At 32.9% G+C, this 143,341-nt stretch overlaps 5 protein-coding genes across 7 annotated transcripts in view; 3 read left to right on the forward strand and 2 right to left on the reverse strand.

The window, feature by feature from the left end:
• The window catches only part of LOC127705201 (mitochondrial inner membrane protease subunit 1-like), a 15,256-nt gene extending 7,234 nt beyond the window's left edge, over nucleotides 1-8,022 (reverse strand). Inside the window, exons 1-2 of the mRNA XM_052209524.1 lie at nucleotides 7,948-8,022; nucleotides 3,763-3,903 (exon numbers count right to left, since the gene is read on the reverse strand). Coding sequence (XP_052065484.1) covers nucleotides 3,763-3,864 — 102 coding nt within the window. The 5' untranslated portion in view covers nucleotides 3,865-3,903; nucleotides 7,948-8,022. The remainder of the gene's footprint in view (nucleotides 1-3,762; nucleotides 3,904-7,947) is intronic.
• Nucleotides 8,023-20,539: 12,517 nt separating this feature from the next.
• On the forward strand, nucleotides 20,540-36,337 carry LOC127705198 (calumenin-like). Of its 3 annotated transcripts, none has more exons than XM_052209518.1 (8): nucleotides 20,540-20,614; nucleotides 22,026-22,155; nucleotides 23,453-23,583; nucleotides 24,149-24,339; nucleotides 29,738-29,907; nucleotides 30,291-30,351; nucleotides 30,884-31,107; nucleotides 33,550-36,337. In XM_052209518.1, exons 2-8 carry the CDS (start codon nucleotides 22,048-22,050, stop codon nucleotides 33,652-33,654), a joined length of 990 nt encoding a protein of 329 aa, XP_052065478.1. In that variant the 5' UTR covers nucleotides 20,540-20,614; nucleotides 22,026-22,047; the 3' UTR covers nucleotides 33,655-36,337. The 3 variants fall into 3 exon arrangements, with proteins under 3 accessions (XP_052065478.1, XP_052065477.1, XP_052065479.1); XM_052209517.1 differs by having other exon boundaries at nucleotides 20,612-20,737; XM_052209519.1 differs by lacking the exon at nucleotides 30,884-31,107 and adding an exon at nucleotides 31,161-31,357 and having other exon boundaries at nucleotides 20,612-20,737.
• Nucleotides 36,338-52,135: 15,798 nt separating this feature from the next.
• On the reverse strand, nucleotides 52,136-96,991 carry LOC127705180 (deubiquitinating protein VCPIP1-like). Its single transcript, XM_052209432.1, has 17 exons — nucleotides 96,907-96,991; nucleotides 93,402-94,306; nucleotides 89,362-89,490; nucleotides 76,644-76,774; nucleotides 75,728-75,839; nucleotides 74,593-74,802; nucleotides 74,284-74,371; nucleotides 73,235-73,378; nucleotides 72,431-72,564; nucleotides 70,939-71,099; nucleotides 70,158-70,304; nucleotides 68,913-69,047; nucleotides 66,563-66,926; nucleotides 64,810-65,000; nucleotides 61,861-62,148; nucleotides 59,084-59,314; nucleotides 52,136-58,009 (listed from the first exon to the last, which is right to left on the reverse strand). The coding sequence occupies exons 2-17, from the start codon at nucleotides 94,264-94,266 to the stop codon at nucleotides 57,416-57,418; spliced, it is 3,924 nt and encodes a 1,307-aa protein (XP_052065392.1). The 5' UTR covers nucleotides 94,267-94,306; nucleotides 96,907-96,991; the 3' UTR covers nucleotides 52,136-57,415.
• A 171-nt stretch (nucleotides 96,992-97,162) lies between these two features.
• On the forward strand, nucleotides 97,163-121,479 carry LOC127705200 (protein phosphatase inhibitor 2-like). Its single transcript, XM_052209523.1, has 4 exons — nucleotides 97,163-97,252; nucleotides 106,033-106,236; nucleotides 106,936-107,039; nucleotides 116,478-121,479. Exons 1-4 carry the CDS (start codon nucleotides 97,176-97,178, stop codon nucleotides 116,714-116,716), a joined length of 624 nt encoding a protein of 207 aa, XP_052065483.1. The 5' UTR covers nucleotides 97,163-97,175; the 3' UTR covers nucleotides 116,717-121,479.
• Nucleotides 121,480-129,832: 8,353 nt separating this feature from the next.
• Nucleotides 129,833-143,341, forward strand: part of LOC127705190 (putative ammonium transporter 1) — a 21,918-nt gene continuing 8,409 nt past the window's right edge. The window contains exons 1-4 of the mRNA XM_052209500.1: nucleotides 129,833-129,886; nucleotides 136,987-137,120; nucleotides 138,190-138,279; nucleotides 138,863-139,093. Of these exons, the coding sequence (XP_052065460.1) occupies nucleotides 136,994-137,120; nucleotides 138,190-138,279; nucleotides 138,863-139,093 (448 nt within the window). The 5' untranslated portion in view covers nucleotides 129,833-129,886; nucleotides 136,987-136,993. The remainder of the gene's footprint in view (nucleotides 129,887-136,986; nucleotides 137,121-138,189; nucleotides 138,280-138,862; nucleotides 139,094-143,341) is intronic.

Consider the following 143,341-nt stretch of genomic DNA (forward strand, 5'->3'; position numbering starts at 1 on the left):
CTGGCTACACCAATGTCATGAAGCATGGACTTACCATCACAAAAGAACCCACATATCTGTCAATACAATGTACAACTCATCCAAACTGTACCTGGCTACACCAATGTCATGAAGCATGGACTTACCATCACAAAAGAACCCACATATATGTCAATACAATGTACAACTCATCCAAACTGTACCTGGCTACACCAATGTCATGAAGCATGGACTTACCATCACAAAAGAACCCACATATCTGTCAATACAATGTACAACTCATCCAAACTGTACCTGGCTACACCAATGTCATGAAGCATGGACTTACCATCACAAAAGTACCCACATATCTGTCAATACAATGTACAACTCATCCAAACTGTACCTGGCTACACCAATGTCATGAAGCATGGACTTACCATCACAAAAGAACCCACATATCTGTCAATACAATGTACAACTCATCCAAACTGTACCTGGCTACACCAATGTCATGAAGCCTGGACTTACCATCACAAAAGAACCCACATATCTGTCAATACAATGTACAACTCATCCAAACTGTACCTGGCTACACCAATGTCATGAAGCCTGGACTTACCATCACAAAAGAACCCACATATCTGTCAATACAATGTACAACTCATCCAAACTGTACCTGGCTACACCAATGTCATGGAGCATGGACTTACCATCACAAAAGTACCCACATATCTGTCAATACAATGTACAACTCATCCAAACTGTACCTGGCTACACCAATGTCATGAAGCATGGACTTACCATCACAAAAGAACCCACATATCTGTCAATACAATGTACAACACAACCAAACTGTACCTGGCTACACCAATGTCATGAAGCATGGACTTACCATCACAAAAGTACCCACATATCTGTCAATACAATGTACAACTCATCCAAACTGTACCTAGCTACACCAATGTCATGAAGCATGGACTTACCATCACAAAAGAACCCACATATCTGTCAATCCTTGTACAACTCATCCAAACTGTACCTGGCTACACCAATGTCATGAAGCATGGACTTACCATCACAAAAGAACCCACATATCTGTCAATACAATGTACAACTCATCCAAACTGTACCTGGCTACACCAATGTCATGAAGCATGGACTTACCATCACAAAAGAACCCACATATCTGTCAATACAATGTACAACTCATCCAAACTGTACCTGGCTACACCAATGTCATGAAGCATGGACTTACCATCACAAAAGTACCCACATATCTGTCAATACAATGTACAACTCATCCAAACTGTACCTGGCTACACCAATGTCATGAAGCATGGACTTACCATCACAAAAGAACCCACATATCTGTCAATACAATGTACAACACAACCAAACTGTACCTGGCTACACCAATGTCATGAAGCATGGACTTACCATCACAAAAGTACCCACATATCTGTCAATACAATGTACAACTCATCAAAACTGTACCTAGCTGCACCAATGTCATGAAGCATGGACTTACCGTCACAAAAGAACCCACATATCTGTCAATCCTTGTACAACTCATCCAAACTGTACCTGGCTACACCAATGTCATGAAGCATGGACTTACCATCACAAAAGAACCCACATATCTGTCAATACAATGTACAACTCATCCAAACTGTACCTGGCTACACCAATGTCATGAAGCATGGACTTACCATCACAAAAGAACCCACATATCTGTCAATACAATGTACAACTCATCCAAACTGTACCTGGCTACACCAATGTCATGAAGCATGGACTTACCATCACAAAAGAACCCACATATCTGTCAATACAATGTACAACTCATCCAAACTGTACCTGGCTACACCAATGTCATGAAGCATGGACTTACCATCACAAAAGTACCCACATATCTGTCAATACAATGTACAACTCATCCAAACTGTACCTAGCTACACCAATGTCATGAAGCATGGACTTACCATCACAAAAGAACCCACATATCTGTCAATCCTTGTACAACTCATCCAAACTGTACCTGGCTACACCAATGTCATGAAGCATGGACTTACCATCACATTAGAACCCACATATCTGTCAATACAATGTACAACTCATCCAATCTGTACCTGGCTACACCAATGTCATGAAGCATGGCCTTACCATCACAAAAGAACCCACATATCTGTCAATACAATGTACAACTCATCCAAACTGTACCTGGCTACACCAATGTCATGAAGCATGGACTTACCGTCACAAAAGAACCCACATATCTGTCAATACAATGTACAACTCATCCAAACTGTACCTGGCTACACCAATGTCATGAAGCATGGACTTACCATCACAAAAGTACCCACATATCTGTCAATACAATGTACAACTCATCCAAACTGTACCTGGCTACACCAATGTCATGAAGCATGGACTTACCATCACAAAAGTACCCACATATCTGTCAATACAATGTACAACTCATCCAAACTGTACCTGGCTACACCAACGTCATGAAGTATTGACTTACTATCACAAAAGAACCCACATATCTGTCAATACAATGTACAACACAACCAAACTGTACCTGGCTACACCAATGTCATGAAGCATAGACTTACCATCACAAAAGTACCCACATATCTGTCAATACAATGTACAACTCATCCAAACTGTACCTGGCTACACCAATGTCATGAAGCATGGACTTACCATCACAAAAGAACCCACATATCTGTCAATACAATGTACAACTCATCCAAACTGTACCTGGCTACACCAATGTCATGAAGCATGGACTTACCATCACAAAAGAACCCACATATCTGTCAATACAATGTACAACTCATCCAAACTGTACCTGGCTACACCAATGTCATGAAGCATGGACTTACCATCACAAAAGAACCCTGATATCTGTCAATACAATGTACAACTCATCCAAACTGTACCTGGCTACACCAATGTCATGAAGCATGGACTTACCATCACAAAAGTACCCACATATCTGTCAATACAATGTACAACTCATCCAAACTGTACCTTTCTACACCAATGTCATGAAGCATGGACTTACCATCACAAAAGAACCCACATATCTGTCAATACAATGTACAACTCATCCAAACTGTACCTGGCTACACCAATGTCATGAAGCATGGACTTACCATCACAAAAGAACCCACATATCTGTCAATACAATGTACAACTCATCCAAACTGTACCTGGCTACACCAATGTCATGAAGCATGGACTTACCATCACAAAAGAACCCACATATCTGTCAATACAATGTACAACTCATCCAAACTGTACCTGGCTACACCAATGTCATGAAGCATGGACTTACCATCACAAAAGAACCCACATATCTGTCAATACAATGTACAACTCATCCAAACTGTACCTGGCTACACCAATGTCATGAAGCATGGACTTACCATCACAAAAGAACCCACATATCTGTCAATACAATGTACAACTCATCCAAACTGTACCTGGCTACACCAATGTCATGAAGCATGGACTTACCATCACAAAAGAACCCACATATCTGTCAATACAATGTACAACTCATCCAAACTGTACCTGGCTACACCAATGTCATGAAGCATGGACTTACCATCACAAAAGAACCCACATATCTGTCAATACAATGTACAACTCATCCAAACTGTACCTGGCTACACCAATGTCATGAAGCATGGACTTACCATCACAAAAGAACCCTGATATCTGTCAATACAATGTACAACTCATCCAAACTGTACCTGGCTACACCAATGCCATTAAGCATGGACTTACCATCACAAAAGAACCCACATATCTGTCTATACAATGTACCACACAACCCAACTGTACCAGTCTGACAGTGACTTTACCAATCTTCCTCAGAAACATTATCATACATGGTTCTGTTTGAATCAAATTGTTCTTATTCCATTTCTGTAAACATGAAACTTTTGCATTATCATTTTAATTCTTTGTATATTCAACAGTGTGTCAGGAAATCAATGTGTATTTCATTTTTTATGTTTTCTTTATTTAAAATATTTGAAATGGCCAGAATTCTGTTTTGAATTTTTAGACTAAATGGAAAAGTGTAGCAGGTCAATGTGACATTTTTCCTGTTTATCAATGTGTTGTAAAAAATGACATGATTTTTGCGAAAAAAGATTTCTTTGATATTTTTTTAAATAAATATAAGCATAGATTATTCTTCTTTTTGACAACCAGTTAAGGTATAAGCTTACAAGTGTTTGACTAATAAATTTTTTTAATTTACATAATCAAAATAATTGTAAATCTATATCTGTTACTATTTTATTCAAAATGCATACAGAGTGATACATCATGTTCCAACGTTTACACTGACAGTCCAGGATGTATCATTATCATCAAGAAGTACTGCAGCTTGTAAAATTACTTACAAACACATAACTGCTTCACTTTAAGTCCTGAATTTTGCATATTCTATCTATTTCTTATATTCATAAGTTTTATTATATCAAAATGCCATTGAAAATTGCATAATAGAAATAAAAAGTTAACTATTCAAAACCCCAAATTAACAGTATAATTCAGTGGCAGATCTAGGGGGCAGGGGTTGTGGGGGTTGAAATCCCCCCTTTTATTTTACAATCAATGCTTTTGAATTAAGACATATGGTTGGAACCCCCTCCCACCCCCTTTATTCTGGGTTGGAACCCCCCTTTTAAAAATGGCTGGATCCGCCCTGTAATTAGAGAAATGTATTTTATTATTAATTTTGTTTATTTCTATCATATCTAATGAACTAAAACTGAAAACCGCCCTGTTTGAATTAAGATGTGAAGCAATTAGCCCACTACATGTATATGGTATTCATTTTTCTCATTGTTGACTGGTGGGTTTGAAAACAAATGATAAGGGAGTTTTATTGTGTGATATTGCAATACATATACTCATGTATTGTCTGAAATGTTTTATTGTTAATAAGTTATGACTTATGTCTTCAGGGCCTGATTCATGCAAAGGCTAATTTGGAGACAAAATTCTAAAATTGGTTGGCAATTTGATGATGGTTTGGTGTTAAATGTCCAGTGGCAAATATTACGTGTATATCAGGACAAGAACATGTTAATGTGATATGAATATGAACCCTGGTTTGTTCTAGATTGACACACTGAGTTGGATTTCTTTTCATGTGCTAGTTAAAAAGGAAGCCAGGGGATAAAAAATCCATTAGCCCAATGCCCGGGACTAAAACATTTAAGCCTCGTGCAATCAAAACTTGTCATCAATATGCCGGACGGATTAGTAAAAGAAATTTCTTGGCTTTACCAAAATAGAAATAAAAAATCCCTTTCGCCATCCCTTCCTCAGTATTCTATCTTAGCTAATCAGATTCAATTACTTCATCCAGGATTCCAGGAATTTGAACTGATTTTTTACATGTTTTAAAAAAAGAACGAATAACTGGGTGTACCAGTATCATGTATTGATCACAATTCCCGTACTTTCAATATCGATTTCTCAGTACTAATGGGGGGTATTGTACATTGCCGGTCAAGCTGAGACTTTCAATTAACAATACTGGGGGTATGATATCGATGCATTGATTGATATGACCTGTTACTTGATAAAAATAATTCAGCCTATCAGAAATACATATTAAAATAAAATTCTAATGATAAATTTAAAAAATAATTAAAAAAAGTTTTAAGTGAAAATTCGAAAGAACCACTTTGTTGAAGCTAGTACAAATGTGTGCATGTGCCCAGGTATGTAATTTAATTTTGCATCCGAATTCTTCAAAAATGCTAACACTATCATTGATACCTTTATCTTACATTCATTTCAAGTATTTTCAAGAAGAATTAATGTGGAAAGAACTATTTAAACTCAATTTTGCTTTGAAAGCTTTCACCGATTTTACTCTGGTCTGTGTTTTACCATTGTCAAGTAAACATCCAGTATTTTAGGAAATGTGCTTTTGAAAGAAAGTACAGTTCTGACAGCATGATATTGCATTAATAAGGAGTCTTAGCAAGGGACAGCAGAAGGGATTTCTTATTTCTATTTTGGTAACGCCAAGAAATTCTTTTTACTAATCCGTCCGGCATATTGATGGCAAGTTTTGATTGCCCGAGGCATAAATGTTTTAGTCCCGGACGTTGGGCTAATGGATTTTTTATCCCCTGGCTAATTGTCTTAGGTAGATTTTAGTACACTTATGTTAAACATTTTGTATGTTGCACTGTCAATTTTTAAAACAGTTCACAGAACATCAAACTTATACCAAAAGTCTGATGTTTAATATTGTTTTTATGTCAATCATTGTTATGATGCCAACATTTTAACAATGATTGCCTTTGTTACTAGTCTTACTGGATTGAAATCTGAATCAAAAGAAAATGTCCAGCTGGCTCAAATATTTGTTGGCAGCCCGGGTTAGCAGGTCTGTTTTGTTGGGCTAGCATTTCTTCCAACAGGACTAGTAAAATCCTGCTACCAAGAAGTCCTGGGCTAGTGAGCTGTAAAAAAAATGTTTAACCCCTGCTAGCAGTCTGAGCAGTCTGTGCCAAACTGTATCAGGGTTTGTCTGACCGAAAAGAAATTTGATCTTTTCTACTATATTTTAAACTAAAAAATCTAAAAATTTCTGTCTGACCGAATGATTTTTTGTCCGACATTTTGTCTGTCAGACAGAGTTTGGGATACACTGTCTGATTAGCAGAAAGACATGTCACCCTACATGTAGCAGTGCTCAAACACATGACATTATTCTGACCAGGCCAAAATCAATCTTTGCTATGTACGTAGCGGAGGAAATGAAAATTCCAATTGTTTAACATGTGTAAGTGTAAGTGTTTGGTTTGACCGTTAACACCAAGGCAGGGAATATGTATGTATGTTCGGGTTGATACCTCTATTATTCAGAGCTCCCCTTGAAAGCTGCGAGGGTACAGTGGTATCCAGAAACACTCCCTAACAGGATTAATGGAGATGTGTCACTAACATATGTACAACCCACCACCAAGAACAAAATCCCCAACCCAACACCATGGGGGTGCTAGGACACCGGGAAGTCTGTTATTATGACTGAGGAAGCCGAAGTACTTGGAAAGAATCACCGGGCAACTCAGCGGGAACAGACAAATGGAAGAAATATCTGAAGATTGATCTCCTTGTCAAAGTCGGGGGCCTCTTTGAATGAACTTATGACCTCCTGCCCTGCAGTTTACCAAGGTTGTTTTGAAAAATAGATCACCATTTCATGAAACAGAATTGTAACCTGACAGGAGAGAAGCACCAAAAGGTATCTAATCAGGGGTCATGAATATGTAAATACTGCAGGATTTTAAAAGGTACAAAGACGAGCTGCAGGATATGTAACCAGCAGACATAGAAATAGATCAAGTGTCAGCAACATGATAACTGAATTAGGATGGAAAAGCTTACAAACAAGAAGAAAAGAAGCTCGACTCATCATGTGTTATAAAATAACAAACGACCTTGTAGCCATAGACAAGAATAAATATCTACAAAAGCCAACAAGAAGCTCAAACCGGACAGGACACCATACTTACCTATTACAGCCAGCCACCAAAGACTGTAGGAAATGGTCTTTCTTCATAAACACCGTCAAGGATTGGAACTAACTGCCATCAGATATCGCAAAAGCAAAGTCTCTTGAGATATTCAAGTCTCAAGTGACCAAAACCTCAAACTAAATCAACAGAACAATTCGTCTTTTAACCTGTTTTTAATCATGCGCAACTTGCCAGAATATTCATTATGAATGTGGGCAGTATTTCACTATTTGGAAGAAGAAGAAGAAGAAGAAAGAAAATCATAATTGGTGATTGATTATTTTGTTAGTACCAATTCATTATAAACAGTAAATGAAAATATGTCATAATTTGTCCGACATTCGGGCATAATTTTCAAATAAGTATTGAAAACAAATGCCAAATATATCATCGAACCTAAATTTTTATTCCATACCCTTTGGCTTTGCTTGGATCGTCAGCTTGAAAAAGGGAATAAGTGGGACAGGGAAAGAAACTACAGTTCAGGTTCATGTATTTTCCTCCATTAGTGGAGCACTACCCTAGTGCATCGTGATGAAGACTATGTACACCTGTTTTAGAGCAATTCTCTGTAACCAGCAACCATTTCATATAGGGGGTCGGCACGCATAGTCACCGATTTTCCTTAAATTTAGCCTGACCATATAATTAGGTGAAAAGGTACGCAAAGTGTTGCAGGCCACGCCGGTTGACAAGTCAATGAGTGTTTCCGTACATTTTGGGGAATTAAACATTGAAAAAACACTTTGCAGGCATTCTGAAGCAAAACTAGATTTTATTTAATGATATTTGTTATCATTTTTAGAAACAGCGATCACGGTCATGTTTTGACTGAATATTGTCACAACCGCAGGAGCAGACGGTAATTTTTCATTGTATTTGTGAAGGCAAATAATACACATTTAGTATGAACAAAATATACTACTGTTTGCATCCACCTCCATTTAAGTTATGGTAATCAAATCGTTTGTGCATCTGAATGTACAGAAATTTCTTTTCAGCATGTCTTGGGCAAAATTATTGATCTCCAGTCAGTAGACACCATCACATTCATTCCATTCAGCATCCCTTAGGGAATGGTCATTATTTATCAGCTGAGGGGGTCGGTTCAAATTTTTCACATTAAAAGGTTTTGTTGGCAACCCCCCCCCCCCATGATTCTTATGAACCATATAATGACCCCCCCTGAGAACATAGTTTGAAAAGTATGACCCCCCACCAAACAAATATTTCATTCATTAACAGTTGGGAGACTGAGATGATAACTGCAAGCTACATAGTACAAAGTTGCAGGCATTGACTTGAAAAATAGCTATGTGAATTATGTGGACATTGACACTATCCGTAACAGAATACAGCATAAAAAGATTTTCCTTGATTGGGGCAATGATTGCAGTACTCATTTTCTTTGATTTTGAACTGATATTTTATAATACATTTTACACTATAGTTCTGTTATTTTATATAGTTCTTATAAGTAGCTTGAACTAATTAATTTGATAAAGATAATTTACTTTATCTGTTTAGCAAACACTAGTAAGTGATATTCTGTAAATATTATATTGCCTTGATGTTTCATCGTGACCTTCCATATTCTTTGTTTTGAAGCTGATGCAACTGATTTTAGTAAACATTTTTCAGTTGTATTCTTCTTTGAGAAATTTCCTGAGTATACAATAGAGTTTTTCTTCTTGTTTTTTCTTTCTTTTTTCTTTCAAATATGAATATCTGACACATGCAAGAAGAAAAATGGACAAAATAAGCATTTAAATGTAAAAAAAAATATATTGCATTTTAACTTGAACCTTCATGAACAGAATGAAGTCATATCTTAATACAGATTGTCCCTGGTTTTGAAATTGTCAATCCTTCAAAAGTTAAGCTCTTAAAGGCACAATTAGCCAAATTTGTTTATACACACGAGCATGTGCTCTTATAAATGAAAGAAATGACGTAAAAAGAAGAGAAAAAAAAAACACAGAAAATTCTTTGTTCCAATTTATTTGACTGCAACCTATAAAATTGTACAAATTTTATATATAACCTTTAAATAATGATTTTCCCTCTATTATGAATAAATGTAAATTTACTGTCTGACACAGAATTATTTGTGAATGAAAAAACATAAAAAAAAAGAGTAAACAATATGTCTCAATTCTTTTAATGCCTTTATTAAAATTTTGAAGTTTTATAAAATTGAGAATGGAAATGGGGAATGTGTCAAAGAGACAACAACCTGACCATAGAGCAGACAACAGCCGAAGGCCACCAATGGGTCTTCAATGCAGCGAGAAACTCCCGCCCCCGGAGGCGTCCTTCAGCTGGCCCCTAAACAAATATGTATACTAGTTTAGTGATAATGGACGTCATACTAAACTCCAAATTATACACAAGAAACTAAAATTAAAAATGATGCAAGACTAACAAAGGCTAGAGGCTCCTGACTTGGGACAGGCACAAAAATGCGGCGGGGTTAAACATGTTTTTTGAGATCTCAACCCTCCCCCTACACCTCTAGCCAATGTAGAAAAAACAAACGCACAACAGTACGCACAGTAAAACTCAGTTTAAGGGAAGTCCGAGTCCGATGTCAGAATAGGAAACAAAAGAAAATTAACAAAATGACAATAATACATAAATAACAACAGACTACTAGCAGTTACTGACATGCCAGCTCCAGACCTCAATTAAACTGATTGAAAGATTATGTCTTCATCATATGAATATCAGGCACAATCCCTCCTGTTAGGTTATAAATGTTTTGTGGATTTTAATTTTCTCATCATATAGATATTTTTTTTATTTCAATTCCACTCTTGGAAGTACAACTGAAAATAGCACATTACAAATATTACTGATTTTATGGTTATAGTCCTTCCTGCAATCCTGGATCAAATATGTACAAAAATGTACATGATTTATTTGAGATAAAGAAATATATATGTAAGTTAATAATTATATAAACATTCAATATTTTATTTCAATGTGAAAAATGTTTTACGAAACCCCAGTGTATTGTTTTGTGTGTGTGAATGCCGTGCTGCCCAACAAGGGCCCTCGATTTGAACATTAAAAATTCTGATTATTATTCGATATCTTTGTAATAATTCCATAAAATAATTATACATATTTACAAATTATTTTAGAACGTACACACCTTTTACAGTCCTATATCTATCCTAAGAAATCGCATCAAAATGATTTGAACACTTTAGAAAGTTGTAATACACATGTTCAGAAACTTTTAAAACTCATTGTTTCCTGTGGTCAAAACTAGAGACAAAAATTATACAGTTGTTAATCTTGAGATAAGTCGGATTGTAAACTTTCACATCCTATGGATAAAGGGTCAATATAATAGTTCCATGGGATAATGAACCATAACAGATGACTGTGATAAGGAGTGACCAGATTCACTACCCTTGAGAACTTAGGCATCCTGCTAGTGCTGTACATGATCAATGATTTAATTATGACAGAAATTATTTAAAAAGATTGCACACTCACTTCAATATCGTCAACAATTTATATGCTTGTCAGACATAAAAACTTTCATTGTGTGACCCCCCCAGTCAAATAAAATTTTTGATGGCAACCCCCCAGCTGTATGATATATTTGGTAATGACCCCCCCCCCCTTAAAATGAACCGACCCCCTCAGCTGATAAATAATGACTGTTCCCAATATCCCCATCACAAAATATAGAATGGCCCTTCCCTATATATATAGCTAGCTAATAGAACTATACTCTGAATCCGCTCAATTGCTACTTTTGTATTCTGTTGAAAATATAAAAAAAAATCCTTCTTAAAAACAAAACATTGTGTTCTGCAAAATGTACTTTTTTTTCATGTAGATTTTATCTTGGTGTTCACATTCTCTCCCTATCTATTGTAGTTTTTAAGCTAATTGTGAAATCTCAAAACTGAGCCAAACAACTTCTCTTTGGGTAATAACTGCTAAAAAAAGTTGATCCACAATCACAGCAATGTTAACCCATTGGTAAAACTTAACTTTAGGCTCAGTTAAGCTGTATATTGCCTCTCTTTACCATTAAAATGTTCAAGAACGGCAAAAAAAAATAATAGCAATTTCAGTTTTGGCAACGTATTTTAACTCTTTTCTCGTTGATCTGATTTTCTGAGTTATCTCTATCTATTAAAGTTCTTAAAATAAAACCCAAGACGCAGAAAAGGGGAAAAATCATTATAAAGTGAAGTTTCTGAAACCATAGTAGAACCCAATCTATACGATGCCACTGCAAAATGTACTGAGTTTCTAAAACAATAGCATAATTAACTTTTTACAATGCCACTACAAATTGTAGTTTCTAAAACCAAACTTATTCTATGCCTTTACAAAGTGATTTTTTTTTAACAGTTTATTTCTTAATTTTTTTATTTTTTTATTTGTTTATTTAATGACAACTTTTCGCACCTGGGACTTACATGAATTATACAGTCTCTTGGTTCCAGGTTGTCTAATCCTCCATTTTTTTAAATATCAAAGACTACCAGCTAATTTTTTTTTTTAAAGAAATCATTATTTTATTAAAATGCTTATTGTATTTCGATACTATGTAAATAAAAAGGTCTATAATGTGTTCATCAAAAGAAACGTTTTGTTTTATGGTGTATAACAGTAGTGATTTATATTGTACAGTGTGCAAATAATTACTTGTTTTACTTAGAAATATAATCTTCATACTATAGCGATAAAATATTAATACTAGAATGGGCATGTATATGTATTGTTGTTTTTTTGTTGTTGTTGTTGTTTTTTTTTTTGTTTTTTTTTGTGAATAATATCTGTTATTTCAAATCACCTGGGTACATAAACACTAAACAGTTCAGCTACGGAAGCTGTCAGTGTTAGTCCAGCTACGACAGCTGACAGGGTTAGTCCAGCTACGGCAGCTGACAGGGTTACTTTCTACATATTATATTCAATATAAAAACCACCATCTGTTTTTAATTAGTTACTGTATTCTACACACCTCATATAAATTTATCCTTTTAAATATAATTATAAAAATATATATAACTGTTATTTTCTTTCTTTCTTACCATTTGCGCTCTTTAAAGTTCAAATCCTATCTCGTGTAAATAAAAGACAACCAATTGTGAAATCTATTGCTATTTAAATTGTGCTCCCGGTTAAATGCCCATTAGATATCAGGGCCGTAACTAGGCATCAGAAACAGACGAGGCAGGGGTTTGGGGGCCGCCGACTGAAGCCCCCAGGTTAATTGAGGGTCCAGGGAGCAAAGCCCCCCGGCCGAAAATTGATATATTAAGGTCCGAAATAAAACTTGTTACATCCGTTTTTGTTTTATATTTACCATGATGAATATGACATCAACAGGATACGTGCTTCAAACACTTTAGAATTTTCGATGAAGGATTATTTGTGAAATACTGAAATGTATGTGCACTTATATCAGTTGCTTTAAGGTATCTAGCCAGGAGTCATGAACATATGTAATAAAATTGATACCGGCAGGCAGCTTGTGAATTTTTTTCCAAACTGATTGCCAGTCTAGTTCCGTATCAAATATTATATTCCATGCATTTGCACTAGTACATTTATTTAGTATTCTTTGTATTGATTTTAATTGATTTTTTTTTCAGGATGAATAAATTTTCTTTCCACGTCATATGTTTTGTTATTCTGGATTTTTATGTCAGTGCTTCAAATTGTTGGATACTAATGTATTTAATGGCGCTTCTTAGTTCGTTAATGTAATCATGGGGGATTGAATTCTTTATTAGATTGTATTCGCATATCCAATTACGTTTATCTATTAGTTTATCAAATATTATTTATGGTTTCCGTTTCGATATTCCAAACATCTTTTATTTTGGCGATATGACTCTCGAAGGGAAGAGCAATTTTAAGGTTTCCCTTTCCATTTTATAGTGTCGTTACAAAATATATTCTCTTCAAGAATGCTATTTTTGAACGTTCGATCATCTACTATAAAGATCACACCATGCAGTAACCGCCTTTTGGTAAAAAAAATTGACATATACTTAATTTTCATTCTATTTAGATCTTTACAGGTACTTAGTACATATAAAATATTCAATACCAAATGTTTTGTTTAAGTGTTTTAGCCAGTATTTGGCAATTGCATTCCAACTTTGTGTTGGACTTTCTGCTATGAACTAAATTTATATATTTGCTTTTTATGAAACTTTCCAAACTGATAATTTTGACCCCCCTCCCTAAGTTTTTAACTAGACAACATAATTTTCTGTCGACCAAGCTGACTTTAGAGCCCCAAACAAAATCCCAGAAAATTGAGTTTATTTCTTTTTTCATACTCATTAGGTATGTACCCCCTCATCTCAACCTCCCAAAATAGGTATTAGTTGGATTTTTTTATAATCGATACTTTACCTCTGTAAGTTTAATTTCTTGTTTTCCAAACACGACTACAGTTTTTTTTATCTTTCCAATTATGGAATCCCGTCAAGATTTTACTGCTATTAATGTTATTACCATGGTGCACCCCTAAAGCTTTTATGTTATCCTTGATCCAGGATAATTTTTTGAACCGTGGTTTTTTGCCCTTTAGCCTCCCAAATAACAAACCTTTTGTTTTATCGGAGTAAATTTTGGAACCAGAGGCTTTTTCATATATTTCCAATATTTCGAGGCTTTTTCAGCCAATTGTATACGGATTTGTTTATAAGTTGCGTATCGTCCGCAAACATTGATAATTTAATTTCAATATGGCCGTTTTACGTTGGTATTTTGATTCCCTATATTTGTACATTTGCGCGATGATGGCACATGCCATTGGTTCCGCTTGTATTTTGAATAAAAAAGGGGACTATAGGAAATCCTCGTCTTATTGATCTGCCTATTGAATAAGATTTAGACAGAAACCCATTTGTTTTAATACAAGTGTTGTCATTTTTAAATATCATTTTTGTCCAGTTTAACAATTATTACCAGAATCGAATCCCTCCACAACCTTTACTAACCCCTACCAAAAGTTTTCTGCTGGTCTAGAAACATAATTCATCCCTCTATATCCTCATTTTCTACATATTCAATAATATCCTGTAATAGTCTATTTCCATCACTTATATTTCTCCCCTTCACAAACCCTTTTTGATCCGGGTGAATAATTTCATTTAACAACGGTTTTAGACGCGCTGTCAACATCTTTGATTCCCTTATATAGTAAAGTTAACATTCCCTGGTATTGCGATTTACTGAGTTCATTTTCGTCAAATACTTTCTTAACTACTTTAAAAAAAAATAAAGAAATAAAAAAAATAGTTATATTCCGTAACAGGGGTACTATTAGAGAAGACGAAAAACGGTTTTACAACGGCAAAAGCATAGAAATAGTGGACAAGTTTTGTTACCTAGGATTCAAAAGGTTATTTCGTGCTATATATTGTTGGTGGAGACAGTTTTAAAACAATATCCGCGGCAAAATATTATAATTCATGTTAAAAATCGTGTATTGAAAGACATCCTGAAATAACTTTAATTAGTTGTATCTGAAATACCAAAAAAAAAAAGCTTTACTTTCAATACAGTTTTGGTTTGGGTAAAGTATGCTATTCTTATTCATTTTTGTGATACATGTGCATATTGTAACAATCTACATAAGTTGCACTTATGGCTCATAATTAGGTGATTTGTTATTTAAAGAAGTGCAATAATGTTGTATGTAGACCTTCAAAACATACACAAGAAGATACCATACTATATATTTTAGTTATGATGAAGACTCGTTGGTAATGGTCCGGATGTCTAATATATTCAAGGAAATTTAGTTCTATCCTTTTCAGATGAAGATACCAACATAACAATATCTGAACATAGTAATACATGGCCATAATAGATAAGATTAATTCATAGCATATAATGAAATTGTTCATATTATAAGTCCATATTTTGAACTGAATGTATGACATAGTGGTTGTACATATATATATATATATTTGGCAATCGCCAATGGTAGTCAGCAGGGTTTAAGAACATCAGTTGTTCGACCTGCTAGTCAAATGCGTTTTGTTAAAATATACTTTTTCCCTTTTTGGTCTTTTGGAAAATGTTGTTTGTGCTGTATTTAGACCCCTCTACCAAGACATTTGTTTTGCATGCACACGTATAAAAATTGTGGTTTTTATCCAACGCAATCATAGGTTTGAACGTTGTTTTCAATTTAGACTTGTTTATATTTTTTCGTTTGGGCTTGTATTATATTTGCCTTCGGGTTTATATGATCCGTTCATCCAATTTCGACTCTTTCAAAATTCAAGAGTCTATCCTAAATTGAGGTAAATTATATGGCCTTCCAAATACCGTTTCGATTCCTAACATCACTGAAGAGACATTTAATAATTGTCGAAATCCGGATATGGTGTACAAAAGTTTGCACCCAGTCATCTTTGCGGTATACCATCTTATTCGCAAGTTTATTGTTTTCTGTTTGGTAATAAATTATTATAAGATCCATTTTGTTACATCTGGTGATCCGTTTATTTGGCAATCGCCAATGGCAGTTAGCAGGGTTTAAGAACATCAGTTGTTCGACCTGCTAGTCAAATGCGTTTTGTTAAAATATACTTTTTCACTTATTTGGTCTTTTGGAAAATGTTGTTTGTGCTGTATTTAGACCCCTCTACCAAGAAATTTGTTTTGCATGCACACGTATAAAAATTGTGGTTTTTATCCAACGCAATCATAGGTTTGAACGTTGTTTTCAATTTAGACTTGTTTATATTTGTTCGTTTGGGCTTGTATTATATTTGCCTTCGGGTTTATATGATCCGTTCATCCTATTTCGACTCTTTCAAAATACAAGAGTCTATCCTAAATTGAGGTAAATTATATGGCCTTCCAAATACCGTTTCGATTCCTAACATCACTGAAGAGACATTAATTGTCGAAATCCGGATATGGTGTACAAAAGTTTGCACCCAGTCATCTTTGCGGTATACCATCTTATTCGCAAGTTTATTGTTTTCTGTTTGGTAATAAATTATTATAAGATCCATTTTGTTACATCTGGTGATCCGTTTATTTGGCAATCGCCAATGGCAGTCAGCAGGGTTTAAGAACATCAGTTGTTCGACCTGCTAGTCAAATGCGTTTTGTTAAAATATACTTTTTCACTTTTTTGGTCTTTTGGAATATGTTGTTTGTGCTGTATTTAGACCCCTCTACCAAGAAATTTGTTTTGCATGCACATGTATAAAAATTGCGGTTTTTATCCAATTTTTATACGTGTGCATGCAAAACAAATTTCTTGTTAGGGGGGTCTAAATACAGCACAAACAACATTTTCCAAAAGACCAAAAAAGTGAAAAAGTATATTTTAACAAAACACATTTGACTAACAGGTCGAACAACAAATGTTTTTAAACCCTGCTGCCTGCCATTGGCGATTGCCAAATAAACGGATCACCGATGTAATAAATGGATCTTAATTATAAATTTAATACTAAACAGAAAACAATAAACTTGCGGAAAAGATGGTATACCGCAAACAAAAGGTGCAAAGGTTTTTGTACACCATATCCGGATTTCGACAATTAATGTCTCTCTCTATATATATATATACAAGTCTAAATTGAAAACAACGTATATATATTACGTATATACAGGTCTGTGTTATTTTTATTTTCTGTACAAACAAGACATGTACAGTAGCATATCTTCATCTTGGAACCCCGAGGGTGTAGAAAAATAGTTTCCTTCCGACCGGCAGTAAAACCCTTGCCAAGTGGGACATCCGTTTGGCTTCGCGGGATGTATAAATACGCAGCCACGCCCGATCAGAATAGGGACGAAATATGAGGCCTGATGTAGAGGGAGCTTCACATTCCCTGCACGTTAAGAACCCTCGCAACAACTCTTTTATGGGTTCGTACGTAGCCGTTTGCAAGGGAGAAAATGTCTGCCCAATCCATTATACCCACATTCTAAGCTGGAAGCTGTTCAAATTTCCCTCCTTTTCTCCGGTCAACCCCTATATATATATAACAGGACCTATACCTATTGCATCTATTTATATTTTGTTCTCGTCCTGAATATGCTTGAAATATTTGCCACTGGACATAAAACAAACTATCCATAAATCAATCATCCTGGCTCATGAATAAAAGATGTATACAGCAACAAGACAGCAAAGTAACAACAAAAACAAATTAGAAATAAAAATTTAAAACAAAAATCCACATGCACATAATTTGTTTTTTCATATTTCAATTGACTGAAAACGAAAAAGCTTCGAAACGAAAGACACGCAGCTTTGCTTCAAGTTATGATTTTTTTATGCTTAATTTATCATTTCTGCCTGAAATCTAGAAAACCTTAAGGTTGATTTAGAGGGTTTCGCATGGAAAGGTGGATTAAAATTAATTTTCTTTGATTTTATCATATCACAAAAATGGTAGAAAGGGGGGAGTCAGTTCTTCCCCCGGACCCACAAACCGACTTCTGCATCCAACAATGGTAGCCTTATCAAACACTTGATACACTTTTAAAACAAGAAACTGCTATTTGTTAAAATCTTATGGTCAAATATTTCATGGAAGTTAACAAATTCAAAATGTTTGCAAATTTCTTTTTTAATGTGTTGTGCTAACAATAAAGTCTCCCGTATTTTCCTGTGCGAAACAAATTTTCATTTACAATTAGCATACGCTATAAAATACGTTAGAAAGCCTATACAACTATATATTGGACACAATATAAGCGTAAGGAGATGTAGTATGACTTCCAATAGGACAAGCATCAATCCCCAAGACCAAAGCTATCGCATATCTCAAAGGATCCGGGATGACAAAGTGTCAACAGTTTCAAAGAGAAAACCAACGTCCTTATTATTAATTACAAAATGTAAATATGATAGTTATGCTAATCATCTGAAATTATTCAATAATATTATTCAACTACTGCTAATACAAATATAAACGAAATAGACAAAAATACAGGCTATCGCATATATTCACAATTTTATTCCTGTCAATTTACCATTATTTTAATTATAGTTTAAGTACATGTCATTTACAATTTTCTGTGGGAGACGTTTGTGGTTTTATATTGCAAAGAATTTATTTTGTATGCGGAAGGCTTACGTTTAAGTTTATTCTCCTTTAGCGGACCTTCCTGTTAGCTTTTATTCGATAGATATTTGGGAAATTTCGTGGAGCGTTTATGGGAAAATATTTCCAGTCAAACACGCATCAAACGGTAGTTTTCAACAGGCGGTGTATATGTACTTAATTTAATATCAATCAAGTGGTATATATAGGAAGTGCGCTAAATGATTCAGATGTAAGCATTTTACACGTGGCATTAACTATACACGTGTCATGTTCTGCATCATTCTCTTAATCTATCATCGTTTTGCATTACGTATAGTATATTGCTTTTTGTGGAGACTGAAAGAGAAAGCATATGGGTCGTAAATATGCATATTCAGTTTCCCCATTGAAAAAATCGTATACATATATTATTTACGAATATAATTTCTTTTCATTCATGGGTAAGAAGGTTAGTTTCTGCACTGGCTTGCAACAGGGGTAAACGATGGACATTTTCGTTGTTTAGTCCTCGGTTTAGTCAGAAGATATATTTAATGGAATACCGATGTCCATGTGAACTTAAAATGTCACTGATAAAAAAACATACAAAACTTTAATGCAATTATCGGTGTTGTGGTCAACGTCCTAGAAATCGAATTCCTTACTATATATATAAATTTGCGCCGGTCTGTCAAGACTATGATCTGTTCGAGGTAGCTGCATGCATGGTCACTGCATGGAATCCTATATAGACTACGCCAATTTGAAGTAATTAGCGGCATTACAATCAGTGACGACAACGGTTGTGCACACTAAAGTTTCAGAATAACTCCATTGACATGAAACCTATCGTACAACCCATATCTGGCACTCTCTAAAAATTACACGTCTCCAATCATTCTGAATTAAGTCTACGGAAAGGGATATCCATCTGTTCGCCATAAGAAATAAACTTGAATCAGTTGCATGTATTATAGATACACCTCGAGGGCGTTAGCCCGAATGGGTGTATCTAATTTACACAAAGATATTTATTGTCAATGCAGAATGATATTTTTCAAAAACTGAGGAGGCCGGGGTTAATTCTTTCAGCGATTTGACCATATGTTATTGAAAAGTATGATAAATGCAGGGTATCCAATTTTATTTATTAAACGACATCTTCATGATCTTGGTGTAAATCAGTGATTCAAGAAAAGCCAAAATTGAGTTGTAAGGGGCGAGCATAACAAAGGTTACCATTGTACTATTAAGTGTTTTTAGTTATTCAGTTAAAAAAGCGGCCAATATATAAAACATTTTTAATCTTTGTCCGCCTTTAAAAATATTCAGAAATCCGTGACGTTGGGTGCATCAGCATCGGGGTCAAAAGAGAGGCGAACGATATCAAAGCATATGCAAAATTACAAGTCGAAAACAAACCGACAATGCCATGACGAATAAAACATGTAAAACGACGAAGACAAACAAAAGTACACAAATACTAAAGTGTTCAACTATAAATGAATAGTTTTACCCTTGTCAATAATACATCAACAGGAGTGTATTGTTAATTTACATAAAAAAATAAAGAATAATGTCATGTTTGTTTTTGTCTGAAACCTACTTTCACTTCTTTTTATAAGGAGAAATGCTAGATTAAAACAAACAATCTATAGTATTTTCTCTCAGGCTGATTTGAGGTATCTAAAAAATTATATATATTGAATAATGTGACAAGTTCCGAGCTTGGCATCGCTCTGAATATTTTTGTATCGAGACGTATTTCTAAATGTTTCGAGGTCAATTTTGTTCCATTTTCTCAAAATATTACACGCTCCCCCCTTCTGCGACGGCGGATCAAATTTCTCTGCCACGCTGGCAAATGCCAAGAATGTAATTCATTCAGCGTGGACCAATCGAAATATTGGTTTTATCGTCAGCGTAGACAAACAGGCTGGACCGAACTGCATTGTTCCTTATTTTGATTGGACAACTTCAGTTGCAACGTGTAGCTTTGAGTTATCTCCACTTAGCTGAGAGGTTAGTATAAAATGAAAACAAAATAATCGGCTTTTTTGATGCACAGATGTTATAAGTAGTAAGAAGTACATTGTGTATTGATTGTTAGGTCATAGTGTATAATCAGGTGTATAAACGATTACGGTAAGTGGTTTACATCTCCTTTAATTCACGTGAATTAAAACCCATTCACTAACGCAAAGTTGGCATTAAGTCTTTTAAAGTCTTTTCCTTGGAGTTCGGTATTTTTGTTATTTGTGTTATTTTACTTTTTATCTGTCAAATAATACCCGCTATTTTGAAAAAAAAACAATATATATTATAAGTGACAAGCTTATTTTTACTCGAGCAAATATCTAAAATAATCTATGGCTATGCAATATCTGCTACAATGACATTTTGGTTGTCTCTGATTTCTGGGCTTATCGCGATAGCATCTTTTCAGTATATATACTATTTTCGAAAATTTAAACTTTTCTGTAAAGTGGCAAAAAAAAGTAGGACCAAATTATCAATTAGTATAATGTGTGTTTAAAATTTCATGCGAATAAAAGATTGCATAAGGTTATTTTTGCTGAATTCGCTTGGCAGCTTATTTCTATCACCTATTGTCTTTGATGTTAGAATTTGGCCATATTGAATAGGGGGCAGATTTTTTTATAGTGGTGGAAATAGTATTGAGAGTACGTGAAATCCTATGCATGTTTCCAAGCAACTGTTCTGTTTTAATGATGTTTTCCCGTATTTTTTGTACCATTTTTACCTCCATTATGAAAATCTGTCCCCTATTCAACACTAACTTTGAAGGGGCCTTTTAATTAGATATGATTAATTACTCATTTGTTGATGTATGTTTTCATACCTGTCAACCTTTTGAACATAATATGCACAATAAAGATTCATTGTGCTGAGTGAACTTGGTCGTAAAAATTGAAATTTTTCATTCAATCTGCTTGGTATTTGCAGTTATATTTCTTCTTTTTTACACTGCCGCTTGGTTCAGACAAAGACCTTTATCTAGTTTGAGTTGACATAGCAGAAATGGTTTTTGATTACTAATAAATCGAACATAAAAATTACTGACCAAAGTTTTGAAATGATCGCTGATTGTTTGTTTTTTTTTATTAATTGTAAAGAAAAATCCTGAGAAATACGAATGCTGGTCATTCTGAGTTAAAATATCCGAAAGCGGGAAATTCTATACTCCCGCGCAGGAGATTTCCACAATTATATCAAAATTTACAAGCTGGTATGGTCTGGAAATTTGCTCAAAGTATCTCTAGTTCGATTTGTAATGATAAAACAAGTAAGGGTTTTGTTCTTGAAGTTCAAAAGTAATGAAAAAATATGAATATTGGCAAAGAAATTTGTCCAAGGACATACTTGATTTGATCTGTGAAAACTCTCAATATAAATCTTGGTTTATTTATAGATTAAAGATTCAGCATTTCAAAATGAAAGCCTCTAGTATATATGTAGTACTGGGAATTTTAAGTGTCTCATACTGTTCTGCTATACCAAAGCCAGGAGAAGAGGACCATAAAAACCGAGTTCATGAGAAGGTAAATATATTAGGTATAACCATTGCCTTTTTTGTTGATCACAGTACAGTTCTTTATCATAAAGTCTATCTTGTGTCAGATGGATTTATTAGAGTACATGTGTATTACTCTTCTGATAGCTTTACAATTTTCAAATGTACTCACTGATTCTTTCAATTTTGATCACCCCCAGTTTTTGGTAAGGATCATGTTGCTCAGTCTTTAGTTTTCTATGTTGTGCCACACTGGTTAGTGACATAGTGTACTGTTGTTTGTTTTTTCATGGTTTTTCATTTTTTGCCATGACGTTGTCAGTTTGTTTTCAACTTATTAGTTTGAATATCCCTTTGATATCGTTCACCTCTCTTACCCACCAAAAAATACTTTACTTTATAGAAACTTATCATTATTGTAGAGGCTACGTAAATAATTAGTTAAATAGTAAGGGGACTTCTGCTCATCAGAACCACAGATAAGTTAGATTATCAGAAAAATTTGAAATGAAGGACGGAGAAATGTTAAAACAACCGTTATTATTTCTTAACAAAAGTTTATTTCAATAGACAGAAACATCTGAATTGGGGTAGAATTTTGGGGGATGCAGACTTGTAAAGATAACCCTTATTATTATAAAGCAGCTAAGAGCTTTCATGTTTTTGTTGAATCATTTTAAAATTTGGAAAAGGTTTCCACTAATCAAAACCTCAATAGTATAAATCCAATAGATAAAAAAAACGTAAAATGGGGCGTTTGTTGAAATTTTACAAGTGAGATTTAGAATAAACAATGTAGAGAAAATTTCATGCAGATAAAAATAAAAACAGGATAAAATATGTTCCCTAGAGACTTTATACTGTAGGTTTGAGTTACGATGAATGTTTTCAAGCATGAATTTCATCAGTTGTACATCTTTACTATATTGCTTCAAGATATATATAAATATATCATATTTTAAGCATTCCAGTAATATTTATATGTTTTTAGAATGGTTTGGGGGTTTTTGATACATTTAAATCAGGTCATGTGGTTGATGTTGTTTTTGATACTGTTATATTATCAATCTAATCACCTTTCACCTCAGTTTTGTTAATATGTGATTATATATATATATATATATATATATACATGAGGCAAATATGTTGTACCTTACATATGAAAATAAAGATAGTTTTGATTTTTAAACAATTGCCTAATAATAGTAATGCTTAAATCACCAATTTTCATGCTTCACTCTCTAATGATTAAACAAAATTGAAAATGTATTATTTGATTAATTATACTACAATTATAGATAAACACGTTTTGTTTGTTATTTAAGAAATTAAGTGAGTCCCCACATGAAGAAGAAGGAGAACACAATAATGATTATGACCATGAAGCATTCCTTGGGCGTGAAGAAGCGAAAACATTTGATCAATTAACACCAGAAGAGAGTAAAGAACGACTAGCGTAAGTTAACCTTTATTACAGACACAAATTTCAATTGTTTATCCAATATACATTTTTTAAATACAACATTTTACCTAAGACAGTAAAACTATACATTTAAGCATGTTGTATTAGATATGATAGTAATATACCTAGTATGAAGCATTCAATATGTAGGATATATACGTTAATGAAATGACACCAAATAGATGCACAAAGCAAACTTACAATTTACACTATGTAATTTAATTTACCAACTTTTTCTTCAGTTACATATGTACATGTTGATATTGTCTGATATTTCCACAAATCAGGGTAACATGCATTTCAATATTCTAATGTCAATTTTTGATTTACTGTAAATTCAGAAATTAATGTGATGCTTTTATTATTGCAAAAAATCTAACACCCCAAAAGAATGTCTCGGCAGAAACATCACATTTTTGCCAATTGTCATTGAATGGCAATAATAAGTGCACACAATCATTTCTGAATTTACAATACCCTTTACCAGTAATTGAAGACAAATGTACTCTTAGGACATTTCTTTTTCAATAGTTATATATTTTCTTTTGGAATTTTACAGTATTTTAGTTGAAAAAATTGACAAAAACAAAGACGGGGATGTTACAGAAGAAGAACTGAAAGAATGGATACAGTATGTACAGAAACGTTACATTACGACAGACACAGATCGTATGTGGAAAGATCATGATATACAGGGAGACACACTCGTATGGGAGGCATATAAAAAGAGAACATATGGTTTTGAAGATGGTAGGTGTTCTGTAGTGAGATTACCTCTAGCAAGTGGAAATAGGTGTGCAATGTGATTAAGTGCATATAATTTTACTGAGAGATAAAAAAAAAAAATTAAAAGCGGGGTGTGTATAAAGGAATCACCCCACCTGTCTGTCCATATGCTTTGTAAGTGCAACTCCCCCTAATCAGCTAGACAGATATTGATGAAACTTAAGATAGTTGTAGAAAAATATCTGAGGATGTGTGTAAAGAATTAGAATCTACATGTTGAAGGGGAGATAATTGAAATATTGCAATATGTAGTAATAAGTCTCTTGTAAGCAAAAAGGGCTGGAGGGATATTGAAAAAAAACTACTTGCTTGAGGGAAGATAATGCCTCTCCAGCATGTCAAAGGAGGGGCTGTGGCTAAGTGGTCAACTACAATGATCACTGGCCTGTCAACTCGGAGGTTGTCAGTTCAAAGCCTAGCTCTTTGAGTCTATCTTCAAGAGGTGTGTTTTATATGTGAGTATATTTGAATTAACATTTTGACCTAATGAGAAACTTTCTTTAGGTTTAAGAAGTTTGGCTTTATATATTGTTCACACATGTTATGTTGATAACTTTTTGTGTATATCCCATGTTTGAATGTGGTAGGCAAAGATAAATGCATTAAAAATTATATAATTTTCAATTATATTTTCAAACATAGCTTATAAATGTTCTTAGCATACATGTACTTCCAAACTTGAAAAAATATTGATTTTCTATGTTTTTTAAAATTTTTGAATTTTTGAATATTACCTGCAAGTTATATATTTTCAACCTATCTCACTTTACTGTAAGCAATACGTTTTAAGAATAATTCCAGTATTGATAAAGATATTTATGCCCCTGCCGTAGCGGAGGGGGCATTATATAAATAACACATAGCTGAGAGGGTGATAGAGCAGATTGTTACCCCGAGAAAACATTGTCAACTGAGGCGAAGCCAAGGTTGACAATGTTTTTCGAGGGTTAACAATCTGCTCTATCACCCTCTCAGATATGTGTTATTTAATTTATTATACTGAATGTTCTGTTATTACTGTCTATTAAATTTCAAATTCAAAGTAATAAACTATGTTGTCTTGTACATAACAATCATCCGTATTTATTAAAGCGCACACTTCAGCAAGCGTCTCTGTGAAGGGTAATAGATAATTTTCATGGGATAGAGTAAATTGACTCCCTCGTATTAACCAATCAAAATCTGGCTGAATTTTTCGTAACCATTCTCGAACTTAAGTTTGCCTCAACCAAATGTTATGAATTTTATACACAATACTTATTACCACAAACAAAGGTCAAGTTTGAATTTTGGTGGTGTCACTTTTACTGTTCTAGAGTTATGCCCCTTTACAATTAAAAAATCGGCTGAATTTTCGTTTCCATTCTATAACTTAAGTTTGCCTTAACCAAATGTTATGAAACTTGTACACAATGCTTATTATCACAAAACACAGATCAAGTTTGAATTTTGGTGGTGTAACATTTTACTGTTCTAGAGATATGCCCCTTTACAAATAAAAAAAATGCTGAATATTTTCGTTTCCATTCTATAACTTAAGTTTGCCTCTACCAAATGTTATGAAACTTATACACAATGCTTATTACCACACAACTCAGATCAAGTACAAATTTGGGTAGCGTCACTTTTACCATTCTTTAGTTATGTCCATTTTATAACATTGCATGCAAGAGGGGGCATCTGTGTCCCATGGACACATTCCCCATTTACTATATTTTGTCTTCTTGATAACAGACTTCTCTTTTGATCCCTTTTGTAGTTACCATTTTGTAGTTACGACTATTTTAATAAATCAACAATTTCTGTCTTAAATATAATGACTATTTAAATAAATCAACAATTTCTATCTAAATTATAATAGACTATTTAAATAAATCAACAATTTCTATCTTAAATATAATAGACATACTGTTGGTGTCTCATTTATTTTCATGTACATGTATACCCCACATTTCTTTTTATTAGCTCACCTGACCTGAAAGGTCAAGTGAGCTTTTCTCATCACTTTGCGTCCGTCGTCCGTTGTCCGTCGTCCGTAAACTTTAACAAAAATCTTCTCCTCTGAAACTACTGGGCCAAATTTGACCAAACTTGGCCACAATCATCATTGGGGTATCTAGTTTAAAAAATGTGTCCGATAACCCCGCCAACCAACCAAGATGGCCGCCATGGCTAAAAATAGAACATAGGGGTAAAATGTAGATTTTGGCTTATATCTCTGAAACCAAAGCATTTAGAGCAAATCTGACATGGGGTAAAATTGTTTATCAGGTCAAGATCTATCTGCCTTGAAATTTTCAGATGAATCGGACAACCCATTGTTGGGTTGCTGCCCCTGAATTGGTAATTTTAAGGAAATTTTGCCGTTTTTGGTTATTATCTTGAATATTATTATAGATAGAGATAAACTGTAAACAGCAATAATGTTCAGCAAAGTATGATCTACAAATAAGTCAACTTGACCAAAATGGTCAGTTGACCCCTTAAGGAGTTATTGCCCTTTATAGTCAATTTTTAACCATTTTTCGTAAATTTTTGTAATCTTTTACAAAAATCTTCTCCTCTGAAACTACTAAGACAAATTTAATCAAAATTGTCCACAATCATCATTAGGGTATCTAGTTTAAAAAATGTGTCCGATGACCCCGCCAACCAACCAAGATGGCCGCCATGGCAAAAAAATAATACATAGGGTAAAATGCAGTTTTTGGCTCATATCTCTAAAACCAAAGCATTTAGAGCAAATCTGATGGTATAAAATTGTTCATTAGGTCAAGATCTATCTGCCCTGAAATTTTCAGACCAATCAGGCAACATGTTGTTGGGTTGCTGCCCCTGAATTGATAATTTTAAGAAAATTTTGCAGCTTTTGGTTATTATCTTGAATATTATTATAGATAGAGATAAACTGTAAACAGCAATAATGTACAGCAAAGTTAGATCTACAAATAAGTCAACATGACCAAAATTGTCAATTGACCCCTTAAGGAGTTATTGCCCTTTATAGTCAATTTTTTACAATTTTCATAAATTTTGTAAATTTTTGTAAATTTTTACAAAATATTTTCCACTGTAACTACTGGGCCAAGTTCATTATAGATAGAGATAATAGTAAGGAGCAAGAATGTTCAGTAAAGTAAGATCTACAAACACATCACCATCACCAAAACACAATTTTGTCATGAATCCATCTGTGTCCATTGTTTAATATGCACATAGACCAAGGTGAGCGACACAGGCTCTTTAGAGCCTCTAGTTCACACTGTGACAGCATATGGAACAAACAATATTTTCTTATAGATGTATTGTGAAGAATATAAAAAAACACATAATCATTGCTAGAATGTAACATTGAGAAAAGTTCATCTTTAAGAAAGAAAATGTACATACACTAGGCAAATGATTCCTTAGTTGCAAGCATTTTTGTTTTATTAGTCCCCTACTGACGAAGTCGAAGAGGACTTTAGGTTTGCACTCCGTCCGTCTGTCAATCCGTCAGTCAAGCAAATTAGTTTTCCACACTTTTTTTCTTCGTGCTTGAAGATATTGATTTGATATTTGGTATATTGTTTTATCATGAAAAGTTACAGATTAAGTTCGAATTTTGTTCCAGTCTGATAATTTTGTGCAGAGTTATGGTCTTTGGACTTAGAAAATTCACTAAAATATTCAGTTTTCCGCACTTTTCTCGTCATGCTTGAAGATATTGATTTAATAATTGGTACATTGTTTTATCATGACGAATTACAGATCAAGTTCGAATTTTGTTCCGATCTGATGATTTTGCGCAGTTATGGTCCTTGGACTTAGAAAAATTCACTCAAATAATCAGTTTTCCACACTTTTTTTCATCATGCTTGAAGATATTGATTTGATAATTGGTATATAGTTTTATCATGACAAGTTACAGACCAAGTTTGGATTTTGTTTTGGTCTGATGATTTTGTGCAGAGTTATGGTCCTTGGACTTAGAAAATTCACTTAAATAATCTGTTTTTTTGTCATGCTTGAAGATAATGACTTGATATTTGTTAAATAGTTTACACTTTGACAAGTTATAGATCAAGTTAGCATTTTGTTCCAGTACAATTAATTTTTAATCGGTAGGGGACTATGTATTGCCATGCAATACTCTCAGAATGCTTGTTTTCAAATTAACTTGCAATTTGATTAGGCCAACTAAAATTAGATAGTAGATTTTCATCCAGATTTTTGAAAAAAATGGGGTAAGTGGGAGGATTTTATTTTTTTTATTTTTTTATTTCCTCCGAAACCCTTTTGTAATGTGTTCTTCCTATGCAAGGGTAATAATAAGTTTATATCATGTATATATAAGGAATTCTACAAATTTTTAAGATTCTTAAATAAATATTTCTGATTGGCAACAGTTGAACCACTGTTCTACAAATAATTGCCGCTTTAGAAACCTATTTTCATTTAATACCAGGAAGGTGGATAAATGCTCTCTTAATACTAAGTTTGATGCATTTAAGATTCTTATGCAAGATGCAAATATAATTACAATGTAAAACAATGAACTTAACCAAAAAGAAGAAGTTGTTTAATGACTCTAATGAGGGGCTGGGGACAGTGGGTGTTTGCTGTTTGTCAATAAAAAACGATAGCCTTGGGGTAAATCTAAGGGCTTGCTATTATACATTGTGTACGTTGGCTGACTTTTTTGGGTCATAAATCTCACAAGTTTGTGCTTGTGTTAATTTCTTTATTCCAGTCATGTTTTTGTACCAATGTGTTCCATGAGTCTTGCGCTTTGAATATCGTTCACAGTCCAAATTTCCTGACACTAAGTCATTGTATAGCTAGAAAAATCCACGGTTTTTCAGTAATCTCTGAAATTTGTGACATGCCGTGATTCGCTTTCTTGGTCACCATGGCCACCTTTTACTCGTAACCCGATTTTTCCATGCCCTTCCCGTAATCAATCTCTATTCTGGGAAGATAATGAGCAGAACATGTAGACTTAATTTTTTTGGTAAAATTACTGGAGGAAATATGAAAAAAACGAAATTTTCAACAGGAAGTTTTGAATGAAAGGAAATTAGAGGCAGTTACGGTAATGGAAATGAGCAAAATCTAAAAATTTTAATCTTTTAAAAATTAAAATAAATCGGGGCGTGACTATTTCAGAGGGGCCGGTGGGGATGAAAATATATCAATTAATTTTAATTGGCCTTACCTGTAATTTTAAACCAATTGCTTTGAATTGTAGTTATGAAATCAGCGCATAGTGTTGTGTAACCAATATTAGCAAACAGAAACAAGTTTGTCTGATCATGTTGATTATGATATGTAATTATATTCATAAACTATTTATATGAACAATTTACTTTTTTTCTTACAGACCATAATGATGAGAACTCTCCAAACTTTAGTTACAAAGATATGATCAATCGTGATGAGAGACGATGGAAGGCTGCAGATAAAAATAAAGATGGAAAATTAGACAAAACCGAATTTTCAGACTTTTTACATCCAGAAGAAGCAGGACATATGAGAGATATTGTTGTACAGGTAAAATATTGTAAAAAGAAACTAGAAACTAAAGTTTTCTTAGAAAAGGGGAGATTACTATTCCCTTCATATGGTACAGCCCTTCTGTAGAGTTTGTTAAAAAAAAATGACAAAATGCAGAAGACCCAAACTGTTTCATTTGTCACTAATATTTGATATGATGAAATTGATTGTAATGTTTAACAGACAGAAAGCAAAATTTTTAGCTTTTGAATCTAAAAGTAATATTATCAAAAGCTCATATTTCTATTTGTATCAATGTATTTATAATGAATAGTTTACACTCTGTTTTATTTAAAACAAACTTGATTATTGTTTTATTTGAAGTGAACTTGATTTTGTTTTGTTTCATTTAAAACTAATTTGATTTTTTTGTAATTTAGGAGACCATGGAAGATATAGACAAAGACAAAGATGGTTTTATCAGTCTAGAAGAATATATAGGTAAAAACATCTCAAATATCTTACAAAATATTTGTTATGTTTTGACAAGAGTTATTGTTACTGTTCTGTATGTCAGGTGGTACATGTTTGTCAAAATTTCTCAGGGACTACTGAACTGAATGACGTCATATTTTATCAGCAGCTTCACATTAATATGTTGTAAATTATTTGCACATCTCAACTCTTGTTTTCTGTTGAATTTATCAAAATGCTGAATGATCTTAAAATTTGTCATCACACTTTTCTCAAAAAGTACCAAATAGAATGACTCTATTTTTAGTCAGCAGCATGGCAGTAACTTCTAAGCTTTTTTAAGATCTGTCAGATACCTACTTGCTGTTTTTCTGATACTATGAATTTCCTGTGGAAGTATGCTAAGCACGACTTTCGTACAAACTGTTTTATATTCAGAATTTAAATTAAATGAAAAAAAAGATGAATGCGTAATGTAGAAATTGACTAAAAAAGAGGAAAAAATCTTTCAGTTTACAAAGTTTAACATTAGATTGCTTGACATGTGCTTGATATTTAGCTGATGTTTATGACGAAGATGAAGAGGATGAGGATGAAGACTATCCTCATGATGGAAAACCTGACTGGGTGGAAAGTGAAAAAGTACAGTTCAAGTCCCACCGTGACAAAGATAAAGATGGCAAACTGAATGCTGAGGAAGTAATGGAATGGATCATACCACAAGATTATGATCATAGTGAATCAGAAGCACAGCATCTTGTTTTCACAGCTGATGAAAATAAGGTTCGTTAATAGTGACCTTAATATTTATATCTAAACTTTTTTGACCTTTGTAGGTGACATGTGGCCAAATCAAGATGGGGAAGAGCCTGAATGGGTCAAAAGTGAAAGGGAACAGTTTAATACATATCGTGATAAAAATTCTGATGGCAAAATGGATCATGAGGAGGTTAAAGACTGGATTATTCCCCCTGATTATGATCATACTGATGCTGAAGCCAAGCACTTGATATATGAATCAGATACCAACAAGGTTTGTAACCACAAATCTTATTGGCTGAAATGTATCACATGGTTTGGAAACTATTGTAAACAGACTAGACTTAATTATTTCATACTACTATTTCCTCTGTTTTTGTAAGGTTTAATTAGAACATTTCACAATATACAGATCTGAGAATGACAAAATGTACTATTTTACTAAAATCCTTAAAGAAGAACAAAAAATTTTTTTTTTTATATTTATGTTGATTGAAAGGATATTTTCTATTAAATAGATAGATTCAAGCTTTCTTCTATGCTCTCACATATTAAACAATGCTAAAGAAACAATAATTTCCACAAAATTCTACAGAAATATAGTTCTATCTTTATTTCTAGTTCTATAGTTAATTTTATCGGTTTTAGATCTGTCTCATGTATAAACCTTACACATAGATTGCACTTTTGTCTGGTCTATATACAATAGTTTCCACATCATGACTAAAACTTTGACTTTGGGAAGGTTATTTGCTTGCATGTATTATTACCTTTGGGATTTATGACACTTTCCATTTCTGATTTTGTCACTAAATTTCGTCAGAGAGTCAGCTATTTTTCAGTTAAAGGTTGACATTTGTGTCTTGGATATAATTTTTAGATACAGATTTAATGTGTAAATGTACATTTTATTTGTGAATTTTATATATATAATAGTAATGTCATCTTTGTGGTATATTGTAACAGCTGATTTTAATGAAAGGAATATTGTTTATTTAATTGCCCATAAAGTCACATTCCAGATTTTCTTTTCAATGTTACACAAATGATTGTGAAGGAAGTGTGTTCAATTGAAATTTGATAGGGGGTTATATTTGATATTGGAAACTAGCTATAGGCTATTTTATGACTTATTCAGCCATCTATTTTAAGTTATATTCATGATGATTTTTTCTATAATTGCTACAGACACCACAATGCATTTTTTTTTTGACTGCCTTCATTTAAATCTTACTAATGGTGGTGGATATCTCATGGATTAGATAATAGTTACACTTCTGTTGCTGTGGAAAATGAGGTTCTTAGCATGAATGTGCTGGAGGAGTTTAGAGTGATTCCTTTTTCTCATCGGCTGTGCAGAAAATTATTTGTTGTCAAAACCAAGCATAAATTATATATTTTTATCCATCAAGTATTCCTATGTCAATTTGACTTGGTCAGACGTGGCTAAAACTTTTTTTGTAATTAATGGCCATTCTAATCTCGATCATTAGTGATTCAGATTTTGAATTACTGTGTACTACTTTATTTATACTCCAATATTAAAATACATCAGTTATCAAATATTTTCTTCCTCAGTGGATAAAATCAATTTGTTATGTAATTAAGCAGCAAGTTTTTTTTCTCCATATATTTCCAATTTCTATCAAGATTTCACATTTTTTTCTTGCATTTAGTGCAATTTTTCATTCAATATTGAAAGTGGACAAAAACAATCTTTCAATTTAATTTGTTTGCAACAGGCATTTCTGGTAAGTATCAGAACTATTGTATAAATCAGAATGAAATTGATGATTACATATAAAAAAGTCAAAAAGTCGATATAAAAATAAGAAAATGTGGTATGATTGCCAATGATACAACTCTCCACCCGTGACCAAATGACGTAGAAAAACAAATATAGGTCACTGTACGGCCATCAATGTTTTTACAGATCACTTGATACTACATAATTGTTAAAATTCCATTATTGAGAAATCTTTATAAAAAACAGGAATGTAAGGGTATGCTCCGTTTTATAGTAGATCTTCTGTATAGTTTAAAAACCGCAATAAACGAAAACTAAAACCCTTTTCATGAAAATTGTCCTTGTACAGACTTTTATCTTGTAATGCCCACATATCTGGATCTGGTTTTTTGTACATCAGTGTATAATAATAATGACTTGGAGATCAAGTTTGTGTTTCGTTCTTGTTGAATGGCTTTTACCGTTCAAGGCTTCAGACAGGGGCATTTGTGTCGTATAGTCATATTCATGCTAGCATGAAGAAAATACTTTATAATTGCTCAAGGAGTTGAAAAAATATGAAGGTAAATCAATCAATGTTTAAATGCAATATGCTAGTATAAACATTGAATTTGTACAGTGTTGGTTTGGATGCAGAAACAGTTAATTAGTTGATTTTGTTGTTTTCACAGATTAGTATGGAATAAATGTATGTTACATTTTCCTGTTTTATTTTTCAGGATGGCAAATTAAGTAAAGAAGAAATAATTGAACATTATGACACATTTGTTGGAAGCCAAGCAACAGATTTCGGTGAAGCACTAACAAGACATGATGAATTTTGAGAGTAATCTTCAATAGAAACTATGATCAAATTTGAGGAACAATATTTATATTTATCATGCTAACCATGTGACTTCAGGGAAGTGATATAATAGTAACCTTTGAACCAAATATTATGTGATATAGTGTGCTTTTAAAAAAAGCATAATACATATAAAAAACATCATCAATATACTCTAGTCAAGCTGAAGATTTTTATACGGATGTGTAAAGAATGGCCGACATGAACAGTTGATCTTCAATGAATTACATATGATATATTTTTTTAAAAACAAATAATAGATTTGAGTTGTCTTAGATCTCAATATTACAACTTTTAAGTCCTATTAAATCTTTGAGAATTCCTTGATTTATTTGATTTAAAATTTACATAAAGATTGAAATGTTAATTTTATGTAGTTTTTTAACCATTCAGTATTCTCATGAAACAGTATAGTGCAGACACATCAGAATGATAAAAAAGAGATGCATGGATGTTTTAAGTCTTAAACCTGTAGAATAGAATGGGAAACATGTAGGTGACCTCTTTCTCTAAATGTTTAATTGACATACTGTCGAGTAACATTTTTGTCCTTTCTGAATTAGCTGTCTTCTACCATTCCCAATTTTCAAAATCATTTAATTTTATGTCTTATTTGGAACTTTTCAGTAAAGGGGTTTATATTAAACTACAGCATTCGAAACTACTTTTAATTTTTAACAAATTGTATGTACTCTTGCTTTGATTTTTCTGTATGTAGAATTCCAAATTGTACTGTATCTGATGAACAAGTTGAATATTGATTTTTATCTGACACGTCTGTATAATTTTTGTGATGGCATGTAAACTGTAATAAGTTGTATGTATGCACGCAATAAACAATATGTCACATGTAATATAAGATCGTAAATTGACAATGCATATTGAGGAAAAAGTTATTGGATATTGTCTGTTAATAATGTTGAGAAAAATACTGAAAAAGTTGTTTCATGGTTTTCACATATTATTAAACAGTAACTTGTTTAATGTTCATACTAGATCAAACTAATTTGATTTATTGTACTTTGCATTTTGGTAATTAGCTATATTCCATCATTTTGTAGTGAAATAAAGGAAAAATTCATCATTATAGGACCTGTTCTTATATCATTTGTTTACTTTCCAAAAATCACTTGAAATCACATTGGTTTTGCCCAATTACACCCATGGTTTTAACATAGATTAAAACAAGCAAATGCTGATAGACATTTCAGCAACTTTCATTTACTTTTGCTCATGCATTTAAAGAGAAACATCCATACACAGCATGATCTTGGCATTTTGAATACCAAAGGTTGTCTGAAGAATGCAGCTTTTAGTTACAATTGGAGCCATAATTAGAAAATGTGCAATAATATACCTAATTAATAAGAATAATTACCTCAGTTAACCCATTTCAGATACTTCATTCATTATCATAATCATATGCTATAATTATGAAGAATATTAAAATATTATACTGTAATGTGGGATATTTCGTGATAAGCTTTTTTTGCAAACTTGACAAACAAGATAAAATCTTGAAAATATCTCCCTAAAAAATTTTGTTCTATAAACAACAGAATCGGGGATAAAAAAAAAATGCAAAAATAAAATCAGTTTGGTTGTAGAAGTAGCGAAAATTGAAAATTCCACAAAAATAAACAACCTTACACATGTTACAGTATGTTAAAATGATTTAAAGGTTTTACATTTATAGCTTGTTGATACTTTTATATAACTAAATGAGATGGTCTGACCAATAAATATGTAAATCCATGTAAACAGTTGATGGTATAATGGCCAGTCTAGACATGCATTCTTTGCCTTGAGAGATCAGTTTTCTTGTTGATTGAAATTTTTTTAAAATATGTTTATTATTTTTGTTTGTTTATTGTTGCATATATGTTCAGTGCCAATTATATTTACCGATTTTCACATCTGAGTTTTAACATTTATATTATGTATCAAAGATGATAAGAGATAATGTGAACATTCAGTGATTTCGTAATTGAGTTTTAGCGTATTTGTTGAAAAGAAATTTGATGCCTTTTCATTTGCCTTTCAGTATAGATTTGTTTTGTAAAAAGACGGATGTGTGTAGTAGAGTTTACATCATTTAATATTGTATAAATGTACTTTGTGAGAGAGAAAAAAAACAGTGACCAGATAAAGTTTGTTTATAGTGCCTTTGTAGAATTGCAATAACTTGAACAGTTGATTAAAGCCATATAGAAAATTTTACCAAAATAAAAAGTGTCTTTTGCACAAATTTAATAATATCTGAATAGTAGTTAAAAAAAACCTCATTTTTCTACTTAAAAAATCGTTGAACAAATGCATGTGCTATTTATAAAGAATGATTATTTTACATCAGAAATATTTTGGTATGTGTATTATTAATTGAATAATTGGTTTTACATGAAAAATCAGTAAATTCAATGTAAAATTCTATAACTTGAAAGGAAAAAAAGTTGAGGGTATAAAGAATGAAGCTATTAACACTATACTATTTAGTGAGATGTATGGTAAATATATTAAACATCTGTGGTCACTTTTGGTGCTCATCCCTCTGTAATGTGCATTTATACAATAATATATTATGATCAGTAGATTAATGAGAATTGTCTGTAGTTGTATTATGTTTGTTTGCTATGTTTTTTACTGGAATAAACTGCTCATTGTTACTGATTTTAATTTTTTGATTCCCCAGTTTCCTCCATATGCAACACAATTCTAGAAGTGGGGAAAAAAGTTTCAACCTTAACTCTATTCCACTGAAACAGTTCCATGTAGTTTTGAAAACTAATATATATAGAGAAACTATACAAAGCAAAGTAATCAGCAATACTGGATCTACAAAAATGCCAACATGACTGCCACTATTTATTGACTACTTTAGGAGTTATTGCCTTTAAATGAAGATTTTTGACACATTTTAGAATATTTGCCTTCTTTCTTTAATCTATGATAGATGGAAAGAAACTTTAAACAACAACAAAAGTGCACAAATGTCTCACCTGCTGTGTTCATCATGAATTAAATTACATTAAAAATCTGTAATATGAAAGTATTACAACAAGTATTGCATATACTTATGATTATCAATGATCCATGTGAATGAGGTCAAAGTCAGACAGACATGATCACCTTACTATCATATCGTGCACCTATTGCTTATAGTATTTAAGAAACAGGCTTAATTAAGAAAATTGAACACTGACTAATGAACCATTAGATTGAGGTCAAGGTCAAATGAACCCTGTCAGACAACATGTACACCATGCAACCATTTCATACAGCAAATACAGCTGATCTATTGCTTACAGTATCTAAGAAACAGAGATAACCCTGAAAACTTAACATTGACTAATGAACCATGAAAGTGAGGTCAAGGTCAGATGAACTCTGCCAGACAGACATGTAAACCTTACATTCATTCCATACACCAAATATAGTTCACCTATTACAAATGGATAAAACCATGAAAACTTAGCACACCAATGAACAATAAAAATGAGGTCAAGGTCAGATGAAACCTGCCAGAGAGACATGTACACCTTACATTCATTCCATACACAAAATACAATTGATCTTTGACTTGCAGTATCTGAGACAACAAACTAAGATTGACCAATTAACCATGAAAATGAGGTCAAGGTCTGATGAAATCTGCCAGTCAGACATCTTAAAATCATTATATACACTAAATATAGTGGCCCTATACCTTATAGTATAGTCAGATAGACATGTACACCTAAGAATCACTCCATAAACTAAATACAGCTGATCTATTGCTTGCAGCATTTAAGAAACAGATCAAACCACAAAATCTTAACATTGACCCATGTCAAGAAGACACATCAATTTTTATATGCCTGTCAAAATTTTGACGGGACGTATTATGGTATACAAATGTCGTCTGTCCGTCGTAAACATGTCGCACTGTAACTTGAGAACGACTTATCCAAATTTCATGAAACTTAAAATAGTTGTTTCTTATGATGGTCAAACAAACTATACTTTTTGGTGAAAATAAGATTAAAACTTTTTGAGTTATGGGACTTAGTAACTAATTCAGGTGTGTGTTTTTTTTCACATGTCGCGCCGTATCTCAAAAACAATTTATGATTATTGCTTAAAACTTTACACACTTCTTAGTTATATTAATCTTAAGATCTGTATACTTTTTGGTGATGATTCAAAATTTTATTTTTGAGTTATTGAGTATTTTGTAAAAAAAGGGGAGGGGTTTTTCACATGTCGCGCCGTATCTCAAAAACAATTTATGATTATTGCTTGAAATTTTACACACTTCTTAGTTATATTAATCTTAAGATCTGTATACTTTTTGGTTTTGATTCAAAATTTTATTTTAGAGATATTGATTTTTTTTTTTTTAAAGGGGGGTTTTCACATGTCGCGCCATATCTCAAAATCGATTTATGACTATTGCTTAAAATTTTACACACTTCTTAGTTATATTAATCTAAATATCTGTATACTTTTTGGTTTTGATTCAAAATTTTATTTTAGAGATATTGAGTTTTTGGAAAAAAAGGGGGGTTTTCGCATGTCGCGCTGTATGTCAGAAACTATTTATGATTATTGCATAAAAATATACAAACAAGACGACGGGTATATCATGCGCCCATGGCGCAGCTGTTTATTATATAATGGTATGACTTTGTCATCGTCATCTGAAGACATTTGATTAGACAGTTACTTGAGTATAAGTGTGTGTGAAATTGTACCACAAGGTTCCATACCACAAAAGGAAGGTTGGGATTGATTTTGGGGGTAATGGGCTAAAAAACAAGGATTTTCTGGTTTTCAAACAATAACTTGAGTATAAGTCTATGGATCTCTATGAAATTGTACTACAAGGTTCCATACCAAAAAAGGAAGGTTTAATAAAGATTAAAAAGGGGGAATGGCCCTAACCGTTTAGGAAAAAGCAAAATTTTTGTGGTCGTAAATTGGTATGACGTTGGCGTCATTGTTGTCGTCGTTGTCGTCGTCGTCATGTCCGAAGACACATTGGTTGTCGCACTCTAACTTTAGTTTAAGTGAATGGATCTCTATGAAATTTTACCACAAGGTTCAATACCACAAAAGGAAGGTTGGGATTGATTTTGGGGGTTATGGTACCAACAGTTAAGGAATTAAGGGCCAAAAAGGGGCCAAAAATAAGCATTTTTGTAACTTTCAGACATAACTTGTGTGTTAGTGTATGGATCTCTCTGACATTGTACCACAGGGTTCCATATCACTGAGGGAATGTTTGGATTGATTTTGGGGGTAATTGCCTCAAAATTTTAGGAATTAGGGGCCAATAAAGGGGCAAAAAACAAGAATTTTTCTAGTTTCATGACAAAAACTTGTGTGTAAGTGTATGGATCTTTCTGAAATTGTACTACAGGGTTCCATATTACAAAGGGAAAGCTGGAATTGAGTTTGGGGGCAATTGCCCAAAACGTTTAGGAATAAGGGGCCAAAAGGGGGCCAAAAATAAGCATTTTTCTGGTTTCCAGACAATATCTTGTGTTCAAGTGTATGGATATCTCTGAAATTTTACTGCAAGGTACTATACCACAAAGGGAAGGCTGGGATTGATTTTGGGGGTAATTGCCTCAAAATTGTAGGAATTAGGGGCCAAAAAGGGAAAAAAAAACAAGCATTTTTCTAGTTTCAGGACAATAACTTGTGTGTAAGTGTATGGATCTTTATGAAATTGTACAACAAGGTTCCATATCACAAAGGGAAAGCTGAGTTTGAGTTTGGGGGTAATTGCCCTAAACGTTTAGGAATTTGGGGCCAAAAAGGGGCGAAAAAACAAGCATTTTTCTAGTTTCCAGACAATAACTTGTGTTCAAGTGTACGGATCTCTCTGAAATTGTACTGCAAGGCACAATACATTGTAACACAAAGGGAAGGCTGGGATTGAGTTTGGGGTGATGAATCATAAGGGGGTTCAAAAAATTTGAGGGGGGATTTTTTTTTTCCTTTTTTTTCTTTAAAATTTTCCATTTTAAATTGGTTATTTCTGATTTATATATAAAAGCAAATAATAATGATATGGTATGAATAGGTAAATTAAAATTTTTTTTAAGTTCTTAGACCACATTCATTCTGTGTCAGAAACCTATACTGTATCAAATAATTAATCACAATCCAAATTCAGTGCTGTATCAAGCTTGAATGTTGTGTCCATACTTGCCCCAACAGTTCAGGGTTCGACCTCTGCGGTCGTATTAAGCTGCGCCCAGCGGAGCATTTTATTTTTTGATATGCTGAATTTAACCGTGTATTTAGATTTTTGATTTTGGGCCCAGTTTTCAAATTGGTCCACAGAAAGGTCCAAAGCGTCCAAAAATTGAACTTAGTTGAACTCTTTCAATTCTTGGGGTTTGCTTTTATTGGTAGAACTGTTAAATTATTGTAGGCAGTTTGGGTCTTATAAATTATCATTGCTATGTAGATAGATTGGTCATTGGACATAACTTTGAAATTATTCCACACAAAGATATTATATGCCGAAGGTGGTTGCAATGGCAAAATGGCTTCAGAAAGGATTTACAAAAAAAAGTTTACAAAAAAGTAAAAAAACTTATTCGAAATCTGCTGGAAAATATATGCTTTACATCAAACCAGCAGAGACACTGTTTTGGTCTGCATTTGGCCCTTTTTTTAAGAAACAGTTTAAACAAGAGGGAGGGTATCAAAATGACAGCAATCTGGCCTTTTCTTCAATTTGTTAGAGTCATTGTTTAAGTAATCAAGGGCAATAACGCCTGAACAGGAAAGTGAAAATTGTCAAAACCTATTTTGACTTTGACTTTTTCATCAGAACAAGGGTGTGAAAATGCAATTATCAAACAAGAATAAAATGCTTCGCTGGGCGCAGCTTGATACGACCGCAGAGGTCGAACCCTGAACAGTTGGGGCAAGTATGGACACAACATTCAAGCTTGATACAGCTTTGAATTTGGATTGTGATTAAATATTTGACACAGCATAGGTTTCTGACACAGAAAGAATGTGGTCTAAGAACTTGAATTTTGTTAATTTACCTATTAAGGTCCAATGTCCAAAATCAAAATACATGGTTAGATTCAGCATATCAAAGAACCCCATATATTCAATTTTTGTTGAAATCAAACAAAGTTTAATTTTGGACCCCAACTTGGACAAACTTGAAAACTGGGCCCATAATCAAAATTCTAAACACGTTTAGATTCAGCATATCAAAGAACCCCAAGAATTCAATTTTTGTTAAAATCAAACTAAGTTTAATTTTGGACCCTTTGGACCTTAATGTAGACCAATTTAAAAAACGGGACCCAAAATAAAAAAATCTAAAAACACGGTTAGATTTGGCATATCAAAGAACCCCAATAATTAAATTTTTGATGAAATCAAACAAAGTTTAATTTTGGACCCTTTTGACCTCAATATGAACCAATTTGATAGTGGGCCCATAAATAAAAAATCTAAATACATGGTTAGATTCAGCATATCAAAGAACCCCATATATTCAATTTTTGTTGAAATCAAACAAAGTTTAATTTTGGCTCCTAATTTGGACCAACTTGAAAACTGGGCCAAAAATCTAAAATCTAAATACATGTTTAGATTCAGCATATCAAAGAACCCCATATATTCAATTTTTGTTGAAATCAAACAAAGTTTAATTTTGGACCCCAACTTGAAAACTGGGCCCATAATCAAAAATCTAAACACATTTTTAGATTCAGCATATCAAAGAACCCCAAGAATTCAATTTTTGTTAAAATCAAACTAAGTTTAATTTTGGACCCTTTGGACCTTAATGTAGACCAATTTAAAAAAACAGGACCCAAAATTAAAAATCTAAATACACGGTTAGATTTGGCATATCAAAGAACCCCAATAATTCAATTTTTGATGAAATCAAACAAAGTTTAATTTTGGACCCTTTTGACCTCAATATGAACCAATTTGATAGCGGGGTCCACAAATAAAAAATCTAAATACACGGTTAGATTCAGCATATCAAAGAACCCCATATATTCAATATTTGTTGAAATCAAACAAAGTTTAATTTTGGACCCCAATTTGGACCAACTTGAAAACTGGGCCAAAAATCAAAAATCTAAATACATGTTTAGATTCAGCATATCAAAGAACCCCATATATTCAATTTTTGTTAAAATCAAACAAAGTTTAATTTTGGACCCTTTGGAACTGGACCCAAAATTAAAAATCTAAATACACGGTTAGATTCGGCATAACAAATAAATAAATGTGGTCAAAGATTTTACAAATCTAATGCGCCACACTGTGCAATTAAAGATTACTTCTTGAAATTTTTCAATATTTGAAATTTGAAAAAAAAACAATATTTGAAGAATAATTCTTTTTAATTTCTGAAATCTGAAACGAGAAAAAATTGACCCCCACAATTTCTTTTTACCCCCCTCCCCCTTTTTTTCCCACAAAAAATTCTTTCCCTCAAGATATGGTCATAATCTCAATTCAAATTTCCAATGGAGTTTGCAACCATAATTATCCATTTAAATTTACCATAGTGCTAACTTAATCTATTTTATAATAGAATTTAAAATATAGTGTCAAATCTTTCATATGGATTTTTTTGTAAAAAAAAAAGATGCAACATTTGCAGATATTTTTACTGGTCTTCCTTTATAAATATGCATTTCTTTAAACATAATTTAAAAGCAGTGTAAGGGAAGTAACCAAAACGTTGTATTTGGATTACCTCCCTTACACTGTTTTAAATTATCTTAATTGTTCATTAACCATTACTTTATACATAATTTAAAAGGAGTGTAAGGGAGATAATTTCAATGATGTATTTGATTTATCTCCTTTTCACTGCTTTAAAATTATGTTTTGTACTCAAGTATTTGTCCATTAACCAGGACAACCTTGTTTTCCCCCCTTTTTTGCCCCTAATTCCTAAACGGTTTGAGACATAACCCCCCAAAGCAAATCCTAACCATCCCTTTGTGGTACGGAAACTTGTAGTATAATTTCAGAGAGATCCATACACCGTTCCACAGTTATTGTCTGGAAACTAGAAAATGCTTATTTTTTGGCCCCTTTTTGCCCCTAATTCCTTAACTGTTGGTACCATAACCCCCAAAATCAATCCCAACCTTTCTTTTGTGGTATTGAACCTTATGGTAAAATTTCAAAGATATCCATTCACTTAAACTAAAGTTAGAGTGCGAAAACCAATGTGTCTTCGGACGACGACGACGACGCCAAAGTCATTCCAAAAATTTTTGCGGTCATATAAGAATAAGTATGCGGACCCGGGTTTCATTAATATTCTGTGATTTTTATGCCCCCGCCATAGTGGTGGGGGCATTAAGTTTTACCCTTGTCTGTCTGTACGTACGTACATACGTACGAACGTATGTACGTACGTCCCAAAATTGGTTTCCTTTCTCTAACTTGAGTTTGCCTCAACCAAATGTTATGAAACTTATACACAATGCTTATTACCACAAAACACAGATCAAGTTTGAATTTTGGTGGCATAACTTTAACCGTTCTAGAGTTATGCCCCTTAATAAATGGAAAAATTGCAAAATTTTTATTTAGTTTCCATTCTCTAACTTAAGTTTACATCAACCAAATGTTATAAAACTTATACACAATGCTTATTACCACAAAACACAGGTCAAGTTTGAATTTTGGTGGCGTCACTTTAACCGTTCTAGAGTTATGCCCCTTTATAAATGGAAAAATTGCAAAATTTTCATTTTCTTCTAAATATCAAAGTAATTTTCAAAATTGGAGTTATCTTCCTTTGTCCATGATTATAGTTGAATCAACTACAATCAATGCTTTATACAATGCAATGTTTAATTTTGACTTCCACTGATAAGACACAGAGTAAGTTGAATTTGGGTAGTGTCACTATAACCATTATTGAGTTATGCCCCTTTATAAATCGAAAGATTGCAAAATTTTTAGTTTCCATTCTGTAACTTAAGTTTGCCCCAACCAAACATTATGAAACCTATACACAATATTCATTACCACAAAACTAAGATCAAGTACAAATTTTTTGTTTCCGTTTTCAAATGTTATGAAACTTATACACAATGCTTATTACTACATAATACAGGTTAAGTACGAAATTTGGTGGCGACACTTTTACCATTCTTGAGCTATGTCCCTTTATAAACATAAAAATTGCTGAATTTTTGGTTTCAGTTCTCTAACTTTAGTTTGTCTCAACCAAATGTAATAAAACTTATACACAACCGTTCTAGAGTTATGCGTGTTTACAAATAGAAAATAAAATGCTCCGCAGGGCGCAGCTTGATACGACCGCAGAGGTCGAACCCTGAACAGTTGGGCCAAGTATGGACACAACATTCAAGCTTGATACAGCTTTGCATTTGGATTGTGATTAAATATTTGACACAGCATAGGTTTCTGACACAGAATGAATGTGGTCTAAGAACTTAAAAATTTTAAATTGGACATTCACCTATTATGGTCCAATATCCAAAATCTAAATACATGGTTAGATTCAGCATATCAAAGAACCCCAAGAATTCAATTTTTGATGAAATCAAACAAAGTTTAATTTTGGACCCTTTTGACCTCAATGTGGACAAAGTTGATAACAGGGCCCAAAAATCAAAAATCTAAATACATGGTTAGATTAAGCATATCAAAGAACCCCATATATTCAATTTTTGTTGAAATCAAACAAAGTTTAATTTTGGACCCCGATTTGGACAAACTTGAAAACTGGGCCCATAATCAAAAATCTAAATACATGTTTAGATTCAGCATATCAAAGAACCCTAAGAATTCAATTTTTGTTAAAATCAAACTAAGTTTAATTTTGGACCCTTTGGACCTTAATGTAGACCAATTTGAAAACAGAACCAATAAAATGCTTCGCTGGGGCGCAGCTTGATACGACCGCAGAGGTCGAACCCTGAACAGTTGGGGCAAGTATGGACACAACATTCAAGCATTGATGCAGCTCTGAATTTGGATTGTTATTAAATATTTGACACAGCATAGGTTTCTGACACAGAAAGAATGTGGTCTAAGAACTTGAATTTTTTTAATTTACCTATTATGGTCCAATATCCAAAATCAAAATACATTGTTAGATTCAGCATATCAAAGAACCCCATATATTCAATTTTTGTTAAAATCAAACAAAGTTTAATTTTGGACCCCAACTTGGACAAACTTGAAAACTGGGCCCATAATAAAAAATCTAAACACATGTTTAGATTCAGCATATCAAAGAACCCCAAGAATTCAATTTTTGTTAAAATCAAACTAAGTTTAATTTTGGACCCTTTGGACCTTAATGTAGACCAATTTAAAAAACGGGACTTAAAATTAAAAATCTAAATACACGGTTAGATTTGAAATATCAAAGAACCCCAATAATTCAATTTTTGATGAAATCAAACAAAGTTTAATTTTGGACCCTTTTGACCTCAATATGAACCAATTTGATAGCGGGGCCCACAAATAAAAAATCAAAATTCATGGTTAGATTCAGCATATCAAAGAACCCCATATATTCAATTTTTGTTGAAATCAAAAAAAGTTTAATTTTGGACCCCAACTTGGACAAACTTGAAAACTGGGCCCATAATCAAAAATCTAAACACATGTTTAGATTCAGCATATCAAAGAACCCCAAGAATTCAATTTTTGCTAAAATCAAACTAAGTTTAATTTTGGACCCTTTGGACCTTAATGTAGACCAATTTAAAAAACGGGACCTAAAATTAAAAATCTAAATACACGGTTAGATTTGGAATATCAAAGAACCCCAATAATTCAATTTTTGATGAAATCAAACAAAGTTTAATTTTGGACCCTTTTGACCTAAATATGAACCAATTTGATAGGGGGGGCCCACAAATAAAAAAATCTAAATACATGGTTAGATTCAGCATATCAAAGAACCTCATATATTCAATTTTTGTGGAAATCAAACAAAGTTTAAATTTGGACCCCAATTTGGACCAACTTGAAAACTGGGCCCATAATCAAAAATCTAAATACATGTTTAGATTCAGCATATCAAAGAACCCCATATATTCAATTTTTGTTGAAATCAAACAAAGTTTAAATACTGGACCCTATCTTGGACCAACTTGAAAACTGGGCCCATAATCAAAAATCTAAACACATGTTTAGATTCAGCATATCAAAGAACCCCAAGAATTCAATTTTTGTTAAAATCAAACTAAGCTTAATTTTGGACCCTTTGGACCTTAATGTAGACCAAATTAAAAAACAGGACCCAAAATTAAAAATCTAAATACACGGTTAGATTTGGAATATCAAAGAACCCCAATAATTCAATTTTAGATGAAAACAAACAAAGTTTAAATTTGGACCCTTTTGACCTCAATATGAACCAATTTGATAACGGGGTCCACAAATAAAAAATCTAAATACATGGTTAGATTCAGCATATCAAAGAACCCCATATATTTAATTTTTGTTGAAATCGAACAAAGTTTAATTTTGGACCCCAATTTGGACTAACTTGAAAACTGGGCTAATCTAAATACATGTTTAGATTCAGCATATCAAAGAACCTCATATATTCAATTTTTGCTAAAATCAAACAAAGTTTAATTTTGGACCCTTTGGACCTTAATGTAGACCAATTTGAAAACTGGACCCAAAATTAAAAATCTAAATACACTGTTAGATTCGGCATAACAAATAAATAAATGTGATCAAAGATTTTACAAATCTAATGCGCCATACTGTGCAATTAAAGATTACTTCTTGAAATTTTTCAATATTTGAAATTTGAAAAAAAAATAATATTTGAAGAATATTTCTTTTTAATTTCTGAAATCTGAAATGAGAAAAAATTGACCCCCCACAATTTCTTTTTAAACCCCCCTCCCACCTTTTTTCCCCCAAAAAATTCTTTCCCTCAAGATATAGTCATAATCTCAATTCAAATTTCCAATGGAGTTGGCAACCATAATTACCCATTTAAATTTACCATAGTGCTAACTTAATCTATTTTATAATAGAATTAAAAATATAGTGTCAAATCTTTCATATGGATTTTTTTGTAAAAAAAAAAGATGCAACATTTGCAGATATTTTTACTGGTCTTCCTTTATAAATATGCATTTCTTTAAACATAATTTAAAAGCAGTGTAAGGGAAGTAACTAAAACGTTGTATTTGGATTACCTCCCTTACACTGTTTTAAATTATCTTTATTGTTCATTAACCATTACTTTATACATAATTTAAAAGCAGTGTAAGGGAGATAATTTCAATGATGTATTTGATTTATCTCCCTTACACTGCTTTAAATTATGTTTTGTACTAAAGTATTTGTCCATTAACCAGGACAACCTTGTTTTTCCCCCTTTTTTGCCCCTAATTCCTAAACGGTTTGAGCCATAACCCCCCAAAGCAAATCCTTACCATCCCTTTGTGGTATGGAAACTTGTAGTATAATTTCAGAGAGATCCATACACCGTTGCACAGTTATTGTCTGGAAACTAGAAAATGCTTATTTTTGGCCCCTTTTTGGCCCCTAATTCCTTAACTGTTGGTACCATAACCCCCAAAATCAATCCCAACCTTCCTTTTGTGGTATTTAACCTTATGGTCAAATTTCAAAAAGATCCATTCACTTAAACTAAAGTTAGAGTGCGAAAACCAATGTGTATTTGGACGACGACGCCAACGTCATACCAATATACGAACACAAAATTTTTTTGCGGTCGTATAAAAATTAAGAATCTAAATACACGGTTAGATTCAGCATATCAAAGAACCCCAATAATTCAATTTTTGATGAAATCAAACAAAGTTTAATTTTGGACCCTTTGGACCTCAATGTGGACCAATTTAAAAACAGGGCCCAAAATCCAAAAACTAAATACACGGTTAGATTCAGCATATTAAAGAACCCCAAGAATTCAAGAATAAAACCCCATTGAAATTGGTCAAGAAATAAGCAATTTATAGGAAGTATCTTCTTTTGCACAATACTGTGCAATTAAATATTTCTTGCTATTGCGCAATACTGTACAATTGACAATTTCTTGCTATTGCGCAATATTGTGCTATTGGATATTTCTTGCTATTGCGCAATACTGTGCAATTGAAGATTTCTTGCTATTGCGCAATACTGTGCAATTGAAGATTTCTTGCTATTGTGCAATACTGTGCAATTGAAAATTTCTTGCTATTGGACAATACTTATTATATAATAATTTACACATCCTGTTTGGTGTGTATCTCCAACCATATCATTATCATTTGCTTTTAAATATAAATCAGAAAAACCAACATAAAATGGAAAATTTTAAAAGAAAAAAAAAGGAAAAAAAGAAAAAAAAGGAAAAAAAAAAAAAAATCCACCCCCAAATTTTTTGAACCCCCTTATGATTCATCACCCCAAACTCAATCCCAGCCATCCCTTTATGGTATGGTACCTTGCAGTACAATTTCAGAGAGATCCATACACTTGAACACAAGTTATAGTCTGGAAACTAGAAAAATGTGTTTTTTGGCCCCTTTTTGGCCCCAAATTCCTAAACGTTTAGGGCAATTACCCCCAAACTCAAACCCAGCTTTCCCTTTGTGATATGGAACCTTGTAGTACAATTTCATAAAGATCCATACACTTACACACAAGTTATTGTCCTGAAACTAGAAAAATGCTTGTTTTTTGCCCCTTTTTGGCCCCTAATTCCTACAATATTGAGGCAATTACCCCCATCATCAATCCCAGCCTTCCCTTTGTGGTATGGTACCTTGCAGTACAATTTCAGAGAGATCCATACACTTGAACACAAGTTATAGTCTGGAAACTAGAAAAATGTGTTTTTTGGCCCCTTTTTGGCCCCAAATTCCTAAACGTTTAGGGCAATTACCCCCAAACTCAAACCCAGCTTTCCCTTTGTGATATGGAACCTTGTAGTACAATTTCATAAAGATCCATACACTTACACACAAGTTATTGTCCTGAAACTAGAAAAATGCTTGTTTTTTGCCCCTTTTTGGCCCCTAATTCCTACAATATTGAGGCAATTACCCCCATCATCAATCCCAGCCTTCCCTTTGTGGTATGGTACCTTGCAGTACAATTTCAGAGAGATCCATACACTTGAACACAAGTTATTGTCTGGAAACTAGAAAAATGCTTATTTTTGGCCCCTTTTTGGCCCCCAATTCCTAAATGTTTCAGCAATTAGCCCCAAACTCAATTCCAGCTTTCCCTTTGTGATATGGAACCTTGTAGTACAATTTCAGAAAGATCCATACACTTACACACAAGTTATTGTCATGAAACTAGAAAAATGCTTGTTTTTTGCCCCTTTTTTGGCCCCTAATTCCTAAAATTGTGAGGCAATTACCCCCAAAATCAATCCCAGCATTCCTTTTGTGATATGGAACCTTGTGGTACAATGTCAGAGAGATCCATACACTAACACACAAGTTATGTCTGGAAGTTACAAAAATGCTTATTTTTGGCCCCTTTTTGGCCCCTAATTCCTTTACTGTTGGTACCATAACCCCCAAATTCAATCCCAACCTTCCTTTTGAACCTTGTGGTAAAATTTCATAGAGATCCATTCACTTAAACTAAAGTTAGAGTGCGAAAACCAATGTGTCTTCGGACGACGCCGGACGACGACGACGACGACGCCGACGCCAACGTCATACCAATATACGACCACAAAAATTTTTTTGCGGTCGTATAAAAATTGCTGAATTTTTAGTTTCTGTTCTCTACTTAAGTTAGCCTCAACCAAATGTTATGAGCCTTACACGCAATGCTTATTACCACAAAACTCAGATCAAGTTCAAATTTGGGTAGTGTCACTTTTACCGTTCTTCAGTTATGTCCCTTTATAACTATATATTATGCAAGCGTATTATCCACATTTATTTCCTCATTGATAAAGGATCGTTAATTAGGTTATACATGTAGCAACGGTACACCGGAAATGGTCATTATTAATTTCAAGCTCTGACTCTCAAGAAGGAAAACTAATTGACCGGTTGAGTTGAGTATGCATCTTTAGATTGGTCTTCGCTCTTAAGTTGACCAACGGAGAAGAGGCTCCTCACAAAAAATAAAATTGTTGAGCCAAGAACTTGGTTTTGACAAGACATGGAAATCAGAAGCGTTAAAGGACAAATAGTATGAAAATAAAAGGAATAGAGTATTTTAAAAGTTTTATAATCCAAAAAAATTCTAATTTACAATCTGCCCACCAAAACTTTTTTTTTTTTTTTTTTTGCGGGGAGAGGGGAGGGTGGTGCAAACAACAATTCAATAATTCATCAATTATTTGGTTTTCATCTCTTCATTAACTTTAAAACTTCGCACTGGATGACAGTGAAGAAAATATAAGTCAATGAGTCATGATATAATCTTCATGTAAGCTAGCATAGAAAAACATTGCAAAATTTGCCTCTAGAATCTTAAGTTTAAAGTTGTTTTATTTTTGGTTGGTTTTATCACACTGTTGTATACTCTACTTATCTTTTTATCATTCATAAATAGAAACAAAGACCGTGAACACCATTTCCATTGTGTTTCAAAACTGTTTTAGAAACATATATGTTTACAGTCAAAATACATCTTCATTCCAAAATTCATTAAGGGCAAGTAACTTTTCTTCTGGACAAGTAAAATTTACACTTTCACTTGCCCAGGGACAAGTGGTCACAACAAACATTTCCACACCCTTGAAGAAACTATATTTCAATATTTTAAAACGATTGAACAAAGTGTTCTCAAGTTATCGCACAAAATCAACCTAAAGTCCAATTTCCAATCAATCAATGAACATAACTCCTGAACAGCAAAAGTGATAAACTGCTTCGCTGAGCGCAGCTGGATACGCCCGCAGAGGTCCAACCCTGAACAGTTGGGGAAAAAATGGACACAATATTCATGCTTGATACAGGTCTGAATTTGGATTGTAATTAAATATTTGACATATTATAGGTTTCTGAATAAATGTAGTCAAAGAACTTGAAATCGGTTATATGAATTTAATTTATATTCAATTAAAGATTTCTTGCTGTTGTGCAATACACTACTGTGCTGTTGCACAATGCTTAGTAAATCTGTTGTCAGACTATAAACAAATAAAATCTTATAACTCGGAAACCTAAATTCAAAAATTTATAAAAATCAAAAGAGAGCTTACAAAAATAGATATAAACAATTTACCAAAGTTTCATAAAAAATGCTGAAAGCATTTTTGAGGTATTGTCCGAAACTGAAAAATCCCCCTTTTTGAAATGAATAAAACCCCATAAATCTGAAACGGTAAATCTAAAATTTATAAAAACGAAAGGGAGCTCACGTCAATAGATATAAACAATTCACAAAAGTTTCATGCATATAGGTAAAAAAAAAAAAAAAAAGCGTTTTTGAATTAATGTTGGACATGTTGACGACGGACGGATGGACAGACAGACGGACGAACAGACGGACGAACAGACGGTCAAAGGTATACCATAATACGTCCCGTAAACAGGCGTATAAAAATTGTTAATATCTAACTTGATTCCATTTTTGTCATCAGTTTATACAACATATTAAAAGAAAACAATTGGTTGAAAGGTACTAAATTGGGCAGAAACTACATAAAGTGCCATTTCCTGATCATTCAAGGACAATAACTCCAGAATGGCAAAAGTAATAATGGTCAACATTACAGTTGACCTCCATTTTATCATCTTTTACAACATCTTAAAATTTGAGACAATTGCAACTTACAATTTGTTCTTATGTTGTGCTGTTACATCACTGTCCCAGGTTAGGGGGAGGGGTTTTGTGTTCGCAAACATGTTTAACAACACCACATTCTCTATGTGCCTATCCCAAGTCAGGAGCCAGTAGTACAATTATGTCATATTTGTTTTTCATAATATTTTTTTTTATAAATTAGGCTGTTAGTTGTTTTTGTTTCATATTTTACCTATCAGGGTCTTTTATAGCCAACTATACGGTATGTGTTTTTCTCATTGTTGAAGAACATACGTGGCCTATAATTGCTTACTACCACTTCATTTTAACTCTGGTGGCTAGTTGTCTCATTAGCAATCAAACCACATCTATTTTTATATTGAAAAGCATTGGTTGAGCAGTTTTCAAGTTATTGCTCTAAAAACAACTGCTATACTAACAAAAATTTACAACTTAATATTTCCATCATTAAACCAAATTAAAAATTAAAATAGACCTTCATTTTATGGGAAAAAAGACAAATGGTGGAAAAATTTACATAATTTATATCTGTGTAATATTTGTTAAGTCTGTTAAATTAGATTTCAAAAGCATGTAAGTCAATCTTAGTTTAAATGTGTCTTTGGACAAACAGGCTAAGCTAGCACGATATCTTCAAACTATCCTCTGACATCTTTCAATGTGATACAACAATAAATCAATATTCAAGTATTGCAGAACAATTCCATGATGAACTTATTTATTTCAATATTAGAAGCTGCATCAAGTCAATACATATAAACATCTAAAGACTTGATGGTTTACATATTAATTTTTCATATTTATATATTAACAACAAAATAGAAATAAACAAAAAATATAAACAACAAGCACTAATAACTGTAAATGCCATCCAATAAAAAGATGGTGACACATTTTTCATTTAGTTGATCTAAATTTGAAGAAATATTCTAAACATTTCACCTATTTATACATTTTTACAAACAAAAACAAAAATTTTGATATGGTTAATGTATTTACATGTAAAGCTGCACCATACAACTATCACAGACTTACATGACAGTAGTAAAGGGTTAATTTCATTTAACATGTTTGCCAGTTTTTTTTTTCAAGTATTCTTGCTTATAGGCTACAATTCAAAGTTTTTCATATATTTACAACTAAAGCCTGAAAATTATTTTGATTGTGAAATCCCCTTTTTATTTCACATTCTACCTTACACTTGCTCCCTTAGAATCCTCTTAAATGGCTGATGTGGATATCTCCCATAAAGATTTAAATGTTAATTATGGGTTCATATAGTACTTATGTAAAACATTTCATTTTCAGTTAAAAAGATAATCAATCCCTGCTTAATTGCAGCCTTATATTACCATAGTCAGTGGTTTTTTACTTATTATTTAGATTAATATCAGGTCAATCTAGGAACTGAAGAGGAAAGTTTCTTACATACCGTACATGCCATAACAGAACCACAAATGTCATAGCCGTATATAAAAGACATATGTATTACACATATGTATTACACATAAAGTAATATGGTACACTCTTGCTAAAGAACTTCTGGTTATATAATTGCCCAGTTAATTTCAATTCATTTAAACTTCAAATTTCATAATTTAACAAATAATATTAACATATAATATCTGGTTAAATATAAATGAAAAATGACAAACAGAATACTGTTAATTCAGAAATTTTGCATGCATGATGCACCTACTATTACGATTATTTCTTAATAGAAATAAACAAGGATGCAAGATAAATCATTGCTATTTCTGGAAATTAGGCAAACAAACAAAGCTATCAAAATATAAAATGAAATTTTGTATTTTTGAGAAAACTTTCTGGTTGCAATTTTTGCAATAATAAAAACATTGCGAAAATTTCAAAATTTACTGTATTATATGGTTGCCTTACATGAAAGGTATGTTATACTCAAATTACATACTTTAGCATTGTTAACTGTTCATATAAAAATAAATTAATGCCTATGCAGGATCAGTTTATAACAACCGTAGAAAGATGTTAAGGGTTTACTCAAGAAGCAGTTTGCATGAAAATGATTAATCTTCATCATAAAAGAATTTGAAAGTGAATAAGGGCATTCCATAAGAAATTTTTAAGGAATGAAAAATAAAAATTGGATTTGTAATAAAAAACTTTAATTTGGGTTTTAGTTAGTAGGAGCCATATCTGTTGACAGAATCTTGTCATTCATTTTTCTAAGGAATGCAATGGACACACATTTACCAATAAAAAAAAAAAACTCTTTCAGGACATGCTCTATGCTCATTTAAAATTGGTAGTCATTATTTTTGTCAATATCTTTTATTCCAAGCTGTAGCAAATCATGCCAAATCATATCAAAATGATCATACATGCATGTAATGAAAGAATTTTTTCAATTTTATCAGGAAAATTCTGAAATTTTTTCATACAAAACATCCCCTTTACATGTTCTGATATTTTTAATTGATGCAGCAAAAACAATTAAGAAAACAAGTGTTTCAACAGATACATTTAGACTTTCTTTTTTAAAGATATTGAATTTCATAGCAAGCAACTCCCACAGTCAGGTCCATTTCTATTTGCAGCATTGTTAAAAATACAATTAACATTGAAAATTACAAAAATATTCAGTACATTCAACATCAAAATAATTGAAAACATTATTTTTACCCTTTGACTTCACAAAAATCGGGAAAATTAATCACACAACCATGTCTTAATACTATCAGTATTTTCTATTCTCATATAAATGTCCGAAATATATTTGTACATTAATATTCAACAATCGCAATAATAAATGTTTAAGATATTGATGTGAAGTTATAATCATTTTTTATTTGAAATTTCAAATTTCAAATAATCCATAACATACAACTAACAAGTATACAAATTTTAGTTTTTCAAGAATAAAATTTAATACAGCAATCAAATAAACAACTTTGAAAATTATCTATTGAAGAATTTTAAAAGCAATAAAAACGCCCAAATGCCATAAGAAGAATATTGAATTTTAAAATCATTTACCTTTCCTCTGACATCACTACTGTGGCATCAAAGAAGAACATGTGCTTCATGGTATTATGAACTAAGTTTTCAGCCATTTAATTCCCTTCACACTATATCGGTTTGCCTTGATTTAATGCAATATAAATTGGATGCAAAAGTTTTAAATAATATGAATGCTAGTGACATAGCACATTTTGCATGAAGCCTAGTCCAAATAATAATGACGTCTTGAAAGGCTATTTTGGTTATTTGCTGTGAAGCCTTTCTATGACATTAAAACGTCATAAACAGCTTATCAAGACGTCACGAAGCCTAGAAGAGCTTCTTCTTTAAAAAACATAAAAAAAATTTAGTACATCTTGAAGCAAGAAGCAAGTCCAGGCTTTCGAGGGTTCATAGAAAATGTGATATGTCACCTGCTGTCTTATCTCTTAAAAGTTACAAAATTGGCTAATTGTTATAAACAAAAGGTGATGGGGTATGATTGCCAGTGAAACAACTATCCACCCGAGTCCAAATGATGTGGATACTATTTACAGTAAATATTATATGAACTAATAAAACATAAATAAAAAAAAAGGATAATGAAAGATAATCAATAATATTGATGGTGGCACATGCCTTTAATTAGTAACGTGTTTTCACATGATATGAAAGTCTACGACAACACTCAATGGTATATATTGTTGCCAATAGAAAGACAGAGATTATGTTAAATGGATACCTACTTTAAATATTTTAGACTGACATTGGATTCTAAGCTTCTAAATGTATTTGATTATCTGTTACTTAATCAAAGTAAAGCATTCACTTTTTCTGTTCAGTATTTGTTGTAATCTTTAATGGACTGTGAATATGCAAGAATATGCCAGTGGAGGTTTGACATTTAAAAAATCATTCTTAATTGAATACTCTATAGCACGATAATAGGAATCAACTAAATGGTTTCAAATAGTCACTGTATGGTGCATTCTTGGCTATTTTTATTGTTGGATGGCTGTCTTATTGATGTATACCCTTTATCTCATTTTATTCATTTGTAAAAAGAAAAACAATAAAAAAATAATTTTGCATACCTTTCTATTTATATTTAGTTGGGTGGTATTCAAGTAAGATAAAATTGTTATCTAGTTAGTCAGCAAAACGAAACGGTACAATAATTCAACCTTTTACCTACATGGATATCAAATAATGACTATACAGAGTAAAATGACATGTCAACTACAACTTATGTTTATAAATGTGATAATTTCAATTAAAAAGATTTCTGACAGCCGTAAGAACTGCTATTACAAAACTTGGTGCAATTTCAGAAAAGACGTGTTTTGCTAAAAACTCAATAAAGTCTTTTTGGATGTCTATTTTATAGAAAAAGGAACAAGATATATATATATATCTAAAACAGTTGAATGTCTGTAATCAATATGTGAAGAAAACATGTCACCTTTTGTTTGATATGCAAACTGTTATTATTTTATATATGATATAGAACAATAAAATTATATTCTTCAATAAAAAATAAATATAAATAGTGAAAAACCCATTCCCACATATTTGACTAGAGTGAGGTGATCTTGGGAAGATAGATGGTGACCATTAAATCATTGCAAACCAAACATTATTCTATTTTATGTTCGATGATGCTTAAATATTAAAAAAAAAATGAAAGTGGTAGTTTTAACTAGACATCATTGAGATGGGAGCCATCTCTATGGGCCCAGCTGTAAATAACATGTGGTAAAAAATTTGCATGGATAAGCTGATATGAAACACTTTTTTAAGTTATACCCTCTAGTGTTGGTCAATATACCTGTCAAGTATAAACTTTGAAATCATAACGGTTCTCAAGATATAGAGCAGACATGAACTGTACCATAGGACAAGGGGTTGTCAACTAAAACCAAAGTTTTTGACCTTCACATTTGACCTAGGAAGTTGTACATACATTATGACACACCCTCTGGTGTTGGTTAATATACATGTCAAGTATAAACTTTGAAATCATGACGGTTCTCGATATACAGAGTGGACACAATCTGTATCATAGGACATGGGGTTGTCAACTGAAACCAAAGTTTTTGACCTTGACCTTTGACCTAGGAAGTTGTACATACATTATGACACACCCTCTGGTGTTGGTTAATATACATGTCAAGTATAAACTCTGAAATCATATTGGTTCTCTAGATAAAGAGCGGACACAGTTTGTTACAGAAGGACGGACAGACAGATTGATCACTATAGGGCAACCCGCCACTAGAGTTAGATATATTGGTATAAATATTAAAATGCCTTAAATGGATAATTATTCTAAATTGATATCTGTAGACAAATCAATAGTTTTGTCAATTGCTGCAAGCTAGATTTAAAAATATATTTGTCATAACTTCTGGCTTCTTCTTAAAAAATATTTCTCTTACATGTGCTTAATTTTGTAATCTATTTGATGCTTTGAAAAATCACAAAAAATGAAGTCACACAATAAGTAGTTGATAAATCATTATCATTTCTACATCCAATATTTGAAAACAAAAACAATTTTAACTCTCTTGTACGATACACATCAATGTGATGTTAATTAAATCAAATTATTATTTCAGAAATATATGGCTTCAGCTTCATGGCATCTCAATTGAGCACCAGCACATTTATAAAGCATTGAATACTATCTATTTCCAAAAATAAACCTGTAAAATTGTTATAAAAGTGTCACCAGACTTCAACAATGAAGTCATTTATGGAAAAAAATCTTCACATGGATTTTAGGACACTTCCTCATAGAAAGTAAATAATAAAAGACAAGTTTTCTGAAATCTGACACAATAATAATTTCTGACATAATTATATGCAAGAATTCTGAGACTTGAAACAGATACAAAATCTACAATAAATTAAAATACATTAACAGCATTTACATATAATACATTAACATCATTTACATATAATACATTAACATCATGTACATATCATACAAAACCGATCTGCTATGATGTATCCATTTCTTTGTCTTCATCGGTTTTGGTCTGTGCAGAAGAACCTGATTTGGTACCATCTTTCTCAAGCTTTGTTTCTGGAATTAGTTTGTTATTTTGTGTCATTGGATCTGGTTGGCATTTACTTTCATCAATTTTTAGTTCAATTTCTTGCTGATCAGAAGAGTAACATACAGACTCATCTTGCCCATCACTGGTAATAGTTTCAGGTTTTTCAGTGTCAACTGAAAGAGACACAGGACAACCTGAATTTTCTTCCATTTTGTCAACTGTCTTTTTGCCTTTTACTTGCTGACTCAAAGAAGCAGCAGCAGACGAACTGTCAATTTTGATGACATCACAGAGTTCTTTGTCTGACCTCTTCAAACCAGTATCAGAACATTCCATATTGACCTCCATTTTATCACTATTTGTGGAATTTATGGCACAACTATTACCTTCTGATATTGCAATTCTAGGATTGTCTTTCTCAGCTTCAGATTCAAACACTGTGTCAGACATAGAAGATATTGACGGAACATGAGACAACATATCACTACTACATACACTAGACTTCATTCTTTCTTCACTATCTATTCTCTCCATCTGAAACAAATAAAAAACCACGTCTAATAGACAATTCAGATTATAGAAGACAATTCTGTAGATTTAACTATTTTTGTAATTTCACAGGCCAAATAATGGCTCTTATAATACCTACTTCATTCTGTATAGTAAAAGATTAGCAAGCCTTCTGTTTTAAAATGAAATAAATGTGGATACACAGATGATGCCCCCGCTTGCAATATCATATAGTTATAAAGGGACATAACTGAAGAACAGTAAAAGTGACGCTACCAAGATTTGAACTTGATCTGAGTTTTGTGGTAATAAGCATTGTGTGTAAGTCTCATAACATTTGGTTGAGGCTAACTTTAGAGAACAGAAACTAAAAATTCAGCAATTTTTCTATTGGTAACCACGCATAACTCTAGAACGGTTGTGTATAAGTTTAATAACATTTGGTTGAGACAAACTAAAGTTAGAGAACGGAAACGAAAAATTCAGCAATTTTTATGTTTATAAAGGGACATAACTCAAGAATGATAAAAGTGTTGCCACCAAATTTCGTACTTAATCTGTATTATGAAGTTATAAGCATTGTGTATAAGTTTCATAACATTTGGTTGAGGCAAACTAAAGTTAGAAAACGGAAACAAAAAATTTGTACTTGATCTTAGTTTTGTGGTAATGAATATTGTGTAAAGGTTTCATAATGTTTGGTTGGGGCAAACTTAAGTTACAGAATGATCTGTGTTTTATCAGTGGAAGTCAAAATTAAACATTGCATTGTATAAAGCATTAATTGTAGTTGATTCAACTATAATCATGGACAAAGGAAGATAACTTTCATAACATTTGGTTGAGGCAAACTTAAGTTAGAAAACAGAAACTAAAAATTTTGCAATTTTTCCATTTATAAAGGGGCATAACTCTAGAACGGTTAAAGTGATGCCACCAAAATTCAAACTTGATCTGTGTTTTGTGGTTATAAGCATTGTGTATAAGTTTCATAACATTTGGTTGAGGCAAACTCAAGTTAAAACTTAATGCACCAACCGCTACAGCGGGGGCATAAAAATTGTTTTGTCTGGATGCAGAATCTACATTAAACAATACCTCTTTGTTAATATCAGCTATATCTTCATTCATTGTCTCTTCAATACTTTGGGCCAGGTCTTTAAACAATTGTAAGTTCTCATTTGATTGATTAACATTTTCTGAACTAATAACACTATATCCTGGTCCAAGTTTCTGGTACTCTTGTGACTGCTCAGAAGGTGCATCTTCAAGTATTTCTTCTGATTCTTCACAAATGGATTCCTCATGTCTATCAGGATCACAAAGGTTCTATGATAAATAAAACAAAATAGATATAAAACCTATATTAATAAAATGCTCCGCTGGGGCGCAGCTTGATACGACCGCAGAGGTCGAACCCTGAACAGTTGGGGCAAGTATGGACACAACATTCAAGCTTGATACAGCACTGAATTTGGATTGTAATTAAATATTTGACACAGCATAGGTTTCTGACACAGAATGAATGTGGTCTAAGAACTTAAAAATTTTTAATTTACCTATTCAAACCATATTATTATTTGCTTTTATATATATAAATCAGAAATAACCAATTTAAAATGGAAAATTTTAAAGAAAAAAAAAATCCCTCCCCCAAATTTTTTGAACCCCCTTATGATTCATCACTCCCAGCCTTCCCTTTGTGGTATGGTACCTTGCAGTACAATTTCAGAGAGATCCATACACTTGAACACAAGTTATTGTCTGGAAACTAGAAAATGCTTGTTTTTAGGCCCCTTTTTGGTCCCAAATTCCTAAACGTTTAGGGCAATTACCCCCAAACTCAAACCCAGCTTACCCTTTGTGATATGGAACCTTGTAGTACAATTTCATAAAGATCCATACACTTACACACAAGTTATTATCCTGAAACTAGAAAAATGCTTGTTTTTTGCCCCTTTTTGGCCCCTTATTCCTAAAATTCTGAGGCAATTACCCCCAAAATCAATCCCAGCCTTCCCTTTGTGGTATGGTACCTTGCAGTACATTTTCAGAGAGATCCATACACTTGAACACAAGTTATTGTCTGGAAACTAGAAAAATGCTTATTTTTGGCCCCTTTTTGGCCCATTATTCCTAAACGTTTAGGGCAATTACCCCAAACTCAATTCCAGCTTTCCCTATGTGATATGGAACCTTGTAGTACAATTTCAGAAAGATCCATACACTTACACACAAGTTATTATCATGAAACTAGAAAATTGCTTGTTTTTGCCCCTTTTTTGGCCCCCGATTCCTAAAATTTTGAGGCAATTACCCCCAAAATCAATCCCAGCATTCCCTTTGTGATATGGAACCTTGTGGTACAATGTCAGAGAGATCCATACACTAACACACAAGTTATGTCTGGAAGTTACAAAATTGCTTATTTTTGGCCCCTTTTTGGCCCCTAATTCCTTAACTGTTGGTCCCATAACCCCCAAAATCAATCCTTACCTTCCTTTTTTGGTATTGAACCTTATGGTAAAATTTCATAGAGATCCATTCACTTAAACTAAAGTTAGAGTGCGAAAACCAATGTGTCTTCGGACGACGACGACAACGACACCGGACGACGACAACGACGACGACGCCAACGTCATACCAATATACGACCAAAAAAATTTTAATTTTTGCGGTCGTATAAAAAGCATTGGTATTATATACAATTAAACCTATATTTAGCAGTCACTAATAGGAAGCATTAAAAATGACTGCTCAAGAGAGGTGACCTTATAAAAGAGGTTCCGAAAAATTTGGATTCCCACAACACCTGTGCCAGGGATCACAGCAATTTATTTGAGTGTTTTCAATTGGTAGAGTTATTGTTCTTGGAACAGTGAAATAAAAAATGGCGGATTCTAACAATGTAAATTGGAAGAAAACTTTCAATATATGTAAATATTCGTGGAGAAATAAGTCGGTGATTATACTTTCAATGGATACTGAAAGGAGTAGAACACGAGGAATTCACGAATTTCCTCCTATTGCACGATCTCGGTTACAAATGGGTTCCATTTCCTATTTTGACTTTGTTACTGGACACATATATTATTTGGTTGTGGTTATACATATGTAGGTAGTTAAAAACATTAAAATGACCATTATTAGAAGTTGATATGATGATTTCATGTAAAAGTTAAAGAACGATTGTAAGTATGCTCACATACCCCACGCCACAACATTGTCACTGGGCAAACAAAATCTCACCATATTTCTAAGTTCAAAGATTCATAAATTCTAAAATAGTCAACTGATAAAAATTTCTTGTGATATGCATATCTACATAGTATGTCCTTATTATCTACAAAGTTTCATGAAATTCTGTTGTAAGGTTACAGCGGAGTTGCAATGACAAGAACAGGACTGATGGACTGGCGGGTAAAAATATTATACCAACTTATTTGTGTGGTGTATAATTAGGTGACTGCTGACTGCATAAGACAGGAAACAGCTGAAAAGAGTTAAATTATATAGAGAAAACGTTTGGGTGGGTCAGACAGTGACTGTAAGAGATGGGTGACCATTGAAACAAGGTAACCATTAAGGCAGGTTTGACTCTAGTTTGTTAATCAATCAGTGGTGACTTTTCAGACTTAAGAGATTCACTCATTTTTCCTTAATTTACTCTAAGACTGGGGTAATTGCAGTACATGTATAGATTGAGAGTGCATACTTTTAGGTCCTTGAAATCCTTCCTGAGAGAAGTTGAGAATTTTTATTCTTCTTGCTTAACTGAATTATAACATTCTTCTTATTCACTTACATAAGAAAAGTAATACCGGGTAGTAAAACTACTCTTTTGTTTCCTAAACTGGTTTACAATTTTACTCTACCTGAAGTTTTCGGACTTGGTGATGATGATGGTGGCCTACTGGTTCTGGCAGATCTCCAGGCATTTTTTCTATTTCAGCTGGCCTCAAAGAATGACCCTGACCTGCAAATGCTTGCATTCTTGGACTGTGTCTACCAACTGCTCCACTACTACCAAATCTGGCTTCTGTCAATTTTCCTGAAGCCACCATTTCTTTAACCTTTTCTTCAATTCTTGGTTCCACTTGGAAATGACCATGTGGTTCTAAACAGAGTTCTAATCTGTCGTCATGGGCATTATACCTAAAAACCTGAAAAATTCAACATATTACCAATATAACTGCATCTTGGCAAAACTCCTTCAACTTTACAATCCAAGTTGATTCCTTATAAATTCAAATCAACATGTAAGACAAACATGACAATTAAGAACATGTTATGGTTTATCTATGGAAACATGTATTCTCTTTTAACACTGACCTTGACAAATATGAAATCAACATCTGCAATACATTTAGTTTGCCACTTTTAATGTCAAAAATACTCCTCTTTGCAAATAAACTCATCATAGATACCAGGATTGAAATTTTGTATTTGCGCCAGCATATTTCGTAAAAAATACATGAACATAATGAGGCCTCTATAACAGGGCTTCCAAAATTTCCCGACGACAGCCGGACATTTTTCAAAGAAATATTTTGACGGTCAATGATCAGCTGGATACTTAAATGTAACTGAGAGGATGCATAAATTGATATATGTGTCTAAATAATTAGTAGTGTTATATGCAATAAAATTATTTATAACTGTTTTGTTTTCTTCATTCTAAAAATAAATAAAATATTATCCTCGGTATTGTGTCATTTTTCTGTGTATCATAATACAGTAACCATCATTGCATCAATCAGCTTCAGTACCTGACTGTTCTCATGTTTTTGTTTCTGTTTATATAATATATCTTCTCTCTGTGAGTACTTAACACTTTGTAAATTAAGGGTATCTTATTTGAAACTGTTGATGTTGGCTTTAATTGCAGTACAATTCAACTTGATCATCAAAACATGTGATACTTTTCTTTTTGTGTATTGATTACCTGACCACGTGACTTTTACAACTGATGCGGTATTAATAGATAACATTGAGGAGGCCCAATGAAGGATATTGTTTTAAACCGTGTAAAATCTACTGAACAGTAATAACATTTTTATTTGTACAATTTCCCAACCTGATTTAGAAAATAAGAAGAATAAATAAATACATACTCAGTTGATAAATAATTTAAACTAATTTTCAGTTCACCAGCTTTGAGGTATGATAAGTACAAAATTAAATGTTTTTGCGTAGCCAGATCAGTTGATTCCCACGGCGGGACTTAACTTTACGTCGGACATCACCTCTTTCTCTATAATATCGGAAATTGTCTGAATAAATTCGGAGCAGGCATTGTTCTCTTGATGTAATTTAGAAGTGATCACGGCACCATTTAACTTAGTTAAATCATTTATTGACTGAAATTTGTCCATTGGTAAATTTTATTCAGCAATAAAGTAAGCATTACGGAACAAGGTGCACATTGCGTTGTCAGTCTTTTCATGAACTTTCTCAAATACTGATACAATTGGATTACTTTTGGAAGCTGTCTCTTATTTAAGAGCTTGGACGTGGTCATTGCTATTAGCATGCTCTACAACGGCTGACTTTCGAAAAGTTATTTTTAAGTTTATGTTTTTGACAAATGTCACAAAACATGGCATTTAGCATACTGTCAAATCTTAAGCATAAAAACAGTTGTAACCATTTATGAATTAAGCTTCTAGCATTTTTAGCAGATTTCGAATTTTAATCGGAATCGTCACATTTTCGTTTGCCCATGATGGCAGATTTGTAAAGTTCAATTTGAGACAAAGTTTTTATAACAGTCGGAGATTGTCATGATTGGATATTCTTCTTTATGATTTCAATTATAAAAACAGTTTTTAATATGAAAACAAGAATAGAGAACGCCCCACCCTTATTTATTAGACAACTCAGCTATTCTCGGTGTTTTTCCTATATATTTCAATAAATTTTCCCCTTTAGAGTACCCCAGTATTTAACACGATGTACAGTGTTAAATAAAATAATATATATCATACTTATTCATTTATAAATATCCTTATTTGAAGAATAACTTTTAAATATCAGGATACTTTTTTAAACTGAATGCTCATTTAAAATAATATCTATAAAGCGTAATTAAATAGGATGTTGTTCCATACACGCTTACATGTTTGACCTCGTTTACCTGATCACCTTTATGTACAGTGTTATGCATCATTAATTCTATTGATAAAGACAAGCTAAGGACACCTCATCAAAGGTTACAAACCTGTAATCAGTGAATGATTTATGGCTTCAATATAACTTATTGAAGGGATAATTGTTTGACAGCTTGTTGTTATTTAAATAAAAGAAAACGTGTTTTTTCTACTTTTTATTGATGTACACAAGCTAAAGACCAAGCGGTACATTTATGTACCCAGAGGATTAGACTAACTGAGACACTTCAAAGTATCTGAAATATGCTGCATCTGTTTTATTAAACCCAATTATGACCGAAATATCTTTGTGAAATAGATTGCCACAATTATAAACTAAAATGCTCAAACGGACATGCCCAAAGCCCCAAACGGACATTTTTATCGATCGATAGTTGGTAAAAATTGAAATGACCGTTTTATGAAAATGCCTTGAACAACAAAAAGTGGCAAACCAATTCTATTTGACCGTTTGAGGCTGAGAGCAGCCGGACTTTTTATGAGTTTCGGTCAAGTCCGGAATATATGACTGTTTTGGAAGCCCTGCTCTATAACAATAACAATTACTACTTATAATTTTTTTTATTGTGACTGCTAAATTTGATGACTGAATGTCTAAGGTTTCTTTATCAGTTATTCATATTTAAATTATTTGTCTAATGTTTTAAAACCAACCTTTCCTGGTAAAGCAGGCAGCTGACAATGTTTACCATCAACAAGACCCAAATCTCTTTCCATCTGTTTATAAAACAGACCTCCTACCGAGAAAAGGTGTGGCATAGTTTGAACATATGTCCAAAGGTCACGGCCAGTAACAGTGGACATGATTGCAAGACTAGCTATAGAGGAATCCAGACTATCACTTGCTAAAAAAGAAAAGAATTATGCTAGATCATGTCATTAAATAAATGGTCAATCCTGAGGATGTGCAAAGTTTTAATCCTTGCTTGACCTTAAGTTGAAAGACCAACTAGCAACTCACCTAACTCCAAAAAATCTAAAAACAATTTGCACCTGTGACATCATCTATGCTTATACAAACATCATTTGTTTTCACAAAGACAAGACTCACATAATAGCAATGAAATATCAAGTTTGAAATGAATTCAGAAAGTAATGTGCTATCTTTAATAATGGATAAATATTTACTACTGGATATAAATTAAATGTACTTTTCATTACCACTTTTTGCTTCTATCAGATTAAGTACAGAAATTGAATATAAAAACTTTCCTGGGACACTCATTAAGTTTTTTTTTCTCTATTCGTCAATGTACTGCATCAACTCATAGCAACCTCCTTTTTTTTCTGTTTACGGTCACAAAATCCAAACTCAATAACATGTTCTAGTTCTTATATTGAAGTTACATGCAAATAAACTGCTTCGCTGAGCGCAGCTAGATACGCCCGCAGAGGTCCAACCCTGAACAGTTGGGGCAAAAATGGACACAATATTCAAGCTTGATTCAGGTCTGAATTTGGATTGTAATTAAATATTTGACATATTATAGGTTTCTGAATAAATGTAGTCAAAGAACTTGAAATTGGTTATATGAATTGAATTTATATTCAATTAAAGATTTCTTGCTGTTGTGCAATACTTAGTAAATCTGTTGTCAGACTATAAACAAATAAAGTTCAATTAATTCTCAATGTCATATTAGAAATTTATGAAAATAAAAAGGGAGCTTACGTCAATAGATATAAACAATTCACCAAAGTTTCACGAGAATTGGTGACAGCATTTTTGAGTTATTGTCCAATAACTGAAAAATCACCCCTTTTTTTAATGAATAAAACCCCATAACTCAGAAATGTAAAATGTAAAATTTATAAAATTCTAAAGGGAGCTTACATCAATACATACAAACAATTCACCAAAGTTTCATAAGAATTGCTGAAAGCATTTTTGAGTTTTTGTCCGAAAACTGGAAAATCCCCCCTTTTTTATGAATAAAACCCTGTAACTCTGAAACGTTAAATCTAAAATTATTAAAAATCGAAAGGGAGGTCATGTCAATAGATATAAACAATTCACCACAATTTCTTGCAAGTTGGTGAAAACATTCTTGACTTATTGTCTGAAAACTGGAAAATCCCCCTTTTTTTAATGAATAAAAACCCCATAACTCAGAAATGTAAAATCTAAATTTTATAAAAAACAAAAGGGAGCTCACGTCAATAGATATAAACAATTCACCAAAGTTTTATGCAAATTGGTTAAAGCATTTTTGAGTCAATGTCCGACATGTTGACGATGGACAGACGGACAACGGTATACCATAATACGTCCCGTAAACAGGCGTATAAAAACTATACTGATGTCAATTGTTTTATAATCAATTTGTCAAAATATGTAAGAATGCAGTATATTTCTTGGCTGAAAGTCCATCAAAATGCAGAATGAATCCTATCTAAATATGTTTACCTCCTTCAGTTGCTTTCAATGCCCTCAACAATGCCTCTTCAGTACTGCCATGAGCATCTTCCTCAAAACTGCTCCAAGCCCCAAAACTTCTGTGAGCACTAGGTACTTCACTGACTTTCGTATAATCTTTTGTAGAAGCTTTACGATCAATTTCCATGGGAACTGATTTGTCAGGCAATATTTCAACACTTATTTTGTCACCGTGAAGTAAAGGAATGATTTCCCCTGTATTTTCAGGTTGTTTTAATTCTTTCGGTGGGAATCCTGTTCTGAGTCTCTGTCGTACTGGAGAAACACTAACTTGCTCAGCTATAAGATTTTTTAGCTGGTCATAAGTAACTTCTTCTGGTAAAGTTAACATCATCTGCAAGTAAATACATCAAACTGTAAATCAAATTTTAAATTATATAATTTACTTCATATTAAAATAATGAACTTTCTAATATATTCTAGGTTGACTGGTCTAGTGCATTGAAGTAGAAAAATTAAATGCTCCACTGGGGGCAGCTTGATACGACCGCACAGGTCAAACCCTGAACAGTTGGGGCAAGTATGGACACTACATTCAAGCTTGATACAGCTCTGGATTTGGATTGTGATTAAATATTTGACACAGCATAGGTTCCTGACAAAGAATGAATGTGGTCAAAGAGCTGAAAATTTTGAAATTGGACTTTTACCTATTATAGTCCAATATCCAAAATCTAAATACACGCTTAAATTCAGCATATCAAAAAAAAACATTTATTAAGTTTTTGTTGAAATCATAGAAAGTTTAATTCTGGACACCGATTTAGACCAACTTGAAAACTTGGACCAAAGTTTAATTTTGGACCATTTTGGCCTTAATGTGGACCAATTTTAAAGAGGGCTCCAAAATTTAAAATGGTTGAAATCAGCCTATCAAAGAACTCCAAAAATTTAATTTTTGAAGAAATCGAACAAAATTTAATTTTGGACCCTTTGGACCTTAATGTGGACCAATTTGAAAACAGGTACCAAAATTAAAAATCTAAATACACAGTTAGTTTCAGCATATCAAAGAACACCAATAATTCAAATTTTGATGAAATCAAATAAGTTTAATTTTGGACCCTTTGGACCTTAATATGGATCAATTCAAAAACAGGGCCTTAAATCCAAATTCTATAAATTACTGGTTAGATTCCGCATATTAAAGAACCCCAAGAATTCAAGACTTTGAATTAAACCTCATTGAAATTGGTCAAGAAATAAGTAATTTATACAAAGTATTACAAGAGTATTGTTTTTGGCCCCTCTTTTCCTAAACCGTTAGGGTCATCACTCCTCAAATCAATCCCAACCTTCCTTTTATTGTATAACACCTTGTGGCACAATTAAATAGCAATCCATAGACTTATACTCAAGTTACTGTCTGGAAACCAGAAAATCCTAGTTTTTGGCCCTTTTTCTGCCCCTAATTCCTAAACTGTTTGGGCCATGATCCACAAAATTCATCCCAACCTTCCTATTGTAGTATGGAACATGTGCTAAAACTTCATAGCGATCCATACACTTATACTCAAGTTATTATCTGTGAACCAGAAAAATAATTGTTTTTGTTGGCCCCTTTTTGGCCCAAAATTCCTAAACAGCTACGACAATAACCCCCAAAATAAATCCTAACCTTCCTATCATATTATGGAACCTTGTGGTAAAATTTCATAGAGATTCATACACTTATCCTCAAGTCATTGTCTGCGAATCAATTTATTGTCTATGAACCAGTGAAAATGCTTGTTTTTGGACCCTTTTTGGCCCTTGATTACAATACCCCCAAAAACAATCCTAACCTTCCTTTAGTGGTATGGAACCTTGTGCTAAAATTTCATAGAGATCCATACATTTATACTCGTTAATGTCTGCGAACCAAAATGTCTTCGGATGCCGACGCTGACATCGCCATAGCATAATACAAACGCAAAAATTTGTTGTCGTATAACAACATATGACCAAAGCAAAGTTTCTGCTTCACAACCTGAATCAGTTCTATCTTATGAATATGTTGTATTAAAATATAGCGAGAAAGTAAGCATTCTGAATTTTTCCATTTTTTCTGAGGATATAGTTCACGTTATAAATTTTTAAAAGCAAATTGTTAAAAGAATATAATTACTGCATATGGTTTAAAGAAAATAGGTTCACTTTCATTTTAGTTGAACTTGATTGTTGTATTGTAAATTTTGTCAAATTTCATGAGGATTAGTTGATAGAAAAACTTTAAACACATAATAATAGGTGTCCAGAAGAGAAAGATGATAACACACCTATTAATTGCAGTCGTATCAAATTAAACAGAATGAAAATCTTACATTATGTATTATCTTACCTGTCTGCCATCGGATGTGGCTATCTTTACTTTTTTCTCACCAGTGTGCCGCGGTGAACTTAGCTTTGATGATGTCTTGGTGATATCTGTGCTTGTGGTTGTTTTTGATTGCATACCTGAGTCTAATGACTTGGACTGTAAAATCAAGATCAATAAACATTAAGTTTAATGATTGATAGATTGATTGATTATTGGTTGCTTAAGGTCCAGTGCAAATATTTCATGCAAGAATGTTAATGCAGGTATGATTTGCCGCTTTGTAGCAAAGGGAAAGAATCATACTGATGGACCATGATCATACTACTTCCATACATAGTAGATTTCTTATTCAGGTACAACAATATACTAACATCAGATTATTTTAAATTAAAAGGTATATATACAATGCTAATATTCAGGTGTCTATGCCATGTCTGGAAGCTCGTCAATGATTGATGGTAGATGATGATGATGGATGGCTGCTTAACATCCAGCGGCAAATTAATATGCATATTCAGGACGAGAACATGTTAATGTAATATGAATATTTACTCTGCTTTGTACTGAGCTGGATTTTTAACGTGCTAGTTCACCAGGTAACAGTCTGCAGGAAGACATGTCACCTTACTGGGACACATTATTCTGACTCCGAGCCGACCAGTCTTTACTCTTACTCCTTAATGCTGCGTGTTTAGCGGAGAAACAACAAATAACAATTTTAAAGTCTTTGGTTTGACCCGGACCAGGGTTGAACCCACGACCTCCTGCACTCAGATTGATGGTAGATATATCTTAATGTTTGTGTCATTAATAAAATTTGGTGTGGATGCTAAGTTTTTGATAGTCTCTGTTAATTTTACCTACTACTTGTTTAGACAAGGGGGCAATTCAGTGGTTGACATATTGTGTAGATACTTGTCTATTGTAAAGACTGTATGCTGACCTCTAGGTGTCTTTTGTTTATTGTGCCTCATTGTGTTGCTATCTCATTGAACTACCCTCATCTCCTTTTACTCATTATGCTAAGAAATTGGGGAAAGTGTGTGAAACATTCTCCCTATTGAAATCAAATATCTATCACAAGGAACTTTTCATTTAGTTACATGTCTACTATGGAATTTTTTCTGAACAAAAATAGAAATAAGTTCTATATATATATGTTCACTTCTATGAAATCATACAACAATAGAAACTGTTGATGGGTTTGTGAATGTTACCATTGACATCAAATCTCTCACTGAATTAGAACATTGACTATATACAGACCTTTTTAGGACTAGATTTCTGTGTTGAGGTTGCTGCTACTTCTGCAGTCTTCTTTTGTTGATGTTTCTGGGCCTCAGATGTTATCCTTTTCTTAACCTGCTTTTCTTTTTCACTCTTACAAAGCTCTTCTTTATGCAATGTCTTGTGCTAAAATGAGTAAATAAATCTAAGTACACAAATAACTATATTTTTTCAATATACCTCCATGATCTAACACATAAAACATGGTACTAATGAGTTTTCTTTCTACTAAACACATTAGATCCTACAATTTTGATCATTATATTTTCAAAATTTTTAATGAACCTTTGCCTCTAACAAATTTAAACTGAATAAATGATGTCTATAAAAGTTTTTAACAAAAGCAATAACTGATAATCATATATTTTCAGTTTAAGAAAAAATGATCTACTTTGTCAAATTTCCAACATCCAAATGATTAATCATAAATTTTCAATGCTGCCAGTTCTGTTAGAACTAATTCAGATTCTGTGCACGTATGTTAAGATTAATTTCATATGATGGGTATATGGTTACTGCAGATAATTTTAGAACATATACTGCATGACCATTTAGGGTAACTTCAGATGCTGCATATACTGCATGACCAGTTAGGTTAACTTCAGATGTTGCATAAGTCCACACTGCATTAACTAGTAAGAATAATTTTAGATAATGTATATGTATTTATTACATGTCCAGTTAGGACATTTTTTAATGCTATATAAGTACTTATTGTTGGACCAATTAGGACAATTCTATATCATATACAAGTACTTACTGCATGTCCAGTAAGAATGATTTTAGATGCTGTATCTGCTGAAAAGCTTTCATCACTATATGGATTTACCACAGATTTCTCAGGATCTTTTTTCTGTCCAGCAGTACGGCGTAGAATTGTATTCACAACCTGTTGGACGAGTCGTTCACTCCCAAATTCACCTGTAATATCAATATAATTAAGTAACATGTTCTGATAAAAAGCCAACAGTTATTGTATATATCATCTCTAAAATTTGACATGAAAAGTTCAATGATTGTATGATTTGGTTTGGTAATATAAATAACAGTCATTCTGAAAATTTGTCAGATTTTCCTCACAGTCCAGTAAAATACGTTTTTGTCTGGTAATTTTTCTTATTATGTCAGACCAATTATCCTATGGAAATTGATAGCTAAATTACTGCTAAGTTGCGGTAAAAAAAAAAAAAATTGTATTAACAATACACAACACATTTCTCTGTATACAGCCTCTGATAAACAAAATACTGTTGGGACACTTTTTACTAATAGTTTTAAAATTTTATAAATGGGGAATGTGTCCCCATGGAAACAGATGATGCCCCCGCTTGCATACAATGTTATAAAGGGACATAACTCAAGAACGGTAAAAGTGACGCTACCCAAATTTGTACTTGATCTGAGTTTTGTGGTAATAAGCTTTGTGTATAAGTTTCACAACATTTGGTTGAGGCAAACTTAAGTAAGAGAATGGAAACAAAAAATTTAGCAATTTTTCCAATTTTAAAGGGGCATAACTATAGAACGATTAAAGTGATACCACAAAAATTCAAACTTGAACTGTGTTTTGTGGTAATAAGCATTGTGTATAAGTTTCATAACATTTGGTTGATCCAAGCTAAAGTTAGAGAACGGAAACGAAAAATTCAGCAATTTTTCCATTGGTAAAGGGGCACAACTCTAGAACAGTAAAAGTGACTTCACCAAAATTCAAACTTGATCTGTGTTTTGTGGTAATAAGCATTGTGTATAAGTTTCATAACATTTGGTTGAGGCAAACTAAAGTTGGAGAACTGAAACAAAAAATTCAGCAATTTTTTCAATTGTAAAGGGGCATAACTCTAGAACAGTTAAAGTGATGCCACCAATATTCAGACTTGATCTGTGTCTTGTGGTAATAAGCATTGTGTATAAGTTAAATAACATTTGGTTGAGGAAAACTAAAGTTACAGAACGGAAACCAATTTTGGGACGTACGGACGGACGTACGTACAGATGGACAAGGGTAAAACTCAATGCCCCCTCCGACACGGCGGGGGCATAAAAATCTAATTTATTGGATCCAGTAAAATCAGTCTAGGAAGTGCTTGATCTTTGCTGAATCAAAAGTCCAGTTAAACTCTGGAGGGGTTCAGATCCAATGCATTGGTTTGTTGTGCAGAATAGATATGACATTTGCAAGTTGTTCTTTTGTAAAACTTTTTTTGTATATATACATGATATATAAGGACAATCTTATTTAAATTGTTTACCTGGGAAATGTTTTTGAACTAGTTTTTGTGCTACTTCAAACACATTACTGTTTAGTGAATCATTAGATTCATACTGAAACCACATAACCTTTTCTGCCACAACCTCTCCATTCCACTCCATACTAATAGGGAATCTATAAAGAGTATAATTAAAATATCAATCAAAACAAAAGCTACACAAAGGCATAAAATTGTGTAACTTAATAATACTACAGTTGGAAGTATTTGTATGTCATCATGTGTTTATATATGCCCATGTTGTTAACAACACAACATTGAACAGATTAATATTTTCAGTGAATTTAGACTCATGGGAACAAATATAATATAAAAGATGTTAACTTACACCAATTGCAATGGATATGTCTGTATTATATCTTAAGATTTACACACTAAAATCCTCAATGTATGTGTAATATTTGCACTTTTTTTTTATTTTTGCGACACTTAAAGATGAAAACAATTGTTGTGTGTTGAGTTTTACCTTTTTATTTTTATTTCAAATTTTACTTCTGAACTTAGGACGTAAATTATCTACATTTTCACTGTATCTTGTTTATCAAATCAAAATATCAAGGTTACTGAATTGAAGCAGTAATATAGTAAAATCATATTCCCCTTATGGCTGTTCTACAAATAAGTACACTCGAGATTGTCAAAAGAAGTTTTTTATTCTACCAATTCATGCATAGTTTTTAAAATGCTAAAATCTTTAACTTCTTTTCAAAAGAATTTCCAGAATTAACCAATTCCCATCAAATCTAAATAATAACAGACTCCTCATGAAATTAGTTCTAAGCTTACATCTCTGGTAGATTGTCATATTCTCTGCCATCCCAGTAATGTTTAAAACCACATGTACATCTACCACCGGGAGCCGGGGTTGTTGTACGATCACCATTCTCATACTTTACTGTTCCATCTCCTTTTACCAGGCGTACATGAGCACTGTCAATATAAGAGGTTACTTCATTATTTAAGTATGTGCTGAAAAGTGTATATTATTACCTTAATAATACTGATTACTTATCAGTATATATCAAGAAGTATCAAGTATGTTGACAATTTGAGCTGTCACAACCTGGCTGTGAAGTATATATATTTTTGTTCATTACCATGATTACTAAAGACCTTCCAGCAATTTATCAAAATGGAGAACCCAACAGGGTTTAGGTTTGCAAATTCACATCTTTTATACAAAAATAAATATTTGGCGAAAAAAATAATCAATTGGTGAGAGATTGCCATTTTTTTACATTTGATTTCCTTTTCGAAAAAAGTTTCCAGATGTTTGGCGACAACAAAGATTTTTTGGTATATCTGGTAATAAGACTAACTTACCCCTGACAAAAGGAACAGATACTAAGTTGACTGTTTGCCATATCTGGTAATAAGACTAACTTACCCCTGACAAAAGGAACAGATACTAAGTTGACTGTTTGCCATATCTGGTAATAAGACTAACTTACCCTTGACAAAAGGAACATATACTAAGTTGACTGTTTGCCATATCTGGTAATAAGACCAACTTACCCCTGACAAAAGGAACAGATACTAAGTTGACTGTTTGCCATATCTGGTAATAAGACCAACTTACCCCTGACAAAAGGAACAGATACTAAATTGACTGTTTGCCATATCTGGTAATAAGACCAACTTACCCCTGACAAAAGGAACAGATACTAAGTTGACTGTTTGCCATATCTGGTAATAAGACTAACTTACCCCTGACAAAAGGAACAGATACTAAGTTGACTGTTTGTCATATCTGGTAATAAGACCAACTTACCCCTGACAAAAGGAACAGATACTAAGTTGACTGTTTGCCATATCTGGTAATAAGACTAACTTACCCCTGACAAAAGGAACAGATACTAAGTTGACTGTTTGCCATATCTGGTATCAGGACATCTTTTTCAGCATCATAATTACATACAACTCCTGTAAATACAAGTTTAGTGTAAATTTGTAATTTATTTTAACTAACAGTATACTAAAAGTACAGTATTTCAATGAAGTAATTTAATATGTCAACCAATCTAATCACTTGTTTCAGTATAAATATTATCAAATGCTTCAAAATTACTGTGCAGTTTTTTGTTAAAAACGTTTTGTCATTATCTAGTTTATCAGATTTTACTAATGACTGTATTTCAGTTTACCTTGCATTGGGAATTGATATTTTTTATCAGGTTTGAGGGCTCCCTGTGTTTTTATTGCTATATTGTACAGACTTCCTCCCTTGCGGAACCATTCTGGTGGCAGTATATATTCCATCACACCATCACAAGTAAGACAGCGGTATAATTTTTTCTCTCTTACTGCTCTCTGAGTCGTCTTTAACACTTCTTCAGGTAGTACACCAACAATGCCTACAAAATATATACAGAAACCAAATGGAATGAAGGCAACAAGCAAGGTATACTGACCAACAAAATACAAAGATATTAAACAGAAAACAGAAATAAATGGGAAATGTGTCCATGGGACACAGATGATGCCCCCGCTTGCATATAACATTATAAAGGGACATAACTCAAGAACCCTAGAAGTGACGCTACCCAAATTTGTACTTGATCTGTGTTTTGTATTAATAAGCATTGTGTATAAGATTCATAACATTTTTTTGAGGCAAACTTAAGTTAGAGAACGGAAACGATTTGTAAAGGGGCATAACTATAGAACGGTAAAAGTGACGCCACCAAAATTCTATCTTGATCTGTGTTTTGTGGTAATAAGCATTGTGTATAAATTTCATAACATTTGATTGAGGCAAACTAAAGTTAGACACAAAACCAATTTTGGGACGTACGGACGGATAAGGGTAAAACTTAATGGCCCCTCCTTAACGGCTGTGGCACAAAAACCTAAGTCTTGAGCAGTATGAACTCTCAGGAAAATCCAGAATAATATCACGTGCTCCAGAAGGGTAATCACATTTTTTGCTTCATATTGTTCAATAGCTTAAGCCATTAATCAATAAAATGTGGAAAGGATTGCATTCAGTTAGAAAGCTTGAAGTACCCAGGTCAATTAACATCTTTCTTTAAACACTAATATGAAGTAACAAGGTGAATTTACATCTTTCTTTAAACACTAATATGAAGTACCTAGGTGAATTTACATCTTTCTTTAAACACTAATATGAAGTACCTAGGTGAATTTACATCTTTCTTTAAACACTAATATGAAGTACCTAGGTGAATTTACATCTTTCTCTAAACACTAATATGAAGTACCAAGGTCAATTTACGTCTTTCCTTAAACACTTATATTCTGTTAAATAATGTTTCAAACCTGAAGTTTTATACATAAACTGGTGGACGTCTGCAACAAGTTGCTGATGTACGCCGTGTTTTTCAAAGTAAACTTCTTCCATGGCTGACACAAGATGCCTCAGGTATTTATCCTGAAAAAAATAACAAGTTTAATTTATGTCAAACAAAAGGTAAATCACATATTGTGAAACTACTGTTTCAGATATTGAAGAAATTCTTTTCACTTTTGGATACTGGAATTCTATTACTTAAATATTTCATTATCAAATACTTTTAATGCAAATAAAGATGCATAGGAATATTATTAACATTTATGATAGTTCTAATCTTTCAGAACTATAAATAATATGAATAAGGAATGTAAAAACTTCTGTAAATTTGTTCAATCTATTCATTCGATACCATAAAAGCATATTAAACTGCCTTCCAGATTTTATTGTAGACTAGTATGCTTGCTGTCTAGTGCACGTAACAAACCATGTACTATACTATTGGTATTTGCTGCTACTTTGTCAAGCACACAGCATTTAGAAGTAAGAGCAAAGACTGGTCAGCTTTGAGTTTGAACAATGTCTGATTAGGGTGACATGTCTTTCTACAGAATGTTATATTGCATTTGTGAGCTTGCACAATTAAAATCACACTAGTACATATCATCCTGAATATCCTTGTAATATATTTGCATCTATATGTTAGGCAGCCATCAATCAATCAATCAAGCATAAGATGTATTATTTTTACCTTCAGATTGAAATTTGAAATATGCAAAATGTACAAGTCTATCTTTATACTTTGATGCAATGCTCAAACAGAATGACCGGTATCATGTGAAATATTTTTAACCTTAAAAATAATTATTGTGTGCATCTTTCTAGGAAAGTTGAGCGGAATTCTTGTAAAACCATATCATGTTTATTGTTAGGAAATAAACTTACAGACAAACATTTGTCACCACCAACAATACAATGACCATACTCATCTAACTCAATATATTTATCTAACAATGTACTTGACATGCCCCACGTCTTCTGGATCATGTAGCGAGGAATTTTAGGAGGTGGTTTTCCTGAAAAAAATAAACATAAAATACACTTTTATTGTATGGAAATCTTGGCGGATGTGAGAAAGAGTACATTTATCAAGACAAAAATTCTGCAAACATTTAAATTCAAATTTACTAGTTTTTCATTTGAATTGAGCTATTTTTTTTTATTTGTCAGCACAAATACCATTCCACTTTCAATAAAATGCTCCGCTAGGCACAGCTTGATACGACCGCAGAGGTCAAACCCTGAACAGTTGGGGCAAGTATGGACACAACATTCAAGCTTGATAGCACAGAATTTGGATTGTGATTAAATATTTGACACAGCATAGGTTTCTGACATAGAATGAATGTGGTCTAAGAACTTGAAAAATTTTAATTTACCTATTCAAACCATATCATTATTATTTGCTTTTATATATAAATCAGAAATAACCTATTTAAAATGGAAAATTTCAAAGTAAAAAAAAAAGTTAAAAAAAATCCCCCCCCCTAATTTTTTGAATCCCCTTATGATTCATCACCCCCAAACTCAATCCCAGCCTTCCCTTTGTGGTATGGTACCTTGCAATACAATTTCAGAGAGATCTATACACTGCAACACAAGTTATTGTCTGGAATCTAGAAAAATGCTTGTTTTTTGGCCCCTTTTTTGCCCCAAATTCCTAAACATTTAGGGCAATCACCCCCGAACTCAAACCCAGCTTTCCCTTTGTGATATGGAACCTTTTAGTACAATTTCATAAAGATCCATACAATTACACACAAGTAATTGTCCTGAAACTAGAAATACGCTTGTTTTTTGCCCCTTTTTGGCCCCTAATTCCTACAATTTTAAGGCAATTACCCCCAAAATCACTCCCAGCCTTCCCTTTGTGGTATGGTACCTTGCAGTACAATTTCAGAGAGATCCATACACTTGAACACAAGTAATTGTCTGGAAACTAGAATAAAATGCTTCGCTGGGGCGCAGCTTGATACGACCGCAGAGGTCGAACCCTGAACAGTTGGGGCAAGTATGGACACAACATTCAAGCTTGATACAGCTCTGAATTTGGATTGTGATTAAATATTTGACACAGCATAGGTTTCTGACACAGAAAGAATGTGGTCTAAGAACTTGAATTTTTTTAATTTACCTATTATGGTCCAATGTCCAAAATCAAAATACATGGTTAGATTCAGCATATCAAAGAACCCCATATATTCAATTTTTGTTAAAATCAAACAAAGTTTAATTTTGGACCCCAACTTGGACAAACTTGAAAACTGGGCCCATAATCAAAAATCTAAACACATGTTTAGATTCAGCATATCAAATAACCCTAAGAATTCAATTTTTGCTAAAATCAAACTAAGTTTAATTTTGGACCCTTTGGACCTTAATGTAGACCAGTTTAAAAAATGGGACTTAAAATTAAAAATCTAAATACACGGTTAGATTTGGAATATCAAAGAACCCCAATAATTCAATTTTTGATGAAATCAAACAAAGTTTAATTTTGGACCCTTTTGACCTCAATATGAACCAACTTGATAGCGGGGCCCACAAATAAAAAATCTAAATTCATGGTTAGATTCAGCATATCAAAGAACCCCATATATTCAATTTTTGTTGAAATCAAAAAAAGTTAAATTTTAGACCCCAACTTGGACAAACTTGAAAACTGGGCCCATAATAAAAAATCTAGACACATGTTTAGATTCAGCATATCAAAGAACCCCAAGAATTCAATTTTTGTTAAAATCAAACTAAGTTTAATTTTGGACCCTTTGGACCTCAATGAAGACCAATTTAAAAAACGGGACCCAAATTAAAAATCTAAAAACACGGTTAGATATGGCATATCAAAGAACCCCAATAATTCAATTTTTGATAAAATCAAACAAAGTTTAATTTTGGACCCTTTTGACCTCAATATGAACCAATTTGATAGCGGGGCCTACAAATAAAAAATCTAAATACATGGTTAGATTCAGCATATCAAAGAACCTGATATATTCAATTTTTGTTGAAATCAAACAAAGTTTAATTTTGGACCCCAATTTGAACCAACTTGAAAACTGGGCCCATAATCAAAAATCTAAATACATCTTTAGATTCAGCATATCAAAGAACCCCATATATTCAATTTTTGTTGAAATCAAACAAAGTTAAAATACTGGACCCTATCTTGGACCAACTTGAAAACTGGGCCCATAATCAAAAATCTAAACACATGTTTAGATTCAGCATATCAAAGAACCCCAAGAATTCAATTTTTGTTAAAATCAAACTAAGTTTAATTTTGGACCCTTTGGACCTTAATGTAGACCAATTTCAAAAACAGGACCCAAAATTAAAAATCTAAATACACAGTTAGATTTGGAATATCAAAGAACCCCAATAATTCAATTTTAGATGAAATCAAACAAAGTTTAATTTTGGACCCTTTTGACCTCAATATGAACCAATTTGATAACGGGGTCCACAAATAAAAAATCTAAATACATGGTTAGATTCAGCATATCAAGGAACCCCATATATTCAATTTTTGTTGAAATCAAACAAAGTTCAATTTTGGACCCCAATTTGGACCAACTTGAAAACTGGGCCAAAAATCAAAAATCTAAATACATGTTTAGATTCAGCATATCAAAGAACCTCATATATTCAATTTTTGCTAAAATCAAACAAAGTTTAATTTTGGACCCTTTGGACCTTAATGTAGACCAATTTGAAAACTGGACCCAAAATTAAAAATCTAAATACACTGTTGGATTCGGCATAACAAATAAATAAATGTGATCAAAGATTTTACAAATTTAATGCGCCATACTGTGCAATTAAAGATTTCTTCTTGAAATTTTTCAATATTTGAAATTTGAAAAAAAAATAATATTTGAAGAATAATTTTTTTAATTTCTGAAATCTGAAATGAGAAAAAATTGACCCCCCACAATTTCTTTTTATCCCCCCCCCCTTTTTTCCCCCAAAAAATTCTTTCCCTCAAGATATGGTCATAATCTCAATTCAAATTTCCAATGGAGTTGGCAACCATAATTACCCATTTAAATTTACCATAGTGCTAACTTAATCTATTTTATAATAGAATTAAAAATATAGTGTCAAATCTTTCATATGGATTTTTTTGTAAAAAAAAAAGATGCAACATTTGCAGATATTTTTACTGGTCTTCCTTAAGCTTTATAAATATGCATTTCTTTAAACATAATTTAAAAGCAGTGTAAGGGAAGTAACCAAAACGTTGTATTTTGATTACCTCCCTTACACTGTTTTAAATTATCTTTATTGTTCATTAACCATTACTTTATACATAATTTAAAAGCAGTGTAAGGGAGATAATTTCAATGATGTATTTGATTTATCTCCCTTACACTGCTTTAAATTATGTTTTGTACTAAAGTATTTGTCCATTAACCAGGACAACCTTGTTTTTCCCCCTTTTTTGCCCCTAATTCCTAAACGGTTTGAGCCATAACCCCCCAAAGCAAATCCTAACCATCCCTTTGTGGTATGGAAACTTGTAGTATAATTTCAGAGCGATCCATACACCGTTCCACAGTTATTGTCTGGAAACTAGAAAATGCTTATTTTTGGGCCCTTTTTGGCCCCTAATTCCTTAACTGTTGGTACCATAACCCCCAAAATCAATCCCAACCTTCCTTTTGTGGTATTTAACCTTATGGTCAAATTTCAAAAAGATCCATTTACTTAAACTAAAGTTAGAGTGCGAAAACCAATGTGTATTCGGACGACGACGCCAGACGACGACGACGACGACGACGACGCCGGACGACGACGACGACGCCGCCAACGTCATACCAATATACGACCACAAAATTTTTTGGCGGTCGTATAAAAATTGGTAAGGGTTCCGCGGAACCCAGTGTCTCGCCTACTTTTTCAGTTAATCGCAGGCTCAACAAAAATGAGGAAGTAAATCAATAAAAATATTCCTCTTGATACTATCTTTTGATTGTAAGAAGCTTCTGTCCAAGTTTGGTAAAAATCCAGGATAGTTTATGAATCTAATAAATGTTTAAAAACTTTAACTGCAGACTGAATGTAATGTTAACTGGAAGAAAACAAAATTTCCTTCTAGATACTAGCATTTGATCATTAACAAGCTTCTGTCCAAGTTTGGTACAAATCCAAAATAGTATAAGAAAGTTATTAAAATTTTAAAAACTTTAACCACAGAGTGAATGCGTTGTTTCCTGGCAGAAAATCTAAGTCCATTTAAAAGTAAAAAATGGAAAAAATGGATTTATTTTTTTTACAAAATTTCCTTCTAGATACTAGCTTTTGATCATAAACAAGCTTCTGTCCAAGTTTGGTACAAATCCAAAATAGTATAAGAAAGTTATTAAAATTTTAAAAACTTTAACCACAGAGTGAATGTGTTGTTTCCTGGCAGAAAATCTTAGTCCATTTAAAAGTAAAATAAGGAAAAAATGGATTTATTTTTTTACAAAATTTACTTCTGGATACTATCTTATGATCATAAACAAGCTTCTGTCCAAGTTTGGTACAAACCCAGGATAGTTTAAGAAAGTTATTAAAATTTTAAAAACTTTAACCACAGAGTGAATGTAATATTTCCCGGCAGAAAAACTAAGTCAATTTATAAGTAAAATACGGAAAAAATGGAATTTTATTTTTACAAAATTTACTTCTGGATACTATCTTATGATCATAAACAAGCTTCTGTCGAAGTTTGGTAGAAATCAAGGATAGTTTAAGAAATTATTAAAATTTCAAAAACTTTAACCACAGAGTGAATATGTTGTTTCCTGGCAGAAAATCTTAGTCCATTTAAAAGTAAAATAAGGAAAAAATGGATTTATTTTTTTACAAAATTTACTTCTGGATACTATCTTATGATCATAAACAAGCTTCTGTCCAAGTTTGGTACAAACCCAGGATAGTTTAAGAAAGTTATTAAAATTTTAAAAACTTTAACCACAGAGTGAATGTAATATTTCCCGGCAGAAAAACTAAGTCAATCTATAAGTAAAATACGGAAAATATGGAATTTTATTTTTACAAAATTTACTTCTGGATACTATCTTATGATCATAAACAAGCTTCTGTCCAAGTTTGGTACAAACCCAGGATAGTTTAAGAAAGTTATTAAAATTTTAAAAACTTTAACCACAGAGTGAATGTAATATTTCCCGGCAGAAAAACTAAGTCAATCTATAAGTAAAATACGGAAAAAATGGAATTTTATTTTTACAAAATTTACTTCTGGATACTATCTTATGATCATAAACAAGCTTCTGTCGAAGTTTGGTAGAAATCAAGGATAGTTTAAGAAAGTTATTAAAATTTCAAAAACTTTAACCACAGAGTGAATATTTGTGGACGCCGCCGACGACGACGCCGACGGAATGTAGGATCGCTATGCCTCGCTTTTTCGACTAAAGTCGAAGGCTCGACAAAAATGCTTATTTTTTGCCCCTTTTTGGCCCCTTATTCCTAAACGTTTTGGGCAATTACCCCTAAAACTCAATTCCAGCTTTCCCTTTGTGATATGAAACCTTGTAGTACAATTTCAGAAAGATCCATAGACTTACACACAAGTTATTGTCATGAAACTTGTTTTTTGCCCCTTTTTTGGCCCCTAATTCCTAAAATTTTGTGGCAATTACCCCCAAAATCAATCCAAACATTCCCTTAGTGATATGGAACCTTGTGGTACAATGTCAGAGAGATCCATACACTAACACACAAGTTATGTCTGGAAGTTACAAAAATGCTTATTTTTGGCCCCTTTTTCCTTAACTGTTGGTACCATAACCCCCAAAATCAATCCCAACTTTCCTTTTGTGGTATTGAACCTTATGGTAAAATTTCATAGAGATCTATTCACTTAAACTAAAGTTAGAGTGCAAAAACCAATGTGTCTTCGGACGACGACGACAACCACACCGGACGACGACAACGACGACGACGCCATCGTCATACCAATATACGACCACAAAATATTTTTGCAGTCGTATAAAAAGTATAATAATAACTTCTTATTTATTAGTTCCACAAACAAATTACAGAATATAATCAACAAGCATTCTGTGAGTATTGCCTGGCAATACATAGTCCCCTACCGGTCAAAAATTCATTGTACTGGAACAAAATGCTAACTTGATCTATAACTTGTCATGGTGTAAACTTTACAACAAATATCAAGTCAATATCTTCAAGCATGACGAAAAAAAATTTTGAAAAATTGATTATTTGAGTTAATTTTCTAAGTCCGAGGACCATAACTCTGCACAAAATCATCAGACCTGAACAAAATTCGAACTTGATCTGTAACTTGTCATGATAAAACTATATACCAATCATCAAATCAATATCTTCAAGCACGACAAAAAAATGTATGGAAAACTGATTATTTGAGTGAATTTTCTAAATTCAAGGACCATAACTCTGCACAAAATCGTCAGACGGGAACAAAATTTGAATTTGATCTGTAACTTGTCATGATTAAACAATAAACCAAATATCAAATCAATATCTTTAAGCACGAAGAAAAAAAGTGCAAAAAAAGTCCCCTATGACTTCGTCGGTAGGGGACTAATTAAGCTGCTGTCAAGTAGAATTGAGAATGAGAGTGAATAACATAGTGACTGGTGATTCTAATAAAATGAAAAGATGAATTATGTATGAGCTTTACAACCCAGCCATTGTACATACATGTACATGTAGATCTGTTTTTCAATCTGCTAAACACATCACAGTGCTAAAAATCATCTTCTGTTAACATGTTTTATTGTGGTATAACAATTCAAGCAAGTATTTTATATTCAATCATCAATCATCTAGTGAGTTACTGAATAGAGATATTAAAAAATAAATGGAGAATGTGTCCATGAGACAAAGATGATACCCCCGCTAGCATATAACATTATGAAGGAACATAATTCAAGAACGGTAAAAGTGATGCAACCCAAATTCAAACCAGAGAACAGAAACTAATTTTGGGATGGACACTTAATGCCCCCTCCGCTGCTGCGGGGGCATAAAAAATAAGCAAGTTGTAATACTTGTCTCGATTCAATTATTGTTTTGAGTAATAAAATGGTTTTAAACTAACTAATGTGAAAGATTATACCAAATTTCTGCTTGTATTTATACTGACTGATTGACTGTCTTCACTTGTCTAATTTACCAAGTTATACTTATATGCATATATCCGGTATAATTTTTTCATCAACAAGCACTAAGTTCTCAATTTTGAATTAAAAGTATAAAGAATTCTCTCTGATGTACAATATTATATTCAAATTTTAATGAGTGACTTTCACACTAAGAAGAAGTAGCCACCATTTTTCATCTGATCATAATCAGGGCTACTCCATTAAAATGTATGTGGGAGGGTAGGAAGGGACTTTCAAAATATCCCTACAACAAAGAACCATTTTTTTTTAGATAATTTTGCATAAAGGTAATAGACACATACTGAAAAAAGACCCATGACCCACATTCAATAATTAAACTTCCCTTCCTACCCTTCCACATACATTTTAATGGAATAGCCCTAAACTAAATTTGGGGAAGGAATTCATTTTTTTGTTCTATACAATTCATCAACCTTCATTTTTTAGTAATTTCATAAAAACTACTGAATGCAGAATTTTTACTTGAAATAATTTTGATTAATAATTTTGACTCTATAGAAAGATATGTAGGGTACATGTATAAAGCAATGAGACAGCAAACCAACAACACAACTAAACTTAAAAGGACATTAAAATATGGTCTTCAAAAATAGACAAGTGTCTCATACCCTTTTCATTCTCTAAATTGTCCTGAGTCATTACAAGTTGTAAAAAAAATCAACGTACCAATATAAATTAAAAATTTAAAAATACCATTCAAACTTACTGAATAATGGAATGATTTGATCTTCATACTGAGCAACATCTAAAACCCCATAAATACCATAGGTGATTCATTTGAAAATCCCTCTTTCTGGCATTTAGTGAATAATTGTGAAACAAAGGGTTTGTGGGTTATTGAATACATATCAGAGATAGACGCATACATTTAAAGCATTCACTATAAAAAACTAGAGGCTCTCTAGAGCCTGTGTCGTTCACCTGTATTTACTGATGCTTTGGAAATCATGTAAAATAAGGTTAAAATCATAATTAATAGTATTAGATATTAGATATTATAATGATGTCTAAGATAATAACAAAAAACTGCAAAATTTTTGTAAAATTACTAACTCAGGGGCAGCAACCCAACAATAGGTTGTCGCATTCGTCTGAAAATTTTAGGGCAGATAAATCTAAATCTGATGAACATTTTTGCCACCTGTCAGATTTGCTCTAAATGCTTTAGTTTCAGAGATATAAACCAATAAAATGCTCCGCTGTGCGCAGCTTGATACGACCGCAGAGGTCGAACCCTGAACAGTTGGGGCAAGTATGGACACAACATTCAAGCTTGATACAGCACTGAATTTCGATTGTGATTAAATATTTGACACAGCATAGGTTTCTGACACATATCAAACCATATCATTATTATTTGCTTTTATATATAAATCAGATAAAAACCAATTTAAAATGGAAAATTTTAAAGAATCCCCCCCCCCCCCCCCCCAATTTTTTGAACCCCTTATGATTCGTCACCCCGAAACTCAATCCCAGCCTCCCCTTTGTGGAATGGTACAATGTACCTTGCAGTACAATTTCATAGAGATCCATACATTTGAACACAAGTTATTGTCTGGAAACTAGAAAAATGCTTTTTTTTTGGCCCCAAATTCCTAAACGTTTAGGGCAACTACCCCCAAACTCAAACCCCATCTTTCCCTTTGTGATATGGAACCTTGTAGTACAATTTCATAAAGATCCATACACTAACACACAAGTTATTGTCTTGAAACTAGAAAAATGCTTGTTTTTTGCCCCTAATTCCTAAAATTTTGAGGCAATTACCCCCAAAATCAATCCCAGCCTTCCCTTTGTGATATGGTACCTTGCAGTACAATTTCAGAGAGATCCGTACACTTGAACACAAGTTATTGTCTGGAAAATAGAAACATGCTTGTTTTTGGCCCCTTTTTGACCCAAAATTCCAAAACATTTAGGGCAATTACCTTCAAACTCAATTCCAGCTTTCCCTTTGTGATATGGAACCTTAGTTAGTACAATTTCAGAAAGATCCATACACTTACACACAAGTTATTGTCATGAAACTAGAAAAATGCTTGTTTTTGCCCCCTTTTTGGCCACCAATTCCTCAAATTCTGAGGCAATTACCCCTAAATCAATCCCAGCATTCCCTTTGTGATATGGAACCTTGTGGTACAATGTCAGAGAAATCCATACACTAACACACAAGTTATGTCTGGAAGTTACAATAAAATGCTCCGCAGGGCGCAGCTTGATACGACCGCAGAGGTCGAACCCTGAACAGTTGGGGGAAGTATGGACACAACATTCAAGCTTGATACAGCTTTGGATTTGGATTGTGATTAAATATTTGACACAGCATAGGTTTCTAACACAGATTGAATGTGGTCTAAGAACTTAAAAATGTTAAATTGGACATTCACCTATTATGGTCCAATATCCAAAATCTAAATACTTGGTTAGATTCAGCATATCAAAGAACCCCAAGAATTCAATTTTTGATGAAATCAAACAAAGTTTAATTTTGGACCCTTTTGACCTCAATGTGGACAAAGTTGATAACGGGGCCCAAAAATCAAAAATCTAAATACATGGTTAGATTCAGCATATCAAAGAACCCCATATATTCAATTTTTGTTGAAATCAAACAAAGTTTAATTTTGGACCCCGATTTGGACCAACTTGAAAACTGGGCCCATAATCAAAAATCTAAATACATGTTTAGATTCAGCATATCAAAGAACCCTAAGAATTCAATTTTTGTTAAAATCAAACTAAGTTTAATTTTGGACCCTTTGGACCTTAATGTAGACCAATTTGAAAACGGAACCAAAAATTAAGAATCTAAATACACGGTTAGAATCGGCATATCAAAGAACCCCAATAATTCAATTTTTGATGAAATCAAACAAAGTTTAATTTTGGACCCTTTTGACCCCAATGTGGACAAAGTTGATAACGGGGCCCAAAAATCAAAAATCTAAATACATGGTTAGATTCAGCATATCAAAGAACCCCATATATTCAATTTTTGTTGAAATCAAACAAAGTTTAATTTTGGACCCCGATTTGGACCAACTTGAAAACTGGGCCCATAATCAAAAATCTAAATACATGTTTAGATTCAGCATATCAAAGAACCCTAAGAATTCAATTTTTGTTAAAATCAAACTAAGTTTAATTTTGGACCCTTTGGACCTTAATGTAGACCAATTTGAAAACGGAACCAAAATTTAAGAATCTAAATACACAGTTAGATTCGGCATATCAAAGAACCCCAATAATTCAATTTTTGATGAAATCAAACAAAGTTTAATTTTGGACCCTTTGGACCTCAATGTGGACCAATTTAAAAACGGGGCCCAAAATCCAAAAACTAAATACACGGTTAGATTCAGCATATTAAAGAACCCCATGAAATCAAGAATAAAACCCCATTGAAATTGGTCAAGAAATAAGCAATTTATAGGAAGTATCTTCTTTTGCACAATCCTGTGCTATTAAATATTTCTTGCTATTGCGCAATACTGTACAATTGACAATTTCTTGCTATTGCGCAATATTGTGCTATTGGATATTTCTTGCTATTGCGCAATACTGTGCAATTGAAGATTTCTTGCTATTGCGCAATACTGTGCAATTGAAGATTTCTTGCTATTGTGCAATACTGTGCAATTGAAAATTTCTTGCTATTGCACAATACTTATTATATAATAATTTACACATCCTGTTTGGTGTGTATCTCCTACCATATCATTATTATTTGATTTTAAATATAAATCAGAAATAACCAACTTAAAATGGAAAATTTTAAAAGAAACAAAAAAGGAAAAAAAGAAAAAAAAGGAAAAAAAAATAAATCCCCCCCCAAAATTTTTTGAACCCCCATTATGATTCATCACCCCCAAACTCAATCCCAGCCTTCCCTTTGTGGTATGGTACCTTGCAGTACAATTTCAGAGAGATCCATACACTTGAACACAAGTTATTGTCTGGAAACTAGAAAAAAAATTGTTTTTTGGCCCCTTTTTGGCCCCAAATTCCTAAACGTTTAGGGCAATTACCCCCAAACTCAAACCCAGCTTTCCCTTTGTGATATGGAACCTTGTAGTACAATTTCAGAAAGATCCATACACTTACACACAAGTTATTGTCATGAAACTAGAAAAATGCTTGTTTTTTGCCCCTTTTTTGGCCCCTAATTCCTAAAATTTGGAGGCAATTACCCCCAAAATCAATCCCAGCATTCCTTTAGTGATATGGAACCTTGTGGTACAATGTCAGAGAGATCCATACACTAACACACAAGTTATGTCTGGAAGTTACAAAAATGCTTATTTTTGGCCCCTTTTTGGCCCCTTATTCCTTTACTGTTATTACCATAACCCCCAAAATCAATCCCAACCTTCCTTTTGTGGTATTGAACCTTGTGGTAAAATTTCATAAAGATCCATTCACTTAAACTAAAGTTAGAGTGCGAAAACCAATGTGTCTTCGGACGACGCCGGACGACGCCGGACGACGACGACGACGACGACGACAACGACGACGACGCCGACGCCGGACGACGACGACGCCAACGTCATACCAATATACGACCACAAAAATTTTTTTGCGGTCGTATAAAAACTGCATTTTACCCCTATGTTCTATTTTTAACCAAGTCGGCCATGATGGTTGGAAGGCGGGGTCATCGGACAAATTTTTAAAACTAGATACCCTAATAATGATTATGGCCAAGTATGGTTAAATTTGTCTCAGTAGTTTCAGAGAAGAAGAGTTTTGTAAAAGATTACAAAAATTTGTTAAAAATTGACTATTAAGGGCAATAACTCCTAAAGGGGTCGACTGACAATTTTGGTCATGACAACTTATTTGTAGATCTTACTTTGCTGAACATTATTGCTGTTTACAGTTTATCTCTGTCTATAATAACATTCAAGATAATAACCAAAAACTGCAAAATTTCCTTAAAATTACCAATTCAGGGGCAGCAACCCAACAACAGGTTGTCAGATTTGTCTGAAAATTTCAGGGCAGATAGATCTTGACCTGATAATCAGTTTTACTCTTTGTCAGATTTACTCTAAATGCTTTGGTTTCAGAGATATAAGCCAAAGTCTACATTTTACCCCTATGTTCTATTTGTAGCCATGGGGGCCATCTTGGTTGGTTGGCGGGGTCATCAGACACATTTTTTAAACTAGATACCCTAATGATGATTGTGGCCAAGTTTGGTTAAATTTGGCCCAGTGGTTTCAGAGGAGAAGATTTTTGTAAAAAGCTAACGACGACGGTTGACTACGACGGATGCCAAGTGATGAGGGCCAGGTGAGCTTATAAGTAGCAAGAGTAGTCATTAACTGAAATATGCTATGAACTACAGTCATATATACATGTACCAACCAATTTTAAATGTATTGATCTTTATTCTAAGGTAAAATACCTACCTTTTATACCAACCAAAGAGATATAATGATTTCTGCCTACACTACTCCAGGCAATGCAGATTGGCTTGTTAAAACTTCCATCTTTACTTTTACATTCCTCAGGCTTTATAAGTCCCGGTAAAAATACAGCTGTAAAAAGAAAATGACAAGAGCTTGACATACTAGGAAAACATTTTATTACAATGTATTAATTTTAACTAGTGAACTTTCAATACCTTAATATATGTGTAAACTATCATACATTGTACATGTAGATAAATAAAATCTTTTCACATATATTGTTAAAACATCTGATCAATGCAGAATATTTTGTTATCATGGTTATAGCAACTTCCTTTTCAAACATAAAAATTAATAAAAATGCAGGTTTCGTATGTCCCCCATCGCAGCATATATTTTATGTCCAAGGACATTAACTCAAATAATTTTCCATTTTCATTGATTTTGAGTTCAAAGGTTATTCAGGTTTCCAAGACATTGCTCATATACAAAGTACACCTTTGAAATAAATTTCACAAAAATCCAACAAGAAATGTAGGCATGAGAGCTCTTACAATTTGAACACATAAACACACAGACCTTCTTTGTATGTTGCCTGCTCCATGTTGTCCCAAGGACAAAAACTTCTTTAAAGATATGAATGAAGGAAATTTTTCATAAACTAAATATATTTTGTGTAACTTCATTTGTCATTGTATTTGTTGATGAATGATTATTTTGCAATGTTAAATGATTTGACATTTACAATGTTTTTCTAAACTTATTAACCCTATTCATGAAAAATTTACAGCATAATGGACTTCAATACAGATAAATGTAACATTTTCCATGGAATATTTTATAATCATTCCTCTCTCATGAAAAATGTCCCATTTTCCACTTTTCATATTACGTGTTCATCACGATATTGCCTTTGCACTAGATAATAACTGTTGTGCCGTTTTGCTCATGCTCGATCTATCAGCCGCCTTTGATACCATCGACCATCAAATTCTTTTTGATCGTTTGGAATATTCCTTTGGCGTTACCAGAGATGCTTTGCTATGGTTACAATCGTATCTTATGAACAGGACTCAACGTATTGCTATAGGATCAGTACAATCTGACGATGTAAAACTCGATTTTGGTGTACCACAGGGCTCGGTTTTAGGGCCGAAACTGTATTGTATTTTTGCAAAACCAGTAGGTGAAATTTGTAGGCGCCTTGGAATGTCATACCATTCCTACTCAGACGATACTCAGGTTTATCAAATCATAAGACCGCAAGGAGACTGGTGCGATCTGTCCAAATGCCTAGAAAAATGTTTGTCTGATATTGGTGATTGGATGAGTGTCAACATGCTGAAACTTAATGAAGACAAAACAGAATTAATCATTTTTGCACCAAAACATCAATTGAAGCATCTTTCCGATTTCCGTCTGACATTTGATGGAACTGTGTTAAGCGACGTTTCTTGTGTGAAAAAATCTGGGAATGTAATTTGATAAAACCATCAGCATGGAACATCACGCCAGTGCGATCACTAAGGCTTGTTTCTACCAAATTCAGAATATTGGTCAAATTTGATCTTTAATTTCAGTAGAATTCTGTAAAACACTAGTATGCTCCCTAGTTACATCAAGGCTGGACTATGGCAATGCATTGTTGTACGGTACTAACACCAACATTATCAGTAAGTTACAGCGGGTCCAAAATACAGCAGCACTTTTGATTACACGAAAAAAGAAATTTGACTCAATTACGCCTGTTCTAATATCGTTACACTGGCTAACCATACATTACCGTTGCCAATATAAACTTCTTTTATATGTGTACAAAGCCCAGAATGGCAAGGCTCCTAGCTACCTTCAAGATTTAATTACGCCTTACAAACCCAGTAGATCCCTCAGGTCGGAAAATTGTATACCCTTACATCCTCCGAATGACAAGGCTGCACCTACACCCTGGAACAGTTTGCCATCGTCCTTGCGGAGTGTAAATTCTTTGGATGTTTTTAAAAAGCAACTCAAGACTCACTTATTTCGAACTGCTTTTAAGGATTTCTTGTAGATTTTATATACTTTAAATTGACTGCATTAGTTTTAGACTGTTTTTTGTATATTTTAGGGTACATGCATTTTTCATTTTTAGTATACAGTCCGCCAAAAGTTAAGCATCACCTAAATATAACTGGCAATATTTCTGTAACTATTGCGAAAAAAATATTTATGTTTGGTGTTATGAATTGCCTATAACATACACTAAGAAAATTCATAACGACCAAAAAAATAAACTCCGATAAACACGCCAAGCAATTTTTTATTAAAGGTCATCTGCACTTTTTCGAATACACTGTTTCGATGCCTTTAAATCATCTTCCTGCTGTCCCGCGTACAGGTGAAATTTTACCTTCACTGTGAAATATGGCAAGGGGTAAGTTATATGTGACTGAACCTTGACAAGCAATTGACATGTCAAATGCCGGTAGGAGCACTAGTTGCATAGGTAACCATTTCAATGTTAAACACACCGTCAATGTCAAATTTTTACAACGTCATGTTGACACAGGAACTGTAAATGATAGACCAAGGTCCAGAAGACCCCGTTTAACTACCGATCGTGATGACAGCTTTCTTATTGGTTGTGCAAAAGCCAACCCATTTACTCCTGCCCCACAACTTAGACACCACTGGCGTCAAGGTGGTCATGTTAGTGTTCGAACATTGGTCCGTCGACTTCATAGATGCTACCTAAGAGCATGTCGTGTTGTCAAGAGACCTGCCCTAGCAGCCAGGCACCGTATAATCAGGTTTCAAAGGGCTAATAACCATTGACACTGGAACATGAGAAGCTGGCAAAATGTTCATTGGTTAAATGAGAGTCAGTTTCTGTTACGACCAATAGACGGCAGAGTACGAGTTTGTCGTGGAAATAAAACTGCTAATGACCAAAACAACATTTGCCCAACGACTGCATACGTTGCTGGTGGTGTTACAGTATGGGGTTTCTTCTCATACTGTTGTAAGGTGGGTATGCATATTCTGCAGGGTAACATGAACGGACAGACATACAGGGATTTGGTGCTTAGAAACATTGTAGTCCCTCATTTTGATAATCCTCCACTTGCTTCAAGACCCTTGTGCATGTACGACAATGCTAGACCACACAGGGCAAGGATTGTAACCGAGTACAAAGAGTACAAAGAGCAAGAAGCCATTGACACTATCTTTTGGCTTTCCATGTCTCCAGACATGAACCCTATCGAACATGTCTGGGATGCCATTGGCAGAAATCTCAATCGCAGAGATCCACCTTTGCAAAATTTTTGAGATTTAAGAAGCCCAATTGTTGCTGAATGGAATAAATTTGCTCAACTAAAGTTCAGAAGGCTTGTACTGAGTATGAGACTCCGTGTTATGGAACTGTACCGGAAGAGAGGGGGTTACACATATCCTATTGACTCAAATATTGACATTAAATTTGCCGAACATACCAAAGATTATTTGTAGAGACTTTTAATGATATTGGGTGATTAATTGTTGTAAAAAAACAAAATCACAGTGAAACTTAAATTCTGTTTCTGATTTGTGTAATTTTCACTATTTCTATGAACGCAAAATTTCAAATGCATAGAACCTGCATACGTGAACAAAATTAAGTCTACGGTTTGTTTATGGTATATGTTAGCAAAATTGCTACATGAATATTTTCTCTTTTTCGAGGATTAACTGATTTTTTTAAATGAAAAAAATGTCGATGCAATAAAAATAGGTGGTGCTTAACTTTTGGCGGACTGTATATTTTATTAATTTTTATATGCTTGTTTGATTCTTGTAAGTTGGTGCTTTGTAATTTATGTTTTATGTATTTTTGTATTTTATTTATTTTCAAATGTGAAGCGCTTAGAGTAATTGTTGTTATTATATAATGCGCTGTATGAATATTGTATTTATAATTGTATTTATAAAAGTGGAAAATGGGACATTTTTCATGAGATGATATGGATTTTTTAGGACCACAACTATTTTATTCAAAAGGGTCTACTTCATATTCATCTTACCTGAATAGTCCCCACTGCTCTGCATTCCTTCTATAGAGTCTAACAATATAATTGGTCTTCTCAGTACATTAGCCAATCCAAACACATGTATGTTCCTTAAACCTAGAGGTTCACCATCTCGTGGACAAAATTCTGGATGACATTCTTGAATAATGTCATTCCATTCATCTCTGTCTACAAAGTCTTTGAACAAGTCTTTATATCTGTCCAAATTTTCATTGAAATGATTCATTAAGTTCACACGTAAAGCATGCCAGAACAGTTCCCTTCCAACCAGGGCACGTGACACTGCATGTACCAAACAGTGTCCATCTCCATCAGCATGTATAGCTACAAGTCGCTCCTCTCCATCGTTGACATCTTTAATTACATCTAGGGTACCAGATAAGTATTTCAGGCTACCAGACTTATCTCTACCATAGCCAGTAATAGATAAATTCTCTTCATCAATAACGAAAGCACGGTCGCCTAAAATTTTACCACAATCAAAAACAGGAGGTTGCCCAAGTTCAGTCAATAACTGAGCTTTACCAGTCTTCTTACACATTCCATACCTAGTTAATATAGGTGATACCAGTTTACAGACATAGTTAGATAACCCTAACACTTTGACATTATCTGCTCCTTTTTTGGGTTTGACATTACCTAATAAAATATTTTTCAGGATATTATGTAAGGCGACACTTGGATTTGTCACCTCTGCAATATTTTGAAGGGTGGACTTTTCATGTCTTTGACCACAACTTGTACATTCTATACTTTTATCATAAGCAGGGAAAAATAGTTTGGCACGACACTGTTCATCTGGACAGGTACCACAGAGTACTTTGTAATCTTCCCTTCTTCTTGATATAGCTTGTTCCATTTTATGTCGTCTTACAGTCCTTTTATTTCAACATCTGGAGCTGAAATGAAAATAACATCTTTATAATCAAACTGTAGTCATGGTAGTATTACATAAACTGACAAAAAAGGAAAGAAATACAAAAGGGGACAATCAAAATCATAAGAAATAAACTCACACTGTGTACTGATTGATAATTTAGTCTTAGATGCATGATTTTTTTTTATTAGCTTTTATTGGCTTTGAACTAGCTGTCAGTAACTGTGAGTACTCTCAGATCTGTACTTATTGTCTTTTTGTTGTTGGCATACTTTTTCAACAGAAATTATGCTGTTAATAAATTGTTTTGCAATTTGGTAGAGGTATTTATTGTCAAGCCCTCAGTCATCATGGTCATGAAGCAAATGATGAATGGTATCTGAAAAGTTATGGATGGTTTTTAATTATAGTGATTTTTTCTTCTATTTTTTAACGACAATTGTAAAATGAAAAAAAATAAAATGTTCCGCTAGGCGCAGCTTCATACGACCGCAGAGGTCTAACCCTGAACAGTTGGGGCAAGTATGGACACAACATTCAAGCTTGATACAGCTCTTAATTTGGATTGTGATTAAATATTTGACACAGCATAGGTTTCTGACAAAGAATGAATGTGGTCTAAGAACTTAAAAAAAATTTTAATTTACCTATTCAAACCATATCATTATTATTTGCTTTTATATATAAATCAGAAATAACCAACTAAAAATGGAAAATTTTAAAGAAAAAAAAAGGAAAAAAAGGGGAAAAAAATCTCCCCCCATATTTTTTGAACCCCCTTATGATTCATCACCCCAAAACTCAATCCCAGCCTTCCCTTCGTGGTATGGTACCTTGCAGTACAATTTCAGAGATATCCATACACTTGAACACAAGTTATTGATTGGAAACTAAAAGAAAATGCTCCGCTGGGCGCAGCTCGATACCGCAGAGGTCGAACCCTGAACACTTGGGGCAAGTATGGACACAACATTCAAGCTTGACACAGCATAGGTTTCTGACACAGAATGAATGTGGTCTAAGAACTTAAAAAATTTTAATTTACCTATTCAGTCATATCATTATTATTTGCTTTTATATATAAATCAGAAATAACCAACTTAAAATGGAAAATTTTAAAGAAAAAAAAAAGGAAAAAAAGGAAAAAAAGGAAAAAAAAAAAAAATCCTCCAAAATTTTTTGAACCCCCTTATGATTCATCACCCCCAAACTCAATCCCAGCCTTCCCTTTGAGGTATGGAACATTGTAGTACAATTTCAGAAAGATCCATACACTTACACACAAGTTATTGTCCTGAAACTAGAAAAATGCTTGGTTTTTGCCACTTTTTGGCCCCTAATTTCTAAAATTTTAAGGCAATTACCCCCAAAATCAATCCCAGCCTTCCCTTTGTGGTATGGTACCTCGCAGTACAATTTTAGAGAGATCCATACACTTGAACACAAGTTATTGTGTGGAAACTAGAAAAATGCTTTCTTTTTTTTCCCCTTTTTGGCCCCTTATTCCTAAACGTTTTGGGTAATTACCCCCTTTGTGATATAAAACCTTGTAGTACAATTTCAGAAAGATCCATACACTTACACACAAGTAATGTCATGAAACTAGAAAAATGCTTGTTTTTTGCCCCTTCTTTTGCCCCTAATTACTAAAATTTTGAGGCAATTACCCCCAAAATCAATCCCAGCATTCTCTTTGTGATATGGAACTTGTGGAACAATGTCAGAGAGATCCATACACTAACACACAAGTTATGTCTGGAAGTTACAAAAATGCTTATTTTTGGCCCCTAATTCCCTAACTGTTTTTACCATAACCCCCAAAAATCAATCCCAACCTTCCTTTTGTGGTATTGAACCTTATGGTAAAATTTCATAGAGATCCATTCACTTAAAACTAAAGTTAGAGTGCGAAAACCAATGTGTCTTCAGGCGACGATGACGATGCCAACATCATACCAATATACGACTGCAAAATTTGTTTGCGGTCGTATTGAAAGTTGATGACCATAGTATATTTTTTGTAGTTTTAATTTGGCAAATATAAGTATTATAAAAGAATTATTTTCACAGACTGCCTTCTCTTCACAGGTTATGCCTTCCTCATATTATTTGAACCGAAATAAAACTGATCAGACACAAACGGTTCCAGAATTTCTAGTTTGAACCAAGTCTGGATATCCGAGATGTAGAGATGTGTGTTGGATGGTGGAAATGGCCCCTCTTATATACTGAAATTTCCTGTGCCTAGTCAGGATTGAACACAGCCATCGGTCTTAACCACTAAGCCATGACCTCACATAATTTGAGTTTAAAAGAAATTTATGTTCATGGCCTTTCTTTAATTAGTTAAAAAAAAAATTTTATCAAGTTAAATTGAAAAAAAAAATCTGTTACTATTTAAAACAGCTACCAATATTGATTGCGTCCTCTTTAACAGGTAATATCTGCCTTCTATTACAGTTACATGAATAATTTTTATGAAACTAAAATGAAAGTGATGAAAAATTTATCACAGTTTGTCTTTATTGAAATGTATTTTTAAATTGTCATGGCATGCAATCAAAATGTAAATTTTGAACTGTCAGTACAAAACAAAAATACTCTGTACACATCAGTGAATACCTAAGTATCTTTGCACTATTTTCGAAGTTCTTTTTACATTTCAGATTTTGATTTCAGTTTCACAATTACAAAACAGGAAGTCGACTCTGCGGGACATTTACGTATTTACATTGAATTAGTTTTAGAAATTCTCAAAGACTGATTTTAAATTGATGTATGTAAAAAGGTGTTTGAATTTCATTGTGGATGAAAGGTTGTTATAGATTAAACAAATAAATTATCTATTATTAATATTCACTTCTAACCTGCAGTGTCAGAAAATTTACAAAATGGCTTCGGAAGTGAAGCAGAAGCCAAAAGGCATTTTAAAAGCCTCTTCCAGCTTTGACAAACCAGATCATCAACAGTATGGAACCTCAAAACTCATAATAATCATTTTATAGTATTTTTCCTCGCTGAGCTTTTCCACAAACACAAATTAAACCGTCAAATCGTTGACATAAACAAGTCAGAAATTTTTATATTATTTTGGTGTTATGAGTTACCTCCCATAATTTTAAAACAAAAACTGACATCTACAAGTCAAATGAGGTATGATCTTGTTAAGAGAGAGTGCCACTCTTTCGACACATTAAAGAACCCTTGCCACAACTCTTTGAGGTGTCAGTAAATGGCCTGTTGGGGTAACACGAATGACCGAATAACACTGTTATTATCCAAATAACACTTGTAATGACCAAATAACACTTGAAATTTTAATATTAACACGTATTTGTGACATTTAAACATTATTTATTAAATTATATTATATATGTATTTTATAACTTAAAAATGATTTACAGAAAGCATATATAAATTTGAGTAAATCGTTAAGAAAACTAATAGGTGATTGGAGTAATTGCATGGCTTTGATTGTACTTATTAACTTTTCAAAACCTTGCTGAAAAACAATTATTGGACAATATGTATATACAGTACATTATTAAATACTTTATTTTCATAGCATTTCCCTTTGAATGCATATGCAATCATTCTTTTATTCTTCCCCTTGTGTTTTCCTTGGTTGCCATGTTGGATGTACACACTATATTTATAATGATCTTTATGAACTTACCTGCTTTCTGTAAATCATTTTTAAGTTATAAAATACACTTACTATATGATATTATTTAATAATCAATGTTTAAATGTCACCAATATGTGCTAATATTAAAATTTCAAGTGTTAATTGGATAATAGCGGTGTTATTCGGTCATTCGAGGTACCAGGTCTGTTGCAAAGCAAAATTTCTGTTCCTATCCATCATACCCTTGTATAATTCAAGTAGAGAAGTGCCGGTCTGTTTTTGCACCGTTCATCCCATTGACCCCTACCTTGTCGAACCAAGGATAATGTTTGTCTGTTTTCGGGGTTAAGTGGTCATAGACTTACAAATGCCTTAAACATGTACTTTATTTGATCAAATGAAATTTATTTAAATTTTGATCCTGGATTGACATGGTGGCGGACAGAATATTTCATATCGAAAGAGATGAATCCCCAGAGATCCAGGTCGCAGAAATCGATATCACCTTTCCATTTCCCTAATGTCCACAACATATTTTGACCATGTCAAATGGCTTCATACTTTTTCAATAATCTTTTTGTTTGTTCTAGACTTATAAGCCTCGATTGCATGAGATTACTTTTAATGTTTAGATTAACAATGAATTGAACAAATAATTATGATAATTGCATAATTATAAAAATGTTAGGTACATGTAATTCTAACAATTTTCAGGTTCATTGACTTCAATGTAAGACAATCATCATTCCATTAATTTTGGCCCAGAGATTGAGATAATTTCCAAAAGCTTTTGTTTACATATCCTATTAAAAAATAGAAGCTTTTTTGAAGATAAATAACATAAAATATGACTTGACAAAAGGTGATTAAATTTAAACAGGCATGAATCTCGGATAGATTTTTGTGTTTTTAAATTTCTTATATGGAGTTAGTTCCCCTTAAAGTGGATTTATGTATATAAATATGTTTTTACTGATTATCATGATAATTTAAATAATAATCACTAGTTTATTTTACATTTAACTGTTAGATAATATTATTTTGATGAAAGGAAGTATGGCTTTGATTTATTTGCTTTACAAAATTCTTTCGATTGAAAAAAAGAACTTCTTATAAGTCATTGTAAGTAGACCCTAATTTTAGATTTAATTGTTGTGATTAAAAAGTCAATTTGGCACAGATTATAACTACCAAACAACAATTTTACTATTTACAGAAAGATTCATAGAAAAAAAGATAAAAAATGAGATGCAAAGATTCACGAGAGAGAACCCTAACTGACAATTATGTAGAACTCTAAAACTTTGAATTCTAGATAGCTAAACATCTGGCTGTACCAGGTTTAAAACTAACACTGTAAAAGGCAAGAAAGTGAAAAGATTTTTTTTGATATGGCATAGGAAACCTCATATCTGTGCATGAAGGAAAATAAGTTGATATAAAATAGAGTAAAGGGGCTATATATATATAAATGAGGAGATAAGGTACATGTATGATTGCCAATGTGACAGCTATCCACTAAAGTTCAAATAAAGTGGATGTAAGCAATTATGGGCAACTGTATTGCCTTCAATGAGAAAAAACCTATACCGTATAGTCAGCTATAAAAGGCCCCGACATGAAAAATATGAAACAATTCAATTGAAAAAACTAACATCCTAATTTATAACAAAACAATTTACGAAAACAAATATGACAGACATGAACCAATGACAACCACTGAACTACAGGTTCCTGACTTGGGACAGGTACATCAAGAATGTGGCGGGGTTAAACATGTTTGTGAGCGTTCAACCCTCATCTAACCTGGGACAGTGGTGTAACAGCACAACATAAGAATAAACTATAAAATCAGTTGAAAAAGGCTTAACCCTTTCACCGACAGCTGCCCAGACAGAAGCTACTCTGAGACGATGGCTTCCCTGGCTACTATTACTCAAGTGGGAGATCTTCATAATAAATGTCAATAAAAACTTGTCTGTATTTATTTGTGTCTTTATTTCATTCACTAACACCATGTTCCCAGTTTTGTTCATGTTTTGATAATTTTTCTTCATAAAATATTCAAATTTTCAAATTTCGGCATTATCTAGGTGAAATTCTCAAAATTCTGCTCTTTGACCCAACATCGTAATTTTTTAACCCAAAACGGCAAAATTTTAAAAAATTTAATGAGGCTGTACAAATTCCTTTCACTGAACCATGTCCATTTCAAGTGTTTTGTACATAAAACGACATTTAATGTCAAAAAAGTATACTAGTTTGGCTTCAATTCTTCCATGTTCTTTCAAAAAAAATGTTTCCTCATTTCAAATTCTCGTAAATTCCGTAAATTTCCTCTGATTTTGACACGGTTTTCAACAAACGGAAGCGCCATGATTACACTTTCATCCGGGTATTCAACAAAGAAAGATAACTTGTGTTTGCACTGTTTTGAGTGGGAAATATAAAAGAGGTATTCCGATCTGGTAAAACGGGACTCATCGTCAGCTGTCTGATGCGTGAATACCGGTAAACCGGGACTCATCCAGTATTCCAGCTAGGATTTCAAAAGGTCAGGGTGCCAATCCTGAAAAAGGGCATTTAACGCGTGATATGATAATATGAAAAGGGCATGTTTTAATAAAGATTATAATCAAACATTGTTTGTTCATTGAACACTGGTTATATATATACAAGAACAACATCATTAGCCCAGAGAAAAACTATCTTTCTACTTTTTAGGCTGAAAACTTATCAAGCAGCTTGTCACACAAGTTTTAAATCATTGCTTGGCACAGTTAAGCTTTATATGCAGTATTTTTTGAAAAATGTCCTGCTTCATTCTGTTTCTATGGTCTGACACACTTTACAAGTTTCACCTTTCTACCTTTTCTGTGCTTAATGGCAATACAGCACAAAACAGCTGTAAATGCACAATGTTAGGATATAGTGAACAGTGAAAATTTGGATTGAAAATAAAAAATACAGAAAAAGATGACCAAGGCACCCTACCAACCCTGCTACTAAGACCCTCTTTAACTTTTCCCATAACTCAAAACACCTAAACATATAAATTCTAAAGCCAGAAGTATGAAGACATATTTTATAATATCTTAGTAGGTTACTCAATGCTAGGAAAAAATAAGATTGAGTTATCTTTCTTTATTTGGGTGTGCTCCTTCTTTGGAGGATAATAGGTCAGTACGTAGAAGATGTAAATACGATCAACAATATGGCGGCCGATTTTGTTATTTTCGTTTAAAAAATGAAGGCAGTCAATGAAAAAGACGTCTTAATTTGCTATTTATTTCACGTAAACAATAAGAGCAATGTTTTTAACGATTTGATTATGGTTTTCGACTTTCTGTCAATTACGTTTTCTCCATGAAACTACGGTAAACATTGCTAATTGTGCCCAAGTTGTATGAACATTTCTTCAAGTTCAAAGACAAAATTGAAATGCCGACTGACCGATTCTATTTGAATGAATTAATGTTGATGATCGTTAAATGACCCATCCGATAAACGGATTACCTATAACAACAGATTATGACACCTGTTGTAACCGTTGATTAGCTTGGGGTCGTAAACAAAGAAAGTCATATACTTGACGCCAGGTAAATTTTCGTAATTGGCTGATCATATCAATACGAACAAAATAATATATCAATCGATCTTCAAAAAAGGCATGGCGCCCTGCAAACTGTAAAAAGGGCACAGGGCAGCACTCGGGAAAGGGCGGGCAGACCGCCCTGTGAAAACGACCTAACTGGAACACTGTCATCGGGGAAAGGGTTAACTCATCAGCATATTTGTCAGGTTACAAGAAAAATCTGTTGTAAATATGATGGTTGCCTCGAATGTGTCCTTTTTATACGACTGCAAAATTTTTTTGGGATCGTATAATGGTATGATGTCGTCGTTGTCGTCTGTGTCGTTGTCAGAAGACACATTGGTTTCCGGACAATAACTTTAGTTTAAGTGAATGGATCTCTATGAAACTTTATAAGCAGGTTCAATACCACAAAAGGAAGGTTGGGATTGATTTTGGGGATGATGGTCCCAACCGTTTAGGAATTAGGGCCCCAAAAATGGGCCCAAAGCAAGCATTTTTCTAGTTTCAGGATAATAATTTGTGTATAAGTATTTCGATTGCTCTGAAAATGTACCACAATGTTTAATACCACAAGTAGAAGGTTGGGATTCATTTTAGGGGTTATGGGGGCCAACAGTTTAGGAATTAAGGGCCAAAAAGGGGCCAAAAACAAGCATTTTTCTAGTTTCCAGACAACAACTTGTGTGTAAGTGTATGGATCTCTCTGAAGGTTCCATACTACAAAGGAAAGGCTGGGATTGAGTTTTGGGGTTATTGCTCCAAGGGGGGTTTCAAAAAGGGGAGGGGTGATTTTTTTCCCAATTTTTTTAAGAGATTCATATTTTTTTTTCAAAATTTTTAAAATTTCGAATTTTTGAAAAGTTTCAAGAAGAAATCATCAATTGCACAGTATTGCACAATGGATTTATAAGATCTTTGACCACATTTATTTTGTGTCAGAAACCTATATTATGTCAAAAATTTGATCACAATCCAAATTCAGACAGTATCAAGCTTGAATATTGTGTCCAAATTTGCCCCAACTGTTCAGGGTTTGACCTCTGCGGTCGTATCAGGCTGCGCTCAGCAAAGCAGTTTATTATAGGAATGTGCCCCTTTGCCCTCAGTTTCTATCTAGAACACTGACAAGAGAATCCTATGATATTGGCAGTGATGATTGAATCCGTCATAAACTCCACACATGATAGTGACATTGAGTCCCAGAACTTACTTTGGAAAGGCAAATACTCTTTGAAAATGATAAAAAAAACTATTTTTGATAAAGTATTCTCTATTTAGTTGCAGACATTCATATAAATTAACAAATTACTCCTTTCGTCAGGTACACTAAAAGCCCAAAGTGTCCGAGGACATTATCAGTTTGTAAGATTTGTAAATTTGGATTTGGGCAAATGAGTTAAGAGGTAGGACAAGTTGATTTTCTTGCAACTTGTCCCAATGTGCAAGTTAGAAAAAATAAAGTAGAGGCCTGAGAACTAACCTATTGTATTAATGGTGATTACTTTAGTCATGAGACAACATACCTTTATTCCTGAATTGGTCTCTGATATTGATTTTATTATCCTTATAGTCATGAATAAAAATTTTGACACATGGAATAAAGTGATGCCAAAAATATCTTGATCTTACAGCCATATTTTGTTGCCAGATGAAATTCAAATTCACATTTTCGACACAGTCATGACAGTATGATATCTATACTAGCATATCAATAATGTAAGTTGGTTCCCTCTGTATGCCTAAGAAATTAAAAAAAATACCACCAACGAATCAGACTATTTTCAAATAATTAGAAGCAGATCCAAGGTTAGGGGGTATAATTGTCTTTGATGGTAAAAATAGAGTGAGTATTTTGGTTCATTGACTTAGAAACTTTTTTATAGTTTACTTGTCAGAGTTTGTGTTAAGGTCAGTTCAAAGGGAACTGGTGATGATAAGTCAATGGGACACCATACATGTAATTGGTATTCGACACAGTCATGACAGTATGATATCTATACTAGCATATCAATAATGTAAGTTGGTTCCCTCTGTATGCCTAAGAAATTTTTTAAAATACCACCAACGAATCAGACTATTTTCAAATAATATTAATTAGAAGCAGATCCAGGGTTAGGGGGTATAATTGTCTTTGATGGTAAAAATAGAGTGAGTTTTTTGGTTCATTGACTTAGAAACTTTTTTATAGTTTACTTGTCAGAGTTTGTGTTAAGGTCAGTTCAAAGGGAACTGGTGATGATAAGTCAATGGGACACCATACATGTAATTGGTATGCAGTATTAGCATTGACATATCTCATTTTTATGGAGGTTATTTGGCCCCTCCACCTTAAGTCATGATTCATTGACTTTGAATGTTTTGCATAGTTTACATATGCATGTTAAGTATTGCCATTTTAATTTTAACATTTGCATTGTACTATTAAAATAACATAATGGCAATACATATATCTGTGTCAACAGTTTATTATACTTCATGGAAAAAAAACAACTGAGCTGTTTGAGAATTTTTTTTTGCTCTAAAAATCTGTATGAACAGACAACTCTGTAAATGATACTGCAAAAATTAATGTAAGTAATATTTAAAAGACAGGGGTTCAAATTAGCGGTGGTTTGAGGTCCGCGACCTTCCATTTTTGCAGTCGGACTCTCGTTTTGGTTACAAGCTACGCCCGATGGACCTTCAGTTTGAAAGAAAATAAAAATTAACTTTGCCGATCTTTTTAAACAAAAATTTCCAAACAATCTGAAAAATTTATTTTCATCATTATTATTCATGACAGCGATGTTTATTTTGTTCAACCACTAGCTTTATACTGAAAATTGCCAACTAGTAATGTGTAAATCAGAGTAAAATCGTATCTGACCGACAAAACAACATTGAAAAACATTGGATGCCATAAACCGAAAATGAAGAAAGTAACAAAAAACGGATCCGATTCCTGAGCGGATAACTGATAAGGGTAATTCCGGGTTTGCTGATCAAATACAATGAAAAAATAATAATTCCAGGCAGTTGACAAAATACATCTATGATGATAAAATATAAACACTAGAATTGAAAACCAAAAGATATATTAAAAAGAAAGAAAAAGTAGGAAATATTTTTTTACCATGTTTACAGAAACTCAAAATTACTTTTAGTTCATAAATTTTCATCTCAAAATCCAAAAAAATGTGACAGTAATTTTCTTTATCATTAATAAATATTGATATTACATGTAGATTTTTGTATAGTGTAAACGTATTACTACAATCCCAAGAGGTAATGTCTTCTCTCAATTTTAAAGGACCAGTACAAATCTGGAAGTTTCTTATCTTATTTTCACACTTCACAGAGGAACTAATGCATTATAATAGTGCAACTAGATATGATACACTTAAACCAGAGACATATATATATAGATTCTACCACTGCACCGAGTGTGATATGATATTTATCCACTCGAAACAGTTAAATTTTCAAATTTAAAGCGCGAGGTTTTTAAATATTTAAAATTGAACTGCCGATTGTGGATAAATATGGTATTACACGAGATTTGGTGGTAGAATCTGTTTCTCTAATGATTTACAAACAATAGGCAGGCAAATTTATTCCTTCTTTTCGAATGATCTGCAAAAAGATGTGTTCTTTCTATGTGACATCATCAGGCATGGTCGCCTTTTTTCATGCCGTCACAATAGGAAATTCAGAGGAAAGCAAGAAAATTCGACGTCATAATCGGATTTTAACCAATGAAGAACTGAGATCAAACAACCACACGTTGATTAAATTTTGTTTATACAATGGGTGCAGAGAGGGATAAATTGACGAAGAATTAGAGAAACATGTATATATGTCTCTGCTTAAACAGCTTTGAATTTGAAATGTTTTATAAAATGGTATAAGTAGTAATAAATTACCAATAGTTGAGACAACACACCCACCCATGGTGACACCCTCCTCAATAACAAAAAAAAAAGATTATCTGAATTTATAATATACAAGACAATTACAATTGTTATTAAATACTTTATACAACAGTGACTTTGACAATGAAACAAGTTGACCAAACACCAACAGCACATTAATTTTGTTACTTGTATCTTACTAAGTTAGGAAATATTTCAAGTAAAAGTAGGACCTGGAATTTAGGTTGTGGACCTTTCAGTTTGGAGTGTCAAAGGTCCTGGACCTTCCAGTACCAAATGTTTATTTGAACCCCGGAAAGAGCCTCAATTTCGTTGATTTTTAACACAAGTTTTATAGGGCAATTTTAAATCCCATGGCTGATAAATAATCCTGATGTTACATTACTTTTTAAAACAAAAGTAAATGTTAAGCAGTTTCTTCAAGACTAAATGGTACCGCTTCCTGTTTCAATGTAAACACAGATCTACATTTAGTTGTGCTTGCTATTAAAGTGAGAAAGGCTTTTCCAACAGTTAATAATGAGCAAGAAAACCTGTATTAATAGACCAAATTTCTATTTTAAATATTTGAAGTATGATCTTGTATACTGTTTTTTTTATTTATTTTTAAGTCCTCATTCAAAAGAAATGAAATGGGATGAAATGAACATATTGGCTACCCATCACCCTGCAGATAAGGACTATGGTCACATGAAAATAGATGAGCCAAAGACCCCATACAGTAAATTATCAGACGCAGAAGACGATGAAGAAGGTGGTAGACGTCACAGTGTATCTGAAGAACCAGGGGTTGATCCCAAGTCAATAGCATCTAGGTTTGTGTTAAAAAAGGGGCCAGTCTTCATGCTTGCCACATGCCCATCAGCCCAGATTTGTAAAATTTCTATCAGGCATGTAAGGAAATCTACTACAAGTCAATATGATCTATTCAAAAATTTCCAAAAAATTGGGACTGTGGCTGCAAAATTTTATCGTGAAGACTGAGGTTAAACACACTTGTTAAATTCATTTATTGAATTAATTAAGAAACAGGAACTGGGTCCTTTCCCATAATTTAGGCATAAAATAGCTTGTTTATTTACATATTTATTGGTCATTTAATTTGTATATATGATATCATTGATAAAATTGTCAAGACAAGGGAACTATATTATCCTTATAACATTTAATTACTGTAATGTCTGTGAATGCAAATACATGGTAGCAATATTTTTTTCTAATTAGCAAAAGCAGGGATTTGTAATTTTTTTGTTTCAAAGAAGTAGCATTTACATCGATATATACCATGAAAAAAGAACAATATTAATATAGTGAAAAAGTACATGTCTAAAAAAACAAATGTCTGTGTTTCATGTTGTAGGACGATGAAAATTAGGTTGAAAAAAATATTCATAGATGGGATCAGTATTATCTCTTTTTAGTGCTTATTTCACATAACATAAGGGATATAGATAACAGGAAACATGTATGTTTCCATTTGGAATAACATTAAAGATGTAGATATTATTTTACAGGTTACAGACAGTAGAAGATAGAAACAAATTACATGCTAAAGTGTCTGAAGAGGAATCCTCCTCAGAGGAAGAGGAAGACGAGATGGAAACAGAGGAAATGCGAGGTAGAAAAATATTCAGAGTGAAGGAAACTATTTTCTGAATTTTATTTTTATATAAAAATAAAAATATGTGGTATGATTGCCAATGAGACAACTTTACACCAGAGACTAAATGACTTGAAGTTAGCAACAATAGGTCATTATACTGACTTCAATGATGAGCAGAACTCATGCCTGCCTGAATTTTGATTTGTAAAGAAATAGGTAGCATTTTTATAATATTTAGATTGTAGTATCCCTAGGCATAATACAATATTACCAAGTACCAGTTGCAAAGTTCAACACAAGAAGGAACTGAACAGACTCAAATGGCAGTAAAAGAGTTGGGGTAGACACATCTACATGAGATAAGTTTTAAAACATAAAAGTCATCAGTTAATTAAAAGATTTTGACTGAAAAATCAAGAAAACAGGTCCAATAAAAGATGTTTATTTTGAAAATTCAACTTGCATTGTATTCCCCTATATGCTGAAAAATCATGAACAATCTCACTTTGATCTGTAATTGTATTTTGCATCTGGCTTTTTCACAAACTTTTGAATTTTATGTAGTAATTAAATTACAGTTACACTTCCATATTTTAAATTGTTCAGTGGATTTCTTCTGCATATCACGGTTAATATTCTTTGCCCATTCATTGAAAAATTTGTTATTCATCAAGGACTTTTTGTTGGCCTTACAAGTCACCGGAAGCGATTTAACATTTAAGTTAGCATCTGTTTTGACATTTTACCCCCTATACAGGGCCAACCTTAAAAATATGTTTGTTTGCAGTTTTCCGACTGTACCTTCAGACTGAAGGGTCGGTAGGTAGGAAAAATATTTTATTTTATCAGCCAAAATGAAGTTTAAACAAGCAGTTACACAAACCAAGTTTCTTGTGAAGAAATTTTTTTAAAACAACAAACACTGAAAACCAACATGAAATGAACAGGCATTTTCAGATAAAAACTTTTCAACCAAAATTGAAACTATAACATGGTGTGATTATCCAATTTATGACATTATTAAATACTAGTACTGGAACATTTATAAGATCTTATAAACAAGAAATGACTAAAATTGTTTTAAAGAAATTGTTCACTGACATATGCTTCTTTACTAGAAAGTTTTCATGAGAAGAGTATTTTCATTAGGAAAATGTAGATATCAAAGATTCATAAGACAATGTAAGAGTGATATCAATAAAAAAAATTAACCATTGAATTTAAATTAAAAAAAAAAGGAAACTTGAAAAAATATATTTGACATCTGACTGTTTTCATAAATCTAACAATATATAATTATATGTAATAAGGTTATATTTTGAAAGATATGTTGATGTGATCAGGCTTTAATTAAAACAAAAAAAAATCTTAGACTTCAGGGTGAAATCAATAGCACCCCTTTAAAAGTAAATGGTCTGTACTGAAATGTTTTGACTGCATAAAAAATTGGCAGCATAGCTCCTAAGGACATGTTTTAATTCAATTCACACAAGCCACACTGTTTGGGTATATTTAATATTGTAAGAGGGAGAAGAATTGCAATGAGTGGGGTAGCTCCCCTTATCCTAAAGGAGCATACTCATTGCAATAGAAGATAGATTTAACATAGAGAAAGTATATTTATTTTTACAAGCCAACCATTCATTTTCTTTACATCTTTGTGTAGTTTCTGTGGCTTCTTATAGATTTGGCATTGTCTATCGATTATTAATTTCAAATGCGCCCTTCCTGGCGTGTTTACAGGTATCCATGAAGTCATGGAAAAGTGGTTTCATCCTTGTTGTCTTCACAACGTTTTATAGAAACTATGGCATACTTCAGGCTGCTGTCAAATTGTTTAACCACTGATATTGGTTCCATAAAGTCAGGCTCAAGAGATTCTGTACCCGATCTGTTTGAGATGGAAACGGTTATCGTGTCGGTTTTATGAATATTCGTTGCATCATGCGTTCTCAAATCGTCAATGATATCTGTTTGAATCTGTATAAACAGTTTACTATTAAACTTTTTTGGTTGTTATTTGTTTTAAAATTGACAGAAAACGACAGCGCAAAGTACTCCTCCATGTCTTCATCGATACCTGTAAACAATCTCCATGTGCTTTATTAAGTCTCCCAAACGAAGTTTGGGAAGACTTATTGTTTTTGCTCAGTTCTTATTATTATTATTATTCTTCTTCTTCTTCTTCTTCTTCTTCTTCTTCTTCTTCTTCTTCTTCTTCTTCTTCTTCTTCTTCTTCCGCCGCTTTTTAATTTGAACTTGTCCGCACCCGTTCTCCAAAACCGCTTGTCGGATTAACTTAGGGTTTCACAATATGTTAGACTAACATGTCTAGTGGTGCAATCAGGGTTTTGTTTTTGCAATGGGGTTTATAAAGGGTTACTTTGAGGGGCAAAAAGAAAAGAGGGTTTTACTATAGAACCCTATGGGATTTTATTTTTTAAAATTTTCAAATGATTATAAATTGAAAACCGTTCGTGATAGACACAAACTTTTTAATTGAAAATGTTCTAAATGATAAAGCCCATTAAATGAAATACAGGGTTAGTCCCCAGGGGTCACCCCCACCCCCTGCCATTTAAGAAAGTTCTAATACCTTGTAAGTGGTCAAGATCCCCACCCCTAAACCATATATATTCTGGTTTGTCATGCTAAGATGGTTTGAATGATATACAGGGTTAGTCCCCAGGGGTCATCCCCACCCCCTGTCATTTGAGAAAGTTCTAATATCTTGTAAATGGTCGAGATCCCCACCCCTAAACCATATATATTCTGGTTTGTCATGATAAAGCACATCAAATGTTATACAGGGTTAGTCCCCAGGGGTCACCCCCACCCCCTGCCATTTAAGAAAGTTCTAATATCTTCTAAGTTGTCAAGATCCCCACCCCTAAACCATATATATTCTGGTTTGTCATGCTAAGATGGTTTGAATGATATACAGGGTAAGTCCCCAGGGGTCATCCCGACCCCCTGCCATTTGAGAAAGTTCTAATATCTTGTAAATGGTCGAGATCCCCACCCCTAAACCATATATATTCTGGTTTGTCATGATAAAGCACATCAAATGTTATACAGGGTTAGTCCCCAGCGGTCACCCCCACCCCTTGCCATTTGAGAAAGTTCTAATATCTTGTAAATGGTCGAGATCCCCACCCCTAAACCATATATATTCTGGTTTGTCATGATAAAGCACATCAAATGAAATACAGGGGTAGTCCCCAGGGGTCACCCCCACCCCTTGCCATTTAAGAAAGTTCTAATATCTTCTAAGTGGTCAAGATCCCCACCCCTAAACCATATATATTCTGGTTTGTCATGCTGAGATGGTTTGAATGATATACAGGGTAAGTCCCCAGGGGTCATCCCGACCCCCTGCTATTTGAGAAAGTTCTAATATCTTGTAAAAGGTCGAGATCCCCACCCCTAAACCATATATATTCTGGTTTGTCATGATAAAGCACATCAAATGTTATACAGGGTTAGTCCCCAGCGGTCACCCCCACCCCTTGCCATTTTAGAAGGTTCTAATATCTTGTAAATGGTCGAGATCCCCACCCCTAAACCATATATATTCTGGTTTGTCATGATAAAGCACATCAAATGAAATACAGGGGTAGTCCCCAGGGGTCACCCCACCCCTTGCCATTTAAGAAAGTTCTAATATCTTCTAAGTGGTCAAGATCCCCACCCCTAAACCATATATATTCTGGTTTGTCATGCTGAGATGGTTTGAATGATATACAGGGTAAGTCCCCAGGGGTCATCCCGACCCCCTGCCATTTGAGAAAGTAATAATATCTTGTAAAAGGTCGAGATCCCCACCCCTAAACCATATATATTCTGGTTTGTCATGATAAAGCACATCAAATGTTATACAGGGTTAGTCCCCAGCGGTCACCCCCACCCCTTGCCATTTGAGAAAGTTCTAATATCTTGTAAATGGTCGAGATCCCCACCCCTAAACCATATATATTCTGGTTTGTCATGATAAAGCACATCAAATGAAATAAAGGGGTAGTCCCCAGGGGTCACCCCCACCCCTTGCCATTTAAGAAAGTTCTAATATCTTCTAAGTGGTCAAGATCCCCACCCCTAAACCATATATATTCTGGTTTGTCATGCTGAGATGGTTTGAATGATATACAGGGTAAGTCCCCAGGGGTCATCCCGACCCCCTGCCATTTGAGAAAGTTCTAATATCTTGTAAATGGTCGAGATCCCCACCCCTAAACCATATATATTCTGGTTTGTCATGATACAGCACATCAAATGTTATACAGGGTTAGTCCCCAGCGGTCACCCCCACCCCTTGCCATTTGAGAAAGTTCTAATATCTTGTAAATGGTCGAGATCCCCACCCCTAAACCATATATATTCTGGTTTGTCATGATAAAGCACATCAAATGAAATACAGGGTTAGTCTCCAGGGGTCACCCCCACCCCCTGCCATTTAAGAAAGTTCTAATATCTTCTAAGTGGTCAAGATCCCCACCCCTAAACCATATATATTCTGGTTTGTCATGCGAAGATGGTTTGAATGATAGACAGGGTTAGTCCCCAGGGGTCATCCCGACCCCCTGTCATTTGAGAAAGTTCTAATATCTTGTAAATGGTCGAGATCCCCACCCCTAAACCATATATATTCCTATTTGTCATGTCTCGAACATTTGAATGACGTATACGGTCAGTCCCCAGGGGTTCCCCCCACCCCCAATGTTCTAATATCTTGTAAATGGTTGAGATCGCCACCCCTAAACCATATATATTCCTGTTCGTCATGTAATGAACATTTGAATGACGTATAGGGCCAGTCCCCAGGGGTTCCTCCCCACCCCCAATATTCTAGTATCTTGTAAATGGTTGAGATCCCCACCCCTAAACCATATATATTCTGGTTTGTCATGCCAAGATGATTTGAATGATATACAAGGTTAGTCCCCAGGCATCACTAATGCATATAACTTTACTGGACCAAACCAATTTTCAATGGATGTTGCCCAATGTCAGGCGACCCTGGGAATTACGAATTATGGGAGCTTCGTTTGGGAGACTTCGTAACAGCATCCTGTTACATTTATTTCTTGTTATTAAACAGTCCCATGTACGCTTGACAAGAAGGTAAGAAAAACCGAACTTGAAACGTGTAATCGACCCAGACTTTAAAGCAATTCCGGAAACGACCAGAAGTTCCGGATTGCGTCAATAGAAAAATAAAAATAATTTCTTCAAATTAAAAGCAATAAAATTTTCACAGTCGTGCGGATTTTCGAGGGTCGGTCGGTAAACTGCAAACAAACAATATTTTAATTTAAGCCTGTCTATCTCACGCTTGGCTAATGTCTTGTTAGGGAGGGCACAATAGAAACGGCCTGTTTCATTTGCATTGAACGTATCCATCATATCATAAACTTTAACAATTTCTGGCAATTTACTTTTAAATTCTGCTAATACCTTCAAATTCACATCAGCACTTTTTCGGCCAATTTTGAAAAATCCAAAACCATATCTGAAACACCAACTTTCAAGCCATCCATTTGAGGCCTTAAACTCATGTAAATTGAACTGTGGTTTTTCCTGTAAAATAGGTCCACTCAAAGGAATGTTCTTTTCACGTGCACCCTTAAACCAACGAAACAGAAGTTCATTCAAATTGAAAAATTAACTTGAAGTAGCATGCCGTTAACGCTTACTTCCTATGTTTTTGGATATGTATCTTTACATTTGAGAATGTCACAAACAGTAGCTTTACCGATCCCATATTTCAAACTAAGATCCTTTTGTTAAATTTGCAGACCTGATTCTGAATCTTTAATTAAATCCATTTTGTTTTCAAGAGAAAGTTCCTCTCTTGCCCTTTTCAGCAATGGAGACGGTTTATCATCTTGATCAAGTTTAAGTTTCTCCTTAGTTTTCATTTAACACTGCATACATATACATCTACAAGCTAATTAGTTTATAAAAACAACTCAACATTAAATCAAACTTCAATACCCTCTGGGATTCTCTGCCAGCCTGCATTTGTTTAATCACTAAGGCAAATAGTTGTAAATACTTACATTGTTTTGATTGCAATCGATTGAATTGACAGGTAATTTTTTATACACATTCACTATTGAGCCTTAAAAAAAAGCGTTCAGAATTCGGTACAGTATTAGCAGAGGTTAAAATTATGTAAATAATAGGGAAATTTCATGGGACTTTGAAAATTGCTCGGTTGAAAATGAAATTCAATTTTATCAGGGCTCAGTTTTTACAGGTTTGACTGTCATGACTCTATTATTCTAACACATACTGGCCAAGTATGAAATTTTCTTCACATGTAGTTTAAGGAATTACAAATGAGAGCTTCCAGAAATTTGAAATCAGGCTTCATGTGAACTTGCTTTTCCATGTTTTAATGTATTTACAGATTAATTTTGTTCAACTTCCTGTTTACCAAATACTTAAAGCAGGGATATCATTAGTGAGCAATAGCTGACAGTTCTACTTGTTCTTTTGTCCATGATGTTGTCTGTTTTTCTATGAGTTTTGGTTCTTGAATGCCCTCTTGGTTTCATCTCCCACTTAGTTGTATGATGTAATACCCAAATGCTTAGATTTTTTTTACTAAGTAATGCAATTTACAAATCAGTCCTTAACATTGCTGGCGAAATGACGATTTAAGTCACCAAAGAATTTTTAAAATCACTAAATCTCGCCGGCCGACTGACTTCATAGTGAAGTCAAATCGCTATCAAAATCAGTATAAGGGAGACAATTTGTGATTTACAAGTCGCACAGATAAACAAAAATGGCGACTGACATGGAAAATCGAGATTTTCGAAACAACCAAGGGCTAATACTGTCGATGATCAAATGAAATGAATACTACGGCGACTTTGAACATCCTCAGATTTAACATTCAAAACTATTAAAACAGGAAACTGAGCTTCTGTTTAAGTTATCATTTTACAATGATTTTTGATCTGAAGATGTTGCGTAATCACTCAGCTGATTTGTATTATTTTTATTTCTTACAAGTCGATCAGTTGTACTATTTGGTAGGTTAAGGGTGGGAATTAACGGTAGATTTTTTATATTTATTGAATAAAAATTGAAATATAAAAGCTTAAGGTAGAAAGAAAGTTGATAGTTAATGTGATTGCAAACAACGACACATGGCTATGGCCAGCTTGTGATCAGCAGTGGATTTTTTTCACGACCAATTCCTTCATAAGGAAGATATCTTTTATAAAAAAAAATGATATAAATTAGCTCTTTATCAATTAATTAATATGTGATTGACAGATATCTTTAATTATAGGCTTACAATCTTTCATGAGAATCTCAATTTACAACTGACATGATGTCCATGACATTCAGTAATGTTTTACAAAATTATGACAAGTGGTGATATACATTAAATTGCCCAGTCATTTAAAATTCATCAGATATTATTAAAACTGGGAGTCATATTTTTCTGGACTTTTGAAAATAAATTGAGGCAGATGAACAGGAATTTAATGCATCATAATATTACTAGGCTACTCCCTAGCAACACAGTTTTCCACACTTTATTTCTTCGTGCTTGAAGATATTGATTTGATATTTGGTTTATAGTTTCATCATGACAAGTTACAGATCAAGTTCGAATTTTGTTCCCGTCTGATGATTTTGTGCATAGTTATGGTCCTTGGACTTAGAAAATTAACTCAAATAATCAGTTTTCCACACTTTTTTTTGTCATGCTTGAAGGATTTGATTTAATAATTGGTATATAGTTTTATCATGACAAGTTACAGATCAAGTTCACATTTTGTTCCGGTCTGATGATTTTGTGCAGAGTTATGGCTCTTGGACTTAGAAAATTCACTCAAATAATCAGTTTTCAACACTTTTTTGGTCATGCTTGAAGATATTGACTTTATATCTGTTATGTATTTAACACCATGACAAGTTATAAATCAAGTTAGGATTTTGTTCCAGTACAATGAATTCTTAACTGGTAGGGGACTGTATTGCTATGCAATACTCTCAGAATGCTTGTTTAAACTTAAATTCAAGTTGACAGTACAAATGGTATGAATAAATAAATAACAACTATATTGTCTAAACCTTTTTATCAAGTATTTTCAATATATACGTTTTGTACAATATCATATGAAAAAACTGCAAGTATATTTTTTATTGCATATATTAAACAGTTTCCTTAGTGATAAGCACAAAAACACTATGCAACCGAAACGGTAATGGAATTTCACTTCTCCATGAAATTGACCACTTCTCCCTACTCTCTCATGTATTCTCTCTCTCCAAAATCCTAGAATAGGCCCTGCAAATACAGTAAATCCTGTAGAAATGGCTGGGTATGGGACTATAAAAAAGGGCCAGTTTAGACAGTGGGCCGGTTTATTCAGGTTTCCATTTTGACAGGAAGATATTGACTTGTGACGTCAGATATTTTGCATATAAAAGTTCTGTCTCATTGTAAATTGTAAACTATTAAATACAAATACAGTAATAATCTATTTATTAAATTAGTTATGTCATGATTTGTGTGAAAATATTGTGACATGAACATTACAAGTGTTCTCTGCCTTTTCACCATTTAACTACGCACAATCTTTGTTTTGATTCTTCTTATTCATTGGCTTAAAAAATTTTCGAAAATTGGCTTTCCTTGTATGTCAAATGGACCTCGGTAGCTTCAGTCCCCGACTCGTCAGTTTCACTTTGGTTTTCATTTGCATCAGATTCCTCGTGTTGTTTAAATTGTTCAACGAGAGTCGTTTTTCATCCATTGTTCATTTCCTACATTAGTATAGCTGATTAAAACACATAAATTTTATCAAACGAATTTTCATCATGATCAAAACATTGTCGTACAATGTACGATACCCATAAACTCGACAATGGAATATCGTCACCCGGGTCTTTTTCATTATCAGGGTCATTGGTTTTGGGATTAACAACAGGGAACCCTGCATTTCGAAAAAAAAAAAAATTCTTACTCCGCGATTTGAAAAATTCATCAAAGTTGCAATGTAAGTTCTATCCAAGATATATTTGGCGTTTCTATTAGTTTATCTTAATTAAAACTTAATAGGGCTGCAACAATAAATCTCATTATTCATTCACGGTTGAACACCTTGCTAATTGATAATCCCTAAAAACCATCTTGTAAAAACAATTATGTTTTGATTGCATATCGATCAATACAGTTTCATGTTAAATTAATTAAACAAACCGGTTTTGACAGGTAATAATTAATGTAATTAGGATTATTGGGACTTCATAATTAAGCCGGAATTCGGAATACACAGGGTCTGGTTAACAGGGGGTATTTTTACAAAGACTTGGAAGGGGAAAATATGGGACTTCAATTTACGGTCGGAATGGGCAGGAAGCTGATTTATTCAGGGTCTGGTTTACCCAGGTTTGACTGTACAAATATTTTCATTTCCATTTCAGCACAACGCAGAGTATTTGAACAAAAAAGAAAGCTGCATTATAATGAATTCCAAGCGGTTAAATTAGCAAAACAGTTGATGGAGGAAGAAGAGGAGATAGATGAAGAAGATGAAAATGATGAGGAGGAAGTTCAAGATTCTGATAAAAAAAAAGATAGCATTCAAGAGCAGGATAAAACAGTTGATAAAGTTCAAAATCAGGATAAAACTCAGGCCGACTCATCAGCAAAAAATACATGATTTGTGTATGTGTTAAATAGATGTAGAATTTTCAAATTGATTCATTGAAGTTCCTGTCAGTGAAAAGAAAATATTATGATGATTTACCAATTTGCTGTTTAGGAAAATTGGGCAATTTTTTAACTTTTAAGGTCTGAACCCAAAACATATATAAAGCTGTTAATTCCTTTCAGGAATTTGTGTTGTTGTAGGGTGTTGTTATGTGTTTGAACACAAGGGCCATAATTATATCTAAGGGGCTTTGTTGCAATAAGATGGGCCATAAAACCTGATGTTTTCTATGTCCTATTTGCTTCAATATCATATTTCTTTACTTCCATCAGTTAACATTAATTGATTGATACAATTTGTTTGAAATTATGATTATATATCGGTAAATATTTTTTATGAGAACTGGGTATTTATAGAATTTATTATCAGTTTATTCGATGATTTTCTTGATTCTTAGAGAAAAATTTGATAAAATTTGGCATATATGGAAAGATTTTATTGATATGAATGTCATAAAATAAAATTGCTACAATGATATTTTTGGGAATAAGAATTCATTTCTTTCCACATCCAAGGGTAAATTTCTTTTATTTAGAGTGATTATAAACTATATTGCAGGTATTTAAATTCACTCCGCTTCAAATCAAAACTACTATTGACCTAGTCAGAAGTGATCAGATGTATATTTTGTATTTTTGCTTATATTAATTTAAAACAAAAAAAATCAATTGTGTTTATTGATACACTGTAACTTTTAATTGGAATGAACATACTAACATCAAGTGTCCATGATAATTCATATATACTGGGTAAATTTGGGATTTTTGAAGGAAGTGTCTAATCTAAACCTGCCTTTATAAATAGTTTTATATAATATACTACTTTGGTTTAACAAAATCAGTGAGCTGTGATTCTATATTGCTACATTCCTGGTTTATATTAGGCCAAATGAAAAAAAGTTATGGTTCAAGTTTCCAGACCAACCATTAAATTTTGACCCTTACAATAGATTTTTTTGTTGAGCTAGTGAATATCAAGTATGACTATTTATAAAAATGTTTGCATCTAATCATACTGAAGGTAGAAGTATTAATGAGCCTTTGTCCCACCTAGATCTTATTTTACAAAGTAATGCAAATTTTGAAATACCTTTTTTTTTAATAAAGGGCCAGTGAATATAAAAGCACTTCAAAATATAATTTGAAATGAAAGTAACACATAAATTGTCTCCATTTTCTTCCTCCTGTTAGGGAGACACATAATCTTGTGAGCAGTGTATTAAAGTTGACATGCTTTGATCAGTTCATCTTACATGAAAAACAAAATGATTTTTTGCTTTAAAGGGCAGCAATACATGGTCATGAAGTTCAAATTCTCCAAGAATGATTTGAAAAGAAAATAATATTTTTCATTGTTACCCTTGTAGTTTTGATAATAAAACAAAGAAATTGGGAAAATGAAGTTTTTGAAAATGTTGAAGAACCTAGTCAAATTTGAAAATTGCAGATAACAAAAGCGACTGAAAGCAAGTATTGTGAACAACAGGGTGACTAAATATCGCTTTTGATGGTTGGGCAAAGCGAAGTGACGGACGGGAAAGCGGCTTTGTCGCCCCAGTCACCAGCTAGCGTGAGCCCTGAGAACCTATCTAATTTAAACTGCTCTACAAAGAACTCTAAATAAATACACAAATATATATACAAGTTTAAAAATGTGGCATATGACCTTTAGATTTTCAATGTCTTCTTAGTATGCTCTGAATAAGATTACATAGAACTAAAATAAAAAAATCTTAAACTTCTGATACAATTTGAAATAACATATAACCAGGACTTACAATATTATTTTGATTTGCCTGTTGATATTTTACAACTGGTACATTGAAGTGGACATAGAAAGTATAGGGTTATACAATTTTATAAGTGCTAGATTCTTTATATACTTTATATACATGTAAATAGGTTTTATTGCAAGGTCAGCATAAGGTCAATACCACAAAATTCTGCCATGAGTATTTTTATACTTTTTCTTTAATAGGTGAATTATAATTACGGCAAGGACATATACTAGTTATGTTAGTTACATCCTTGTGAGGTAACAAAGATATGTTGTCTATATTTTTTTTCATATTTCCATTCTTTCATTACCTTTTATCAGATAACAATGTTTCCTTATAACCAATGGAAGTGTTTATAACAAAACCTGCATTGACGTTTTTGATTGGACAGTGGTTTTTGACCTTGAGTTATCTATGCATGTCATCCATATATATTTGTAGTCATGTTCCCTTTAAAGATACTATTGTATTTTGTTGTCATCCATAATCATGAAACCATATCAGGGAGTCTTCCTTCTGTTATCATTGTTAGATGTATCCAACTGTTGCTTTCAGTCTATTTTAATAACCGCTTGTACAATGTACAAACTCTTTATTGTTTATTTTATCAAATATACAATTCCTATCAGACATTAATTTTTGGAGCTTATTTAATTTTACAAAGTGTAGATGAAGTTACAGTTAAGATGCACATAAACATTAAACATTTTTGTTCAGATGAATGAGATGCAGAAATTAAAACTTGTATTCAACTAATTGTAATAGTTGGGGATCTTTTCTGAATGTGAATGGGGGTTTACAGAATAAAGAATAATGGGCAAAATATATAAAGAATAGAGAATAATGAGGTGCTAAAATATAAAGAATAGAGAATAATGGGCAAAAAGTTTAAAGAATAGAGAAAAATGGCCTAAAGCATTAAAGAATACAGAAATGAAGGACCCCATCCAGACCCTCGTAGTTTTTCAGATCATATTAATTTTTTTCTCATTACATACCAAAGTAATGCATCTACTTTTATTCAATAACTTTATGATGACATTTTATATAGTTAATTATTTGGATCCTGTTATATTGACATGAATCAAATGAATTTGTTAAAGATTCTATCACTGCATAGAGAAGATATATAATTTTTTTTTTTAACTTTAGACACTTAAATAACTATGAAACTTGCCAAACTATTGAAATATTTAAAAATTTGACTGTTGAGAGTGAAAAAAATTGTATAGCAATTAGATACAGTATAAAAATCTGTTTCTTTAATGAATTTAGACAGGATGTATGATTTCTTTGAGGACCAGTAAAACACACATTGATTTAAAAAGAAAATAAACAAGCAGTCACTGGCTAAGTATTTAAAAATTATTCTTATCATTGTCAATCTACAAATGATGTTTGAATATGTCTTAGATATTTCATATTATGTGTTCATTTTTAAATTAGAAAAATTCTTTATGAATTAAAATTGTGTAAAACATGTATTTATTTAGTTGCATTAAATGATGATGTATCAGACATTGGATTAAAATGGCTGTCAGATTATTAAAAAGGGATAAAAGTTAAAGGAAAACAAATTTTATAGCAATTATACCAATTTAATTCTTCTACATCATTTGTAATCCCAAAATACTATTTTCCCAGATTGACAGTTTAGTTTTTAAAACAAAGAAATAATTATTTTTCATAGTTTAACATTAATAATTTTACAGAAATTTTTCAGTACTTGTAGTTTTGTTTACATGTACATCTTAGAGGAGAAGCAATAAAATTGTGTGTGTAACTCTGTTGTACTTTTTAACATAAATTATGTGGATTTTTTTCCTTCATCGTCCTGTATTAACTTCATATTATTATCTTTTTTTTTTAAAGATATTTTAGAAAACATTTATTTTGTTGTAAAACAACAATAATATCAGCATATTTTTACAATGGTATGTTTTTTGTTTGCTTGTATTTCATTCCAGTCGTTTTGTTTGTTATGTTTTTAAAATTCTGCTGTTAAGGTGTGCTGTATTGACAGAGATCAAAGTGCTATGTTTTTTATTTACATATCTCATGTGATAGAAGACAAAAATACTGTTTAAAGAAATGGAGAATATGCAAGGATATTTTCGTGTTTTTCTTTGTAATACCTAGTATACATTTAAATTCATGATCTTTCGTAAAAACAATATCATTTCACAAATTTACTATTAAATTGACTTTATGATGTATTTTTAAGTTTCATGTATATTCTGAGACAGGGAAAACAGACTTTATATAACAGATAGCTAATTTGGATGTTAGAAAAGAAATCTATTACACACATTTGTTTAAAAAATTTGGTATATATAGATCAAATGAGGAAGTAAAATTAAAAAACATAGTATCACTTCCAATATAGAAGTATTTCATCATGTGTTAAGATATGTAACAATTTTTAAGAAAATCTAGTCTACTAACAAAAAAACTTTTACTTGGCAAAATCTGTTATATTTATTGGTATAACCCCAAATGTTGACAAAAATACTTTCAATCGACCAAGAAAGAATCCTGAAATTGAATTGAGCAAAGTTATATATCTACAATATGTAAGAAATATGTATAAACTGAAATGTAAGTTCAATCTTTGCTGGTATTATCTGATGAAGGATTTCAAAATAAATATAATTCAAGGCACCAGATTATATAGCTGTATTATACAATTATTGTTTATGATACCAATAGATCCCTTCATGTTACTCTGCATATTTATTTTAATTCATTACAGAATTTAAATATTTATTGTATAGATACTTACTTTACTGCAAAAACTTTCTTTTAAGTTTTTTGTCTGCATTTATTTCATATTTTCCCATTAGTATGATAGATTATAACTGCTTGTTGTTGCTATGGTAATTGTTCTCATGTAGTAAGTCTTCATTATGCATAATAATTAAAAAGTTTTGCAGCATTATGTTTAGTCATTTCTTAAAACACTAGAAATACTTGATGACCACATTGCTACAAGGGCACACACATCACATGATAGGTGTTATAAAAGAAGTGGAATCTGTATTTTAGTCACCTCTTATAATATGAGGTCCAGATATAACTTTGCTGATCGTAAATATTGACTGATTGATTGTTTGTGTCACATGCCCCTTCCCGCACTCTTAGCTATACATCATGGTAGCCAGTTTTATTGGTGGAGGAAACCAGAGTACTTGTAGAGAACCACCCACTTATGGCAGGAAAACTCGAATCCTAGTCAATAAAGATCCGAGTCAAACACACCTGCCACCAGCGGGGAGTAAACTCTCTACCTCAGTGTTGACAGGCTAGTGAGTAGCAATTAATGTAGATGAAATGCTTGGACCTTTCGGCCACCAAGGTCCCCATATTGTAAATATAAGATAATTAGAGAAAGAAATTGGGTAAAGGTAAAATACAAATCACATTCAATATAGGTATCAAAAAGCATGAATTAACTCTGAATATCCTTACCATCTTGTAGACTATAAATGATCCCTATAAACAAATGATCTTAAAGTTATATAGACCGGGTAGACAACTGATGAATACATTTTTCTTTAATTTTCTTTAAAATGTTTATACATGTACATTAAGAATTGAATTCCAATATAAATAAGTTATTGTGCAAATTTTCATGAAATGGGAATCTGAACTCCATAATATAATATTGTTTAAATAGATGAAATAGATAGAATTCATTCTATGTGAAATTAAACTAAAATCAATTGGTAGAAATTTATAAAAAAAAAAATTGGCATCTAACAATGAACAAAAATTTAAAAAGAAAAATGATTTGGGATTTTATTATCTTGGCATTTCATAAAACAGTGTAAAAGTTTGTTAACTTACAGTTTATCTCCTTGATCTTTGAATTATAATTTTTTTTTGACAAAAACTGTCAAATATATTATTCATTCATAAATATTGTATTTTCTAATTGATCTCTGAATTTAATGTTTAATAAAATAAGATGTTTTGAGCAAGTTCTCAGTTTCTACACTATTATATTTAAAGCATGAATTTTTGGGGTCTGTATATGGCTTTTTTTTTCACTTTTCTAACTCATTGGTTCTAATTAATTTCCTGATATTTTAAAGCTTTAACTAAAACTAGCAACTAGTTTCCTTAAAAGCAATGCCTCACTATTGACCTAAATGATATAAAATTGGACTGAAAACCAACAAAAGCTTCAAACAGCTATGCAAAATAATGTACCTGAACAAACGTACAAATTAGTTTTCAACAGACAGAACAAAAGAAATTCGCCATGACAAAACTGTTTGCCTAACACTTTAAACATAAGGACAGTGCAAATGTTGAAAGACATAATTATCCAATTCATGTGCCTGTGATTTCACATGTGTCTTTGAAATGTTTCCACATATAAAAAAGTTCAGGATACAACTTCAAAAGTCGTATTTTTTCTAAACTTTACATGTAGATAGATGACTTCCTATTGTAAAATTTAAACATTTATGTAGAATATACCAGCAGCACTTGCATATGGAGTATCTCCCACTTGATGTGATATTCCATCGCTTGTATTTTCTTGATGGATGGTTGCTTGCTTAAAAGGATGCTAATCAACCCTGGCTATAATGATAAAAGTTCAAGTCATTTCTTGAAAATTTTTTCTGATGCCATCATGACTTGGCTGACTGCTATAGAACCTGTGCCATAGATGACCAGGAATATGTTATGTTTGTAGTAGCTACAATTCCGTCCTCTTTTCCTTCATTATGACACAAAACAAATACAATTTATCACCTTAAAATTTGTCTTTCCTTCGACAGAAATGAAGGGCAGAAAATTTGGATGTCACTAGAAAACAATGGTATGTTGGATAGGGACAAACATTTTCCCTTTGCAACAGGTGACCTGCTGACCCCTCATAGATTTGTTGCAAGGACTCTTTAACGTGCAGAGTGTGTGACACTCTCTTTCTCAACACGATGCATTGGATTTAAAACCATTCTGACCCAGACCGAACGTGGTTGTGTACAGCATTTATACTATATCCGACACAGCCAAAGGACATCCCACATTGCCAAGGATTTACTGCCTTCCAGAAGACCATGGTCTATTTTGCTATACCCCAGTAACCCTTAGGGTGCACTTATGAGTATCGTAATAGGATATTTATATTTGGTATATGGGATCCTTGCAAGATCTACTTGTATTGAGACGGGGTTCACCTGACCTTGACCTCGTTTCATGGATAAGTAAAGTTTATATCTCGGATACTATATATAACCAAATGCAATAGGTCAACTGTATTTGTATCAAATGCTTATATATAGTCACCTTGGTCTTCTGGATGGCAGCAAATCCTTGACAAAGTGGGGTGTTGTTTAGCTGTGTCGGATGTAGTATTAATACTGTACACCACCACGTTCGGTCAAGTTCAGAATGTGGTCCGTCTGACCGGTTTCATCTGACCTTGACCTCATTTTTACGGTTAATCGGTCAATGTTAATTTTAATGGTTAACCGTTTTAATAGTCTTTCTCATATACTGCAAGAAATTGGTGTATGGAATGTTTGTAAGACATACATGTCTGTATGGCAGGTTTCATCTGACCTTGATCTCATTTTCGTGGTTCATTTGTCAATGTTAAATTTTTATGAATTAGTCCGTTTTTATACGACCGCAAAAAAATTTTGTGGTCGTATATTGGTATGACGTTGGCGTCGTCGTCTACGTCGTCGTCGTCGTCCGGCGTCGTCGTCCGAAGACACATTGGTTTTCGCACTCTAACTTTAGTTTAAGTGAATGGATCTTTTTGAAATTTGACCATAAGGTTAAATACCACAAAAGGAAGGTTGGGATTGATTTTGGGGGTTATGGTACCAACAGTTAAGGAATTAGGGCCAAAAAGGGGCCAAAAGTAAGCATTTTCTAGTTTCCAGACAATAACTGTGGAACGGTGTATGGATCTCTCTGAAATTATACTACAAGTTTCCATACCACAAAGGGATGGCTAGGATTTGCTTTGGGGGGTTATGGCTCAAATGTTTAGGAATTAGGGGCAAAAAAGGGGGAAAAACAAGGTTGTCCTAATTAATGGACAAATACTTTAGTACAAAACATAATTTAAAGCAGTGTAAGGGAGATAAATCAAATACATCATTGAAATTATCTCCCTTACACTGCTTTTAAATTATGTATAAAGTAATGGTTAATGAACAATAAAGATAATTTAAAACAGTGTAAGGGAGGTAATCCAAATACAACGTTTTGGTTACTTCCCTTACACTGCTTTTAAATTATGTTTAAAGAAATGCATAATTATAAAGGAAGACCAGTAAAAATATCTGCAAATGTTGCATCTTTTTTTTTTACAAAAAAGTCCATATGAAAGATTTGACACTATATTTTTAATTCTATTATAAAATAGATTAAGTAAGCACTATGGTAAATTTAAAAGGGTAATTATGGTTGCCAACTCCATTGGAAATTTGAATTGAGATTATGACCATATCTTGAGGGAAAGAATTTTTTTGGGGAAAAAAGGGGGGGGGATAAAAAGAAATTGTGGGGGGTCAATTTTTTCTCATTTCAGATTTCAGAAATTAAAAAGAATTATTCTTCAAATATTATTTTTTTTTCAAATTTCAAATATTAAAAATTTCAAGAAGTAATCTTCAATTGCACAGTATGGCGCATTAGATTTGTAAAATCTTTGATCACATTTATTTATTTGTTATGCCGAATCTAACAGTGTATTTAGATTTTTAATTTTGGGTCCAGTTTTCAAATTGGTCTACATTAAGGTCCAAAGGGTCCAAAATTAAACTTTGTATGATTTTAGCAAAAATTGAATATATGAGGTTCTTTGATATGCTGAATCTAAACATGTATTTAGATTTTTTGATTTTTGGCCCAGTTTTCAAGTTGGTCCAAATTGGGGTCCAAAATTAAACTTTGTTTGATTTCAACAAAAATTGAATATATGGGGTTCTTTGATATGCTGAATCTAACCATGTATTTAGATTTTTTATTTGTGGACCCCGTTATCAAATTGGTTCATATTGAGGTCAAAAGGGTCCAAAATTAAACTTTGTTTGATTTCATCTAAAATTGAATTATTGGGGTTCTTTGATATTCCAAATCTAACCGTGTATTTAGATTTTTAATTTTGGGTCCTGTTTTTTAAATTGGTCTACATTAAGGTCCAAAGGGTCCAAAATTAAACTAAGTTTGATTTTAACAAAAATTGAATTCTTGGGGTTCTTTGATATGCTGAATCTAAACATGTGTTTAGATTTTTGATTATGGGCCCAGTTTTCAAGTTGGTCCAAGATAGGGTTCAGTATTTAAACTTTGTTTGATTTCAACAAAAATTGAATATATGGGGTTCTTTGATATGCTGAATCTAAACATGTATTTAGATTTTTGATTATGGGCCCAGTTTTCAAGTTGGTCCAAATTGGGGTCCAAAATTAAACTTTGTTTGATTTCAACAAAAATTGAATACATGAGGTTCTTTGATATGCTGAATCTAACCATGTATTTAGATTTTTTATTTGTGGGCCCCGCTATCAAATTGGTTCATATTGAGGTCAAAAGGGTCCAAAATTAAACTTTGTTTGATTTCATCAAAAATTGAATTATTGGGGTTCTTTGATATTCCAAATCTAATCGTGTTTTTAAATTTTTAATTTGGGTCCCGTTTTTTAAATTGGTCTTCATTGAGGTCCAAAGGGTCCAAAATTAAACTGAGTTTGATTTTAACAAAAATTGAATTCTTGGGGTTCTTTGATATGCTGAATCTAAACATGTGTTTAGATTTTTGATTATGGGCCCAGTTTTCAAGTTGGTCCAAGTTGGGGTCCAAAATTAAACATTTTTTGATTTCAACAAAAATTGAATATATAGGGTTCTTTGATATGCTGAATCTAACCATGAATTTAGATTTTTTATTTGTGGGCCCAGCTATCAAATTGGTTCATATTGAGGTCAAAAGGGTCCAAAATTAAACTTTGTTTGATTTCATCAAAAATTGAATTATTGGGGTTCTTTGATATTCCAAATCTAACCGTGTATTTAGATTTTTAATTTTAAGTCCCGTTTTTTAAATTGGTCTACATTAATGTCCAAAGGGTCCAAAATTAAACTTAGTTTGATTTTAGCAAAAATTGAATTCTTGGGGTTCTTTGATATGCTGAATCTAAACATGTGTTTAGATTTTTGATTATGGGCCCAGTTTTCAAGTTGGTCCAAGTTGGGGTACAAAATTAAACTTTGTTTGATTTCAACAAAAATTGAAAATGTGGGGTTCTTTGATATGCTGAATCTAACCATGTATTTTGATTTTGGACATTGGACCATAATAGGTAAATTAAAAAAATTCAAGTTCTTAGACCACATTCTTTCTGTGTCAGAAACCTATGCTGTGTCAAATATTTAATAACAATCCAAATTCAGGGCTGTATCAAGCTTGAATGTTGTGTCCATACTTGCCCCAACTGTTCAGGGTTCGACCTCTGCGGTCGTATCAAGCTGCGCCCCAGCGAAGCATTTTATTGTAACTTCCAGACATAACTTGTGTGTAAGTGTATGGATCTCTCTGACATTGTACCACAAGGTTCCATATCACAAAGGGAATGCTGGGATTGATTTTGGGGGTAGTTGCCTCCAAATTTTAGGAATTAGGGGCCAAAAAGGGGCAAAAAACAAGCATTTTTCTAGTTTCATGACAATAACTTATGTGTAAGTGTATGGATCTCTCTGACATTGTATCACAAGGTTCCATATCACAAAGGGAATGCTGGGATTGATTTTGGGGTAATTGCCTCAAAATTTTAGGAATTAGGGGCCAAAAAGGGGCAAAAAACAAGCATTTTTCTAGTTTTATGACAATAACTTGTGTGTAAGTGTATGGATCTTTATGAAATTGTACTACAAGGTTCCACATCACAAAGGGAAAGCTGGAATTGAGTTTGGGGGTAATTGCCCAAAAAGTTTAGGAATAAGGGGCCAAAAATAATCATTTTTCTAGTTTCCAGACAATAACTTGTGTTCAAGTGTATGGATCTCTCTGAAATTGTACTGCAATGTACCATACCACAAAGGGAAGGCTGGGATTGATTTATGGGGTAATTCCCTCAAAATTTTAGGAATTAGGGGCCATAAAAGGGCAAAAAAACAAGCATTTTTCTGGTTTCAGAACAATAACTTGTGTGTAAGTGTATGGATCTTTCTGAAATTGTACTGCAAGGTTCCATATCACAAAGGGAAAGCTGGGTTTGAGTTTGGGGGTAATTGCACTAAAGGTGTAGGAATTTGGGGCCAAAAAGGGGCCAAAAAACAAGCATTTTTCTAGTTTCCAGACAATAACTTGTGTTCAAGTGTATGGTTCTCTCTGAAATTGTACTGCAAAGTACCATACCACAAAGGGAAAGCTGGGATTGAGTTTGGGGGTGATGAATCATAAGGGGGTTCAAAAAATTTGGAGGGGATTTTTTTTTCCTTTTTTTTCTTTAAAATTTTCCATTTTAAATTGGTTATTTCTGATTTATATATAAAAGCAAATAATAATGATATGGTTTGAATAGGTAAATCAAAATTTTTTTAAGTTCTTAGACCACTTTCATTCTGTGTCAGAAACCTATGCTGTGTCAAATATTTAATTACAATCTAAATTCAGTGCTGTATCAAGCTTGAATGTTGTGTCCATACTTGCCCCAACTGTTCAGGGTTCGACCTCTGCGGTCGTATCAAGCTGCGCCCCAGCGGAGCATTTTATTTACATTATATAAGCAACACTATTGTGGATCATTGTTACTGTTAAGTTTATTTGATATTTGTAGTAAAATCTTTAGCTTTAAGACTATCAACACTCTTGTTTTAATGGGGTTAATTTTGCGTTTCTTGATTTTTCTGTATAGTAGTTTAGGGTATTTTCCTTTTCATTGTTGTTGTTCCCATCAGGCACAGTCTTGCCTATTCTAAGCCATGAAATTGTTTTTAGTTTTCAATGCTATCTTTAACACTCAGTCACGTATTAGGGTAAGATAATTTGAACCTTTCTGGTGAAACTAACAGTAGGTGATATAATCATGTATGAACTAATTTCTTTTGGATACGATGGGAACATTAATAATTCCTCAATATATTATCCAATTTTCACAATTTGTATGCAGATACTCCATCTAGTCATTGTCATCTGACCTTGATCTCATTCCTCTTTTTGCTTCAGTAATCCAGAAAAAAAGATTCCAAGATGTGTCAATATTATCGAGTATGTGGGTTGTAACGTTTCAGATATGTCATGTCTTGACCTAAATTCTGTGCTCCAGTGGTCGATGAGGTCCGATCCTCAATATCTGCACGATAGGTAGTTATTTGGTATTTAAATTTTTAGCTAGGAATATATTTGTCTGACTGACATATAACATATGGCCTTGGCCTCAATTTCGCACTCTGTTTGATTTTGACATGTCTGATACATTATGTATTTCCCGAGTGGAGTGAGAATTGCTTACCCCAGTTTGAGAATTCAATCGTGAGTTTTACTTTTTGGTGAGCTTGGCATTATTTGATCTTTACTTTTCTATGAAGTGTTTTTGGACTGTGGTTTGTCTTTTCTCTTTTTGAAATGGTATTGCCTGTCCTTTGATTTTACTATAAATTTCACTATTGGTATCTTCTTTCAGTTTATGTTGAGCGTTGTGTCGCTTAATCTTTTATTTCCCCTGTGTATTTTTGTTGACTTGTTTGTCTTTTTACTTATTTCCCCTGTGTGGTTTTTTGTTGACTTGTTTGTATTTTCACTTATTTCCCCTGTGTGTTTTTTGCTGACTTGTTTTTCTTTTTGCTTAAACACAGAATACTGACCACGGACATTATGCGACTGCTAATTTTGTTTGTTGCAGAAGAAAAATATTTAATGTTTTAAAACGGGAATAAGTTAACAACCAGAACCCAGGAAACATTTGTACACTCAATTAACGAATTCTATTCACGATTTAGTCTGCATATGAGGGATGTTATGGGGAGTTTTAGACACTCTAGACCCTTACAATAATAAAATACACCAACCATGCTGTATAATTGCTTCAGTGTTGTTACAAGTTTTGTGTTCAGGATATGATTTTTTCTAAAGATTTTTTTTTCTGTCAAAATTTTTGTTACGCTGCTTGTCTGTATATAAAATTGCATTATAGTAGTCACATTACTCAGTCATACATGCATACGCAAAACACTTTCGTTCCTATCGAGATCCCCAAAATCTTACCCAATCAAACTCACCTGTATTGACTCATTATTCGATTTGACAGAATCGCACACCAGTACACAAACACATGATACAATGATTTGTTTATAAAAAAAAAAGCTAAAAGGTAAGGCACTCTATGACTATTTGTTGCACTTTTAAAGTATCTTAGATGACGACATGTTCTAGTTTTACAAACGTGTTAACTTCATTTCTTTGAAAGTCAAGATTAGACACTGTTTATAAATTCATTTGTTCACATATTTGATATTGACTTTTATTTTAGTGCTTCCCAATATTATATTCGGACATTGGTAATTTTAACATTTTGTTTTGAAATTACCTTGGAGATTCATTCATTGCATTTGCTATTTTTTTAATAATAGTATATACTTTGTCAAACATTCATGAAATTCTACTAAACAGCTAAACATGGACAGCAGTAACAAATAGCACCATTATCAAAATTTTGATATTTTACTGCATTTATCTGATTTTTTTCTGATAACTTGACTTTTACTTTGACTGTATAACAATCAGTTTGTTCACTTAGATGTTGAATTTATTTATTGGCAACATATTTGTTACCTTGTCCTATTTATGCACAACTTATTCACGGGTAGTAACCTCGTCATATCGAGAAGAGTTTAGTACAGTGATTTTGTCATAGTTTGGTTAAGATGAACATGGTTGTGTTAAGTTACTTCCCCGAACGATTGCCTCAGTTCTATTCAAACGAGCAAATAAAAAGCAAATAAGATGTTTTAATTTGCATTGTTAGTCAAACGATCTACATTGAAATTGTTGTTTTCTAGAAACTAACGCAGAATAAGCAAACTATCGAAATTGCTATGGTTTGGTTAAGTTATGACATGGTTCGGTTAAGTATCTAGAAATTCGTCATGGTTTTGATCAAGTTTATCATGGTTTAGATCCAAATTAATATATATCTGTATCAGCTCAATATTGATAGTTTGTTTAAAAACGCTTGTAATTAAACGAAGTTACACAATTTACCAACTGACTAAGAAGAAAAAAAAACCTTTTAAACCAAAATTAGATGCTGTAATTAGCAAAGCGTACATTAAACAATTTAACTGTTCGTGACTTATCTTTGTATGCAAATTGTACTACTACGAGTGTCTTGTAAAGGAATTAGGAATAAATTAGCACTCATGTAATCCCACATACAAAAACATCATTTGACGAGGATGAAATTTTGGTGATTCAAAGTCCTTAATAGCTTCAATGAACATTACTTTGAGCAGCAAATCGGAGGACTTACCTTGTTTGTATTGGATACCTAAGCTTCACAAAACTCCATACAAACAGCCGTTCATTGCCAGCTCATCTGCATGTTCGACGAAAGAATTGTCCATTAGATTGACAAAGATTCTTTCCGCAATGAAAGAGGGTTTTCAGAAATACCGTGAAACAATTTACTGGCGTAGTGGTATTAACCATGTATGGATTTTAAAAAAACTCTTTAAGAACTTCTGAATAAATGTAAATCTCGATCTTTCTCTGAAATTAGTTCTATCAAAACGTTTAATTTTTCAACCCTGTGTACCACCATTCCCTATGAGTAATTGAAAAATCGTCTAAAAGAAATAATTTAAATCTACAATGCTTTTCAACATAAAAATGGTAGCGCACGCTATACATTTATTACTTTTGGATACCATACGGCATATTTTGTTAATAGTGAACAAAAAAATAAAACATGCTACACAGAGGAACAAGTAACCAGTATGCTGGAGTTTCTTATTGACAAAATATTTGTTGAATTTGGAGGTAGACTTTGTCACAAAATTGTCGGTATTTCTATGGGAGCGAACTGTGCGGCAGCGACCTCTTCTTATCTTCATATTAGTCGGAGTTCCTTCAGACATTTGTAAAAAAACAAGAAGATCAAAGAAGCCAGGTCATTTAATTTCACATTCATATATATTGTTCTTTCCATTAACAATCCAGACTTTTCTGATTGAATTCCATTAATACATCCCCCATAACTAAATATTAAAGGAACAACAGACACGGCTTCCTCTGCCTCATTTTTAGACTTATACCTCGAATTTGACATGAGCGGTCATCTTTATACGAGAATCTATGACAAACGAGACGATTTTAATTTTAAAATTATCAGTTTCTCCAACCTTAGTAGCAATATACCAACTTCTCCTGCATATGGGATATACATTTCCCAACTCATTCGATATTCAAGAGCTTGCAGATGCTACTCAGACTTTGTAAACCGTCACCAGTGTCTGAGCAGAAAGTTGATGAACCAGGGGTATGTCAAAGAACGTCTTGTCCCTTTTCCAAAAAAGTTCATCGGAAGACCTTGTGGGTAAATAATCCTTTTCAACTTCACAAATAATAAAAGATGGTCTTTACTTCTACTTCTACTTCTACCATATACTAGTAGTGACCGCCTTCAACAAATTGAAGATTATGTCACAGGAGGAAACTTACAACAAGACATAGATTGATATATATACAATCTTTAAAAAATACGAAAAAAAAAAAAAAAAAAAAAAAAAAAAATGCTTTGTATAATTAAGTATGATGTAATAGTTGAGTTAATATTGATGTTTTGAAATTGAAGATTTGAAAGAGTCTACTGAAGTGCAATTTACAATGTTGTCCTTTAAGTATAGATTCTAAGTACTGACATTGTTTTTCACCTTAATGACGTGTTATGGTACTCTTTTATTTGTCGTTGTAAATTATTACTTTAACTGTTTAGTCTATTTTTGGCCCAATCCATTTGACGTGGCTCGGTACTTATATATCCCGTCATTGTGTTATTGTGCTTTGGTATATTTTTGTATTCTTGTCTTTCGTTCTTGCTTATGTGCTTTGTCTATATGCCTTTTTGTTTTTCTTTGTTGAAATATTTGTTTTGTTTTTATAGTGACTATGATTATAACACAATGTTGACTGCTGTACCCTTATGTTTTGCCTTTTTTTCCTATTATGCTTGTTTGTTTTGTTCACACATCGTCGTCAATATAATGGAATTTTATGCGACTGTCATACATGTGAAAGGTTAAGCTGGCTATAAAACCAGGTCTAATCCACCATTTTCTACAGAAAAAATTCCTGTACCAAGTCAGGAATATGACAGTTGTTATCCATTCGTTTGATGTGTTTCAGTTTTTGATTTTGCCATTTGATTAGTGACTTTCCGTTTAGAATTTTCCTCAAAGTCCCGTATTTTTGTTATTTTGCTTTTATAATTTAGATAGTCACTGCTCTTTTAAACTTTTGAGATAATAATTACAAAAACAGAAAGCGCTGCTTCTGTTTCACATAGATTATTTTCTCCGTATGTCCATGATTGACTCTGTCGATGATATCGTGAGCAGCATCACTTGTAAAATGTGTAAAAACGTCTACTTAAAGTTGCAAAACGTATCAGCTAGTCAAAAAGTAATTTTTGTTCTACTTTATTTTTCTACCAAACTATATATCTGTTGTTTTATTTTGAACCAGTCTATGATGAATAAAAGGAGATGTGGGGTTATACGCCCATGCTAAAGTATCCCAACTACAAAACTACTAAGTAACCAAACGATATCAAGAGGACACGATAAGTCTTCAACCATCCACGAAACAAAGAGTTAACGCGTGACATGGACAACAGTTAAAACTTATTTGTTTTATAAACTATTAGTAGAATTAAAATTAAAAAAAACACACACAAGTTCAGAATTTAAATATATGAAAAATCACAATTCCGAATCAGAATGAAGCCGATTAAATGTCCACTTTTTTCAATTATTTTTACGAACCGAATAAAAATGATTATGTTTTTGTAATATTGTATAATACATTGGTTTTCTCATTTAATTGTTTTTTACATATAATTTTGTCGGAGCCTTTTATAGCTTGCTTAAAGGTATGGATTTTGTTCGTTGTTGAAGGCCGTACGACGACATATAGATGCTTACATCTACGTCATTTTGGTCTCGGGTGGATAGTTATCTCATTGGCAATCAGACCACATGTACTTACTATATATAATACTACATTGAATGTGCGTATATATGTCCTTTTGTATTCCAAATAAAACGATTTAAAAAAGAGTAATTCAATATATATAATACCTGTTTATTTTGATCGTTTTTCTTCCTTCATTCACGAATAGAATCACATAACTGAACCATGTTCAACATGAAATAAACCATGACACGAATGAACCAAACCATGACACCGAATATTCTGTAATCTCAAATTGTGTGCACTAGGGGCAGTTTTTCGGGATTATTGACAGCAGTTTTATATCATAACAAAATATGTGATGTAGCAGACAGTTAGCAACCTCTTTTCTGTATGCATTAGAAACAAATCACAACTTTTAAATTTTGACATACGCAAGCATTATTCTGTGTCAAATTAATAACTATATGATACAAATTTTGATGTGCTAACATATTAGCTATAAACAAAGATGCTTACCAGCTTGAATTTGTTGTCATTAGTTCCTTTAACAAACTATTCGAATGTTTATATTTTGACACTGTTTGTCATCAAAAACACTTAACACAACCATGTTCATCTTAACCAAACTATGACAAAATCACTGTACTAAACGCTTCTCGATATGACGAGGTTACTACCCGTGTTATTGGCCACTGGACGTTCAGTATATTAACGGCAATTGCAAGACACTGGATACCGCGGAACACTTTATGAATTTTTATTTATCATAGTTAGTAGATAATCTATAGTTAACTTTACAATTTTTTGAATAAGTAAACTCCTAATAACACTTTATAAAGTTAGCCACATAAACCCTTTCCTTTGGTTAAACAAGTTTACAAGCTTAAATGAGAAATCTTAGCATGCATCTAGCTGACTGAAGCTGTTATTTTTTTTAAATCTTTTATGGTGGATACAATCCTTATAAGGTCCTCTTCAATATCACAGATATCTATATCGTCTGGAAATTTAGAAGAGCACTTGCAAAAGAAGGCATGTTAAATAGGGGCAGACATTTTGCAATGGACCACCTACGGACCCCTCAATATATTGTCGTAATAGTTCTTTAACGAGCAGAGAGCGTGGCACCCTCCCTACACGAGGCATCCCGCACACCCAAACGGAACCCAAAAATGTATGCCCCCTATTCAACATACGTTCAATTTCCAGTGCCTGTTATAATATCCCGCCCTCCATCCCGGTCGACCCACGTTGAAGAATCTATCTATGATATTAAAATACTTAATTAGTTTTCGGTCCTGAATATGTATGCGATATTTGCCACTGGACATAAAGCGCAAAAATGAATTAATAAACCTATAAATTCCAAAACAAAAGTTCTATGTAAACTATATCGGATACTGGAATCATGTTTATGATAATAACATAATGTAGGATTATGTATTGTCCGCCATGAAATTATGTCCACTGGACACTTTTCCACAGTAAATTGTGTCCTCGGACATAATGTTATTATGAAATATCGTCCGGACGAAATTTACCTATGAAATCGTGTCCACAGATGTGAAAAATTGTCCTTCAAAGAAAGGACAATATTTCAAATGAAAAAGTGTCCTTAATAGAAAGGACAGTATTTCACGTGAAATTCAAAAAGTGTCCACTCTCAATACCTACAAAATGTATACATAGCTTCAGTTCTTTATCTAAATTGAAGTTTTAAAATTAGCATGGGGGTTTTGTCTCTATTAAGACATGGCATGTAAACTGGAGTATTGAATTCATACAAAATGTGATCAACACCATGTGTAATTAAACATGAATTATACAATAAAACAATACTCTCTTTTGTTTTTTAACCAATATTTTTTAAGTACAGTTCATCATTTTTTATTTCATAGTTGGATGCTTTTCTCCTGATAGTTCTTTTCTCGTTGCCAGTTGAGGCTGGTGGATACTTTTTGTTGACATCTTTATAGCTAAGATAATTGAAATGCTTTGGAATTCAACACCTTTCATTTTTGTTTACTGGTTCTGAATAGGTTTGTTTTTGTAATAGAAAATTAAATATAGCTAAAACATTTTAGTGACTTTTTTATTATCTCCCTTTAAAAGACACTTTTTACTGTAAAAAAGTGTCCTCTTATTGAAAATCAACCTTTACAGGTTAGAATTTTATAGTATTTTATCATGAAACTATGTCTGATTGAATGGACACCTTTTCACAGCATCGGACACATTTAAATATACCTTTTCTGTGAAAAAATGTCCGGTGGACACTATTTCACAGGACACTTTTATGGCTCACATAATGCCATAAACTTCTGAAACAACCTTGTAATCGAACGTGATAGTGTAAAGCAAAATATTATTCTATGAAATATTGTTCCACAAGACGATATATCAGGACTATGTATCATGAAATTTTGTCCCTATCTATGGAATATCGTCCAAAGAAGGACAAATTTCCATATGAAACTTTGTCCATATACAGACAATATTTCATAGACGAATAGTTTGAAATTTTGTCTTTGTAAAGGAAGCTAATCAAAAGGTACATTTTGTGTATATTGAGACAATATTTCATAGATGGATTGTCATGAAATTTTGTCTCATGAAAGGGAGGTTATAGATATTTAATATTTTGGATAATGATATCATTAAAGTGTTATATTTGATTGATAATAAAAAAACACCTGCTTAATTATTTTAAGCAGCAATTTATGGTTATACACATACTTTTCATGAAAAATAATTTTTAAAAATCCAGAAACGCTCTCAATTTCTTGGCAGAGGAATCCTCAAGGAAGACATAATTAGATTAAGAAATATTTTTGTGGACAGTATTTCACAGTGAAATATTGTCATGGACAGTATTTTATAGTGAAATATTGTCCAGAAGGAGGTGACAAAATTTCATGGACAATGACACTATTTCATAATGAAATATTGTCCTGGACAGTGTTTTTTCATGGAATAGTGTCCGCGGATAATATTTTATATGAAATTTTGTCTGACGGACAATATTTCATGAGGGATATTATTTTATGTTACAATTGTGACTGGCCAAAACCATTTAGCAGACCTACATTTATAATTCGCAGAAAGTATGCATGTGAAGGTAGGTATTTGAAGCGAGACAATATCTAGACAAATGTAGATTATAAACACCCGTTTTGTTCTGAAATTGTTAATAGTTTGAAAAGCAAAATCTAGGAAACTGATAACAAAAATGTAAACTATGTTTTAAACATTATGACAGAACTATAATAATTTTTTTAGACAAGTCATGGTTAACCAACCATTATTAGATGTACTTGCTCAGCTTAGCAATACTACATCAACCGAGGTGTCTTTAATTCTCAGCGAGGAGTCGAAAAAGGGCATTCAAATCACCAGCATCATCTTCATGATCTGTAAGTAATTAAATTGGGATATATGTTTGTTTACTCAATTAAAGTTTACAAAATGTTATGATTTAAAAAGTTATTTCTGAGCTTTTCTCCAAATTTTCTGGAGCATTTCAGAATAAACTTACTAATATCATATCCGATAACACTGTAAAGTTAGAAAGCATTAACGATTGTCCTTTTAAATGTTGCTTCGATTCTGGCTTGGACTTAAATTTTGGTCTTCTGATCGGTTTCTTGTATATGTATAAATGAGGATTTCTTTGAATTTAAAATCTTAAGAAATGATAAATACTTTCATGAATTCTTATTGAATACTTGATTTGACCAATTTGCACATTTGGTGTTAATGATTTAAAGGGTCCTCTTCAGAAAGTCAATAACTGCAGCACTCACTCTTTCCAATATTGACATTACACCAAGAAAGAAATTGACATAGGGCCATCTGGGAGAATACGTGAAGAATCTTACAAAATGACCATACTTACCTAATCATGCGTAGTCTTTTTGTCATCTATATATATAACGTAATATAAATGTTGGTTTAATGGATTCTTCGCTTATGTTTTCTTTATCTTTCGGATGTATCTATTCGACAAAAAGATTACAAAAGTATATAAAAAAAGAAGACATTGCTACTCAAAGAACCAATCATCGCTCCATTATGCTGAACTAATTCTACATTCAGATTAATTCGCACGTAATGAACTCGTCTGGTATACATAATGACCACCATTTCAAAAAACACAGTATGAAAAAATCCAGCTCGAACATATAGAATTCTTATCAATCAATACCCTCTTAAGGCATATTCAAGTTCTGTATTTCCATTCTTACATAACATCAATTACTTGTCTTACTTTCTTTTTACAATAAGAGTTTAATAAGAATCTAGTTTGTTGCATTTTGAATTTCCAGACGAAATCCCAAACCTACATTTTCAATATATTATATTATATTATATGTATTAATAAAATACAAGTGATAGACATATGGCCTATATAGACAAACTTGATTTTATATTTGTCATATATATTGAGAAAAGTAAAGTTTTTAAATATGCTTGCTATTTCAGTGTCACAAGGTGGGTTTGGATTGTTTTACTCTGGCTTATCCCGGGCCAGAAATGCTTTGACACCATACATTGCTGTTATTATCAACATGTGTAAGTTTTACCGTTCATCATTGTAATGCTATTTTTGTTTTTTGGATTCAATGGTTAAACAATGACCTTATTATACTATAAAACTAAAATATAACCTGCGTCAAGAAGGACAGGATTGAAGGCAGGGGAGACAAGCATAAATAAGAGAAATGTACAAAAAGCAACAATGTAAATTAATCTTTATTTTTTGACACATTTATATGATTTAATAGTTAAACTTGATTTACTTCAAAAGTTTTATTCTTTAATTAAATAAAATGACAGATCTTATTTAAACAAAGAATAAACACGTTTATACTACAATAAACCTTGCATTTTTGTCGATCCTGCGTCGGCGGCGTCAACATTTAGGTTCAGTCTGTGGTTAAAGTTTTTTTAGTCATCAATAACTTTGTCATACCTACATGGAATTTTATGAAATTTGGACAGAAGCTTGTTTATGAGCAAAAGACTGTATCCAGAGCAAAATTTTGAAAATTTTGAAAATATTTATTTTCATTTTCCGAAAATGACATCAGCAATCGCAGGCGAGACACAAGGTTTCGCGGAACCCCTTACGAATTTTTATTATTGTTTTTCAAAGTCATAGTTTTGTTTTGTGTATGGAGTGTCGGTTACACCTTTGCATGGACGTCAGGAAATGGGTTCATTGGCCATAGGAGGAAATGGTTTGGATCAGAAATGGATTCCACGGATTACATTCCATGGGCACTGCATGCCTGTTATACGATGTTTGTAGCCAATATAACGTGTGGAGGAATCATAGAGCGAGGAAGACCTATCACCTACTTTGTATTATCACTGTTTCTTGCCTGTACGTACTCTAATTAATAAAGATATGAGTATTAATAATTTGAAAAATGTAATGTTAAAATTACCGAATCTAAATTTACCAAAGCTTTTACAGATTAACCCACATTGGCTTTTCTTATGAAAATACACAAATTATACATTGAGATTACAGATTTAAGAGAATTTCCTACGTCACATTTACTGTCATACGTCACCAAACATATATAGAACTTAAATAGAACAACTACCGAGTTCAACATTTCACGAGAAATGTAGAATCTCAGTTTAAGAACAAACAATTATAGAAAATACGAATATTTCTTGGTGAATTCGAAATTGTAATGAAACATTCTTTTAAATTTCATTTGTTGCAATTCTATGAAACGTTAACTAATTATTATTGACACGTTAGTATTTTCAATAATTATTGTGTAACATGATTTGTTAACTGTATTAAAGTGCAAAGTGGTAAAATAAAGAAGGGTCTGGATGGGGTTTACAGAATAGAGAATAATGCCTATTAATGGTAAAAAAAGAGCAGAATAATGTACAAAAAATATAAAGAATACAGAAAAATAGTGCAAAAAAAAAAGGAAAAAGAAAAGAGAATAATGGGGTGCTTAAATATAAAGAATAGAGAATAATGGGGTGCTTGAATATAAAGAGTAGAGAATAATATGCAAAATATATAAAGAATTGAGAATAATTATCTAAATTGACGAATACAGAAATGAAGGACCCCATTCATACCCTCACAAAGCATACTTACAAGCCATTATGATTTGAATTCCACTTCATGGCTTTGTGTAATTGTTGCCAAAGAGTCTATTTGAAAAGTGAGAGGTGGTTATTTTTGCATTGCTACAAAAATATTCAAACTACGTTTTCATACTATTTCTTTTAAAAATTATTCTATATTTATAAGAATTTGAAATAAGTTGGAATTAAAACATGTAATCAGGGATTTGTATACTATACAAATCCTTGATGTAATATGTCAGTAAATTATATGTGAAGTTACAATATGTTGTCAATAAGTTTCCATGGGAATATAATCTAATATATCTTATTTGAAATATAGACTGCACGGTCTTATTTCCCTAGACAGAAATTATAGCTGAACATATTTATGATTAAATTTTAGATTTAGATTTTAATTTAAAGACAGCTTCGAAGCATGCATAGAAAACAACGTTTTAGAGAAGATAATTCAGATACTTAAATAGGACATTTTGTTTAGGAATTCAAAAATTACTTTCTTACCTTTCAAATGACCCATTACAATAAATACATCCTTAATAAGTCAATACGTAACCCTTTCATTGTAACAATGAAGTGAAATATATAGCATATAGGGTTGTAAGTATGCTTTATTTTATCACTTTGTACTTCGATGACTTGACTGTGGTTCTTCTACAGCAGTTGGTTAGATATAAGAAGATGTGGTATGAGTGACAATGAGACAACTCTCCATCCAAGTCAAAATTTATAAAAGTAAACCATTATAGGTCAAAATACGGAGACTTGGCTCACACCGAACAGCAAGCTATAAAGGGCCCCAAACATTACTACTGTAAAACCATTCAAACGGGAAAACCAACGGTCTAATCTATATAAAAAACGAGAAACGAGAAACACTTATGAACCACATCAACAAACGACAACTACTAAACATCAGATTCCTGACTTAGGACAGGTGCAAACAATTGCAGCGGGATTAAACGTTTTAATGGTACCAAACATTCACCCTTATCTGAAACAATAGTGTAACTGTGAGCCAAAATTTGTTCCTGTGAAAAAAGTTCCAGTGGAACTTATATCACAGGAAATATGTTCTGGGTGAACTTTTTTCACAGATAGTTTCTATATAATTTGTTCCATCTCTATAAAATAAGTTCCACACTTTACCTGGTGAAATAAGTTCTGGATTTGGTGAAATGTGTTCCTTATTTAGTGAAATAAGTTCCGGGTTTGTGAGATTTGTTCCTTACCTGGTGAAATAAGTTCTGGGTTTGTGAGATTTGTTCCTCACCTGGTGAAATAAGTTCCTTGTCTGTGAAATGTGTTCCACTGGTTAAACAAGTTATCTTATATACTGAGCATTTGTCACCAGTGAGTTTAAAGTTATCATTCAAGTACTGTATAAAAACATGTATTATATATTGATAATGTAATAAATCAAAAGTGTAAAATCCAATTTGGATCCTGTGAAGTATAGCAAATGTTTAATAAAATATCAAAATGACACTTAAGAACCAGAAAAGAGTAGAATAAGAAAAATCATTCAGAAAACAAGAATGTGTCCATAGTACACGGATACCCCATCCGCACTGTCATTTTCTATGTTCATTGGACCGTGAAATGGGGTAAAATCTCTAATTTGGCATTAAAATTAGAAAGATCATTTATTTATTTTATTACATAGCTTTTATATAGCGCCTATCTAATAAACATAATACTCTAAGCGCTTAACATATAAAATTGAAGGAAAATATTATCACAATGCATACAATAATAGCAAAAATATATATATATATATATATGAACATAAGAATGAAACAGAAATTAAATAGAATAATGATGTAAATTAAAAGCATTGAAAGGGGAATTATATATCACAATGAATACCATAAAAACATATTAGAATATAACAGACAACCAAAATTAACTAAAATAATGATGAAAATTATAAGTATTTACATTCCCTGTGGTATATACACAAGTAAAACCTATAAAAATTTGCATTAAAGGATTTATTCACTTAGCTAAGAGAAAATATAAGGTAGAAATTTAACCAGTAAAACACAGAGAAAAATAAATAAAACAGTCTCTTGAATAAAAACTTTAAAACTAAAAATTAAAAATTTAAATAAAATAAAAATAAAAAGGCCCTATCACTTAAACTGTTAGAATAATAAATAAATATCATAGGTCTTACACATCACAGTACGCCAGTCTAAAAATATGTGTCTTTAAACCTTTTTTAAAACGAGGAAGCGATTGTTCTTTCCGTAAATGAATTGGTAGGTCATTCCACAATGTAGCTCCAGCTCGGTCGAATCGCCTTTCACCGTATGTTTTAGTGCGGACATCTCTTGGTTTCGTTATGAGTCCTTCATTTTCTGACCGAAGTGTTCTAATAGGAGCGTATGGTACAATCAGTTCTTCCAAATATTTAGGTGCTTTATCGTGTAATGCCTTAAAAACGTAAAGTAAAAGTTTAGAATGTGATCGGTATTGCACGGGGAGCCAATGCAGCTGCATCAGAACAGGTGTTATGGAGTCAAACTTCCTTTTTCTTGTGATAAGTCTAGCTGCTGTGTTTTGAACGCGTTGCAGTCTTGCTATAGTGGAAGAGTTTACATTATATAACAAAGTGTTCCCATAGTCTAATCTGGAGGTGACAAGAGAGCAGACTAGTGTCTTACACGCATTTTCAGTGATATATGATCTAATGTTTCCGATGGTTCGAATCTGGTGGTAACATGATTTTGAGACGGCTGTTACCTGCTGTTCCATACTCAAGGTCTTATCAAAGAACACTCCCAGGTTCCTAACACAGTTCGCATCACTTAAAATAGTGCCATCATAGGGAACATGTGTACTAAGTTTCAAGTTGATTGGACTTCAACTTCATCAAAAACTACCTCGACCAAAAACTTTAACCTGAAGCGGTACAGACGGACGGACGAACGAACGGACGGACGAATGGACGGACGAACGAACGGATGAACGAACGGACGCACAGACCAGAAAACATAATGCCCATAAATGGGACATAAAAAAGTATAGTGAAAGATGAACATTTTTACTAATTTAAAAAGGACAAAGTGACTGATCAATTATATTAAAAGCCATGAAGAAACAAAAGACACTCTTTTGAAACTGTACATGTGCCATGACATAAGTACCTGAATGACTAGAACATCCATGACAGTTAACAGGAAGCAAGAAGGAATACCACATAAAACATAAAAACAAATTATGATACATTTCCGATGCCTTTTTTTCTTTTCTTCGTCCTATAGTTACACTAATGCCTTCAATTGCAAATGTACCCCTTTATTTCACTTTTTTGAAACTTTTAACATTGGAACAAAACTCATGGAGCTGTAAATTTTGCTCTGGAACTTATTTCACATTTGGTAAAAAAAATTAGTTCCGGAACAAATTTTACAGTGATGGAACATATTTTCTGTGATATAAATTCCGGTGGAACATATTTCCTATGACATTTGTTCCGGTGGAACAAATGTCACGCCGGAACACA

The sequence above is a fragment of the Mytilus californianus genome, unplaced genomic scaffold, assembly GCF_021869535.1.
Source record: "Mytilus californianus isolate M0D057914Y unplaced genomic scaffold, xbMytCali1.0.p SCAF_6, whole genome shotgun sequence".
Taxonomy (NCBI): domain Eukaryota; kingdom Metazoa; phylum Mollusca; class Bivalvia; order Mytilida; family Mytilidae; genus Mytilus; species Mytilus californianus.

Excerpts from the sequence above, each read along its gene's own strand:
- LOC127705198 (XM_052209518.1), top strand. The coding sequence starts at position 22,048 with ATGAAAGCCTCTAGTATATATGTAGTACTGGGAATTTTAAGTGTCTCA. Across the intron at positions 29,908-30,290 it reads TGAGAGATATTGTTGTACAG|GAGACCATGGAAGATATAGA; the intron begins GTAAAATATTGT and ends TTTGTAATTTAG. Across the intron at positions 30,352-30,883 it reads CAGTCTAGAAGAATATATAG|CTGATGTTTATGACGAAGAT; the intron begins GTAAAAACATCT and ends CTTGATATTTAG.
- LOC127705180 (XM_052209432.1), bottom strand. The coding sequence starts at position 94,266 with ATGGAACAAGCTATATCAAGAAGAAGGGAAGATTACAAAGTACTCTGT. Across the intron at positions 75,840-76,643 it reads GTGGTGACAAATGTTTGTCT|GATAAATACCTGAGGCATCT; the intron begins GTAAGTTTATTT and ends TATTTTTTTCAG. Across the intron at positions 58,010-59,083 it reads TAGCTGATATTAACAAAGAG|ATGGAGAGAATAGATAGTGA; the intron begins GTATTGTTTAAT and ends TATTTGTTTCAG.
- LOC127705200 (XM_052209523.1), top strand. The coding sequence starts at position 97,176 with ATGGCTTCGGAAGTGAAGCAGAAGCCAAAAGGCATTTTAAAAGCCTCT. Across the intron at positions 97,253-106,032 it reads GACAAACCAGATCATCAACA|TCCTCATTCAAAAGAAATGA; the intron begins GTATGGAACCTC and ends TTTATTTTTAAG. Across the intron at positions 106,237-106,935 it reads CCCAAGTCAATAGCATCTAG|GTTACAGACAGTAGAAGATA; the intron begins GTTTGTGTTAAA and ends ATTATTTTACAG.